The 142,000-nt window shown below is 38.0% G+C and overlaps 13 protein-coding genes, 1 long non-coding RNA gene, 1 other non-coding gene and 1 pseudogene across 28 annotated transcripts in view; 6 read left to right on the top strand and 10 right to left on the bottom strand.

The window, feature by feature from the left end:
- The window catches only part of LOC131328839 (protein SPA1-RELATED 3-like), a 10,410-nt gene extending 4,608 nt beyond the window's left edge, over positions 1–5,802 (top strand). For 5 of the 7 annotated variants that reach the window (XM_058361781.1, XM_058361780.1, XM_058361782.1 and 2 more), the window contains exons 4-8: positions 1,795–2,761; positions 2,843–2,989; positions 3,125–3,436; positions 4,001–4,060; positions 5,269–5,802. In XM_058361781.1, the coding sequence (XP_058217764.1) occupies positions 1,795–2,761; positions 2,843–2,989; positions 3,125–3,436; positions 4,001–4,060; positions 5,269–5,457 (1,675 nt within the window). In that variant the 3' untranslated portion in view covers positions 5,458–5,802. Of the gene's footprint in view, positions 1–1,794; positions 2,762–2,842; positions 3,437–4,000; positions 4,061–5,268 lie in introns of those variants that run through there. The other 2 variants (XM_058361787.1, XM_058361786.1) reach the window with 2 other exon arrangements.
- Positions 5,803–6,739: 937 nt separating this feature from the next.
- On the bottom strand, positions 6,740–10,496 carry LOC131329471 (beta-glucuronosyltransferase GlcAT14A-like). 2 transcript variants are annotated; one of them, XM_058362598.1, is made up of 5 exons: positions 10,226–10,496; positions 8,685–9,451; positions 8,505–8,580; positions 8,274–8,389; positions 6,740–7,461 (listed from the first exon to the last, which is right to left on the bottom strand). In XM_058362598.1, exons 2-5 carry the CDS (start codon positions 9,268–9,270, stop codon positions 6,962–6,964), a joined length of 1,278 nt encoding a protein of 425 aa, XP_058218581.1. In that variant the 5' UTR covers positions 9,271–9,451; positions 10,226–10,496; the 3' UTR covers positions 6,740–6,961. The 2 variants fall into 2 exon arrangements, with proteins under 2 accessions (XP_058218581.1, XP_058218582.1); XM_058362599.1 differs by lacking the exon at positions 10,226–10,496 and adding an exon at positions 10,010–10,192.
- An 8,591-nt stretch (positions 10,497–19,087) lies between these two features.
- Positions 19,088–19,959, bottom strand: LOC131329529 (protein GRIM REAPER-like). Its single transcript, XM_058362695.1, has one exon. It carries the CDS (start codon positions 19,888–19,890, stop codon positions 19,414–19,416), a length of 477 nt encoding a protein of 158 aa, XP_058218678.1. The 5' UTR covers positions 19,891–19,959; the 3' UTR covers positions 19,088–19,413.
- Positions 19,960–33,615: 13,656 nt separating this feature from the next.
- Positions 33,616–35,574, top strand: LOC131329409 (uncharacterized). The gene is made up of 2 exons (XR_009200756.1): positions 33,616–33,701; positions 34,617–35,574. It is a non-coding gene; the product is annotated as an uncharacterized LOC131329409 (long non-coding RNA).
- A 1,259-nt stretch (positions 35,575–36,833) lies between these two features.
- On the top strand, positions 36,834–38,120 carry LOC131329305 (VQ motif-containing protein 4-like). The gene has a single exon (XM_058362389.1). It carries the CDS (start codon positions 37,064–37,066, stop codon positions 37,688–37,690), a length of 627 nt encoding a protein of 208 aa, XP_058218372.1. The 5' UTR covers positions 36,834–37,063; the 3' UTR covers positions 37,691–38,120.
- A 1,774-nt stretch (positions 38,121–39,894) lies between these two features.
- LOC131329853 (probable bifunctional methylthioribulose-1-phosphate dehydratase/enolase-phosphatase E1 1) lies at positions 39,895–48,786 on the bottom strand. Of its 2 annotated transcripts, none has more exons than XM_058363253.1 (9): positions 48,593–48,786; positions 48,280–48,416; positions 46,675–46,857; positions 46,406–46,561; positions 45,898–46,047; positions 45,727–45,828; positions 40,895–41,004; positions 40,693–40,811; positions 39,895–40,349 (listed from the first exon to the last, which is right to left on the bottom strand). In XM_058363253.1, exons 1-9 carry the CDS (start codon positions 48,714–48,716, stop codon positions 40,258–40,260), a joined length of 1,173 nt encoding a protein of 390 aa, XP_058219236.1. In that variant the 5' UTR covers positions 48,717–48,786; the 3' UTR covers positions 39,895–40,257. The 2 variants fall into 2 exon arrangements, with proteins under 2 accessions (XP_058219236.1, XP_058219237.1); XM_058363254.1 differs by having other exon boundaries at positions 48,280–48,451; positions 48,593–48,733.
- A 3,662-nt stretch (positions 48,787–52,448) lies between these two features.
- LOC131328714 (early nodulin-like protein 3) lies at positions 52,449–53,515 on the bottom strand. The gene is made up of 2 exons (XM_058361620.1): positions 53,344–53,515; positions 52,449–53,011 (listed from the first exon to the last, which is right to left on the bottom strand). The coding sequence occupies exons 1-2, from the start codon at positions 53,513–53,515 to the stop codon at positions 52,449–52,451; spliced, it is 735 nt and encodes a 244-aa protein (XP_058217603.1).
- Positions 53,516–58,414: 4,899 nt separating this feature from the next.
- LOC131328713 (protein DETOXIFICATION 19-like) lies at positions 58,415–60,841 on the bottom strand. Its single transcript, XM_058361619.1, has 5 exons — positions 60,614–60,841; positions 59,811–60,355; positions 59,053–59,139; positions 58,892–58,948; positions 58,415–58,784 (listed from the first exon to the last, which is right to left on the bottom strand). The coding sequence occupies exons 1-5, from the start codon at positions 60,839–60,841 to the stop codon at positions 58,415–58,417; spliced, it is 1,287 nt and encodes a 428-aa protein (XP_058217602.1).
- A 3,656-nt stretch (positions 60,842–64,497) lies between these two features.
- Positions 64,498–89,717, top strand: LOC131329870 (uncharacterized protein At5g08430-like). Of its 6 annotated transcripts, none has more exons than XM_058363279.1 (12): positions 64,498–64,617; positions 64,932–65,100; positions 68,668–68,747; positions 69,237–69,424; positions 70,565–71,438; positions 73,733–73,842; positions 74,106–74,165; positions 76,341–76,391; positions 79,471–79,542; positions 80,626–80,869; positions 86,576–86,689; positions 88,946–89,717. In XM_058363279.1, exons 2-12 carry the CDS (start codon positions 64,970–64,972, stop codon positions 89,443–89,445), a joined length of 2,424 nt encoding a protein of 807 aa, XP_058219262.1. In that variant the 5' UTR covers positions 64,498–64,617; positions 64,932–64,969; the 3' UTR covers positions 89,446–89,717. The 6 variants fall into 6 exon arrangements, with proteins under 6 accessions (XP_058219262.1, XP_058219261.1, XP_058219260.1 ...); XM_058363278.1 differs by having other exon boundaries at positions 64,499–64,617; positions 64,929–65,100; XM_058363277.1 differs by having other exon boundaries at positions 64,589–64,711; positions 64,929–65,100.
- Positions 83,552–83,659, bottom strand: LOC131331659 (small nucleolar RNA snoR100). Its single transcript, XR_009201463.1, has one exon. It is a non-coding gene; the product is annotated as a small nucleolar RNA snoR100 (small nucleolar RNA).
- Positions 89,718–90,464: 747 nt separating the features above from the next.
- Positions 90,465–93,026, bottom strand: LOC131328712 (uncharacterized; annotated as a pseudogene).
- A 2,900-nt stretch (positions 93,027–95,926) lies between these two features.
- LOC131331586 (protein DETOXIFICATION 19-like) lies at positions 95,927–101,942 on the bottom strand. Its single transcript, XM_058365625.1, has 7 exons — positions 101,350–101,942; positions 99,685–100,229; positions 99,386–99,472; positions 97,228–97,284; positions 96,877–97,115; positions 96,466–96,584; positions 95,927–96,365 (listed from the first exon to the last, which is right to left on the bottom strand). The coding sequence occupies exons 1-7, from the start codon at positions 101,656–101,658 to the stop codon at positions 96,234–96,236; spliced, it is 1,488 nt and encodes a 495-aa protein (XP_058221608.1). The 5' UTR covers positions 101,659–101,942; the 3' UTR covers positions 95,927–96,233.
- Positions 101,943–107,280: 5,338 nt separating this feature from the next.
- On the bottom strand, positions 107,281–111,147 carry LOC131331585 (uncharacterized). Its single transcript, XM_058365624.1, has 5 exons — positions 111,125–111,147; positions 110,067–110,291; positions 108,608–108,829; positions 107,930–108,042; positions 107,281–107,847 (listed from the first exon to the last, which is right to left on the bottom strand). The coding sequence occupies exons 2-5, from the start codon at positions 110,256–110,258 to the stop codon at positions 107,478–107,480; spliced, it is 897 nt and encodes a 298-aa protein (XP_058221607.1). The 5' UTR covers positions 110,259–110,291; positions 111,125–111,147; the 3' UTR covers positions 107,281–107,477.
- Positions 111,148–118,877: 7,730 nt separating this feature from the next.
- Positions 118,878–123,296, top strand: LOC131331584 (phytosulfokine receptor 2). The gene has a single exon (XM_058365623.1). It carries the CDS (start codon positions 119,827–119,829, stop codon positions 122,950–122,952), a length of 3,126 nt encoding a protein of 1,041 aa, XP_058221606.1. The 5' UTR covers positions 118,878–119,826; the 3' UTR covers positions 122,953–123,296.
- A 10,251-nt stretch (positions 123,297–133,547) lies between these two features.
- Positions 133,548–136,708, top strand: LOC131331583 (squamosa promoter-binding protein 1-like). Its single transcript, XM_058365622.1, has 2 exons — positions 133,548–134,225; positions 136,265–136,708. Exons 1-2 carry the CDS (start codon positions 133,882–133,884, stop codon positions 136,494–136,496), a joined length of 576 nt encoding a protein of 191 aa, XP_058221605.1. The 5' UTR covers positions 133,548–133,881; the 3' UTR covers positions 136,497–136,708.
- A 124-nt stretch (positions 136,709–136,832) lies between these two features.
- On the bottom strand, positions 136,833–141,450 carry LOC131331582 (probable protein phosphatase 2C 39). The gene is made up of 5 exons (XM_058365621.1): positions 141,168–141,450; positions 139,167–139,415; positions 138,708–138,984; positions 138,064–138,218; positions 136,833–137,340 (listed from the first exon to the last, which is right to left on the bottom strand). The coding sequence occupies exons 1-5, from the start codon at positions 141,198–141,200 to the stop codon at positions 137,203–137,205; spliced, it is 852 nt and encodes a 283-aa protein (XP_058221604.1). The 5' UTR covers positions 141,201–141,450; the 3' UTR covers positions 136,833–137,202.
- Between the last annotated feature and the right edge of the window lie 550 nt (positions 141,451–142,000).

The following is a 142,000-nucleotide window of genomic DNA, read 5'->3' as shown; positions in this document are numbered from 1 at the left end:
TATTATTCGTCATTCATGTCAATTGCCAATATTGTCTTAGTGACTTAAGTAATATTATGTTTCTATTTAGTACTTGAGTAAATTTAGTTGATATTTTCCTAATATCTTATCATTGCTTTGTATTTTCTCTTGCTTGGTATCTTTTATTTTTGTTTCTTTTGGGATTTATATGCCTAAGAGGTTCTATCCTAGTTGGGAGCGGGTTTTTTTCTCAATGGGAGTGAGGTTCCTAGGAGTGTCTTACTTAGGAGTGCGGGAGCGAGGTTTTGCGGTGGATTCGCCACTCGCATAGGAGGTTCCTGCAACTAAAATACTTAGTAAGCTCACTCCTTTAGGTGACTAGCAAACTTGAGGATGGAGTTCAATGGGTGGCAGTTGTAGCAGCTGCCTCAGTTACTAAAGGATAGAGGTTCCTCCGGTGGCATCTGGGGGCGGAGGACCTCCTGATACCCTCAGGATGTAGACTTAACCCTGCCATCATTGTTTCCTTTGATAAGCTTAGCCATCATCAGTATTAGCAGAAAGTGGCTATACGCTTATTATCATGACTTCCAAGTCTCCAGCTTGCATTCTCTATTTGGCAGCCTGGTTTTTATCAACGTACCAGTCAGTAATTTATGTCTTTTAACTGCAAAAGGAGTGTAGTATTTGCATGGTAAATTTTTTGAAATTCTCATGGAGGTGATGAAATCTAGTTTTGATTAGCAATCAAATAATAAAAGAAAAGAAAAATACTAAGTGATTTCAGAATGAAAGATGACCACATACATGGAATTTATAAAATTACCTAGCAACAAGAACACTGGGGATTCAATTCGGAAACCAAGAGGAAATCATTCCCAACTCCCAAGACAAAACGTTCGACCATCTGACCACCCTAAACTGTATGAATTGAATTATACAAACTCTAGAATGATTGAATTATTTATTTGTTTATTGTTGCCTGACAAGGGTATCCAGGGCTTTGCCTGAATAATCTCCCAGTACACCTAGTTTCCTTTCTCACAGGTTATAACAGGTCCTAAGCCCTTGCCTGCTAGGCTTGAGAAAGCGAATATTCACCATTGGTTTAACCCTTGAGGTGCAAACCCATGATCTTCATGTGGAAGTCATAGGTTGTAGACATATACAGGACGAAGCAGTATTTACTGCACCCTCTTGAGTGTTGTTCGATCTGCTAAATGTTTAGTGAGTGGTTGTCTAGATTTACACGCACGCTCCAATTTCAACAACAATATGTCCCAAGGTGCAATTTCAAAACCAAGAATGCAAACACGTACGTTGTTATCAATTGTGATAACCCATTGTAGGTTATTTATTTCTCACAAATCAAGTCTGTGAAGACGTTGCTTAGCCCTTTAAGCATGTTGTTCTCATATTAATGGCAGATACGGTTCACATGTAAGGACTGCAAAAATAAAAATAAAAGCTTCTTACCATGAAAATTAAATAAAATTAAACAATCCTCTCTTATGGTATGGCTGGGTAACAAATTCAGTCTGCAGTTTTTTAATTATTTGTCTATATAGACAATATTGATTTTTTTCCCCATTTTGTTTTACGTGAAGAACATAGTTCCACAAATAGGTTGATATCAGTAGCTGGATAACATCTGTGGACTGAATTTTCCAGGCTACTATGACAATGTTAAAAAAAGCATCTTGGACTGTTTGGCTTTCGCAGTTGTATTCAATTAGCATGTTCTACCTTTGTGACTCTGGCTATCTTCATATCCAGTGCTTCCTACTCAAAATTTCTCTTACCATGTAAAATTTCTCTTACCATGTATAACAGTGAGTTGTTACAAAGTGAGTTCCTGAATGAACCAAGAGAAGACATAGAGGAACGTGAAGTAGCAATAGAGCTTCGAGAGAGAATAGATGAGCAGGAGTTGTTGCTGGAGTTCCTTTTGATGATACAACAAAGAAAACAGGAAGCTGCTATTAACTTGCAAGATTCAATTTCCTTCCTATCTTCTGATATAGAAGAAGTTACAAAGCAGCAGTCGCTTCTTTGGAGAAGAGGAGGCTCTTGTCCAGAATTAGGCAAGGATTCCGCTTCTAGTCTCCCTTCGATAGAAGTTGTTGACAATGGAGATTCTAGCGGTTTAGCTTCCAGAAAAAGATACAGACCTGGACTTCAGAATCAAAATGAAGAGGAATCTGGTGATTGTGTGCATAACTGTGAGAACTCAGAGGAACCTGCTGAAAATCAAGGAAGTTTTCTCTCAAAAAGTTCTCGATTGATGAAGGACTTTAAGAAACTGGAGTCAGCTTATTTTTTGACCAGACGCAGGTCTATAAAGTCCACAGGAAAACCAGTAACTCGACAATCTCCAATTAGCAGTGATGGTAGACGGTCCATTGTTGTAACTGAAAGAAGTTCAATCAATAATTTGCCCTCTGTGAATCAGTGTAGTGAAGTTAGACAAAGTGGATGGGTAAATTCCTTCCTTGAGGGATTGTGCAAGTATCTGTCTTTCAGTAATTTAAAAGTGAAGGCAGACTTGAAGCAAGGGGATCTTTTAAATTCTTCCAACCTAGTATGTTCTCTGAGTTTCGATCGCGATGGGGAATTTTTTGCGACGGCTGGTGTGAATAAGAAGATCAAAGTATTTGAATATGCCACAGTTTTGAACGAAGATCGTGATATCCACTATCCTGTGGTTGAATTATCTAGTAGATCAAAATTAAGTAGTATATGTTGGAATAGTTATATCAAGAGCCAAATTGCTTCAAGTAACTTTGAAGGAGTGGTTCAGGTAGGTCAAACCCTATTTCTTTTTCACCCATAAGCTCCTATTTTATGAGGATAATAAGTTGTTTATGTGGTGGATCTTCAGGTATGGGATGTTACAAGAAGTCAAGTTTTTATGGAAATGAGAGAGCATGAAAGGCGTGTGTGGTCTGTTGACTTCTCATTAGCAGATCCGACAATGTTGGCCAGTGGGAGTGATGATGGTTCTGTTAAGCTCTGGAATATCAATCAGGCAAATTTTATTTTTGCACTTGGTGGATGTCAGCTTTGAAACTAAACGTACTGGAGTCATCTAGTTACCAATTGCTGTGTGTTAGTTTTTAGATGTGCTATTAAGTTGTTTCTCTTACATGCGTTGCTACTGCAGGGAGTAAGTGTTGGTACCATTAAGACAAAGGCCAATGTCTGCTGTGTTCAGTTCCCTGTTGATTCTAGTCGTTCCATTGCATTTGGTTCGGCAGATCATAAGATTTATTACTACGATCTCCGAAACTCGAAAATGCCACTGTGCACATTGATTGGACACGAAAAGACTGTGAGCTACGTGAAATTCATAGATTCGACGAACCTTGTCTCAGCATCCACAGATAACACACTAAAGCTTTGGGATTTGTCAATGTGCACATCTCGAGTTCTTGACAGTCCTCTCCAGTCATTCACAGGTCACACGAATGTGAAGGTACATGTTTGTATATAATATTCTTTCATGGATGTTTGTTTGGATGACCGGATGCCCAAGCCAGCACCTCGACCTATTCTGGGGCCCTTCAGTTAACAATCGGGCAAACCCTCCTGTGGCCCCAAGGTTTGGAATGTTTGGACTCTGTGGGATTCAATCATGCAACCTCATAGAGGACAACACTTATTTGCTTTGTCATGCCCACTTGGCCATATTCCTTCATGGAATTGGTTGAGTGCCATAAAAAATCTTCTGTTCTTGTTACCATATTTTGAGTACTCTGCATTAGCAATGGAGCAGGGAAACTTACAGTAGTATGAAATTGCAGCAATAATTTTGTAGGGAAGTATTTTCACACGTCAAACCTAGGGCTGCTATAAATTTTTCTCTCTCCACTGCGCCATAGTATATACGCACTTCTAATGATGGACAGTCAAACAATGAATAAAACTTTTGTTGTATGTTACTGGTCATATTTGGAATGGGTACATAGTTACATACCCTGCTTTTGGAAATCTATCTTTAACTGATTGTTGACTACGGATCTGTTTTACCTTCTTTCAGAATTTTGTAGGTTTATCAGTGTCTGAGGGATACATTGCAACTGGCTCAGAAACAAATGAGGTACTTTAATATTGCGTAGTATACTAGTATGTATAGTGATTTTGCCGAAAGGAACTTATGTTTGCTATCTTATGAAAGTACATCCAAGTGGCATTTGAGTAAATGAACTGTTATATACATTTCCTGTTCGATGAAAATAGTTAATAGGATATTCCGAAATACCAAAAAAAAGAAAATAGTTAATTGGAGCTTTTCTATTTTGACCGCCAATTCTTATTAGAAACAAAGCTGAATTGAAGACCTTCATCATGGGCAGCCTTCTCTTTGTCCAATGGTGATGGGTTTACGATCTATGAGGTAACCCTCTCAAGTCCCAACTAGATCCCAGGTCGATGGTACCACCGAGAGACATTACACACCTTCATCAGAGTTGTCCTAGTGTTCTCTGAGCACATGTTTGTACAATTCTCTGAGTTCTCAAAACGGTTTATGGCAATGAGGATAATGTGAAAGTTGCCTTTTAATCTTTCTAATCTGTTTACGCTGAAAACTCAAAACTTAAAACAGAAAATCTAAGACACAACATACAATAATTTTTTGTTTGGACTTCTTAGAGCATCCGCAATAGTAATAATCAAAACTAATAACCAAAATGTGCCATGTTAGCATTTGATTATCCATTTAGTCCACAATCAAACTTAACAACCTCTACCTCCACATTGGTTATTTTTGCATCCCTAACCAAAAAAACCCCCATAATACACAATGCACATTTGTTCCAATCACGCACCCCAAATTATTCGTCTCGATGAGACGATTTCAATGTAGGGTGTTTTTGAGTTATTGAGTTTGGTTATTGGTAAAAGTTGTTAAGTTTGGTTATAGAATTGGTGGAATTTGGTTATTTGCTAAAAGACTTGTAATTTTGCTTATTACAATGTGAGGTGTTTTTTGAGCATTGTTGTTAAATTTGGTTATCCACGCCTATTTGCTTATTACAATGGGGATGCTCTTTTAGTAGCTATTACTCCTAGAGAATTAGGTGCAACCATCTCAACTTTTACGCCGCATATCCTCTCTTTTTTATAGTAGGGTCATGATTTCTCCACTGCCGTTCCTGTGATTTTTATTGAGGTTTAACATTCATTTGCCCATCCCCTCAGTCTTGCGAGTTGCAACGTATATGTTTTGATACTTGATCGATTTAATAGCTACTTGTGGCCTGTTATTCCATAGATTAGTACACGATGTCATTCTTTATGGTACAGATTTTCATCTACCACAAAGCTTTCCCAATGCCAGCATTGGCATTCAAGTTCGGAAGCAGAGATCCAATTTCTGGGGATGAAGTAGATGACAACGCACAGTTCATATCGTCTTTGTGTTGGCGTCGTCAGTCATCCACCTTAGTTGCTGCAAATTCCATGGGAAATATCAAACTTTTGGAAATGGTTTGATTCGGTCAGTGCTTGCAGAGAAGTGCAAATTAACTCAGAAACAAGAGAGGGAATAAACCGCAGGGTTATTTGAATGGGCTGCATGGAAGTTACAGCAGCAAACCAAATTTTGAATTTAATACCGCGGATGTGGTTAGTGTGAAGAGTGAAAATGAACTCTTGTAATTTTTACTGTATATATATATATATGTACAAAAAAAACGGTAAAAAGAAGGGTGAAAATGAATCCGTGTATATCCTGTATTGATACAGATCCATAATCATCTCAAATAGGTGTAATTTTCAAATTCATAACTTGTTACTGTTTTTCCCAGGTAGATTTTGAGTTCACTCTTGGCCCATTGAGATCTTTGTATATCCTTCCTTTTTTGGTACGTTCAAAGGTAAGAAAGAGGAGGAAGAAATTGTTGCGAGTCTTTGTTCCAAATGCGAATACACGTGTGTCTCCTTGTGAACTGTCTGTTTATCATATCTGCATTTAGCTCTTTTCTTTGGGAACATGTGCGATTGGCTTCACGTCTTGGTCTGAGCAGGAAATTGAAATTTTTTTTTTCACGTCTTGGTCTGAGCAGGAAATTGAATTTTTTTTTAATACAGAGAGTTGATCCCTCTAGGTGAGACGAATTGAAAAAGTATGATGGTTTAAATGAAAAGCTATTTCTTTTTACCAGAAGACGAAGAGATTAGATTTCTAAAAGCTTTTTGTTAGCATACCACCAACGTTTTCTTTCAACAGTTTTTTTTTTCCAAGAAATCGTAACTTATCATAAGCGAAAAGACTATTACGAGACGAATACAAATCATACAAACAGCCCATACAACAACCAGCACAACACATCTCAGTGAAATAAGACAAAGACCCAACAAAACCAAAAAAGGTCAATCATAACACCCCACAATCCCACATAATCCAAAAGGGGGAAAAAGAGAAAAAAGAAAAAGAAAAAGAAAAAGCATGCCCCCAAACACACGAGCAAACGATACTTGCAAAACAAGGGATAAGGAACAGGGGATAGAGATAAATCAATGTAAAGCACGTTGAGGGATAGGTAATTGTGAATCTCAGAGTAACCAAGAGTCTCATGTAGCCTGGAAAAAATGGTGAGAAAAAATTGCCTTGCGAATTCTAGAGTTTGTGGGAATGTGATGAACCAACACATCTTATATTTGCCTTTTTCCCTATCGGCAATCTACAATGTCTCACTAAAATCTATGTAAACTCATTTTGATTGTTCTCCCATATCAACAAAACCAAAATAGATCGGAATGTGGCAACTCGCAATGGCGGGAAAGAATTATCTGAATCATTGAGAAAGCAACGACTAGTTATTTTGAATGTCATATAGCCTAAAAACATTGGTGCTAGTAACCCTTTTCCCAAAATAAGTCCTCTATGGGATACAATATTCCCCTATCAACTCTAGGGCTTGTGGGATGATTGATGAACCAACACATCTCCATTTGCCATTTCCCAATCTGCAAACCTACAATCTTTCAAGGAATCCTATGTACATTGATTTTGCTTATACTTAGCTTGTAAGAGTAACCTACCTATGAGACGGCGAAGCCTTTGAGCTCCAGGGCCCGGTCTAAGCTTCCTAGGGTTTCCAACCTTGGAGCATCTCGGTTTACCACCACACCAACCACCCGGCGTAAAACTCCCATTTCTCCGCCCGAGCAATTCCTTATCAATCTTGTCAAGAACTGTGTCGTCTTGCCCAAACTTGCGACCAAAAGCAGCATCGCTGGCGATCATTTTGGCAGTGTCATTGAGAGAGAGGGTGTGGGGGTGCTGTTTGGGTGGGTTGTCCCAAGATATGTAGTGCATGTCATGGTTGATTGCAGTGTGAGCAAAATCGGGCACATTGCATATGACTGTCTGGAAATAGCCTTCAGGAGAAGACACAAAATTGGTGTAGTACATGAGTAGGACTCTCGGAAGGTTATCCCAACCCCATATTACATATTCCACAAATGAGCGCGAGAGAACCATCCATGCTGAACCTGAAAGGGAAAAAAATTGATGTTCCATTTTACCTTGTCTAACAACATCACAAAATTATTAGGAATTTAGGATTGAAGGCGGATAAAGAGTAATCTTCAGTTTCTTTCTTTTGTCAAATGCTTGTTCTGTCGCTCTGCTTCACTGGTGAGCTAAAACCCATGCTATGCTATATGATCTTTACGTCATAGACAGCATCATGTCATTGGTTCACATTCGCAGTCTAACAAAGTCAACAAATCCATGAAACTGATAAAGCTAGGTAGCTCGGAAGTAGTCGATGCATCAATCAATCGGAATTATACGGCATGAAGGCAAAGAGAATAGCAGAAGTAAATGCATAGCTCGAATCAAAACTTATTTATTGACTCAAAGCAATTTTCACTCAAGACATGATTCTGAAAATGTGAACTTGAATCTGCTATCTCTGAAAGGCCAAAAAAGACTTTTATGAATGTCGAGACAAATGCACATATAGGACATTTACAATATTCGTATTCAAGAACTTTAGGCCAATAATCTACTGACAAGATTAATTATTCATCTAAAACAGAGAATTGAGAAGGTAAGTTTCATAGCATCGCTATCAATGAAACCGTGAAATCTACTTCTGAAGATCAATGTAAAGAGACGGAAGCTGCAACTAAGGCAGATCTGAAAAGTAGAGTCCCCATCGGCCTAGTAACTGATTTACTCCCCAGTTGGTATGGTTCTGTATGTTACTTCTCTAAGCAACCAATAGGCAACAACTAATGCACATTGCAATTATATAACCAGAAACGAAAGATAAACAGAAGTAAAAAAAAAAACTAACCGGTAAACAGTTTAAAAGATGTTGGCAAAGCTCTCCGTGGACTGACCCAATATATATCTTGCTTCGTTGATCGGTAGAGCCCAGGATCAACAATCAAAGGCATTGCTCTTTGATTCCTGAAAACAAAACCAAAAATTTCAGACTTGTATTGGCACTTCCTTAAACAAGAAGCAAAGATGGAGAGGGAAAGGGAAAGGGAGAGGGAGAGGAAGAGAGAGAGAGAAAGCTTACTCCTTCCAACCAAGACGGCTTGTGTGCTCAATGAAGTTCAGCTCTCGGTTTACATCAGAAAAAGCAGAAATAAGATCTGAAACACAGCACCCAAAAGTAAATGAAACATCTTTGAAGAAAAACAAAGTAATATAACTAATAATGATGTATATGAAACAAGCTGTGAAAAGGCTTACTCACCATCCTGAGTCACTAGAGGATAATCTGAAGCGCTGAGGTTAATAAACCAATCCCAATCTTTACTTCTCTTCAAAAGTATAGCACAAGCATGAAGTGTATTGGCAACCATGGTTGGCCCTCTATAAGTAACCATATTAGCTTTGGTGATCATGTAAACATTCCCGACCTTAGCAAAAACCAAATCTTTTTCCACTCGGGAAGCAAGTTCCAATCTCTCTTCCACAGGCGATTCTAGGTCCAAATGAAGAACATAATGGTTCAATGGATGATAAAGGGTCCGAAGGGTTCTCCAGAGCTTTTCCAAATCACCCCTAGACCCAGAAATCAGATAGGCAAAACGAGGAATGGAAGGGCCGGGAGGAGGAGGTGGTGGACCGTGCATGACCTTGTCTTCCGCGAACAGTGGACTTGTTTGATTCATTGAATTACGCGGGGGGAAAAGCAATATAATCGAATTGATCTTGCGTAGTGATGAAACAAGACCCATGTTGAATGAGGTTGCGAAAAAGAATACAAATATGAGTGAGCTTATAACCAGAGGGAATACCCATTTCTTTTCCATATTAAACTTTTTCGAATTCTCCATAGCTAAAACCTTTTCACCAACTACACCAAACAACCAAACACATCCCAGTACCAATTAACGATCCCCAATTCAACAATTAGTGTTCAAATTTATAGATTGGTATTGGTACTGCACTAGAGGTTCAAGCACGGATCAAACCCATTCGCCACAAAAACTCCGTAATCAGTGATCCTGAACATGGCTGTGGAATTCAACAGAAAACCCAAGAACAAAATTTAATTCCCCTTCTAATTAAATTAATTCAAATAGAACAGCCTAGAACGATATTTCATTCCCATCATAATTAAACTATTATCAAAAGGCTTTGTAAACAACAACCTTCGATATTAAAAATGACTAAACAACATGACAAAACATCTCATATCATACTACCTCAACATTATATATCTATATTTTGTCGGTAGAGAGAGAGAGAGAGAGAGAGAGAGAGAAGAATGCCACACCAAGAAAATCGAACACAACCTTTACAAAAGGGATCAAACAAAATAGCAAAAAAATGGATTCGGAGAAACCTTATAGGAGCTAATATTTACGCAATTGGCAATATGCATTTGTTGAAAAAGCAAAATTTTAAGCCAATTAATGCCAAATCTTCTTACAAATCTGAAGTAATAATATCCAAATCACCAGAAACCTAGATTATCAATTAATCCCACAAGATCCTTCATTCGAAACAAAGAACACTAACAACCAAAAAGTACAAGAAAACAGAAAATGGACGTAAAGAATCAAAACACACCTAAAAATCGTAGCTTTTTAAATCCCTCTCAATATTTTACATAAAACAGCCATTGAAATATTAACAGCCGGATCAACAACCAAAATTCAAACAAGAAGCTTCAAGAAAATAACCAAACTTGATAAAAATGAATACCCAATGAAAAATCAATGAAATGGGAGCATAGAAAACTCCAAACAGTGATTTGAAGGATGCAAACAGCGGAAGAAGAATCACCTGGTTTTGATGCAGGGGAGTGGAGCCCCTGTTTGCACATGTCCAGTATAGATACAGAAAATTAAAGAATTGGGATGAGAGAAAGAGCGAGGGAGATGTGTGGTGTTTTTTTTTGTTTCGTTGGTCTGTTGATTTCTTCACACTCTTTCTGAAATTTTTGATGTCTGCTGTGGTTTGTGGGAAAGAGAATTATATAGATGGGATTATAATAATAGTAATAAGAATAATACTAAATCTGATTTCAGTTGTTTTGACCGATACGTCAATCGAATATTTGTAGTAATTCTTTTCCCACTTACGAACCGGTCCATATATTTTATTGCCAAACGTGTACCATACGTGTATTTATGTTACTCCTTAGTAGTAGAAGAGTCCTTTCAGGGCCTTACCGATTCTCTACTGACGGTCACGCAAGATTAAGGATGAGCAAAATAATCATGAAATTGTAAATTTAGTCTAAATCAATTCAAATCGAATAGTTTGATTTGGTTTTTTAATGATGTGATTAGGTCTCGGTTTAAAAAAATAGAAACCGTGTTAAATGACTTGGTTTATAAATTTATGTTAATAGTTCTGGTTCCAAACCGTGTGATATATATATATATATATATATATATATATATATATATAAATATAAAATTTGTTTAGATATATTTAATAAACTTAATTTCCTTATCTAATACTTTATTCCACCACCCTATTCTTTTCTTTCACTTACAATGTTAATTTCCTAAGCTTTCTATTCCTACAATTTCATTACGCTAAACATATCCGGTTTGGGCTTAGTAAATTGATTTTCTACTCTTTTTTCTCGGTAACTTATTTTCTGATATATTTTGTTCTTATTTAGTTGGTTGACGTTAGTGACTTTTGATGATTTTAATATATATACTAATTTCAATAAAACTTTTAGTTTAAGTTATCTATGCAATTTTAAGTACTTAAAATAGTTTATAGTGATGATATTTCAATTTTCAGTGAACCGTGGTTCAAAACCGAAAGCAAACCGCCTTTGAATGGTTTGGATTGGTTTGGTTTTATGAATTTTATGGGTTGGTTTGGTTTTGTAAATTCATAATCCGTAAATAGTGGTTTGGTTATTGAATTACTATAAAACCAGACCAATCCGGTCCATACTCACCCCTACGCAGGATTCATTCCAGATTTTGCACAAAAAATCAGAGTCGTTGTGTCTTGTTTGAATGAGTTTTTGAAAATTTTTGGGTTTGATTTTTAGGTGATGAGTGGAGAGAAAAATTAGAATAATAATTAGAAATAAGAGTAATGAGTGGGGAAAGATATAGAGAGAAATGAGAATAATGATTGGAGAAAAGAGAGGAAAATGAGAGTAATGATTGGATGTAAGGGATAATGAGCGTTTTTTGAGTTGTAATCTTTTTTCAAGTTTGAATCCAAACAAGACAATAATTTTAAAAATAAATTGAGTGAACTATGAAAAATCAGCTCAATCCGATATGAGTAGTTGCTCAATCCAATCTTCTCATTTTTCATTTAAATTACAAGATCTTGAAATTTGAATGAAATATAGGAAAATTGGATTGAACATATCTACATATCGAATTGAACTAATTTTTCATAGGCCCACTCAAATTTTTTTTAAAACTTATTGAGCGGTTCGGATTTGAATCTGGAGTGAGCCTGCATAAGAGAATCTGGTAAGGCCACCGACAGTGGCAGTAGCTTTTTCGGTGTTAAAAATGTGTACTTCTCTAGAAAGCAATCTGAGATAGATTGTTGTAAAAAAAAAAAAAAAAAATTTAGATTACATGGATTATGTTGAAAAGTCCAAATTCGTATAATTAACTTGACTTCTTGAGCGATGACTAGCACTGTTAGCATAAAACATAGGATCTTTAATTTTTCCCTTTTTTATATAGCATGATGTTTGGACAGGTTTATGCGTGCATTGAACGGATCTCAAGACTTTAAAGTTAACGACGTGACAAATCTCTAATAGCCCCAAGGATTTTCTGCTGGTTGAGAGAGTCGAACGTGCGATCGCAGATGGAAAATTGCTTTAATTGCTGGCATATGAGCTCACTCGACTAACCTCTTCGACTTGGGTTAAACGTTATTCTGGCTCTTCAAATAAAAGTTTGCTTGAAAATACAATAATTACCATTGGGTAACTACATGAATTTGGATAGCTATGCATTAAGTGCAAGATTCACACCATCTAATTCCTCTGCGTTATGAAGAATTTGGCATATTTGGGAAAATGAGAATGCAAAAACTGTTTTTTTTTTGTGTTAAAACTTTAGTGCAGAAAAGTCTTGTACCTTGCACATGATTCAAAGGTTTTATGCACCATAGGTTTGGTAAATTTTTTTTTTTTTTTAGCATTAACAACACCCCATATTTATGTTTTATTCTTAATTGTGGATTGTAGACTATAGATGTTTCGCTTATAATGATAATTCGTAAAAGCATCTCAAGGATATGTGCAAAATAGATATAGAATCCAAAAAGTTCATTCGAAGATGATTTTTTGAATTATTATGCATTCTCTAGTTCATTTTTTGAAATCTAATAATACATTTTCGACAAACTCCATTCCTTAATCAGCTCCCAAATCCTCAAAATCCAAAATTGAAAAATGTTAGTAAAAATTTGGCTTCCAAACAAGCTCCAAGTGTCACCGGCCAATAAAATTGCCAAAAAAAATAAAAAAAAATTGATTGAGTGCCATCTCTATCTCCTACTATGAATTAAATCTATATATAATAGTCCATTAAAACAATAGGGAATTTATTAATTATAGCATTTGGTACTATTACTACACCTACAATTAAAGTTCAAGAATTGAGGGTATGTATTTATTACTATAAAATCTCTATTACTTATTCCTTCCAAAAGGCTGTTAATGGCATTGAAGTTGTGAGTTGTGGAACGCGTGGACCAAACTCTAGTCCAACCTACTACTTTTTCTAACCTCTTAGCCACGGCATTAATGTAGGCTTAAATTTCGTGGAGGGCTGGGACTAGCAGCAGCAACCAACCTAATTCTGACTAATATGGCATGTGTAAATACCTGGCCGCTCCTACTTTTCCAATCCTTAGCCCGCCAGGTCCTTCGGCCTGGACTTCAGAGAAAATAGAACATCAAAGGAACCTGAGGGGGGAGGGGGCCTACATAGCATCAGCTATACTCAAAAGTTAGGGGAAAAAATGAGCATGACACGTGTGTAAGGAAGAATAACTGAAGAGCGAAATACAATTAACACTGTTAATTAAAAGAGAAAGGAATATCACAATATTAATTAACAGTGTTAAATTACTAGCTTTCTTTTTGAAAGAAAGGTTAAAATCATGCGGTACAGACATAGAACACATAAGGTACCATAATATAACTCAGTTATGAATGAAACTTAATTAACACTATTACAAACCCTCACAAGTCTGTGATCCTCGCCAAGTCTTATGCAGACCCCAAAAAAATGACGACATTGCTCAAATCTTTCCTTTTGGCAAATGACGACCACTCAAAGAACTATGCAACTTGGTAAAATTACAACTAATATGTCTAAGCAACGACATATTAGGTTTTGAAATACGTACTTTTAAACCGGGTCATTGTGCTTGCAATCCACCAACGGGCTTCCCTTGATCGTCTTTCGTATCTCTCCCTTCTGTATTGCCTCGCTGTTCTGTATCGGCTCTCCTGTTTTTCTTATGCGAGAGATATACCTCTCCCCGTTCTATATCGCCTCCTTTTATTTTTTGATCCGAGGGGTATTTTCGTCAACAATATAATGGGCAGGACTTGCTAGGCTATTGGGCCATGGGTGAAACTTACTGGGCCATTGTTTACCCAAGAAGGACCGGCCAAGAAGGAGCCCTTGGCATCTGCCCGAGGGATTAGTCCAAGTAAACTGGTCCAAACATTTGGTTATAAAAAAAAGAAAAAATCATACACTGATAAAACATAACACGACATGATGAAACAAAAAGTAAATTGCAGATAAAAAAAAACAAAGAATAAATAAGTTAATTGGGTCTCCACTGGTGGACGATGAGATTGGTTCTCCAAAATTATTCGAGATTCGCGTAATTTGGCTCGAACACTGAGTTATCCGATTTAACAATAAATAAAATGAGTGAATAAAGAAAATCGAGACAAACTGATGGTGAAACGACCTAGACGATCGGCGGCCGCAATAAATTGAATAGAACTTGAACCTAAATAGACATAGACGGGGTTGCATATTAATTTTGGTGGGTCCACTTGATGTGCCATATATGTCCATGTTTTCATGCTAGAAAATAACAGATGTTGACTTTGATACAATAGCTCAATGTCAAGAAATTTCGTTAGATGACCAAATGTCCGAATCAACTTGCGAACTCTCAACTTGCATCCGGGCTATCTTTCAAAGTTCAACGTCAAGCATTTGTTCTCTCTTTCTAGTCTATGGTTTCATACTAGAAAATATTTGTCTTAGTTATTGATTAGCTTATCGTTTGTTCGGCTTTTTCAATATATGTTACTACTAACTTTTTTACTACTTGAACAAAACATCAACGGATAGAAAGATCAAATCTTGTTTGACCAAAGCAATTAAGAAATCTTAAAGATGAAAAAGACTACCAGTATATTTTTGATAAAGCAAAATGTATTTTTTCTTTTGTGTGTCTATCTATGCCTGATCAACCTAATGTTTTACAAAGATGTTCTTTTAATCGACGTTTATGATTATGAAAATTATAAACGTTGGTATAATCATAAACGTCGGTTAAAAGAACATCTTTATAAAATGAAGCATTAGGTTCCAGACTTCCGGGATGGACCAAAAAGTCGAAGTCCTAAACGGAACTAAAAGATGGGGGGAAGTAAGCTGGTCCATCAATTTTACACTCGGCCATGTAAAATATGGCTATCTTGGGCCTAACAATTTTTCTCAAATTTGGGCTTAATTATAGATTGTCTTAGCACTACGAGAAGGGCCCAATTTCAGGATTTAGGAAATACAAAAATACTGCTTACTGGGTTCACCAGAGTACTCGACTCACTACAATTCACTCCAATTTCCTAAATCGTTAGTTCATAAATTTTATTGGAGAAACTACGAATTTATTTCAGTATTTGTGCATTTGTTTGTCCAATAGTGTTTATGGTTGTATGATGATTGTTAGTTTCTTTGCTTTGTTGCATCTAGTGAATGCTGTATACAGCTATCCTCGATCGATTGACATAGAATTCAGTGATGAAATTATGGACCGTTGAGGAGTTAATGTTCAATCCATAGTCTCTTTTTTTTTTTGTCTGTCATCGGCAAGTGTGGATCGTAAATTCATTTTTAAATATGGAATAAAGTAGGTCCTGCTAATGTCTGTAGTATGTGGTTTGATTGTTAGGGTAAATACCAATTGATTATAAGTAGAGAGGTCCCAAACCACTCCCAAACAATGTAATAAGACTCTATTTCCTTAACAATTACTACAAGTTTTGACTATTTAAATTCCATACCCAACCAACCAATGATTAGGAATGGACATAGTTGACGTTCTGAACTCATAATGTAGCGGTTAGGTTGATCTTAATTTAGATCAAGTGGTTTGGTTGTTGGTGGCCGGCACTACAAACTTTGCCTTTTCGAAGCAATGTTTAGGGATGGACTCAGGTGAAGTTCTGAACCTGATCAAACTGTCGGTGGTTTGGTACGTAGATCTAACAGTATGTGGTTCGGTTATTAATAGGTGCCGAAAAGCACCTAATTATTCTTCGTAATTCGCGCGTTGTTTGTCCCAATGCGTTCTTATTTGATGCTTTTAGTTATTTTAATTAGTGACGTTTTAGGCCTTGGAGAGTGGTTAATGCTTAAATGTGCAATTTGGGAGTGCCTAGGACATGCGAACACGAAGTAGGGAGCTACAAAAGTGACTCTGAATCGGAGGCTCGATTGCTGAATTATTTGCCTGGGCTGGTTTGAAAACCGCCCAAGCCACTTTGTCACGTGAACATTCTCTGAAGTTTCACCTGGGTGGTTGCCGCTGACTCTGTTTTGTTTTTGTTCATTTTAAATGTAATTTTTAGGCCTTAGAACATGTACATTAGAGGAGGGAAAATGAATTTTCAGGTATTTTGTAGAAGAAAAACACAAAAAAGATGTTGTATTAGAGGAGGTAAAACAGAAGGTAAAATGCATTTCGGTATTAATACCGAAGAACTGTTCATGTGCTTCCCTTTAAACAATTAGTTTCTCTCTCCTTGAGGGGAGAGAGAGAGAGAGAGAGAGAGAGAGCGCGCGCGCGCGCGTGTGTGTGTGGGGGGGGGGGTGTGTGGGGGGGGGGGGTTGGGGGGGGGATGGGTATCTGATGGGTATGGGTAGGTAAAGTAGAGATGCTGCAGCAAGAGGGATGGGGTCCCATGAATATGGGTAGGTAAAATGTACTGTTTATAGTTATTTTTGCTCACAACTAGTGTATTTGCTCTTAGGGTATAAATGCCGCGACTAAACATTATTTTAGGGTTCCAAACTTTTGTTTTAGCAAGTTAGAGAGAGGCGAGAGAAAATCTAAGAAAGAAATTCATGTGTTCATCATATTCAAGCACGTTCTTCCTCTCCATGGCCGGCTAAACCCTTTATTTAGGGGGAGGATGAAACCTTGCACCAAGTAACCGTGTTCTTTTGCAGAGATTAGGGTTTTTATTCGAATCGGATTATGCGTTCAAGAAGTCCTTTCATGAATTCAATGTACGTAATGGTTTGTAATTCTTTTAATATGTTGCGTATTTGTATTCTAGATTTTTAAATACCGTTCACATAATGGTTTCATTGCCTGCAATCCAGGTGATTGAGATGGGTTTATGTTCGTGAGACGGATCGTGCCATTAGATAGCTAGATGAGCTAGTGAGACGGTTCATGCTAATAGTTCATGCCGATTGGCGGATTGTAAAAATCTACTTGACGATAGGGGGTTGCAGGCGATAGTGATTTGCCATTGTAGTGTTAACCCGACCTATGCAATACATGAGTATGCAGTTGGGGTGGATTCTAAACCTTAAACTTTCCTCAGTCAAGTTTTCAGAACCTTTTAATTAATTGCTTAGTTTAGTTGGTTTACTCAAAACAATCCAAATGATCAATCAAACTTTCTCTTTCTAAATTAATCTAGAAGTTAATTGAATTTTGGCCTCATTGTCCCTGCGGATTGATAATTGGACTTAGCCACTATATTTCTGCATAAGGGTTAAATTCTTAGCTTTTTTAAATTTTATTTGGATACGGTACAACACGATCAGTTATCGGTGTCGTTACAAATTTTGACTCTCTAAGCCAAAGAGAAGCGAGAGATCTGACCACATAAAAATCAACAACTGACTGTATACATGGATCATAATATTTGATTCTTGTTTTTCACATCAGAACAATATTTCTAGTGTTTCTCAAAGTAGAATTCATGATGGTTGAGAGGAACTCATTAGTTACTAGACCAAATTTGACAATATGAATTGGTTCACGGGCTACACTAAGTCTACACCCACTCATCTCTTTTATCGCTCTCCTATCGCACTCAATCTTACTGTTCAAAAATGTTTTAGATGATTTGAAGTTTAAAAAACTCTTCTAGAAAAGAGTTAGACGGGCGGTGAGATTAAAAGAGTGATAAAAGAGAGCGGTGGACGTAGCACCACTGTACTTGTAATATGAATGTCACTTGGAGTAAACCTTTGCTCAGATGAACTTAATGTGCTGATCATTTTAAATATTTGACTTTTCGTTTATTTCCAAAAGTTCTCAATCCCAATGGTGCATGGGACTAACCAATGCTAGATGGTTGGAGGTTAAATTTGGAAAGTCACAGAAGCACCAGTTGTTTTTGTTTAGAATTTTGAGAAATTCTCTAGTAATTAATTACTCTACTCCTCTTCAAACGATGAATCCCTTAAGGAATTACCTTGGGATTCATATGTGACTTGCTTGTCTGTGATTCTATGAAGCGTTCCAGCTGATTTTCATGAGCCCGGCCAACAAAAAGTTAATTATTGTAAGTTTTGATTTCCCCAAGTTCAAAGCATACGGGGCGCGATTGATTTGCCAAATTAGACATGAGATCATAATCGCATCAGATCACATTTTTGTGATCATTTGAATGTAGCTTGTATGTTAGACTATGTTTTCGTAAAAACTTGGGATATGACTACATGTGCCTTGTCCGATATGATATTGACAATATATTCTATATTACTTTGGCAGAATTAACTTTCTGAAGATAAATTTGGCAAAAGATGCGTGTGTTTTTTTTTGGTTCATAATTTACCTCCGAAGGGTAAAGAGTATCAACAATTAATCAACCCACGGCCAATTATTCAACCCTTGAGTACCATGTGGTAATCTCTACATGTAGATCATCGCCACCCAATGTGAATCATTTTTTATCGCTCAATCACTCAACGAAAATCAATGATACTATTCCTATCGCAGAATTTGTCGTAGCGTAAATGGTCGGGAGTATCATTTAGGAAAAGCCACGTGCATGGAACTCCGGGAGCGTTGAATAATTACTCTCAGCCCTTAAAAGATCCAAACATTGCAAAATATATCATTCAAAGGAAATGATTTTGTCACTCCATTTGTTGTTAACATCATTCCCCTGCAAGTGTATTTTTGGTGCAAAAATACACTAGCAGCAACCTTATTCAAACTGATCATGCATGAAGTTTTCCTCCTTTGTTTGAATAAAATAACAAGAAAAATGAAAACACGATTAATAATAATATCATAGATACAAAACAGAGAATGAAAAATCAAATGTAAATATAATTATAATATTGTAGATATCAGTATGATCAGTTGTAGTTCACCCCATTTTTTCTCCTCACAGTGGACCCCAGAGATGAAATGCAACTCCATACGTAAATTAGAGGACAAAAACCAAAACATGAATGATAATAATAGTATTGTAGGTACAAAACAGAATCTAATATTTTTCCCTAAAAACCACCCGGACTATTATCAGCAAGCAGTTGACAACAATTACCCTTTATTCCTAACCATTTTACGCCACATTCGGGCACTACTCGACGTTAATTTCGCATGTCCAATTTCACGTCAAATTGTACTCAGAAGTGTGACGCACTGACATGGTCACTAAAGCATTACCATTTCTTTCTTTCTTTTTTTTTCAAATCTTGAATTCCTCGAACAACTTTCTGATTCGTTCATCAAGCGTACCCGCAGCTCCCGTACTCACACAGGACCCCCGGAAGGCAAGCCGTCTTGCACTTTCCGCAATGCATCGGATCGTAGGCGACGTTGGTGCAGTTCCCGCTGCAGCAGAGGTACCCGAACGGGCACTTGTTCTCGCACGCCCCGCAGTTGTTCTTGTCCGTGAGCACGTTCCGGCAATGCTTCTTGCAGCAGTATATATGGGCCAGCACTATCCCGTTGCTCGGCTGCGACCACACCCCGTCGCACACATTGTTTCCGGGCATGCAACTGGTGTTGTTTCTGACAAGCTCGGGCTCGTCGGTCGAGCCCAGCAACCGGCCTCGAAGTCTCGGGCCGGATGGTCTGTCTTTGGTGTTGATGGCGTAGTAGTCTTCTTCGGCGGCTGATGGCGGGGCGAGGAGGAGGAGGGGGGGGACGAGGATGAGGAGGAGAGAGAGAATAGTGGTTAGGTTAATAAGAGAGAAAGCCATTAATCTCTCTCACTCTAGCTCTCTTCCTCTTTCTCTCTCTATCTCTATATGTGTATGGGAAGGGAAAGGGATGCTGAGATGTTTGGAGATGATGGGGGAGTGTTTTAAGTCGAGAGTTTAGTCATAAACTAATCATTAAATTAAGGGCTCCTGGACAAGTTTTAATTACAACCCAGTTCCTCAGTTGAAATCCTAAATACTTAAAATAAAAATTGGCACCGTTTATTCCAATGCTCAAGATCCTCGGTTTGTTAAAACCCAATAATTAATTTGTAAGATTATATTAACCAGTTTGACCTTTTGGAGGGAATCTCTCAGTGGAATGAACCGGAGTAGCTAATTATGCTAAAAAAAATTATCTTATTGTAGTATGAACGTAGATTTGGGGATGGTTATATTAATTTTGACAACTAATTGAGTAGACTTAGATGGGTTTGAACGATCGTGGCCGGTGAAAGGATCTTAGGAAAGGCTGGAAAATTCCATGCCTGGTACCATATATAGTAGGTGAGGGCATCTCTCTTGTTCATGCTTAGGGATTTTAAGAAAGGCTGGAAAATTCCATTTTTAGGTTAGAGCATCTCCAACATTATTTTTTATATTTTTTTAAACTAATATTTTGAATAAGAATTTGTGGAAAGGCTTTATTTGGTTTGATCAAGGATTCAAAGGAGCAAACTCAAATATTTGCATTAATTTGCGTAAAATCCTCATTAATAACTTTAAATTGAGAAGAAAGAAATTGTCTTCAAAAATTTGAGAAAAAAAATATGAATTTTTCTTAATTTGAATAAAGCTCAATCTGACGTAGTTTTTTTTTTTGGTTAAACCATCTGATATATGTAGGTTTGAATCAATGGCCAGAGAGAGTTATAGTGATTTTATTACTCAAATTTTGCTAAAAGTTAAAAAAAGAAGAAGGATTGGACATATTCTTACCAAAGTCGTCAAAACCTTTTAAATTAGTTTAAGAAGGTCAATTTTGCGAATTCAAAATGAAAAGACACGAAAGAGTATTTCATGCAGTTAAATTGATGTTTCTTTTTCTTGAAATCGTGTTTTTTTATACTCACATTTAAGCTTATCAATTTTTGGGGGTGCATGCGTTTTTTTTTTGAAAATGAAGTTGAAGAAAAGTGAAATGTAAATATACTCTTTTTTGGAAATGAAGTGGAATGTAAATATTGGTTCTTTATTTATTAGCTCATATGAGATAGTTCACTAACACTATGAGAATTACATAAAACAAGTCATTCAACCTTTTTTTTTTTTTTTTTGTTATGCAGGATATTTTGAGTTAGCTTGCGTGAATTTCGAACTCATCCGATCCCTATGGCCCTTTCCACAATCTTTTGACATGCTTACGCTTGGGGATGAGATGGCTCTATATCAAAGACCAACAGGACATCTCTTCTCCTTCTCCCCTCTTTTTTTCGACCCCCTACCCTCGTCATTTGCCCCTATATCTCGATTGCTAGTCTGCCTTTGATTTCCGATCGGAGTTACTGCTGGGTCTCCGATTTTGCTTAACGGTAAGGGTTCTCTTAGGTTTAGATGGAGTGGTCAGCATTTTGGCTCTCGCCGTGTCTAGCCGTTGTTGGACGGCCCGGTAATCGCCTAACGGTAGGTGTAGCGTCCACAACTGATTGGTTTTTTCTGGGATTCGGTTACCATTTCTGTGGGGTGGCTAGTTGTGGTTTTGGTGGATGTCGGTGATGTTGTAACTGACGGCGGCGGTGGGCAGCGATGGTGCATCCCTAGGGTTAGGTTTTATGTTTTCTTTGGATCGGGCTTTATTGTTGTATTTGGGTTTTTTAGGCCTTTCGGGTTGTTTGCGTTGTTTAATGTTTTATTTGGACATTTTAGACCCTCAGGTTTATTGGGCTTTGTCCCTCCCGCTGTATGTTTCCAACTTTTTGTTGGAAGCCTTCCCCTTCCCCTAATAATAAAAAAGAAGGTTCAAGTGACAAGCACAAGATTATCTACCACTCGGAATAAAAGATGAAGCTACGAAGAGATAGTAAACGGAGGTAGACAGTAAGACACGGCCTAAGATGGAAATACTTGTCTATTTATTTGTTTTTTTTTTTTTGAAACAGCAAAAATAAGATTCATCACCAGCCTGATCATTCAAAGACCCTCTTCTCCAAACTACACAGAGGAACTCTTAGGGGTTTTTTTAGGTTTTTTTTTTGTCTATTTATTTGTTTTGGGCGACTAATAAGCAACCATTCTCTTTGTTTGACAAAATAGATTCGTTCATTTCATTCCCCTGCCCTTGCCTAACTGCGCAAAAAGAAGCTGCAACCATTTCATTTTGTTCCGAAATCATTTTTTTTTTGTGCGTAAACTGGGAAAAAATCAAAAGAGCTTTCAAAAATCACTCCTCTCTCATATTCGCCTCTAGAAGTGAGATAATATCATCCGGTGGAATAATGTACATTTTTCTCGTTCTCCAAAAATCTTTTCTCCGTAAACGCCAACGGGAGTTGATTTCTGCTAAGAGTCCTTTGGCAGGAGTGCACTTCAGTGTCAGAAAAAAATGAGGTCAGGTACAAGTTTACCTCATTTTCCAAGATAGTACTAATCTAACAATTCTAACACTACATACTTTTGTTGAATTTTTTTTTTAATTGATTTTTCCACCGTGAATGAATTTTTTCCAATTTCCGAGTGTCATTGAGAAAACTTATTTTTATTTAACTAAAATAACAAAAACATGCCTAAAAATCAAAATGGTTGTCTGTCGGTGAATGCCCCAGTCGGGGAACCACGTGTAGCGGATCTTATTTCCCGGCGGGCAATGAGTGAGATTAGCATATACAGTACTATATGGTCCCACTGGATCAGTTGATCCCAAATTTTTAATTTTGACTGACTAAATCAGGGCCGCATAAATACTGATGATGGTTCGCAATTAACCCGACCACGTGGTCACCAGTTGACTTTTTCAAAAAGCTCCATTACGACTGCCACGTGATATTCGACCCCGCCAAAGCCAAAAATTTCATTTCTTCATTCCAACCAAGATTACGCGTGTTGACTGGAATACGTAATCGAATTCATTTTTTTCCCAGAATGCCCCTGCACTCCTGTCGCGGGTGGTGGCACAGTGCCCGCTGTCATGTGCCCCTAGTTTAATTTGGGTTTGGTTTTCTTATTGAAGAACATAAGCCGACATTTACGAAATAAAATGTTGAAGTAGTTTTTTCACTTAATAGAGGCTAATATTTTCTACATTATATCAAAGCGAGACCTGTATCACTTTACATTTAAAAAAATATCAATCCATACTTACGATGATAGATTAACAAAAAGATTGAATCCGACTATTGCTGCCGAAGTTTTGGGTACTGAAAATGTACGACGGCTTTTGGGTTCTACACGCATAATTTGAACTAGCATTAATTTTAAAAAAAATGAGAAATTGAAAGATTGGATATGTGTACGTAAGTGGCATTTTTCTCGTTCTCCACAAATATTGGATATGCGTACGTAAGTGGTTGATCCAAAGTTTAAGTTTTTATTCAGAATTCAGGATCCTAAACTCTGAATAAGAAATTGAAAGATTGAATTAATCACTTATTACTCATATTCAATTGAGCTAATTTTTTACATTGCCACCCAAAAATTCTTTTAAAATGATATGATTGCATCGCGATGTCTAAGAATTGAACATGATTTGTTGTGTCGAGTAGTTGGATCATAGTCTCTTACTATAAAAATGGCTGCATGTGCAGCAGCAACCTAAATTGGTAGGTCCTTGGGCAGATCTCACGACAATACAGACTTTTGTGTGGGACCCAAAAAGTGGGCCCCGAAAGCCGTTGTGCATTTTCGGTACCCCAAGATTTGGTACCCTTTGCATTTTCTTTACACGATGATAAGACTTACAAAGAGGTTACACGTGACAGACCTTAAATGTGGTTGTACGTGAATAGGATGTTAGTGAATAGATTCTCACATTGTTTGGGTAAAGCAAGAGTGATCATTTAATATAATATTTGGACGTCTCTACCAGCATCTTCAATCTTCACTACAAATTTGGTGATGGCAATTCTTACGAAGGCTTACGTGGAAATTTAACTTGTCTAACATTTTACATATTTACTCCAACCAATATGTCGAAATTATTATTTTATTAAGTTCTAATGCGTGAAGTAATGAAAAAATAATGTGACATCTCATGTCAAATTTGACATGAGAGATGATATTCAAATAACACCTAGACAATATTAATTAACATTTTTGTTGGAGTTGATTCAAATGCCAATTCAACCACTTCATGCCAAATTGGACATCTTGATTGAATATGCTCTTAAACTTTTGAATTGAATATAAAGTTCTTACGTCATAGTTTGCCCTGATAATACTATCTTCCAAACCTCTCCAAATTTCAAATTTTTTTTGTTTTTGTTTTATAGTGAGCCCACAAAAGTGATCCGATCCGAATTGTTTATTTCCCATGCCTTGCCATAAATTAATAACATCTGTGAAAAAGTTAATTTGATTGGACATTGATGGATTTTGCTTAAAAATTCCTTAAATAATAACTATGATGGATTTAAAGGTTCAAATCCTTAAATAATATATTCTGCTAAAAAAATTCCTTAAATAAGACTACGATGGATTTTTTTATCGGCAATTTTTTTTTTCATTCGTCATAAATGAAAATAAAAGATGAGAACAAAGCATGAGAGAGGTCCGAAAAGTATAAATGCAGAGTATTTTTTTAGTGTGGCTATTCGCAAAAACATAACCTGATACGGTAAATTTAACTTTGCTTTACGTGAGGATCTCACATGAGAATTAGATTCATTTATCCTCGACCAAGCTGAGACAAGGGATGCAAGAAAGTCATGTAGTGAGAAGTAAAAAAAAGGTTCACTTCAGGATCATCGGAGGAGCGCATAATCAGACATTAAATGGGGGGCTTAGATTAGAATTCACGTGAAATCGTTTCGAAGGACGGAGAGCAGATAGCGCGGGATCTCAAAACAAACAGACACCGCGGCTTCATACGAAAGCAACTTCAATGTCTTAAGTATTACTCCTCATCAATGTCGATCTTCAAAGTACTAGTAGTACTAATTCTATTTCTATAGTTTGATGATCAGCTCAAGCGGCTTGCCCAATGGCATTGGTTAATTAATTTGTTCGACTGGCTCTTGATCTATCAATTATCATGGCCTATATATATAGCCTGCAGGCCTCCCCACTAGCTAGCTAGCTTCTTGTTATTATATATATATATATATATATATATATATATATATATATAAAAGAGAAATATTCCAATCGAAAACAATTGTCTAACACTAATTTGGTTTAGGCATCCTTTAATCCAATGCATGTAGCCTATTTGACTGCATTAATATTAATCTGGTTTCGATCTCCTCCTTTAAGTTACAATAGAAAATCGATTGGTAAAATTCAATATGCCGAGTTCAAACCAAAATTGATTGAAGTGATCAGGGATGAAACCGAGATTTTAACCTAATGGTGGCAAAGGTATTGCATGCATCTTTGATCTAGCGAGTAAGCTGAGGGTGGTTCTAAGTGGGTCTTGTGTGTGTGTGTGTGGGGGGGAGGGGGGGGGTTTGTGGGTCATTAAATTCTAGAAAATTACAGTTTTAGCAATAATTTTTAAGAGTATTTTCTCAAGATTACCACTTGAGATCGAACTTTACAAGATAATCTTTAGGTATGGTTTTGGTTTTGTTCTCTCAATTGCTCCTCGATCTATATATAGAATCTTCATTCACATCTATTTCATTTTTCTTTAGCAGAAAATTCTCAAGATATTAGCTTTAGATATGGCCGGTTTTGTTAGTGAAGCATTAGAGATCTCTCTCTCTCTCTCTCTCTCTCTCTCTCTCTCTCTCTCTCTCTCTCTCTCTCTCTCTCTCTCTCTATATATATATATATATATATATATATATACAGTCAATCTCAAATGAGGGAGTCCTTATTTTAGTTAAAATGTGGACCTCCTTATTTCTCCCATTTTCCGATCGAATTTCGATGATCCGAGCCGCTCAATGTGTTCAGAACATGATTTTAAGGGTACTCGCGAGAAATTGGCAAAAAAAATAACCGGAAAAGGCTTCATCTGAGCAGTTTTTGTTTGAACCGTTCGATAAAAACCAACAAAAACTGCTCGGATGAAGCTCTTCCCTGTCATTTTTTTTGCTGATTTCTCGCGGGTACCCTTAAAATCACGTTCTGAACACATTGAGCGGCTCATATAATTGAAATTCAATAGGGAAAGGGAGGTCCGTATTTTATTAAAATGAGGTGGTTCTTACGGGAGACGGACTGTATATATATATATATTTCCCCCAACCAGTGGTACTGGAGGTACATTGGGGTTGGGTGGGCCGGCCAAAGGTCCCCCGTATAATTTTTTTTTTTCTTTTCAAATTATGTATTTATTATCCAATATAGGTTGTCTCCACCGGTCTGGAGATTTGCTCCCACTCAGAAGGTGTGAGTTCAATTATGGAGCGTAGGCCAACCAGCTTGGAGATGAAAGTTCCTGTGGGTAGTATATATCATAGGTGCGTCCAATAGTCCCCCCCTCCTATAAATGTTTCTCACTACTTTCTGTGAATGTTGGTTCCCTGCGGCCAACCTTAGGTAGATTAGTCTCATCCTGTTTGGGTGTGGGAATACCTCCTATGTTGTAAAAAAAAAAAAGAGTATGAATTTGTCCCGATGAACACTTAGCATAATCTTCTTTCATTTTTTGGGGCTTCGGAAATTAAAAATTAGCATAATTAATCTTTTTAGCTAGTTCTTTGCGAATGCTGATCAAAGTTTCTTGCTGATCTCCACTTATAGCCTGTGTAGTTTTTGTTATTAGGTCTGATTTTATCAATAAAAAGGTCATTAAATCGTGCCAAAAACTAAACTTGACTCTTTACGTTAGTCACAAAATTGTCCTTGTTTATCTTGTTGAAAAAGTATTGTCGAATGATATATACCCCCAAAAATTGCCGCTGTTTATTACTCGCAGATGGCTTGTGGGCAATCCCTCTATAGGGGGACTGGACCATGCAGTTGGCCAATTGTGGGCCTATGCCAGATTCATTTTTATGTTCGGAACATTTATGTTGTAGGACTCGTCAAGAATATCAGCTGTGTTAAAAATCTTGTTAAATCGGATACTGATTAATACTTGATCAAAGTGCATTTATTTTATTGAGCTCGGTTTGATCCAATGTAGCCAAACCGTGCAATTGCGGGCATATGCGGGTTCATTTTTATGTTTGGAACGTATATGTTGTAGGCCTCATCAAGAACATCAACCGCGTTACGTTGAAAATCTCGTTAAATCGGATACTAATTACTACCTCCGTCCCTATTTATTTGTCCACTATGATTTTGCGTGCATTTTCAACGGCTTATATATCTCAATGTATATTGCTAAAAATGTGCAATATGGATCTTGTTTGATAGATTTCAATTTTTTCTATAAGACAATGATTTCAAAAACATAAAATATAATATACTTCGAGAGATATAAACCGTTGAAAATGAACGCAAAACTGTAGTGAACAATTAAAGATGGACGAAGGGAGGAGTAATACTTGATCAAAGTGCATTTATTTTATTAAGATGACTTTGATCCGATGTGGCCAAAACGATTCTCGTAAACAAAAATTCACTCAGTATTCGATTAATTTGATTTTCGACATTATTGTTTTCGACGAGGTCTACACTATGAGTGGTTTCGTTCATGTACGGAACACCAGGCTTTGAAATCTTCAACCAAAAATTCTAATACCATTATTCCGAAGTAAAAAAAAAAAAAAAAACCTATAACCACACCCACACGTGCAAACACAATTTAGCTATGGGCCAAAACAAAAATGCTAGAGGCACATCACCTCAACCACATCTTTTTTACATAGAGGTGAGTCTCAATGAAATGGTATGAAATGAGACCCACCTGCAAGGCCGATCCAAGAGTTTTTAGTGTGCAAGGCCTACCAAAAAAAAATATACCCTTAAAGACAAGGGTTGGTTTATGGGATGATGGGTTAGGCACTTGGACTTATGGGATTGTGGATTGGGCTAACTCATTACCTCAAATTGAGCATTTTTTCATTCTATTGGGCTTAAAAAGAAAAACAGTTCTACTCAAATTCAAATAGTAAAAATATTGGAATGCCTCTAAAATTTGTGATTTTTGGGATACCCAAGATCCGAGCCTCTTGGGGTTGGGCCGGCACTGTCCACCTGTATATGAAAGAGGTGTGGTTGAGATGATGTGCCCCTGGCATCTCTCAGGCCAAAAAGCCGAAGTCAGCCCGTTCTCTCTCTCTCTCACTCACACCAGGATTAGACTGGACTAGATAATTGTGGGCTCACGCCCATTCGCTTTTCACCCATTTTTGGGCTCATCTATATTCTCGGTACCTTTAAACACTTCTTCTTCTTATTCTTATTTTTTACTTCTGGGAAGGCAATATTAGAGCAAGTATGCCTTGGTGCAAATGCTATTTTTAAAACTTGCTACAGTGTGACAAAATCAAGAAATGGCAACATAGCTTTGCCATTTTTGGCAGCAACAAATAAAAGCGGATAGACTTGATGAAGAGTGGCGGGGTCAGGATTTGGCTAAGGAGTTAAGTGTCAATTTTCCATGGAAGTCCACTAATAATTGTTGCATGTTTTTTCGTAAAAATACGAAGGGAAAGTATACTATAAAATTAGCTTTATTTTTTTGTTGAGTAGAAAAAAAGTTTTTGATTAAACAATCTCATGGTCTTTAGATGAAAGTCATAGAGATGTTATTTATATGATCCAAACCGTGTATTATTTCAATTGCTATTTTTTCAATGTTTATGCAAAAGAAAATCAAGTTGTTTGAATACTAATAAGTACCAAATTGACTTCCCTTAGTATAAAAAAATTGTTTTCTAGGACATGTGCCACCCTCATTTACCTTCACCGACTTGAACTTTGTCAAAAAAAAAAAAACATCTGCCAAATTATATTTTTAGAAGCCTAAAGTAAATCTGTCTCTTGGTGCCAAAGACATTTTATGGCTTAAGATAATATCAAAAAGTCAAAAAATAGCAACGATAATGTCCAAAAGTAAAAAAATAGCAACGTTATTGTACTAATTTGGTGCTATATTTTGGCACAATTTCATATCTCATTTAATAAATTAAGTATTTCATTTTTCAATCCAAATCTATTGTCTAGATGATCATATGGCAGATATGAAAAAGCCTATAACACATTTGACACTAAAGATGATGACTTTGCCAATTTTTTGCAGCATTTATATGTCATCAAATTTTGACTTTAACAGCCGAATTGGCTCATGGGATATCCATGCTTAAAGTGGAGAGTCTTTTTCTTTTCTTTTTTTTTTTGTTATTCGTTAATCCTAATCTACTCTAGAGGATTTGGGGAGGAGAATGAGTGCTTGTGGAAATCGAACCTTGCCCATGTGCATGAAAGTATAAGGGAGGCACCAACAACACTCTACTCCACTTGGTGAGAGTCTTTTTCGTGGACTAACCATTTCTTTAGTATATAAATAAATAAATCCTCACTGCACTAGGCATTATCAGCTCATTTGATATATGTCAATCCAGATTAGCCTTGCTCTGACTTCAATTGGAATCCCACAACTTGATCGTGGGATTTTTTTTTTTTCAGAATTAGTTGAGGTTTGTGTAAGTTGGTCTGAACACTTGAGTTATCAAAACAAAAAACTTGTCTTGTTCAAGTGTTTGTTTGAGCCATTCATATCAAATGTTTTTTTTTTTTTTTTTGTACTATCCAATGCTCTTTCACTGGGGTTACAAAATACATATGGTTGGGGAAGGTCAATGCTTTTATGGCATTCCATTTAATTTCATCAAATTGTACAAACTCTCTCTCTCTCTCTCTCTCTCTGAGTCAAGGCCTTCTTGGCTCCTTGCCTTCTTCTCATCTCAATTGAATTTGAAAAGATCAAGAAATCAAACAAAGCATAGACCAACCGGAAACCTTCTCAATTTGTTCTCTCCTTGGAATAAACCCTCATGTCAAACCCCCTCGTGTCAAACTCATACAATAATCTCGAGTCCAAGATATTTTTGCACGCCACTCTGGACCAGTTCCAATCTATTCTTTGATCCATTCAATTTTATAGTCCGAAAGTACTACTTGCAAGGTATGGTTGATCTGAGCATTTAAGTTTTCTTTTTTGAAGATCAGGTGTTCGAGCCAACTTACACATACCTCGACTATCCTCGGGACTCAGAAGTTTGTAGGTGTTGAAAACCTCCTTTACCGGCCAGGCAAACTTCTATTTCTCCAAGGTTTTTTTGTTTTTTTTACGATGAAAGTCGAACCTGCAAGCTTGAGAGAGTTTATTTTAATAACTTAGCCTTATACTATTCTGCATATTCCAATTCAAAAAGTCTAGGAACATAATTTTCGGACAAAAAACACGTAAATTTTTTCCAAACCTAAGAGCCACGATATTCCCACCTAAGGCAAACATTGTTTTAAATGTTAATCAAGAGAATTCTCTAGTGATCAAGTCGGCCAAGCAAGTGCCATTTTATCTTCCGTTGGTGTTTGCGTTCGCGTACTAATACATATCAATGTACGTAATTATAATAAGTAGTTCGTGTGGTTCAGTACCTAGTCAAAGGAGAATACGAATAAGTGGACAAATTTCAGTCTATTTTTTTGTTGCTAATTTCACGCAAGTACCCTTAAAATCACGTTCTGATCACATTGAGCGGCTCGGATCATCGAAATTCAATCGAGAAATGTGAGAAATGGGGAGGTGCGGACCGGAGCTCCGGTCCACACCTCCTGACTTGATCCTGACTGTATATATATATATACGGAGCGGTTCCATGGACACCTAAAAAAATACCTCATAGTTTTTGATCAAATTTTGATGATCTGAGCCACTCAATGTGATCAGAACGTGATTTTAAAGGTACCCGTGAGAAATCAGCAAAAAAAATGACGGAAAATGGATTGATCCGAACAGTTTCGAATAGTTTTTTATTGAACGGTTCAAATAAAAACTGCTCAAATCAAAACTTTTCCGGTTATTTTTTTTGCTAATTTTCCGCGGGCACCTTTGAAATCACATTTTGCACACATTGAACGGTTCGGATCATAAAAATTTGATCGGGAACTATGAGATTGAGATTATGGGTGTTTTTTTAGGTGATTTTTTAGGGTGTCCCTTGAACCGTCCCGATATATATATATATATATTGTTGTAGGCAAAGTCAATATTTTTGTTAGCTAATCTCGTTACACTATGGTTTCACGGTTATTTACCCAAAACAAAAAAGAGTCAATATTTCTGTTAGCTAATCTCGTTATGCTACGGTTTCAAGGTTATTTAAAAAGTTATGATTGCCTGTTATGTTTTTAGTCAAGATTAGCAAAAAAGCACTCTGATGACTGACATACTAATACTACATCAATTCAATAACACATGTATGTGCAGAATTGTATACGAAAATTGTATTTCCTAGTATTGCTTGTGTATTCTCATCAAGAAGTGCTTGCAGAACATGACCCAAGACTATTTTCAGTGACTATTTGGTGCTCTGCAATACCGGACAAATCCCCCTTTCGGATTGTTTGTACTGTTAGGAATTTGGGGCTTCAAGTGGGGATGTCTAAAGTATGAACAGGGCAACACCTTTCATAAGAGAGCTGTTAATTGCCCCCGTGTCAGGGGGGTCTGACACCGGCCCAGCCGATTTTTCCGTTTTACCCATGCCCTCTTTCTTTCTCTTCCCGCATTCTTTCACTTTTATTTTATTTTTTTATAAAATTGTAAATGCTAATAATTTTTTTCACTTGTTTTTTTTAAAATAAATTATATATTTTTGAAATCTACTCAACGAAACCTATCAAACGAGCCTAATATCGATGGTGAAATAATGTAAAACAGAAAAACTATATTTTTGTGGTAATTTAAAATGTATAAAGAGTTTGAAAAATTAAGTGTTCTAAATTTCAATCCGTTTGAACTAGTGGAAAAGTTTTAGTTTTCTGATTATTTTATCCTAAATGGTTATAATTAAATTTTGAATATGGCACCTCGTTGATTAACCCTAAGAAAGTCGTAGAATCAAATATTTCTTAGAGTTAAAAAACGAGAGCCCTAGAGTCAAAATTTAATTATGACCATTTAGGATAAAATGATTAGAATAATAAAATATTTTCACCTATTCAAATGGATTGAAATTTGGAACACTTAATTTTTTAATCATATTTTTTAATATATAAACTGTCTGAAAATGTTGAAATCACGTATTTTTTAAAATAAATTTTATATATTTGAAATCTACTCAACGAAATCTATCAAACAAGTCTAATATTGAACATGAAATATTAAATAATTTTTTTGGGTCCAATATATTATCTTTTTTTTTTTTGTCGTTCATTTTTTGAAACTTCTAGATTTGAGTTTTCAAATAAATTATGTATGTTGAATTCACTTAAATTTACTTTATATTTCTTTGAACAATCAATAATGCAAACTGAAATCGAAATTTATTTAATTATAATTAAGTATATAGAACCAATACATGAACATAAATAAATACACAATTTAGTCAATATTTCCGCCAAATTGTGGTTGTCGTCCCGGCGGATCTACCTACATCACTTCGTACAACAATTGGAGGCGTGTTTCATAAGGATGAGCCCATTCTTGTGCTTCGTTTGATGCATTTGGCCTCGACCATATGATGATGGGTGGTACAGGGTAATGACGGTATAAGAAAACTTGCACGAAGTGATTGCCATTAATACGGCTAATAGCTATATGTGTGCGCGCTTCTAATGGAACTGGATGGGAGCTCAACGGCAAGTGAGTGAAACAACTCGAAAAAATCATATCGAATGCCCTTCCGGTGGCGGTCTGTACAATCTTCCCATTTCACAAATAAAAATGCATTTCGGCATCTTGTTGCCCTTTATACTAGCAGATTTACTTATAACAATCACAAAACCATTTTCCTTACCAACTTTTCGCACCCAATCTACCATGACAACTCTAGTTTCAAATATCTATAACAAAAAAAATGAATACGTATAAACAAAACATTATGCAGCCTACTTTCAAAATAAGGAACAAATATGTATAATAACAACAAATACGTACTAACTAACCTGGTTAGTCTTAAATTCGGCTGTATAATCTCGCCCAACGTAGGAACTGCTCTCCCCACACGAAACATCATTCACAACATTGTTTCTAACTGACCAACTATCCGAAAATGAAAAATTGTACTGATCCATAATGTTCTTCTATGAATTACGAAAATGAAATGAAAGTTGAGAAAATTTTAAGGATGTGGTGAATGAGAGTAAGTGTGAATATATAGGTCAAGACATACACAAATAAATATACAGGCAACTGAATATATAGGCGCTACTGTTGAATTTGCAACGGATAACATTTAAAAATGTTGTAGGTGCAATGTAATACCCATCCCGGATATTTAATATTTTGAATTCATGTTTTAATTGAATTATATGTTTCTAAGGTTAACTTGCATGTAGTAGAACCTCGAGGGCTTGTATGTGATTTGTGGGTTGGAGTATAAGTTGTATATGGTTTCGCTTGCGTGGAATGATTTTCCCTTTGTTAACAAAATATCCTGGGGAGAAATATCTTCCCCTTTCCCTTATCATTTCACGTAGAGAGAGAGAGAGAGAGAGAGAGAAAGAAGAGACGGCAGGAAGGGAGAAGAAGAGAAGAGAAGGGGATTTGCTTGGGGATGATCATTTTGTCCTGGAATTGAAGTCCTAACATGGTAATTCATGCTTTCTTGTATTAGATTTCGTGTTTATTATGTTTAGTTCATGTGTTTGGAGGTTGAATTCGTGCCTAGAATAAATGGTTTTGGGTTAATTTGGATGTGGGTTGGAGTTCTTGGAGAAATTAAGAACCTAGTCTTAAATCCCTTGAATTTGGTGTTTAGAACTTGATTTGATTCGTGGGTTTTGATGTTCTTGAGTAGCTCTTTGCTATGTACGAGTTTGAGCATGATTTTGTGAAGTTTTAGTGGGTTTTAGATGAGATTTGAGTGGAGAAAAGGTTGGGAATCAGAGGATGAACAAACTGAATTTTCGCTGAAAACCCAGTCGGTACCCGTACCACTTTTTGGTGGTACCTGTACCGGCAGATCAGAATTGAAACATTTGGGTCGATTTTGGGTGGGTACCCGTACTGAGTTTTTGTGGTACCTGTACCTCTCGGGTAACTTTTCAGCAACTGTTGTGAAACTTCGGACGATCATATCTTTTTCATCCGAACTCCTTTTTGGGCAAATTATATATCGAAATTGATGTACTCAAAATGTACTTTCTAATGGTGGGGGTTTCAAAACTCAATTCTAATCCTAAAAGAAGTTATGGTCAAAATATGGTGAAATGGTTATAAGTTTCCATATAGATTTTGTTGATTAAGTGCTACTCTAATTTTATGTATGCTTTGATACACATATGGGTCTTTGAGATGGACAAGTTTGTATTTGTTGGGTATTGTTTAATACCTAGTTAGCTCTACAACTCGATATTAAACATTCGTTTGAATGCCTTAGGGATGTTTGGTGACTTGGTTAACTTTTTGGCAAGTGTTAGCTTGGTAAAATGTTATGAGGTGTTATCATATATTTGTTTGAGCATTTCAATGGAGTCGTATGCTAATATGGTTAGCTTGTGATTAGGTAGCGAGTTGGTCAAGTGGGAGGTGTCGAAACCGTAAGTTTGGCATACTCCAGTCGAAGCGAAGGTGAGTGTGTCTGATATGGTACTTCTCAATAAGATATTGTTGTGGTGGTATGTGTATATCATGCTAATGGTATTTTAGCTTTCGATATGATTATCGTTATATAGATAATGCGGTGGAGGTGATTGTATATCAATGATATCATGCTAATCGAGGTTTAGCTATTGATATGGATATATATGGTCGAAATTGTATATCATGCTATATGTTGTTTTAGCTAATGGTATGCATGCTTGTTGTATGTTGATTGTACCCGCGAAAGGATTGTGGAGTGAGTCACGCCATGTCGTATGCCATTCCGTCTAATTAACGGAGGTTGGGAGCATGGTTTGCGGGACACAATGCCTTGGGTACATGGGAATGTGGCAGACGTGTCACTGCATGCTTGTGTGATTTACATTCATGCTGTCGTTAATTCAGTTATTGTTACGTGGCTGTTTATTGGATAATATTGCTATGTTTGGCGGATGTGGTGGTTATAACTAATATACTCATATGGGTATTGCAGTTATGTTGGTGGTGAATATTCTTATTGATATTCTTATGGGTATTGTGATATTTTATTGAGCATTTCTATATCTCACACACTCTGGCTTTCCTTTTTGGTCTGCCAGGTAGCAGGTTCCTTAGAGTGGTTCCACTACCGGTCGACGTGTTGAGGTGTACTCGAGTATTAGCTTTGGGAGGTGTTGGTGGTCGAGCGTGCTGTAGGTAGTTATTGAAGGAATTGATTTTTATAAGTTGTAATTTAGTCATTGGTGAATATGTTGAAGTATAGAACTTAATAAGTCTTGTAGTAGTGGTTATGGTTTTAGCTATGCAGGCTTGTGATTGGTTGATCGGTACGTTGACTCATTTCTGTTTTATTGTGAGAAGTCTTCCGCTAAGTTGTATTCTGATTGGTTGTAGAGTGTGGTGTGGTCTTTTGTGTGGAATGCCACGTAGCCGCGCCGACTCGGGCCCACTTTGGGTGTCGTTTGCGGGGCAGGGCGTGACATGCAACTTTCAACCAACGCTATCAATGTAGGGTCCTGTTGATCTGAAAAAGATGATATGAGTTCAGAAAGACTTTTCAACCAATGGTGCAATTAATTTTTTTCCAACTTCAAACTGGCCAACTGTTGCAACTTTCAACCAATGGTGTGATTAACTTTCAACTGTTGCAACTTCCAACTTTCAACCTTAATTTTGTAACCTTTTCATTCCAAAAATACCGAGAACCTATTTTTTGTTATTTTTTATTTAATTAATAATATTTATACTCTGTATCTTTTTTCTTTTTTATTTATTTAAAATTATTTTAGTGTTCCGATTTTCAATCCGGTTCAATCGGTGGAAAGATCTTGTTTTTTTTTTCCATTTTATCTTAAATGATCATAATGAATTTTTGGCCTTTTAGAATCAAATATCTCTTAGGGCTTATCAACGAGAGTCCTAGAGTCAAAATTTAATTATGGCCATTTAGGATAAAATGATCAGGAAACTAAAATCTTTCCACCGGTTCAAGCGGATTTAAATTTGAAACACTTAATTTTTTAACTATATTTTTTAATATATAAACTGTCTAAAAATGTTTAAAAAATTAAGTGTTCCAAATTTCAATCTGTTTAAACCGGTGGAAAGATTTCAGTTTTCTGCTCATTTTATCCTAAATGGTCATAATTAAACTACGTAAAAACGGATTGAAATTTGGCACATATTTTTCAACCTCTTTAGATAGTTTAGACTACATAAAAAATATAATTTTTTCGTTTTATATTATTTTACCATCAATATTAGGCTTGTTTGATAGATTTTGTTAAGTAGATTTCAAAAATATAAATTTATTAAAAAAATACGTGAAAAACAAATTATTAGTATTTAAAATTTTATAACAAAAAAATCAAATATAAGAGAGAGTACTGGAAGGGAAGGAAGGAGAGAGAGAGAGAGAGAGGGGGTAAAAGGGGGAAGGAAGGCCGTGTCAGTGGGGGGCTGACACCGGGGGCGATTAGTAGTTTACCTTTCATAATCACACAATAATAATGGCACGTGAAATGTATGCTCCAACAAAGTCCTTACGCAACGGACTCTTTTTATTGCAAAATGTACTCGAAAATGTGAGGGGGTAATCCATACATCTAAACTACTCAATAATTGTAAAATCTTGTTCTCTCTCCACATGTTCAAAAAGAATAGTAAAAGAGAGAGAAGACTTGAAAGTCATAAAATGAGAGCGAGTGGCAACAAAAACCACAACAAAACAAAACCAAGCAAAACATAATCAATCCCCTCCTTGTCAAAACCTTCTTCTCCAATCATCTTTCTATACTTCTCCACCCTGAAACCAACCCTTGCCTTCTCTCTCTCTCTCTCTCTCTCTCTCTCTCTCTCTCTCAGGGCTAAATGGAGATCACCTCTAGAGCTCAAGAGAGACAGAACCCATCTCCCACAACCTCCCCAAACAGCAACACCAATGGAGTAATCCACATTCAAACCCGACCACTTGCCCCAAAACCCATCTCTAGACCCGAAACCATTTCCTACCCAACAACTTTCATCCGAGCAGACACCACCTCATTCAAGCAACTAGTCCAGACTCTCACCGGTACTCCCCGAACTGGCAAACAAGCATCATCCAAACACTCGAGTTCCATACCCCCGGTGAAAACAGGGCAGAAGAAACAGAGTAGCTCCAAGCTTTACGAAAGAAGGAGCAATCTGAAAAACGGGCTCATGATCAGCCCAATGGGTCAGGATTCCGGGGCTTTGAGCGGAAAAGACAAGACGTTGTCGCCGGGTGTGCATGATTTTCCTTTGTTAGCTCTTAGCCCTGGGACGCCGTTAGTTGAATACCCATTCGGAAAGTCGTCTTCATCTTTTGAGGGGAATTCGTCGTCAGTGGAGGAAGAGAAGGCGATTGCTGAAAAAGGGTTTTATTTGCACCCGTCGCCGAGGACTAGTACTCTGAAAGAGTCGGAGCCTCTGCTTTTGCCTCTGTTTCCGGTGACTTCGCCAAGGGGTTTTTTCTGATTCTTCCTATTGAAAATTTAGGCTAGCTAGTAACCCAAAAAAAAAAAAAATAGGCTAGCTACAATCACAAACGCTTGTGCCGATAATTGTACAAACTCTCACCGGAGTTTGTAGGCCAACTACCCATATGTGGGCTCCGCAGACGGCAGACCAAAGAGTTTGTACGACTGTTACTGCAAGTATTAGTGCCTAAATTTGGAATAGTAGATTGTTTTGACCATTTTTTTGTTTACCATTCGATGATGACATTTATACGGTAAATTCCCTTGTATTTTTGGAGAAATGGTGGTGTGAAGGGTGGGTGCTGTACTCTTTGAACGAACCTCATCTTCGCACTCTGCATTATCAGTGTGTATGAATTTCACACATCATACTGTGTTTGGTGTAAAATTACCATATGTTTATGTGACCAACTTTGTGAGATCGCCAACGGGGCTTTGTTCCAGGGGCATGGGAGGAAGGCCTAAGTGTGCAGGTGAAAGGTCTAAGGTTTAAGCAGACGGAGTTACAGTTTGCCTGTGTCGTAATCTAACTACTAAAGTACATCAAATGAGCTATTTCCACAAAATTAGGTAAAACAGAGAAGTAAATCCCAAAATTCCAGTGCAGTAGACTAGCAAAATACAAATGTAAAATACATTTCTTCCGATGGGTAGGTAAAAATAGGTAAGCACTATTCACCATCTACACACTTTTTTATTATTTTCATAGCAATTCTCTCTCTCCCTCTCTCTTCCGCCTCATTTTCTCTCTCTTCCGTCATATGGGGTAATTTATAATATTATAAATGGAATGGAGAAGATCATGGAGAGTATCAGAGTATTGGTGCAATAGTCATATGGGGTAATTTATAATATTATAAATGGAATGGAGAAGATCATGGAGAGTATTGGTGCAATATGAAAGTTAAAAAAAGCTAGCAAAAATACAATTTGGCACTGTTTAATGGTTAGTTTTCCTAATCATTGGAGTGCTTGCTCTTAGTGAATTACTCCCTCCGTTTCAATTTGTTTGTTCAATTGTCGAAATATGTGTCTTTCAAAAATATACTTATATTTTATATTTTATAATGTTTTTTATGATTTTAAAGATTTTGTATAATAAAACTAATTGAGACCTATTAAACAAGATCCATATTGCATATTAAAAACATTACGAATTGAAAATTATAGCCAATTTTTTACGAATTGAAAATTATAGCCAATTTTTTGAGAGGTCAAACGCTCTCAAAAAGTCAAAAAGGAGACAAACAATTGGGACGGAGGGAGTACCCCATATGACAGAAGAGAGAGAAAAGGCAGAAGAGAGAGGGAGAGAGAGAATTGCTATGAAAATAATAAAAAAGTGTGTAGATGGTGAATAGTGCTTAGCTATTTTTACCTACCCATTGAAAGAAATGTATTTTATATTTGTGTTTTGCTAGTCTACTGCAATGGAGTTTTGGGGGTTTACTTCTCTGTTTTACCTAATTTTGTGAATATAGCTCATCTGATGTACTTGCTCTAACGCTACACATGGCAAAGGCGAAAAAAACACTGTAAGATTGGTGATTGGATGAACCGTTCTTCTACTGGCGTTTCCAATGCAGAGGATTTCTTTTTGGAACTAGCCGATAAAAGAAGGGAAATAATTTTGTTACTCTCTTTTTTGTTAACGCCACTCTTCTGCAAGTGTATTTTTGGTGCAAAAATACACTTGTAACGTTAACAAAAAAAAAGAGTGGCAAAATCAGCACCCTAAAAGAATTTACTTTTAAGTAGCAACAAAGGCTGACGGAGTGTTAGATCATATGATCTGTTTGACTTGACAACTGACAAGGTAAGATCAAAAGTCGAAACTTCACCCACTTGAGTAAAGATAGCTTGCTAATTTCCTGGCTATGCCTGCTAGAAGCCTTGTTGGTTATGAACCATGCGGAGTAGATAATTTCAGGAACCATACTGGGAGTAAAATCCTTCGGGTACTTGACCGTCCTGTTCGGTGCATTCCTAAACCCTTTCTAGGTCAATTTTGACGATTAAAATCATGCATTCTCTAAAATCCGTTGAGAACATTAATACATGTACGTCGAATATCAGTTGATATCTAGAAAGAGAGGTAGGAGAAGAGCGAGAGATGGAAGGAAGAGAAAGTGGAACAAACCAAGGTGATGATTGAAAAACAAGTAAATCTGCACGTTCAAGTTCTATGTGACAGACAATTAAAAAAAAAAGTAATTTTCTTTTCTTCATAATATGGGAACATTTCCTCAACTTGTGTAAGGATGGCATAGCAAGTGCACTGAACAGGATCATTGCCATGGCTTCTTTAGTAATTATTATTCTCGGAGCAAGGGAGACCCTAATTCATCTAACAGCCATGTACAGTCATTTACGTATACAGATTTTACAACTAGTGTGCATCTTAACGGCACAAGTTCAAGTCGGGGGTGTTAAGAGTAAGGCTACCTACCTATCTAATGTCTACCTCCGGTAGATCCTGCTGAAACTGCGCGTCATTGGTGGGATGTCCACTTGTGCGACGTCATTGACGTTAAAGCATTTCACATGGACTGACTAGAGTCAAGCTTAGATTTCTGAGAAATACTGGATTGTCTTGAACCCATGATTCTCTGGTAGAGGTCCATTTCCAGGCCGCACAGAAATGATCACCTCCAAACCTGAAAACCCAAATGAAAATTCAGATAAAATGGCTATGATAAACCTCCCACCAACAATAATTCTCAACCAATGTGGTTGGGGAAGTATTGAACCTGATTTTAACGAGGGGCCTAGAGGTAGGTTTTGCATTTGCGAGTAGCAATAGTAGGAGAGTTTGCACTCTTCAAACCCCTCTCAATGCATTTCATTTTCTATTGTACTGTTTTCATCTTTGCATCTTTATGATTAATGAAAACTTTCTTTGCCGTTCAAAAAAAAATTAAAAATAATCTATCCTTGAGACGGTTCAAACCTTCCCAAACTTTTGAAGCTTAGTATATAAACCAAAACGAAGAACATTACCTGCTGCCTTGGCAGCTATAGCTTCTTGATAGACGTCCGTCACAAATAAAATCTCTGAGGGCTTATCAACGCCTAAAGATTCTGAGATCTCAACGTAACTGCTTGTTTCTTTCTTGTTACTGCATGAAATAGAAGTGAATCAAAGGATAATAGAAAAGGATATTGAAGCAGAGATTTGAATTCAAAGAGTGTATAATAATACCCCACTCTAGTATCAAAAAATCCACACAAGTATTTTCTCAAGTCCCCATAATTAGTGTTGCCAAAGATGAGCCTCTGTGCCAATCTGCTGCCGCTGGAATATATGTACACCTGAGGAAGGAGAAGTGAGAGATAAGTGCACGTCAAGAGCTTGAGACTACGTTTGAACAAGATCGATAACAGAAAAACATAAGACGATCAAACCATAAAAGCAGTAGAGATTAGAGAAAGAACAAAATGATCACAAACCTCAAAATATTACGTTATTTACTTTCAGAAGACTTTTGCTAGATCTTTGTTAACGCTGTTAGAGTTAAAATGATTCATGACTGATGATTACAGGCTTTGGTGCCTTTTATAACGTAGTTAGTTACTGCATAACAAAAAGTAATGTGTCTAATGAAGCTTCAACTATCGAGGGTCCTTTTTTCCCCTTCCACAGAACATTTGATATTCAACCTTGCAAACATGTGATAATCAATCAAATGGAGAGCAATTGTTCAAGAACCATCAGGTAACACTATCAAAAGGCACTATCGGCTAAAAACCAACACTGCATGAACAGTTGAAAACTACAGGGACTTCCAGAGAAGGAGATCAATGCGTCACTAAGAAACTCACCCATTTATATTGCCAAATAGAAGTTCAAAGAACTTGCACAGTCTCAATGGCAACATGTGCCTTCAAAGAGACAACTTATAAGAGGAGTCATTCAACAAAGAATAGCTCCATTCATTTATGACCAATGCCGATTCCGAATATTGGACCTTAGAGTATTAGAGTTGTTAGAATAGAGTTGGACTTAGTCCCACATTGGTTGCTTATGTTATGTAACTAGTCGCCGCATAATATAAATAAAGCTCACCTGTGTTCGGGTTAGTTAACACCCTATACACTTTTCCTTCTTTCTCTCACAACATGGTATCAGAGCGGGATCTTAATCTTAATCCTAAACCACCACAACAATCCTAAACCACCCTAGCCTTTGTACATAATCCCTACAATCCTAGCCTAAACCCTAGTCTCTGTACATAAAATCACAATCCTAATCCTAGCCTCTGCCTTAACCCTAACCCTAATCATTAGTTCACAGGTACTGTTCATCATCGGTACTGTTCCCCGATTACTGTTCACTATCGTTATTGTTCATCGCGCACTGTTCATCATGCTACTGTTCATCATTGTTGGGTATTGTTCCGTTACTCTTATGCACTGATTGTTCTGGTAATTTTTGGATTTTTTTGGTCAATCTACAGTTTATCCTCTCCAATAGATGGTAGTTTGGGTATGTTGAAGTCTGATTTCGATTGCTAGATTGTGTTGAGTTATTTGGTCTATGTTGGCATATGAGCTCTTGGTTGTTGCTTGATATTGGGATTATGTTGTTCGGTGGCTACTTTGGTTTTGTTGGATGCATGCGGTGTCGTGCCATTGGTCGTTAGCCGGTCAATTAGTTCCTTATTTCTTGTTTATTAGCCGTTTGTTAGTGGAGTATTTGGTTGGTTGATCTATCGGTAGTTGACTAGTTGCCTCTCATTGTACGGTGATATGTTTGCAATGAAATCTGGTTCTGATTTTACTTCCGCTGATTCTGGTGATTTTGGTTCTTCATTTAGCCGTGATTATGGGTACAGTGGTCGTTTTGACCGCGTTTTTGGTGGTCATGGTTTTGGTCGTTGTGGATTTAGTCGTACAGGTCACATGTCAAGGGGAGGTGGCCATAGTCGAGGCCATGGTTCTAGACTTTGTACTTATTGTGGGGAACTAATCATACGGTGGACCACTGCTATGACCTACATGGTTTTTCTCAAGCTCATCGGGTTACTTCTCTCAAGGATATTAGGCAGGCTGCACGCTCCACTGCTATGGTGACTATTTCTATGGAGGAGTACCAACGCCTTGTGTCACTTCAGACAAGTTCCTCCATTGCTACGCTATCTCAGACAGGTTCTTCTAGTGCTTGTATTGCAACTTCTCGTTTTTCTGTTCCTTGGGTTATTGATTCTGGTGCATCTGATCATATGACTGGTAATTCTACTATTCTTTCTGGCCATTAGTCTATTGATAAACCATCTCGTGTTACCTTAGCAGATGGTTCTACCACTGATATTACTGGTTTGGGTTCGGTTTCTGTTACTTCTTCTTTGACTTTGGATTCAGTATTGCACGTTCCTCGTTTTCCATTAAATCTTATGTTAGTTAGTAAACTTACTAAATTTTTAAATTGCTCTGTCACATTTCTTCCTCATGGTTGTGTGTTTCAGGATCTCAAGACGGGGCGAAAAATTGGTGGTGGTACTGAGCGTGGTGGTTTATATTACTTTACTGACAATGTTCACCCTAGTTCTGTTGCCCTTCAGTCTTCTGTGTCACCCTATCAACATCATTGTCGACTTGGTCATCCATCCCTTCAGAATCTTAAACGGCTGGTACCTTCATGTAGCCGTGTTGATGCTTTGCCCTGTGAAGTCTGTGAGTTTAGTAAACATCATAGAGTATCTTTTTATCCTAGGGTTGAGAGTCGCGTAACCCGTCCTTTTCACTTAGTTCATTTTGATATTTGGGGTCCAATGCGTGTTCCTAATGTTTTTGGCTTTCAGTATTATGCTATTTTTGTCGATGATTATTCTCGTGTTACGTATCTTTATCTCATGAAAGAGCGGTCAGAGTTGTCTTCTATCTTTAAGTCATTTTATATGGAAATCAAAACTCAATTTGATACTTGCATTCGTATATTTCGTTCTGACAATGCAGGTGAATATTTTCATAATTCTCTTTCTAAGTTTTTTGATGACCATGGTATAATTCACCAATCTTCTTGCGCTCGAACTCCACAACAAAATGGAGTTGCCGAACGCAAGATTAGGCATTTATCAGAGGTTATGCGTGCTCTATTATTTCAAATGCAAGTTCCTAAGTCTTACTGGAGTTATGCTGTTCTTACAGTATGTTACTTGATCAATCGTATGCCATCTAGCGTTCTAGGTGGTTAGATACCCCATACCGTTTTATTTCCTGGTCGCCCTCTCCACTCATTACCCTTACGAGTGTTTGGGTGCACCTGTTATGTTCATGCTCTGGATCCTGACCGGGACAAACTTGATCCACGGTCAATTCGGTGTATTTTTCTGGGGTACTCACGCACTCAGAAAGGGTATAAGTGTTACTCACCATCTCTTCGTCGTCATTTTGTTTGTGCTGATGTCACATTTAATGAGTCATTGCCCTTTTACTCGGGTCACAGTACTCCAGTTGACCTTTCTGAGTCTGAGTCTGTGTTTCCTATTTGTGTACCATCTGGTCCTCCCTTGCAGGTGTATGTTCGTCGGCAACAAGTATTAACAGCCCCACAAGTACCAGCCACCACGCCTCCTCCGTCCCAAGATCTCAAGTGTGTCGCCTTCGCAAAGCCCTCTATGGTCTTAAGCAGTCCCCTCGAGCTTGGTTTGGCAGGTTTAGTGATGCTGTGTTGCAGTTTGGTATGCGTCGCTCTCATTCTGATCATTCTGTCTTCTCTATTCAGTCAGATCGGGGAAGAGTAGTGTTGATTGTGTATGTGGATGATATCATTATTACTGGGGATGATCAGAAAGGTATTGATGAGCTGAAACAGTTCTTACAGCGTCAGTTTCACACCAAAGATTTGGGTAAGCTACGATATTTCTTGGGTATTGAGGTAGCAAGATCCAAGGAAGGGATCAGTTTATCTCAAAGAAAGTATACGCTAGATATTCTAGAGGAGACTGGTTTATTGGGAGCAAAGCCTGCGGAGACTCCTATGGATCCAAACGTCAAATTGTGTGTTGATCAGGGGGAGATATTTCCTCATCCAGACAGTTATCGTCGCTTGGTAGGCAAGCTGAATTATCTCACCAATACACGGCCTGATATCTCATTTGCTGTCAGTATGGTAAGTCAGTTCATGTCAGCTCCTCGTTTTCCACATTGGGAAGCTTGTCTTCGTATTGTGAAGTATCTCAAGGCTCATCCTGGACGTGGCTTGTTTTATCGTTCAAATGGTCATTTGCGTGTCGAAGCCTTTACCGACGCTGATTGGGCAGGATCACCATCTGATAGACGGTCCACAACTGGGTACTGTACTTTTGTTGGTGGAAATTTAGTTACCTGGAAGAGCAAGAAACAAACTGTGGTTGCTCGTTCCAGTGCTGAAGCAGAGTATCGTGCCATGGCTCATACTACATGCGAGATTGTATGGTTGAGAGCTTTGCTCGAGGAGTTGGGGCTTGGTGTACAGTTACCTATTCCTATGTATTGTGATAATCAGGCAGCAATACATATCGCTTCGAATCCGGTATTTCATGAGAGAACCAAACACATCGAGGTAAATTGTCATATTGTTCGGGAGAAGATAGATAGTGGCCTGTTGGCTACCCCTTTCGTGTCTACAGGAGCTCAGTTGGCAGATATCTTCACCAAGTCTCTAGTTAAACCACGTTTAGAGTTGTTACGTAACAAGCTGGGATTTTGTGATATTTATTCTCCAGCTTGAGGGGGAGTGTTAGAATAGAGTTGGACTTAGTCCCACATTGGTTGCTTATGTTATGTAACTAGTCGCCGCATAATATAAATAAAGCTCACCTGTGTTAGGGTTAGTTAACACCCTATACACTTTTCCTTCTTTCTCTCACAACAAGAGTAAGCATTTCGAGTAGTACTTTATGGTAGGAAACTAAACGATTGTGATCTTCCAGACTTTTCCTTGACGAGCAAGGGAACAGAAGCACAGCTAGCAGAAAACAAAGCTGTATACCGTAAACAGGTCGGAGGTATACATCATAAAAAACCAAAAGAAAAGGAGGAATGTAAACTGACCTTGATGCCCGAAGCGTGCCAGTTTTCAAGAGCTTCAGGCACATCATCAAAAACCACCCCCTCTATTTCATTATTCTGGAATCCGGTCCTCCAAATATGACCCTGAATCCTTAAAATGTCAGCAGCCAGATTAAGAGAAGGCATTTTCACAACAAGTTCCATGGTTCTCACCTGCAATTGTTTCAAGGCAGTGATCTTCCGGTCAGCTCTAATCATTGCTTGCACGTTAGCAACCAAAGCTGCAATGAGCTCCTCTTTTCCTGCATCATTAGAAGGGATTGGCACGGCGCCAGCAATTCCTTGTTGTAAGTCATCGTGTACCTGAAAACGAACATAGAAGTTGCATTCACTTTATTACTACTGTTGGAGAAAATTCGTATCCATTAACATAAGGGTGATGATTTTGACACTCCAAATGAAAAAAATCTTCCTGAATGCTCACAATAGCTCTCCTATATCGACAGAGGAAAAACGCTATGATGTGCTGAGGTACATGTTGGTGAATTATATATGATAAAAATTAACGATACCAAACCAGAATCGCAAATGTAAAAAGATCATTTGAGTAAGGAAGAAAATATGAATCCCTACAAGGTTTACATAACAAATTTCTCAAAGATACACTTTGGAAATTTGGGGTATTAAATGCCACTCTACAGATGGAAAACGAAGGCCTCACTTGAGATCGCAACAACTTGATGTCGTCTTGAGTCTCTGTAGAGTCATATGTCAAATCCAAATGCCTCCCTACATTCTCACGGGCATATGGAAAGAGAACGTCAGTAACAAATGAAATCGGAGTGGTGGTCCCTTCAATGTCCAGAACAATGCAAAGCTGCAAAAAAGAATATTAACAAATAATGCGTGTTAAGATCGGAACTAGAATTAAAGAACGCAATGACACTCCCAGAAAAAAGTGATAATACAGAGAATACTTCAAGAACTTACTCTTTGCTGCTTCTTGTCATTATGTGATATAAGAGACCCTGCCTTCACAGACATGTCAACATTTTGATGACCACCAAAAACTCCTCTGGACTTAGGAATTGGACCATGATTTCTGGTAGAACAGTCCAGACCCAGTGGATGAAGATTGATAGCAGCATCAAAGACATAATGGTAACATTCAGCCTGGAAGATAAAGTTGTCAGAAAAAACAAAAAAATCAAGGGTAGGATTAAGTTGTCAATTGGAGATAAATCATTTCTCTTTGGTACATGGAGATTACATATGAAACTACATACAAAGCCATTACAAGTGCCTTCATCCTCATGACAGAAGAGCAGAGCTTATAAAAGGATGAACAAGTCACTCCGTGGACATACAACATAGCACAACATGTTAAGGCGAGCAAATCGTTTGCCAAGAATAAAAAAGATCTATGCTGATGCTCAATGTCGTCCATATCTTCCTTAGATGATCCGAAGGTCCCAAAATCAGGTATTAGAACTAATCCAAGAATCCCCCTCAGATATTTTCCGAACCAGAATAACTGTTGTTTTTGGATACGCTTCAATCTACAACACAATGGGGAAAGGTTGAAAAGTCAGAAGCACTATGCACTTGACCTTACCATACATGATAACTAGTCTTGAAGAATTTAACATGAGACCAAGCTCTGGAAAGGTTCTCTGGGGTAATATAACACAGACGGTATAGATCATTTTAATGGTCCAGAGGTCCTGTTCTGGAGTCAATTGCTCCCCTCAGTTCCGAGTACTGTAACTCTTTTGCTTCAGAGTTCAAAATGAAAGCTAGCAAATACCTGAATACAGCTATACCAGTAGCCATTGATAACATCATCACACGCATAAAAACGCAACATTTATAGGAAACTGGCCCATAATGAAAACTAGCTAATGAGTACAGGAGTTAGCACATAAAATTTTGCGCTTAAGGATATGATTGTTAGGATATAGAAGCAACATTCATGTTAATGCAATGAATATAACCTTTTTGGTCTAATACAGTATATACATGGAAACTGAATGCCGAAAGGGTTATGTAAGTTAGTGTTAGTTACCCAATCACTATACATGATAATTTTGGATCAAATTAACGGAATTCTCTTTTGGATATGAGGTCTTACTATAAATCCATTGATTCTTGTTGAAAAGGTGTTCAACTCTTGGTGAAGCAGAAGAACAAAAAAGAGCTATAATGTTGATTCTTCTTTCTTTTTCTATTTTTTCCAACTTCTGAGCAAAGCATCAAAAGAGCAGTTGGAAAATCAAAATTCAGAAGAATCCACATTTTTTGAGTAAATAAACAAGTTGAACTATTCAAAGGGAGATTAATTCATTCATCATGGATAGTAACTGAAGCCTAGATAATTGCACTCCACAACAATAGAAATCTACTCCTGTAACATATGGATGGCCAGATGGGTACTCAATTCAGACCCTTTTCAATCCCAGCAAGACATAAACACAACAACCAAGAAACCTATTCCGCAAAGGTTCAAAGATGACCAAGTTGTAATACACATCCACAACAAAAACATGAAGAGAAAATAGAGAAGACGACAAAACTAATACCACAAGTGGAGTATACCTTCACACAGAGAGGAGCAAAATCAGAACTTTTTGGTGGTTTGTGAGGGTATGGCTTGGATATTGGCCAAGAAAGTTTAGACCCATTTGGAGGGACTACATACATGTCCTCTGTAACCATTCTTTCCTTTTGCAAACCTGTCCAAACGCCCCCAAACAAACAACTGAAGCCACTTCGGACAGCAACAAAGAAAACCCAGATACAATCAAACTAAGAACAAAATAAGATGAATTCAACAAGAATGAAGAAAGATTTCGATGCATTATCTATATATGGGCATGGATAATGAACATAAGTTACAGAGAGAGGGTACCGAGGTCGTAGAATTGACGGCAGACATTAGATATGAAGGCCTTTGTTTCTGCCACTTGGTTGCTCCGTATGCATACCCCTGAATTGGTCGCCATTTTCAATCCGTTTCCAGCTAATACCACCATTGTTGTTGCAGGTTCTCTTTGGTTTGTTGCGTAGAGTGAGAAAGTGGGTGACTTGGGGGGTTTTCGCTGAGGAAAATTTATTTTACCAGAAAGTATACACACATACAATCTGTGCACAGATTGTGCACATATTTCGTTGTGTGGTCCATCACGGGTTTCATACAAATCATCTGAGTCGTTTATTAAATGTAAAACATTTTTTCAAGGGTCCCTGTAAAAAATAATCTCAATCCGATACCTATAGGTGCTTGATCCAATCATATAACTTTTCATTATCTGAAAATCTGAATGAAAAGTTAGATGGTTGGATGAAGCACCTATAGGTATTGGATTGAGCTTATTTTTCACGAGGACCATTGAAAAAATGTTTTACATTTAATGAACGGCTTGGATGATTTGTATGGGATCCATAGTGGACCCCACAATAAAATCTATGGACAATCTGTGCACAAATTGCTGTGTGTAGCACAGTTCTTTATTTACGGAGGGTCGTAAATAGCTGCGCAAATTCGGTAGTCAAAAAGTATTTTGGATGATTTGAATTAAAGTTTATCTTCTTTTACGGGTAAGAAATATTTTTTAATGGCCAAAGATTAAAAATATATCTCAGCTGTTGATTGTCGAAACGGACGATTGAGATCGCTTAACTCCATAAAGAATCAATGCCGTAACTAAGTTTCTCTCTTTTTTGCTACTCAACATCCCGACTATTATAGAGGCTGTTGATTTTGCCACTCCCTATTTTGTTAATGTCCCTCTCCTGCAAGTGTGTATTTACACTTGCAAAAAAGCGACGTTAACTAAAAATAGAGTGACAAAATCATTTCCTATTGTATAGCGAACTCTTATAGAAAACCCACAACAGGAGCCACCGCGGGGTGCAGGGGAGTCTTCTACAATTTTCTAGAAGGGTGAGTGCATATTGGTAGTGCATCATCTATCTCACAAAGTCACAAATTAGTAAATTTTTTTTTTAATCTTTTGTTGTAGGCCTTAGACTTTATTATGCATTTTCTTGTTGCAGAGATCTCAATTTTTTAAAAGCCAAACGAAACTTAAAAAAGAATGTTGCTGCTACGTACTATCTACTTAAACCTCATGATCTCCCTCTATGTCAAATTTTTTTTTAACGGCAAAGAAAAGGTTTTGATCTATTGTCACTATATACGCGAAGTTTTAAAGAAACAATTTTGGCACTTCAAAACTTTTTAGGTAGGATTTCATAAGAAACCCTAAACCCAAGAACTCATGTCAAACCATTGAAGAAAATAATATCGTATTCGTACCTGTCGCTATAGAGGATGAAAAAAAACCTTATGGTAATTCATTTTCTGCCTCCAAAACCCTTATCTTGATCTTGACCTTAGTCTCATACACGATTGGATGGTATGAGAAAAGAGGCTAGGATTGGAGTGGGGACCTTGACCACCTATTTATAAACTATGATTCCATCATAACCCATCATAATAGATATAACTATATTGAGCCTTTTAATTGTTCTCTACATATAAAATAAGCCTGCACCACTTAACGCACATGATATGACCCAAATATATGCTAATAGAGACGTGTCCATTACCCGGGTCACATTAATTGAACGATCACAACCTTATGGGTAATACCGACATCACTCAAGCCTTATTCAACTACGTACAATGTTTAATTTTATGATCTATGTAGGCCCACCAACAAAAAATTGCTAACATTTTATACATAAGTGTTAGTTCTTGTTATGTGAAATTACAAACCTGTAATAACCCTTTTTTTAGATTAACTCCATGCAAGGTCTATGTGTTAATTAACCTCTAGTACTTCACTTTTGCACACAGAGAAAAGTATCTTGTACGTTCACATGAAAATCGAGTATGTGCATAGGTTCAGCACTGATCTCACACGACAAACAAATGCATATTAGGATCAGCACCAAAAAACATTGACATGATCAGCTGAGCGCTCGAAGGGATCAAGGCCGGCCTTAAGTGTACATACAAAACTCTTGAGCACAACCAAAGGGCTTGAGGGTTCTACCCCCGTTGTTTGTGGGCTTGGGGCTATGGACAGCCTTTGAACTTTCTGTGGGCTAACTTACTAACTCTCCTGATCCCGTTGATGTATAACGTGTGACAAAAAACAAAAAAGAAAAGAAAACTCTCGATCACAACTTCAGACATAATTGCGGCCGTAGCTTTTCAAGCAAAGTTTACCCATAGGATTTGTAGCACAACCTTCAAATTGTCCTTCACAAACTCAAATACACCAGAGAAAAATGTTTTCCGCAATTTAGGCAAAGTTTACATTTTAAATTCTCTTGCTTACCTAGGATATTCTCCCTACAAATTTAAAATTCGAAATATAATTTGAACCTAGTTCATGGTACAAACACATGGTACTACTAGTGGTGTTTTTTTTTTTTGGTTATGGACACAGGAACTAGTTGGATGGCAGGACTAGCATGCACATGCATGTGGTTCGAACGGGCCAACAACATGCAGTGGCCGAGCCTAGTAATTCACCACAAGTATAACTTTGATCCAAGTACTTTCTAGACTTGGGGAAGTTGGTCTTATGTGACAAATTGCCATACGGGCAGGGAATCCAGGACGTTGTTATGAGGAAAAATAGGTAACAAGAGGGTAATTAGTCAACCCGCATAGAGTGTGCGTCGATCTAAAAACGGAATGGAGGTCCCTATATGGAGAGATCTCGTATCTTGCAAGAGGAGCAGGTTACGTAGTCCCCCGTACTTTATTCCTCACATAGCATAAGAATGAAGACTTTTAGACTTGCATTGTCAAAAAAATCATCCGTTTGCCGATCAAAGAGTTAAGTTTGACTGATCATCGAGAACTGAATGAAAAAAACAGAGGTTTTGCTCTCAGTAAAATTGATTCATATATATAATCCAACGGCTTTATATTCAACGCTTGTTTTGTACGTTTTAGATAGAAAACAGAGGTTTTGCTCTTCAACCATCATCCTTTGGAATGATTTCTGGCAACACTAGCATGCTATAGAACCATTTTCTTGTATTTGCTGATTATTCTCGTGCACATGCAGCACCGTGCGCACAACACCATCCCGACCTAATTGTGACCATTTTAGTCTCTTTCTTGTTTTATGTATCGTCAGACCATCTATCTATTTCACACATGCAAGCCATTAGGCCAATGAAGAGTAAAACCGTGTGTTATGGTTATGGGTAAGATGGTAACCCGTTGTGTGGTTACTTATCAGGATTCTAGTGCGGGCATTTAATTTCAAATCATATATGGGTTAGTTTGGAAAATCTATAACACTTTTTCTTTAGGACGTTTCAAAATGAAATAAGGGAATAACCAAATGAAACAAGGGAGTATGAATTATTAATTGGTTACTTATTGCAAGTCATTTATTATACGAGTAAGAAACAGAAAACGAAAATTAAGGTCATTTACTTTCATCAAGCGGAACTCAAAAATCAAATACTAGAAAAAGAAAACACACGAGTAATTATTCTATAGTCTAGGAGCACCATCACGTGGTGTACCGGATCACTCCAGAAACACATAGTTATGTGGGCTCTCATACACTTAATCGAGAACCCCATGAGAATGTGTGGTTGTAAAGTGATTCGGAACACTACGCGGACTATTGAATAATTTCACAGCACAAATAACTGCACAAGGACAAACTGAAATAAACAACTGCAAAACAAAATACTCCGTATGAAACAAGAAACCAAAAACATTACGTTCATATACCCATGCACACACTCAAGACAAGTGTAGCCGACTGCATGAAGATAACCGAGCGCGTGAAATCCGCAGCAGATGAATGACGCGCCGCCTCCGGCGAATTCATGTCCCCCGTATTACCACCTGGCGTCGGCGCAACCACCGCCACCGGAGGAGCCAGTGCCGACGGAGTAGGAGCCATTAAGGTTGGCGGCGAAGTTGTCGGCGTCATCACGGGAGCATGAGACCTTACCGGAGTCGGAGCTGGAGCTCCGGCCGACGGAGGTCTTGCAACCAGAAACGGTGACGGGGCTGGTGAGAAGGATTCTGGGGATGGTGCCGGTGCCGGAGCTCTGGCCGATACGGGTTTAATCCGAACGGCCAAAACGACGACGATTAGCTTCTGACCCTTTTGGCAATTGGTTTTGTTTCCGCTGATGAAGTAGAAGGGACCTGATCGATCTAGTTTGAAAACCGAATCACCGCCGTCCATTTTCACGATGGGTTCCTTCGTATTGCAGTTGTCGTAGTCTTCTCTGGTCACCACCAAAACAGAGTCCAAACCTTTCATGTACTTGAATACTACAGCACCAACTGACCAGAATTAAACAAACAAACAAACAGATGCATGTATACATACATCTAAATTAATATCAGCCGTTACGTATCGCATTTGCCTTTATATTCTGGCATAGTTTCTATGAAACTATTCGATTTTCGACTTGGACATTGTTGTTTAATTTGTTTATCTACGTATCGACCGATATTAGACTATTAGTACATGCCAAAAAAAATGAGAATAGGTATATCACCGATACCGTTACACATCTTATCTTGATAGTACTAGCAAACCTGATAAACATGGGATGTAGTAATAATACAAATAAGGAGATGTGGGAAATTAATGTACTTACAGAGAGTGTCATTGACTTGAAACCTCATTCTCTGAGCCCAGGGATTGTAACTCTCAGAAGGGTTTGAGACCCAACCTTCTTGTCCACCCACGTTGAATTGATAAGCTTGCAACCAACCAATTAAGCTAGTGAAAAGTACGAAAAACAGGTAGAGCAATCTCTGAGAAGCCATATTTGTTCAGGCGAGTGGAATACGGATACGGATATGTAGAGAGAGAGAGAGAGAGAGAGAGAGAGAGAGAGAGAGAGAGAGAGAGAGGGGGGGGGGGGGGGCGCTACTTGAAACGGAAAGGACTAGAGAGGTAGAGATTAGGCTTGCCGCTTGCAATATGTACAGGGGGTTTTGATACAGAGGTTACCGTTGGACTAGAGGTGGTAATTTTGGAATGGGTAATCACAGCTGACTTTCCCGAATAGACAGCCCAGTTTCATACTCCCTCCGTCCTAATTTATTTGTCGATTTTTTGACTTTTTAATGTTTCAAAATATTTGCCAATTTGACTTTTAATGAACTAAATATTATTTTTGCCTTTGCTTTTTTCAAATAAAGTAACTTTTTAAAAAAAGTTAAAAGGGTAAATGTTGAAAAGTTAAATATTTGTAGGTGTAATTATTATGTTCCTTTAAAAAGTTGAGTTCTCAAAAAAGGACAAATAAATTGGAATGGAGGGAGTATAAAAAATTCATCTTGATCGGATATCAATAGCTATATCAAAAATTAAATTTTGATCATAGAATAGACAGCAATGGACAGTTTAACTTAAAAATTAGTGAAAGAGTCGGGCCGTCTGTTTTATAAACCAAAATCTAATTTTTGATATAATTATTGATGTCCGAATTCCAATCAAGCTGATATTTTTTGCGTGGACATATAAATTTGCGAGTCCTACAAGATGAACGATTTAGATTACTACAGTGATTGCTCGGTATGTTTCCGCCTCATCTAGACATAACACATTCTCTTATGGGCAGAGACGTAGCTACATGGGGTCTCGGCCCCCGCATTGTTTCGGGTTTTTTTTTTTTAACTTGTTAAGAATTATATTTTGTATTGGGTGTTATTTAGACATTTAAATGCTTAAGAATGTGTTCGTTTTTTGTCCCAAAACTCAATTTTCTCTCTGCTCATGGTCTCTCATAAGTTTTTTCTTCAATTATTAATCTTATTTCTCTTTCATCTCTCTCAACTAATTATTCAAAAAATCTCCCTCAAAATCTAAACCAAACAAACTATTAGATGTTCTAATTTTGAAATTTCAAAATCTTCTTGTTCATAATTCAACCCCGCGTCTATGAAATCCTGGCTTCGTCCCTGCTTATGGGATTGACATTTCCATGTGGTACTATCCGCAAATAAGAGATTGCCATCACACAATGCGGGACACTCTTTGTCTAAATATCAAAGCAAAAAAGTTTTCATAGCTACTTAAAAGTTTTGTTATTCGAAATGTAGTCTTACGACTTCTCTTTGAATAGTGTAAATTAATTACTCATTATTATAGGTTCTCAAAAGCTCAGCAATCAGAAGCATGTTGCATACCACGTACTGATAGACAGAGATGTCCAAGGTTCTGTTAAAACAAAAGACAAGCAGGTTCGAGTCACGCGTCGATACGATGCGCCCTGGAAACTTGTCCTCCAACAAAATACAGATGTGACCCACTAATCCTTGGTGGGATTTTACAAAACTATGCGTGTTTGCCTGTTTGGTCCCGTAAAGGACCTGCCTCTGGTTTGGAGTTCTTATGATCGTGCCCATTGGATCGGTTGCTAGTCCTTCTCCAGTGTTGGACATACTGTGGGTGGTGGCTATCTCTTCACAGCTTCTCCGGATTGTCCCTCCTCTGCTCCGCCGCGAACTTGCACCCAACCGCTTCACGCCCCTCCGATGAGCAAGTTAGAATACTGGAGAGAGAGAGAGTACTTTCAGAGTGATGTAGGGTTGCGTACCTTCTCTAGGGTTTATCCGTCCACTTATATAGGCCAACATACTTGCTCTCCAAGCTAGGAACGATCGTGACACATGGCACATGCCCATGATGTCACATGTAACCACCTTCCTTCCTCAACATTCCAGACCTCTCGAGAAACAACAAGAGGAACCTCCATGTGGCCTCCTCATGGGTCAAACCGACCAAACTGGCCCACAAGTCCAACCCGAAGGCTCGGACACTGGGCCAATGAGTCAGACCGTAAATCGGTGAGTCGGACCCCTCGGTCCGGCCTACCTCCGTTTGGCCATCTTGTTCGCCATACTAGGTCTTAGCTCAGGCAACGTATGCAGGGCGCCAGGAGAGCCCAAACTCCGTGCACGTGATCTGATAAACTAATCAATAGTTCAGTTCAGAGAAAGAGAGAATGGAGATTGGACATAGGAGTACCTGATTGCAAGATTGAAAAGGAGAAACTGACAGGTTTCAAGAGGGACGGATGCTAAAGGCTTATTCCCAACTTTGTTAGATAGTACTCTGCATGTGATTTTGAATGTACATGAGTTAGCCGCCAATGGCACCCCAATGACCTAATGAACTGAATCAAGTAATATTATACAGAGAGAGAGAGAATAATACCATAAAAGCAAAGCCGGTGACGGAGGCCCACGAGAGTGCAAGGATTGAGCCAGCAAACTCGAGGCCTCCAAGGTGGCTGGCGAACATAAGAGCCACTACCGGAATCAAGTAATATGATGCATTTGTCATAATCGCAGGAAGCAAATACAAAAACTAGTTCTTGGCCTCTTCCAAATCCACCACCTTCTTCCACCACCTATCCTCTCTTTCTCTCTCCTCCTCCTCATCATTTACTTCTACTACTGTAGGAGATCTATCTAGCTGCAGTACGTCTAGCTTCTGAAGTAATGGAAGTACTACTTCGAGGCATGATCTCCCCGTCTTTTAAGTTCTAGTCTAGTCCTAATGTTAGTTTTACAATATTATAATGACATGACAGAAACAAGAAATATATCAATAACTATAGGATTACAACCCACCGTGTGCAGGACGAATCTAGCTAAAGCCGCAAAAGCATGAATTCATGATGACAATGTGGAAACTTACTAGCTACTAATTAATTAGAAAAATGAAGCTAGATGACATCCACCAAATCTGTTCGATGCGTGTACGTTCATCAGCGAAACGTACTTGAACTAATAGTAAAGCGACATATAATCTCATAATAAATATTATCTCGTCGGATCAATAACGATTCGTTGCTTCCGCGATACGAAACTCTCCATAGTGTTGTACGTGTATTCAAACTTTAAGAACATACTATTCCAACATAATACTCCCATCCCCTTAGACGAATGGATACCGTATCTATGCGTCCAATAAGCTCACCAGGCCAGCTCAAAGGGTTAAGCACTTGCCAATTTAATACAATTCATATCAGAATTGTTTCGGCCGGCTTAAGACTGTGAAAGGGCTTAAAGCAAAGATTTTTTGGGAATTAATTTTCGTAGTCCCCTTTTTTATATCAACTCTTTTTTTTTTTTAGTCTTTTAGCAAAAAAATGCATACACTTTCAACACTAAATAACAAAAAATGGAGTGTGGATATCAAAACGAGAGTGTGAAAATCAATTCTCTATTTTAGTATGTCAGTTAAGGATATATCACCTTTTACAAGAGAGGCTTTTTGGGAAAGAGAGAGATTTGATTTTGTCAAACCAGAGTATTTGATTTTGTCAAACCTTTGTGTGCAAAATGTTTTCATAATTGACTTTTATAATTAAAAAAATGCTTTACTACTTTGTTATAAAGAACTTATGGGCGATATTTTTTCATTTGTCTTGCCATAAGATAATAAATTAGGGGCCTGGCATGTTCAACTATAAAAACGAAACAATTCTCATTGAAATAATGCAACATTAACATGTTGTTATGCATATTGTTGGGCTTGTAGCATGCCTCTATTGATAGCTCAATTTCAACCTTTAGATCAAAACAGCCCCCAAAAAATAATGTGAACTTACTAAAGACGAAATATATTTTTTTTTTCCGGCCACACTTTATTTGCCACATAAAGTGTTTTTACGTACTATTTAATCTAACCATACTTATCAATATTTATCGTTATCAAAATAATCCTTTACACACCACCGGAGAGTCATGTAGGACGCTCCCATGGTTTTTAAAAGTTTATTGTTCAGATTTTGAGAATCTCTAAATTAACTCACATCTCTTTAAATTATATTCACTCTGTTTTTTGCCCAAGTTTTCTTAATAAATATTAGACATTTAAGTGGACTTCAATGCAATTGAGGCTAGTAAATAATGAAATTAGACTATTCAAATAAATAAAAGAATCAGTTGATTCGATCGATATGTTGTGGTGGTTAATAAAGTTTAGTCAATCGATTAGTGTAATAGTGGCGACTGAATGCGAAGAGTTATTGAGCACTTTACTAGCTAGCTCTTTCCATTGAATAATTCAGCATCAGGCATTATTAAACCATACTGCCGGCGCTTTCATTATTGTGCAATGCAATTGTTAAACCATACACAGATCTTGAAAAAAAAAACTGGAATAACTCAACAAGAAAGTGACGCCAAGTCAGATAGAGGATTTGTTGTCTTGATAGAGGAACAGGGTGAGTGTGATTTCGGACTGATAGAGGAACAATGTGATTTTGGACTGGCTCCCTCTGTGAACTCCATTGGACTCCATTTTGAGTGTAGCATAAGCAACAAAAAGCCGACGGCCTGACAAGAGAGGCCGCAGATTAGTCCCAACCACAGGCCCTTTAGGAAAAAATACAGCATGAAAAAGAAGAAAGTTGGTCAATAGATCAACCAAAAGAAAGTCACAATTGATTAATCCGTGTGAGTGTGTGTAAAGTTGCACTTACCATAGCATATAGTTTGTGTTTGAACCCGAGGAAGATGGAAATAGGCATGCCAATGCAATAGAGTGTTCCCAAGTTGATGAACACTGCTAAGTTCTGCCACCACACCATCTGGCCACCCCTAGGACAAATATTTCAATAGGTAAAGTGCACAAACCATGTTGATAGTACCCAATTTTTGTTTTTCACCCAAAAAAATAATACCCCATTTTTTTCCTCTGCAAACTTACGAATTTGTCTGATAAAGTAATGCGAGAGCGACAAATGGGTGATTTAATAAACTTAAGCTTAACGAAAATTTGAGTACAATGAAGAACAGACTAGGCTGACTAGCGAAAAAGTAGGAATGATTCGAACCTGATAAGACCCCTGTGACGGATTCAAGTATGATAGAAATAATAACAAAATGGCTCATTGAAGCATATTTCTTGATGGTGGTTAAGCTATAACTGAAGAAGCCCGCCCAAATGGTATGACCAAAGGCTAAAGCCAAAACAACAATAAGAGTGAGAACGAGAGAGAGCATCAGCGTGACAACCATGGCGTGCTTCGCCCTGTCTAGATTGCCTGCTCCCAACTCATTTGACACCCTTGTGCTGTTACATTAAAGCTTTGATTGCTCAGAATCTTAAACAAGATGGAAGGCATAAGATATTTGATTATTTCCGATACAAGTATTAAAATCACGTAACTATTAACTAACCTTGCTGCCATACTGAGACCATATATAACCATGTAGGCTATTGCCTCTGTATTCACACTGAAAATAAAAACCCCAAAAGACTTCAACGTCAAAAACAATGATCAATTTATTTTAGGAGAGAGTAGCCCTGTAGGAGTGATCGGAGAGAAGAAAACCCCCACCACATCGCCAACAACGAAGTGGAAATTTCTGATTGTGGCATCAATCCCGCCAATAATACCAGCAGCTCAAATGCCCAATACTCCAAGCTAGGGAAAAGAAATGAAAAAGGAATGGTACAATTAGTCTTCTGAAAAACATAAGGTTCCAATCTCCCCATCTGCTTTGGGCATGTTTGAATGTCGGATTTTTTTTGGGAGAGATTGGATAAGATGGGAAATAAGGATGGAGATGGAGGGTACAAGTGGACTCTACGAAATACTAGATAGGATTATTGAATACTTCGAGATTAGGTGTATAGTGTTTAGTTAGAGTGGTGGATTTGGAGATCTTGTAGTACAGATGTGTAGTGCGCAATTCGAGTTGTCTGTTTTGGAATCAATAGTTCAGATTTCATCTTGGCTCCTACAAATTTGATCCATTCATTGCCGAAATAAAATCTAAATCATTGATTGTCGAAACGGACAGCTTGGATCGCACACTATACTCCCGTAGTGCAGTCCTGCACTACAGAATCCATGGTTCCGACCAATTCGACCCTTAAGTCTCGTGTTCAACCAAATGCGGGACTATGAAAAAGGAGACATGTGGGTCCACCCCTTTTAGTCCTACCTCCCTTATCCTACAATCAAACATGCCCTTTCAGTACCAATTAGTGAACTGCTCACGTCATTTTCACATCGATGGAGCTTTGCTTCATCCGAGATTTCAAATCCTCATGAGCATAAGAACGTAAAAAGTGATTCCGTGTTTAACTTACCATACCATGGCTGCAGAGGGCAGAGCCAATTTCAAGACGGCAAAAACGTGATTTGATGACACAACCGAAAACCCATTCCAAGTTTTCCTAAACTTCTTCGCAAGAAGCACGTATCCAGCCAATACAACGACCGCGATCCACAACGAGATCGAAGCTGCCAGTGCGGCCCCCTTGAAGCCAAGAGGCGTCCGGTGAACCAACGTGTAGGCGACGCCAAAGTGAGCAATCAATGGAAGCACAGAGCAGAACACTAGTGGCACGACGACACTCTGTGCCTGAAGAAACCTCATAATGTTCTGGAAAAAGCCATGGGCGAAGAGTCCCGGTATGAGAAACTTCAAGTAGAGAGCTGCGGATTGCAATACTTGATGATCTTGGTGGAGTAGTATTAGAATTGGTTCAGAGAAGAACCAGAGGATGGATATGAGGATAGAGAAGAATAGGGATCTGATACAAGATGCTTGTAGGTATATACCCATCAGCCTGTATAATTTTGCTCCATATCCTTGCCCACACAATGTTTCAAGTGCGCCACTCAGGCCGACCTAAATCAAAGAAAAACAAGGGACAAATTACATTTTCCTTAAATCACCTTAGGAAGGATGGGAGCACATTATGGGTGGGGATGCTAAAGGCTTATTCCCAACTTTGTTAGATAGTACTCTACGTATGATTTTGAATGTACATGAGTTAGCAATAATATAAGCCAACGGCACCCCAATGACCTAATGTAATAATATGATACATGGAGAGAGAGAGAGAGAGAGAGAGAGAGAGAGAGAGAGAGAGAGAATGAATAATACCATAAAAGCAAAGCCGGTGACGGTGGCCCATGAGAGTGCAAGGATTGAGCCGGCAAGCTCGAGGTCTCCAAGGTGGCCGGCGAACATAACAGCCACCACTGGAATCAAGTAATATGATACATTTGTTATAATCACAGGAAGCAAATACAAAAACTGGTTCTTGGCCTCTTCCAAATCCACCACCTTCTTCCACCACCTATCCTCTCTTTCTCTCTCTCTCCTCCTCATAATTAACATCTACTTCTACTACTGTAGGAGATCTATCTGGCTGCAGTCTAGCTTCTGAAATATTTGGTAGTACTGCTTGGAGTTGGAGGCATGATCTCCTAGTCTTTAAGTTCTGGTCTTGTCCTAATGTTAGCTTCACAATACTGAACTAATTCCCTTCTGCAATTCTTTGTGTTAGATCCGTACATGCATGTACATTACAATGACATGACAGAAACAAGAAATATATCAATAACAACAGGATTACAACCCACCGTGCGCAGGACATGCAAATCTAGTTGGACGAATATTCTAGGTGAAGCCGCAAAATCATGAATTCATCATGGCAATGTGGAAACTTACTAGCTACTAATTAATTAGAAGGAATGAATTCTAGATGACATCCACCAAATCTATACTGTGTGTGCACACATTTGTTAGCGAAACGTACTTGCACTAATAGCAAAGCGACATATAATTTCATGACAAACATTACCTCGTATGAATATTAATATGATTGGTCACCTCAACAATACAAAACTCTCCATGGTGTCATATCAGAATTGTCAGGGCTGGCTTAACACTGAAAAAGCCTAAAGCAAAGATTCTAAATGTGCATTCATAGTCCCGAACCTCAACATGTGGTTCTAAACTATGCCATAATCGTTCCATGAGATAAGAATATTCCTCTACCTCCCAATCAAGAAGCGTAGGATCCCCCTTTGAAGGTGGAGGATCCGTGATATTTGGCGTTGCCCACGCAGATAAACCTTCACAGCAGGTGCCCATGACAAGTAGTTGTTGTGCCCATCAAGCATAATTCTGCAATGTAATATAGTAATAGAGCGAGGTCTATCATCACGGTGGGACCACCCGGATGGTGGTCTCTCAAATTGTGATTTTCTCTCAGTCATGGCCCCAAAAAAGTATTCCGTCGATCAGCCAAAAGCTACCAAAAAACAATCGGTTGAAGCCAATGCAAATGTAAATGATCTCTTCTATAAATTAATTTTAAAAAAACTCCCGATTGTCAGCTCCTTGAGATATTCTCCTACAGAAAGTCTACACACACATACAATCTGTGCACAAATTGTGCACGGATTTTGTTGTGGGGCCTATCACGGATCCCACACAAATCATCCGAGCCGTTCATTAAATGTAAAATATTTTTTCAAGGGTCCCCGTAAAAAATAATCTCAATCCGATACCTATAGGTGCTCGATCCAATCATATAACTTTTCATTATCCGAAAATCTGAATGAAAAGTTAGATGGTTGGATGAAGGACCTATATGTATTGGATTGAGCTTATTTTTTACGGAGACCCTTGAAAAAATGTTTTACATTTAATGAACGGCTCGGATGATTTGTGTAGGACCCGTGGTAGGCCCCACAACGAAATCTGTGCACAATCTGTGCACAAATTGATGTGTGTGTAGCACAGTTCATTCTCGTAAGTGAATGGAACGAGTCCACTTGGCTCTTGCTTTTGGGAGAAGACAAGATTTAGTAGTCAATTTCCCAAGAGTAGTGCTCCTGGTACAGCAGCTGCGTACAGATCCCCTTTGCGCCCTCCTCGGGTCCCGCAAAGATGATCGGAGCCGCTCATTTTGTTCAAAATACGTCGTTTAAGGTCCCTGAAAAAAATCACTTCAATCCGATATCGGGAAGGGCGTTTACGAATCATCCAACTTTGCTTCAAAATTTAGCCTATATTTTGAAGCAAAGTTGAATGATTCGTAAACGCTCTTCCGGATATCGGATTGAGGTGATTTTTTTTAGAGATCTTAAACGACGTATTTTGAACAAAATGAGCAACTCCGATCATCTTTGCGAGACCCCAGGCGGGCGCAAGGGGGATCTGTACGCAGCTGCTGTACCAGTAGCATTTTTGATTTCCCAATGGCTCCTAATTGACTACCTTTTGACAAATTTGATTAAGAATTGGGAAATGATTTTGCCACTCTCTTTTTTGTTAACCCCACTCTCCTGTAAGTGTATTTTTTGTGTAAAAATACACTTACATGGGAGTGATGTTAACAAAAAAATGGAATGACAAAATCAACAGCCTAAGAATTTAGTCAGTGAATGATCTTGGAAACAGATAATGTGTTTAGAATTATTTGACGATACACATGTGATCCTTATTACTTTAGAGGTAGAAAAATGATTATGAAGGCATCTATGTTCGCGATTATTGTCAATACCGATTTTCTCTTTCAAAAAACATTGATTACTTCTCTGTTTCACCAGGACTGGACAAAAATGAGAGCAGCTCGAGCTAGACTCGAACTCGAGACGAGCCGCTAAACAAAGGCTCATGCTCGGCTCGAAGAACTTTTCGTAGACTCGAGCTGGGCTCGCCACAGCTCGAGCAAGTTGTTCCCAGATCAGCTCATGTTGTGAGTAGGTGTCTCTCTTCTTATAAAGGCTTCTTCCTTTCTCATTTGGTATTGAGAAACTGATGTGGGACTCGTGTATTCCGCTAAAGTCCCTCAAAAAATAAATACTTATTTACAATTTTTGAGATTAAAAATAATAAGTTTATTGAAATCAAAAAATATGCTATATGGATTTTGTTTGATAAATCTCCAATGAGATCTTTTTAACGTTGTAAAAAAAATTAAAAAATTATTTTCGTAAACTCATTATTTTTAAACTTGAAAATATGTATTTACTTTATTATTTAAATACTTATTTAGATTAACGGAACGGAAAAACGAAGATGGCGTGTTTCTTTTCGCAAACAATAGTATTGTCCCACATCGAGAAAACACATAAATTGCTTTCCCCACCCCCGACCCCATATTATTTTGATCTGTTGACAGTTGTCTTGATGGAGTGTCAAAAGTTTCGAGCATTGGTTAATTCGAGTTCGGCTTATTTATCAAATGAGCCAAAAATTAACTCTCTTGCTCGTTTATTTACATGTTGAATGAGACGCATCAAGCTGTTATGGAGCCGAACAGGACAGATAAGGTATGCGGTTAAACTAAAACATGGTTCTGTTTCGAAAAATTATAATGTCACTCCCTAAATTTATAAAACCACTCTCAAAGGGAAATATGGTTATCAATTTAGAGAATGACATTATCAATCTCTATATAAAATTGATTTTGCTACTCTCCTCAATGCCTTTCTCTTTATTGGGGTTTTCAGAGAACTCCATCCGAATAGTAGTAGGGCTGTTCCACAAATGAGAAAAAATACTTTTTTCAAATAAGTATTTCTTTAAAAAAATTTCAAGTTTAAAAATAATAAATTTAATAAAATCTAAAAATATAAATCTTATTTAAAAGATCTCTTTTATACGGTAAACATATTATTTTTAAACTTAAAAAAATTAAAAATAAATACTTATTTTTTAGAAAAGTTTGTGGAATGGCCGGTGCAAACGAGCCGAGCTCTTTTAGTTAAAACTCGAGCTCGGCTCGTTAGTGGGCCAATGATTGGGGCCTATATTACTACCACATTAATAAAGAAATTGATATTCGAGCTCCACTTTTTATTGATAATACTCCACTTTATTTATGAAATTAGGTTAAAATTGGAGCGCTATCAATAAAAAATTGATAATACTCCACTTTATTTATGAAATTAGGTTAAAATTGAAGCGCTATCAATAAAAGGTGAAGCGCCAAAATCAGTTTCTATTAATAAATATAAAATCACAAATGCCAGTAGCGGTGGAAGCATTGCAGTACTAGTTTTTGTCCTTTTATCACCGGATTATGGAGCTGTGTTATTCTTTCGAATGGTGAGTCTCTCCATTCTGGGTTCAGGTTAATTTTTCTCAGCGTGCGTAAAAAACCCTGTCCCTGTTTCTAACTTCTTTATCACCAGATGGTGAAATGTGAAGGATCAAATGCATAATCTGTTCCAACTTTTTACGGTGTAGGAGTATTTCCAAGAATGAGCAAAAAAAAAATCCGCGACCAGAGAAATCCTTCCTCCATTAACGGGTAAAGGGTTTCTGGGTTTTGGTCTTGCTCATTCTTTTTCCTTGTTAAAACATTCAAAGAGAGAATTTCGGCGGTCATTTTTTGATTCACATCGTTTTGCGGCTGCTTCTTTTTTTTTTTCTTTTTTTTCTTTTTTGGGTTTTCCAGCAGCATTTGAGATTTGAGGACGTGGGTCGGTCTCGGATTGCATGCTAGGTTTTTGTCGAAGGAAGGACGTTATGAAGAAGACAAGGAAAAGGACGGTAAACAAGGAAGAGATCTGTGAGGATTGGTGCTTTGTTTGCAAAGATGGTGGATTGCTATTTACTTGCGACTACAAGTGAGTTTTTTTTGTCTTTTCAAATGAAAGGATTTTGGGGGTCTTCTAAAGAGAACAGACGGACACTTTTTTAGGATCTCGCCCTTAGACATGTGGGCCAGTTCAATGATTAAAGAAAAAAAAAAACTCGTTGATTAGTACGTATGTATGTTGGATGTGGTTGATATATTTTTTTTAAATACATTTATGCTGCTTCTCATTTTCTTTAATATAAAAATGTGATTGGAAAACATATCAATCTTTATTCAATGTAGATGATTTTTGCCTTGCTTGATGATCTAAACGAGTTGTAAGAAGTGAATGGTTCTTATCATCAAATGGGTCCGGAAAGGGCCCACAAAGGTTTGGTCCGAGCCATCCTTGGGACTGAAGAGGGACCCAATCCTTTTCCGTTGCATGGACGAAATTGCTCCACGTGCATAATGCTTTGGTATGAGAATGAAGGGTATTCTCGTCTTAACATTCTCCCGGAAATGGGGAGTCTGGGCCACAACCTGTGTCATACTCTGCCTTGAAACGGGCATTGCAACGAGCCCTAAAATGTGATTCGAACCGTTCACTTCATTGATCTCGACATGTAGTACAACATGTGAAAGTCAGGTTGATTCAACAATTGGTAACCTTGAGATCGAATCATATTTTTTTTAAATAAATGAATGGCAAGTTTGATTTTGAAAGTATGCTGCCACGATAGCTTGGTTCAATCAGTCAGTTTCCAATGTTTGGTCAACTTGATTTGTAGCAACATTGTTCTACGCGTCGTGCTCTATGGACTGAATGGTAGGGATAGCCTATTCAGGCCCGGGACATGGTGTTGAGAAAATGAGGTGTCCAAATGAGTATCCTCCCAACGATGAATTGTTTATTTTGATAAATATGTACAAAAAATTTCTATGACGAGGGTGCTCAGGGCATAGTCCCGACATGAAGTCCATCCATTTCATGTAAACAAGAAATTCCCTGACCTAAACGCTATGTTGCAACCGGTGACTTTCTGTGGGCAAAGGGGCGACTGCACTCAAGAAGTTTGAAAACCTAAACGTTTACTAACAATTTGTAATATGACCACGAAATGACAATGGTTCACATCCCAAAACCATGCGAGCTCGCACCTGCGAAGTCAAAATGTCCTAGGTCCTTGGCAGCCACCTCAAGGTACAGAAAGGAATGAGAGTTCAGTTAACCATGCTTGACCTATTCGAACTCGAGAAAATTACTCCCCGCATTCCTTATTACTCCCCACATCCTGTTGACTTTGCAAAAACTCAGTAAAACATCTATAGCAGTAAATTTGTAAAGGTTTGTGCTAGCAAGGTGGCAAGAAAGGGGAGTCTTAAGATATACTTTTCACACATTCCAATTACTTCTACGTGTTTCCAAGTATTTCATACTTGGCCTGGCTGGTCATTAGCAGTTCATATATATTTATATATTAATGTACTTGTAGTGTTTGAATGTATTTTTTTGGAAAGCTGAATCATATATAAATGTACTGTTTTATTATAAGAGTACTATCAGTTGAATGTTTTGCAAGTTCTGTTCTTCAACGCAGAATATGAATTTAAAAAAAATAAACTGGGGGAAAATTTCATTAGTTTGAAGACCTGCCAGATGTCTCAGTCGTACAATGTGGTTTTATTTTGTAAGATACCCATATAATCACAAGATGCGGTTGGGAGAGGGTCTTATGACACGAGGACAAGAGTTTTTGAGTCAGGTATCGTATTCACACCCTATAATTTGGGATGTAGTACCAACTCCTTCGCAATGGTATGAGGATCTCATATATTCACGCTCCTCGTATTAATGATTGGTTGTCAAGGAACTTGGATGCCTAGTAACATTCTTGGAACATATTTCTATAGGTCGAACATAAATATGTTAACAAGTTCTTTTGAAGAGAATTATGCTAAGTAACAAACTGACCTTTCTGGAAATTTACGGGGAAAAGGATGGGAGGTTAATATTGTTTGTAAAATTGTTAGGAGAAAGTGTTAGGCAAGGCATTTTGCTCCCAGAGGCGAAGGCTTAAGTTGTTTTGCATTTGAAGGTGGTTTTTTTAACAGAAATGCATAGAAGTGGAAAGAATAATAGATAACAGAAAATCATATACTCGATTTATTCTCATCCTAATATCATCTATGATCATTTTGTGTTAACTATGACTATCTGGATTTAAATATGGACATTTGGTCTTGTACTATGTACCACTACGTTATTGCGTAACTATTTTTTTTTACTAGATTTGGAGATGCAATAGTTAAAAGAGCGGATAGGATAGCTTTGGGTAGCAACGCTACGGAGAGGGGAAAACCTAAATTGGCATTAGATGTTGTTGTGCGCAAAGATATGAGTTTAATGGGTTTAAGTGAACAAGTGGCCCTTGACAGAGTTCAATGGAGAAAAAGGATTCATGTAGCCGACCCCAATTGATTGGGACATAAGGCTCGGTTTGGTTTGGTTTATAGTTGACTTCTCCAATGTTGATTATGCATAAATCTGCAATGCTTTAGTAATGTATGATGCATGTGCATTACAGGCTACACCATCAAACAGTGAAAGGATAAGAAGCACCGACACTTCTACGAAAATGACATGTAGTGTCAGACACCAACACCAACAGGACAAGACCCCATCGTCGTTCCCTGTCATTGCACATATGGATTTAAGAAATGTTGTATTAGATCATATGTGTGTTTGCGATGCATGAAATGATGGACTTGATTTGTCTTAATTGATGAAAGGTCTGTACTATTATTTTGAAAGTATGTCAATGACATATCATGCTTAAGTTATGAAACATATGCTTCTTTTCAATTTCAGTTAGTGTGCCGTCGCATTCTTAATCATAGCTATGATTTGATGTAAACGGACTACAATGGTAGATAATTCTTATTTGTTTAACGTGTCTTGTACCAACATTGTCTAAAAACTTCTTGCTCAGTGTCCATTTTGTGTCCTTGTTCATGTCGTGTCCATACTTAGTTGAAAGGTGTATGCTTCAAAAATTGAACTTACCTCAGGCATAAGCCTTTTGAAACTGCAATGGAGAAAAGCTCAAAAGAGATCCATGTTGAAGTATAGATGACATAAGAGAAACAAAACTTTCCTGAGGAGGTAGAGTCACCAATACATAGATTAAAGCTTTCTTTTCTTAGTTTTTTTTTTTTTTTGGGGGACTAATCCTTTTGATGATGGGTTACGCTTTATGGTTTGATTGGACACAGGTTGGTCTTATAATAGAGCAGACGTCCAGGGCCGTTGTGGGATATTATTGCACAAGTTTGTAGTTTTATCACATATAACCAAAACCCAGACATTTGGCATTGTTTATGCTTGAAGGAACAAGCTTGGCCATTACATCCACCTCTATGTGCTTTCGTATTTATTTTTCTGACCCGAGTTGTGTGTCTGTTTAAGTTCCTGAATGTGCTTAGGTGTCTATTATTACCTCTTTATTTGTAGCCTATTGATTCATGGGGACTTTTTATTTTACTGAACTATTTTCCATTCTTGATCGTGAAGTAGTTTTATCTTGTGTAATCATCGTCAAATGTACTGGTTCAGGCAGTGTCTAAAAGCTTATCATGCTCGATGCGTGGGAAAGGATGAACCATTTTTCAATTCCGGGAACCGCTGGAGTTGTAGTAAGCCCCTTATATTTGTCTGCAGTTTTTTTTTTCTCTTCTTGCATGCCATTCACTAGTTCTAATAGAATCTCGACTTTCGTAGTAAAAACAGGGCACTAATTCCCAGATGTGGCATAGGTTTATTTCCCATCTTCAATTATCTAAGTTTTCCTATTCCACATGGCTTGGAAAAGTAAGAAAAGTTGATCTTTATGGAAATTCTGTTTCCTAAATATTTGATCTACTAGTTATGTCATGGAATTTGTGACTGAAATTGAGAAGATTTCATAAATCTTGTTTTGCAACGATATAACATCCTCTCCCACATAACAAGACTTTCATGACGAGACTTTCAACAGTCACTGCTATTTTTCAGATCTAATTCTAAAAAGAAAAAGAAGCCTTATCTGGTCTTATGATGTTAACTTATTTCTTGTATTTCCAAGATGGTGCATATTGTCATAACAGGATGCAAAGATGCAAACTAATTCTCATTTTGTATTTCAGAATGGCATTCTTGCTTAATTTGCCACAACAGCTCAAAGTATCATTGCTTTTGCTGCCCGAATGCTGTGTGCAAACGCTGCATGATTGACACGGAGTTTGCATGTGTTAGAGGGGAAAAAGGATTCTGCAATCACTGCTTAAAGCTTGCCCTACTTTCGGAAGAGAACGTCCATGTTGACTCTGATGGGGTATGATACTTCATTCTTGGTAATATGTTACTAATCAGTTTGAGTTGCAAAATGAATCATTTGTGATTGGTACTAAGTTCTTTAATTTGGTTATGGATAATCTCCTTTTTGTGGAGACAAGATAGAAACCTACTTATGATCTTCCAAGAAGCTAGCCCACCACTTAATTCATGTTGCATTAGACGTAGCATATAACTACTTGAAAAATGTATATGCCAACTCTATGTTTGTCCTAACTTCTAGTTCTAGCTGTGGGTTGCGATGGTTTTCTAAATGCCGGTAAATTCAATGGAAAAAGGAGTTTCTCTCGTTGAAATGCCTTGTTTGCTTGACATACCTACTTGTAACCACTGACTCAATCTGAAAACTTACGATGTTAGAGAGATAACTTTCTTATTTCTATCATCACCCATGACCCTCACATTTGGTCAGGCTCTCCTCCATAAGGCACTATACACGTGCAAGTATTTTAATTGTTAGGCATGTGGTGAGATTTGAGCACAAGAACTGTTGCATACTTTGATACCATATTAGATAGTTAAGTGTGAACTCATTTAAAAGATTAAGCTGTAAGAGAGGGTGGCTAATATTATTATTTATATCTTCAACAATACCCACCTAAAATTTACTCGAGTAACATGTAAAGATATGATGTTTGAAATTGTTTAAGACAAAATGATACGTAAAGTGGGCTGTTAACAAATCCTACTGTGATCCAAGTCACCCAGTAATGGTCTCGATTAAGATCCAATTATGCCTAACATTTGTATGTTTTTGTTTTTGAATAGCAACAAAGAAGACTTCATATGACATAGAAAAAGCAGCAAGAGTTCAATTAATAAAAGCGGGGGACAAGGAATCTACATAAAACAAAATGAAGAATACAAACGACAAATGAACAAGGAATCTACAAAAGGAAAAGAAGAAAAAACAAACAAAAAATATCACACAGTTACCACTCATTACCATTATGAAACAAAGAATTCCTTGAGAAGGAAAATTATAAGGAAACTCCAAAAGAGGTCCAATAGCCAGTTGCATTTTTTCACCCACACCCGGGGGGGGGGGGTGGGCATTTTTTATTGGTTCAAAGGATGAGTTTTGGTGCTTATTCTCCAATATCTGCTTATTACATTGCAGGAGCAGGTAGACTTTAAAGATCGAGATACATATGAGGGTTTATTCTGGGAATATTGGGAGATAATCAAGAAGCAAGAATGCTTGACTTTGGAGGATCTCCGTTTTGCTGATGCTCAACTGAAGAAGGGTGAAAACTTTAAGTCTGACTCATATGTAGTCGAATCTGAGGAGGATGAAGACAGTCAATTAAGATCTGATTACGAGGATGAAGATGACGTAGAAGAACCCAAACCAATGAAGAGAAAAAACAAATCCAAAGGGCAGCAACTTGTGATTGAAAGGAAAGTAGTGTCGAATAAAAGAGAGTTCATCGGTTGGGGTTCAAAATCCCTCATACATTTTCTTGCATCAATAGGTAAAGACACGAGCAAAGAAATATCACAAGCCCAAGTGTCTAATATCATTACTGTATATATCAACGAAAACAGGCTCTTTGACTCGGAGAAAAAAAGGAAGATTTTATGTGACGAAAGACTGAAATCTGTTTTGGGGAGGAAAACAGTGAACCGGAATAAAATATATGACCTCCTGGAGCCTCATTTTGTCGACAACCTACAGCCATCAGAGGATGAAGTTGGATACTGCTCAGAAGAGAAGGATGAAAATGTGTTGGTGGCCTGTAAAAAGCAGAAAAAGTTGAGTACATGTAGGAAAATCCAGGAAAAAGAGGAGGTGTTTAATGCTTCGCAGAGCTGTTTTGCTTCCATCACTTCTGAAAACATTAAGCTTGTCTACCTGAGGAGGAGCCTAGTGCAGGAGCTATTGAAGCAACCTGGAAACTTTGAAGGCAAGTTACTAGGAAGCTTTGTCAAAGTCAAATCAGAATTCATTGACTTCACTCAGAGAAGTTCTTATCAGCTTCTGCAAGTCACAGGTTTGTCATGGTGAACTTATGATAATCAGATGATCTAACTGGAATGTTTCTTATTATTAGTTGCCCTTTTTCTTCCGTGCCTTAACCTTAGTTGCATGAAGTTGGAGTAAAAGTTGGTGCAGGTGCGGGAAAGCAAGAGGATAAAGGAGAATCTAAGGTTGAGAGGTGTATAAATAAATAAATATGTTATAGAAATATTAATTTATCTTCAACATGTAAGTTGGTAACTAGTGTCAACTGCAAACATTTTTCAGTGTGAATTTACGTAAATATTATACTAGTACTTAGTATTGAGCAAATTTAAGTTAATATTTTGCTAGTATCTTTTTTTTTTTTTTGATAAATAAATAGATATATTAATAAGAAGGCATAAAGGGAATGCCACCCGAATACAAGAAAAGGCCAAAAGACAAAAAGGCCCTATACAATGCCGAGAGAATAGTAAAGCTCAAACCAATGTAAGAATTGGTCAAGTGATGGAAAACAGTCTCCCTTATCCCAACTGTACAAGCTATTCACCAAAAAAGATTTAATCTTAGACAAAGGTTTTTCCACCCCTTCAAAAACTCTCGAATTTGGTAGCCTTTCTTTTATTGCTTGTCAGATGACTCAGATCTATAAACTTGGGAGGTTCTATCCTAGTTGTGAGTTGGCTCGTTTCTCGATGGGAGTGAGGTTGCTAAGAGATTATGACTTACGAGCATGGGAGCGAAGTTCTGTGGTGGATTCGCAGCCCTGATAGGAGGATCCTGCTGCAAAGGCCTTGACTTAATAAGAATCAATAAATTGCTGGACTTACGTTTTTGGAAGAAAAGGATAAATACTATTTCTCTGTAAAACAGCAGTTCCTGTCCCTCATTACATATTAGATTGATTTGAATTCAATGCTAGAACTAGCGATACCATTCTAAAAGTTGTACAAATAAGGTACTACATATTAGTGAAATGAACTTGTCAATTTCCGACTTTTATTTTGTGGTACCATGATCAATCATAACAACTAGCCAATTTCGATTTGAAACCTTTTCTCCAACCACTTGGGTACCGGCAGTTAATTTGAGGAGTTAGATTCATATAAAAATTTCGCAACTTGTATCACTGTGTTGGCATGGCCCGGTTCAATACGTTATGTTAAAGCAGTAAAATGCAGCAGTTATTCTCCGCTTTATTATAGCTATTATTCCCTCCGTCCCAAAATCTTTTTCCGGTCAGCAAAAAGAGGACTTAAAAATAATACAATTTTTGAAGAAAAATTCAAAAATATTTCAACTTTGTAGATATCAATGAGTTCTTTTACTTTATGTTTTTTTTGAATTTTTTCTTGAGAAATATGTATTATTTTTAAGTCATTGTTTTGCAGACCGGACAAACATTTTGGGGCGGAGGTAGTAGAATGTAGATGTTAAAGTATTCTTCCTTAAGCTATCATCTGTAGTTGTAGGCAGCGGAGTCAAACTTCACTGTGATGATGTTTCAGCAGTAGAAATCATGGTTCTGGAATTTGGTGGTGTTTCATGCGTGAAAAACCGATCTATTGAACAGGGAATAAAGAATGTGGAAGCAAATGTTTAATTGTATATCAGATTACCGCATGTTCCTTTCAGTTCTCCCTGGCTAACCTATCAAACATGGCACTTTATGAACGATAGATTCTTCAGTCCAACAAAAGCCCAAGCATCATTTATCAAACAAGTTATACAATGTCCATTTGAAACTCGAGCAACCTAAAGAACCAGCAGTGAATCAATATTCTTGTTGTTTCAGAACTTTAGTTGCCTATCGTGCAGTTCTTTCTGCAGCAGTTGTCCTGGAAGAGGTGCTGTGATCTATGTTAACTAGTTCGCTTTTACAACTGATGTGGAGGAACGACTTCTATATGAAAATTTTGAATCGCCATCAAGAATCATACTAGGAGTTTGTGACCCATTATAGATATATCCAGCTACTCCCTCAAGGCTCAATGATAATTATGTGTTTGAAAGAACAATCAAAGGTAAATGAACCACGTCAGGCCAATTGTGTGCTGTGTCTAAAATCTGAGTACAGACTACAGTCACTGTCCATGACTCTATAGAGTACCTCTTAGAATGATCTGGTAGCCAATGCTCAAACACGGCAGTTAAATGGTATGGTTGGGGTTTGGATTGTTATATTTTCCTTAATTTGCATTATATCATCGTTGAGTTTGCAGAAACCTATTCATGGATAAGCACATAGTTTTCTTTCCGAGTGGAACTTATTTTTAAGTTTTAACATCGCACATTTCCTTTGTCATCGACTCATGATGTACTCAGGAATGAGGAAGGTAACAGTGGGGGAAACCAAGACAGAAATTCTTCTCCAAGTTTCAAATATGTCAATCAACATAGGTGTTGATATGCTTTCAGATGATGACTTTTCCGAGGTAAAATTAGTGCTTTCGGTGATTCTGTTTTCTCGTTCTTTCTTATTTGTTTTATACTTCGTCTTCTTTCAAATTTTCACTTCCTACTCTACTGTCGTAATTCACATATGTAGTTATCATATCTGGATCTTCTTATACCAAAGCTCTACTGTTTAAGCATTACACCGTGAATCGGCAATTATAGTGTTTCTGTAGTTGAACCTACAACAGCAGTTTGTCATGTCAACTAGGGTAGCAAGCTTAGTCTTTTTCGAACTTTGCAGGAAGAATGCGAAGATTTACGACAAAAAGTGAAAGATGGGCTACTGAGAAAGCTTACTATAGTAAGTAGACTCAAACTTTCTGATTAATTTTATGCTTCCATACACTTGACAAATAAAGTTCTTTACTTATATCTATTGTGGATTTTTTCATGAATACTGCATATTATTTTCATATATGATTGCAAGCTGAAAGATTCTTGATTTTCTGAAGCGTTTGGAAAACTCCTCTGGAAAGAATGTAATTGGCACTTGCATTTTCTTGTGATGTAGTCGAATGAAATAACGGAAACTATTGGGAGTCTCAATTATTTGGTTACTTGGATCCATACAATTGCTTTCAACTTCAGTTGAAATGGAGAAGAAGCCATTCATGATACATGAATTTTTTAACTTTTTCTATTCCATTTTTGAAAAAATATTGTGGTAATTTAGTTTGCTGAACTAATTTCTGCTATATTCTTCCAGGAATCGCTTGTTCTTCCCAACAGTTTTGTTTTCTGAGCTTGAACAGCTATAGTCTGTTTCTATAACAACCCCATCCCATACCGAAAGTCTGCATATGGGTGTTCCTGGGATGGATTATGTAAGCTACTACTTGTGACTTGGAGTTAAGCATTTTGGGCCATGTTGTTAGGCTTCAACAAGTCATTGAGTTATTAGTTTACTAGGGACGTTACAAGGGGCATCCAAGCGACCCATGATACCTTGTGTGGCCACTAGGAAAAGAAAAACCAGTAAGGCTACAGTGACTAGCTATTAGGTTAAAGACTTGGGCAAAGTTGCAAGTTATGGCAACCCTAGAGTTGAACCTCTCGCGAGGGTGCAAGGCTATAAAGGAGCGCAGTTTGTAACTCCCTGTCCACATTGAAAGTGTGCACGGGTGATCTTAATGAACCACATATACAACTACTAGTATCTTGGCCACGTTATTAGGATTCAACAAGTTACTAGGTGAGTGGTTTACTTAGGGCATTACCAGTCAGGTAGTTACTGTTTCTGCAGAATTTGAGTCCTCGTGCATCATCTTAAGGACGAAGGATAAGTCTTTCTAGAAACAGCAATTCTATCCAAGAAAAATGCAACAAACAGTTACACGATTGGTTAACTATAGCTTTTCTCTAGTCCCAAATTGTAACTTGTAAGTCATTCTTCTGTAGGTCAGATGTCCTTGCGCTTGAGTTCCTCTACCCACCTAGGGTTTTGCCTGTAGCAGATGAAAAAATGATTTTCTGTGCTCCTGCCAAATGTCCTGTCGGCATTCATTTTATCTTTGAACTTCAGTGGTTGCCTTTCTTATCCTTTTGTGCTTTTTCCCGATTTCCTAGTATGACGATTAGAATACCATTGCGGCAGGAGAAATCTTTTAATTATCTATGGACCCTGTACCAATCAACTGCCTTTGAGATTAAGAAGAAAGCATTGTCTCTCAAATCTCAATTATCCATTTACAAGCACTTCCTGATAAACTGGTATAATAGTCGAGATCTGGGGATGTCATTTTTTTTCTGGGTAATTGAAATTTTATTAAAAACAAACCAAACACAAAGGCTAAGGGGCATACCCCAGACAAATACAACCAAGGCACACAACCAGCACCCTACTTACTTAGAACACTAAGAAAGGAACAACATATAAGAAGAGCACTAATAGACCTCAAACACCCTAGTAGAAATGTCCCAATCAAGACATAGCAACCTGTTTTAGCATTAGTTTTCCTAATGTTCCTCCAAGAACTCATGTAACCACGAATATCAGAGACAACTGCCCTAATAACCTTACTGGCATCAGAGCTTGTGGCTTGAAAAACACGGCTGTTCCTCTCCCTCGGCAAATAATAGAAATATTTACTTCTTACCAAGTTCAACTTGAGAAACCGGCTTTTGTATTTGGTTCAACAGTTGAGGACATCTTTCTCTTCCACGAGTTCTTTAAGTTAGTTAATTTTTCAACCAGAGAAGGACGAAGAGTGGAATGGTGGAAAAATAATGATGGATCCCTGATAGATATTCCAGGAGGGGCTTCGCGCAAGCTACATTATCTTTTCTAAGCCTCCCAAACGTCTTCTCACGCTTAATGGCACCGCTTTCTTTTAGCTTCAAACATTTGAAATTCTTTCATCTTAATCTAAAGATTATGTGGAGAAATTTTCTGCTATTAGGGATTTTAACTGTCTCCCTGTTTCTCTCAAAAATCAGTATTATAAAAGTTATTTGATCAAAAGTTTTTGTCTGACAGGTGGAGCTTGAGCACAAGGCCAAAAGTCTGCATGAGGACATAACAAACCATGTATGGATTTCCTCTTCAGTGTTTAATTTCACCTATGTCTCTTCCTTTATGTATAAGAGTCAAGGCTTTAGCTTCCATTAGTCTTCAGAATGAACCATGTCATTTATACTGGTCAGGACAACTTCTGGGGTTCTTCCCTAGTTTTTTTTGCCACTGTGCTTCTTACTTCTTAGGGACCCTTGATTTGGTGTTCACACCTAAAATACGATACCAGATTACTGTTCATAGGCTTGTCTACGGAAATCTATGGAGAGAGTTAGTTCCCATTATTTTCTTGATGAAGGACGAGTGAGATTTTAGGGATTCAACGGGGTAACAAAGAGGCAGGGTTTTGGGGCCACAATTATTCAACGTTCAGGGACAAGTTTATATCGTTCAGGGCTGTGAATAGACCCTTGAACAGTAACACTCTGAAAATAACGGAAAACAAGAATAAAAGAGAAGAATAGAAGAAGATAGATCTAGGAATCAAACCTAGAAGCTTTAGGCATCACGGTTTGATTGCATCACACTGTTGGCACATAAATTTCAACCAAAGATTGATGAATATCTTATGTTGGGCTTGCGGACTAAAAGGCATGTAAAGAGTCTAAAAGCATGTTGACCCAGCGAGCCCGCGAATCAACAAACATGTGTTGACCCGACAAGCCTAACGAGCATATGAACCTGCGGAAGAAGTGTTGATCCAGCAAGTCCGCGAATCAATAAATACGTGTTGGCTCGACAAGCCTAACGAATATATGAGCCTACGGAATAAGTGTTGACCCAGCGAGTCCGCGAATCAACAAACACGTATTGGCCCGACAAGCCTAACGAATATATGAGCCTGCGGAAGAAGTAGCAGAACTACAAATCAGTTGGACCATGTAAGCCCATATCTCGCAAGGCCTACAAATCAAATATTGGTTTAAACCATATAGGCCCGCATTTCGCAGGGCCTACAAACCAAATATGGGTTAACGTCTCAAATCAAATAAAACGTAGAGTCCAAGAAAATACTTCTGTGCAAGCAGAAGAATATTATAAGATAGATGTCATCTGACGCAACCAATATTCAAAATTTGAAGAGGCTGAGAAGATATGATATCATCTATTCTCTGGCAACAACTATTCAAATTCAAATGAATTATTTGGCGGCCAAGCATCTGATGATGAATGAAGCTCCTATAAATATGAGGTCCGCCATCAAAGGAAGGGGACCTCAATCTGAGATCAGACCTAACATCTCTCATCTATCTCTCATCGACCCCAAGATCTCAAACCTCAGATCTCATACTTCATCTCTCAACTCTTCACCATCACACCTCTTTTCCCTCAACGTAGAAAATATACGGAGAGAGAGAAGATATACCCCATTCACGCAAAACCACTACGATCTACAACCATCAAAGCAACCTACTCGCTCACTACCACTTGCAATCTTCAACAAATTTCGAAGACCAGTAAGAGTAAGCATATCAAGCGATAGGTAAAGGGTTCCAATCCCTCTAAATGTATCCAGTATTCTCTGTTTTGATGTAAACAAGGGTTTTAAACCCCAATCATCAATAAAGTTAAATTATTCCAGTCTATTTCCTGTTCTTTATTCTTTATTAATCGGAGGTTTTATTTTTATGTAATTAACGATTTGAAATCCAAATCGGAAATAGGAGCCTGCATATAAAAAAATCAACACTGTTCGCTTGAACAGTGGATATTTGAGATATGGATTTCGAAGCGTGGATAAATTCTACAGTTCAAAATTTATGTCTACACACACAATCCATAAAAGAGGCTTCAAAAGCTCAGAAATTTCTTATGATATTCAACTCCCTTATATTCAGGCATAACATACTTGTATATAGACTAGAGACTTCCTAATTTAAGTAAGGAAAATTCTACTTTTAACTTCTAAAATTAATCTAAACCTAAATAAGCCATAGTGAAAGTACCAAATAAATAACTTGACCCACAAGACGACCATGGGCAACCCCTATGGCCAATGTCTAGAAATTACGAAAATACTCCTGAATTATAAATATGACCAGCTACATCCTTAACCTATTATAAGCATAAACAAGACTCTATTAGAAATTTGGAACTAGAGACATCCGTACATATTAATCTAATTGCTCTATGTGAGTTTGGCTTGAAACTAAACAATTTTCATATGTGAATGCTTCCTTAGTCTTGTTTTTCCTGCTCCCTTTATGGACTGCATCATTTCGGGTGGTTGTGAAATTAATTATGTAGTATTTTCCCTTCAGAGTCATGTTCTGACACACTACCGGAAACTTGTTTTCCTGTTCTTTCTTTCTCTTGCAATGTATCCTACAATCACTTATAATCATTAGGTAGTGTTAACCAAATTATACTTTTAGTATGTCTGATTCTTTTATGTCATGTAAGAGCCTAGAGATAGTAACAAAGGGGAACAACAATATTATGAAGGATGTGTGATTTGGCTGTGAGTACAAGTAGATGACCCACAGGAGAAAAAACCGAATTTCAAATCATAGTAAGGATTTCACAAAGGGTCTCTTGAGTCTTTGTCTTCTTCTTGTAGATAAATTGACTAGACATATCAAGATGATTGATGAGATTATTGGTTTATGTAATCGATAGATCATACTGTCTTGGTGGATGAAACTAAGTGAGGAGTTGATGCTAACTAAAAATTTTGAGTGAAGCATTGGAGTCAATAGGCCGATAAAAAAAAAAAAGGCATTGGAGTCAACAGCATATAAAATAAGTAGGACTTGTACTGCATACATGGGAATGTAAATTTAGTTGCTGTAGCTGATGAAGTAGCAATAGTGATGAAGTTACAGTTCAAATGACGAGGTAACATTTGAATGTATCACCGGCGGACTGCTTGGAGGTAGGGGTGTTATTTTGCACAAAGATTTTTCTATGTTGGAACCCCCTCTACAAGGCCAAAACTGTATATTTTGGTGTGGCTTTGGTTGCATGAATCAAGAAATTTATTTAAGAGAAACATCTCAAAGCCACATTGTTCATTATCGTCTTTCTGCTTGTATGTAATACAATCCATACTTTTAATATCTGCTTATCTGTTTTGTCTGTTTAAAAATGTCAGTGGATTAATAGAGAGCTGGCTGTATTGCAAAACCTCATTGATCGTGCAAATGAGAAAGGTTGGAGAAGAGAATATCCTTTCGTGATTTGTTGTAAAATGCCGAGTCAGTGTTGCATTTGCTGCTTGTAAAGGTAGAGCCAAATGCCTCAGTAGATTAAGGCCATAGTTGTTAGAATTGCACGATTCACGAATCAAGACAAAACGATACAAATCTACAGGTGAATTGAGTTTTATATAAAATTGATGGTGAATCCTACGATTCCATTCGCAATTCGTGCAAAAACGATATGATCTCATGAATCTATAGGTGAATCAAGGTTTATCACAATTGCTGCATTCGACAATACAGAACCACTTTTGTGGTTTTGCTTGAATTTTTCTTATTGAAAAGCAAGAATATAATATCATATATACTTTTTAGGTACGAAAAACCTTCTTCCGTGAAAAATTTGTAAATTAATTGATCAGTATTTATTCTGATCCAGGCCAGCACTCAGAGCCTCAAACTGACCCACATAATGTTGCCATATAAGCTAGTTTAGTACCTATGAGGCTGCAAACTTTTATTGTGTCAAGGCTAAGCTTTCCTTTTTGTTATAAACCTATAACGTCTATATGTGCATATCCATTTTCTAATAGTATTTATTTTCCTATTATCATTATTATGTACGAGTGTATTCCTATTAGACCACGTGATCATCCACCTATAATAGAAAACAAAATTAAATATTGATGTAAGCTGAAATTATTCGAATTTACTATGTATCTTTGTTATGTAGGTGTATAGATACATTTTCCAATGTACTTTGACTTTGGACCGTATCGTTATGATTCACGATTCGGGAAATGGTCAATCCGATCCGCGATTTGAAAACCTTGATTAAAGCAACTATTGCAAAACCTCAAACTACTCCTGTAAGTACCTCAACGAACAGTTTCATTTAATCCACATAACAGTATGCAGAAGCAAAAGAATACCTTGTGTTAATTTGTGACTTTGGAAATAAGATATGAAAAGAGGTGTACTAATCTTTATCATGGTCACCGACACATAACTTTTGCTCACACATGCACAATATTTTTTTTAGCATTCAAGGTTACGATGTTTGCAGTAAAAGGTTTTAATGTGACCCTTGACCTTCATGGTGATCTACACTGTTTGAATACATGGAGAGAAGAAAGCTACTTCAGACACCAGAAGAGAAGCTGCAATTGTTAGAAACAGTTCCCAGGGTGATTGCAGATGTAGCAGAGGTTGAACCTACGTCCAACGATGCCATTAAAGAATCTAAACAGGAAGATGGAAGGTCGCCGAAATCCATCCTCATGGGGAGTTCAGAATCTCCTGTTGATAATAGGGGAGGCAGTGGAATTCCTTCAGGTATTACAGACGCCGGAGGTAGGATTAGTTTATAAATATTATGCCATTAGCAATAGATTCCGTGTTATGAAGATATTGTGTTGAATAATAGATTCAGAAAAGAAAATTTCTTCTAGGAGGAAAATTTCTTCATCTGACTGCAACTTTTTGAATCATTTTTTGTTTTTAACCCTTTTGACATTCAAACTTTCAGACAATCTAGCATGGATTTTTCTTATGTAGTTGGTTATTCTTTTTCCCTCATACCTGCTTTTTGTGTTACCATTACTAACTCTAGGTGAGACATAGTTTTTCCTAAAAGCAGGCATTAATTTTTTTTTTGATCAGCAAGCATGCATTAATTGTGGTCATCCCGGGATACATAGCTTGTATCTTGTTTGTATCCTGTTCAAATTTAAATGTCATATTTGGGGTTGTATTGTGTGTTGTAGGATGCATCAACTGACTAAAGTAATTGGAAGTTGAAAAAATAGTTATAACATAGATGGCAAAATCAATCGCGTAGAAATAATGTGTAAAACAAAAGCTTTTAGGATACAAAATATCAATTCTTCACCCTATAACATGTGTCTTTTTCTGGTAAGTAACAAAAGAAGTAGTAGGTACTTATAACCCAAATTTCCACATTACATCCCTTGCCTGCTTTATAACGCATTTACTATCTGTGATTCCAGGTGATGAAGGAAAAACTTAAAGGTGAAAGAAATCAAAATCTCAAGTGTCTTCATTCATCAAGTAGATTTCATCCTCCTCAAATAAATGCCACGCCTTGGATTTCACATCCCATGTTAAAACTTGAACCTTCAACAATTATGATATAAAAATGAGCAAGATTATATCATTACTTACACCATAGGAAATACAAATTGTCTCCAAAATTAGATAAAACAACTTGTCGAAATGTCCTCCAAAGGCCAATCTTATAGTACTCTTGCATATGAAAGTAATATTATAATGAGAAGTATACAATACGAGAAGTATAAAAGTGCCAATAATAATGAGACGAATCAATGATAGTCGCCAAGTCAAACCAAATTGTCCCTATAATAGGATCTCATACCCGACGCTCCTTAGTACATGACTTGTCACCTCAGCAAGTCCACATGTGACTTATTGTGGCTATTGGTGAATTCACTTACCAAATATATAACACACATCCGCCATAAATATAATTACCACATAACACGACTCAAACAAGGTTATAGAACTTAACAAATTGCACAATGAAATCATACGGAGTATGATATGGGAATTTCCAAGGAATAGTCTGTGGATTTTAAGGCATATCGTATACAACCTGGTTCACCTACAGTTAAGATCAAAACCTTTAAATGCATAGACTTTATTGCCATGGATCAAATCGAAATATTATAACAAGTTGATCTAATTTTTCCACTCAATTTTTATGCACAAGAACTAGAAAGCGACTTAGGATCCTTGTCTCTACGTCTTCCGTTCTCTCTAATCATCATGGCCCATTAACTAAACCACCACAATACCTTTATAAAGGCCCCAAAGTATTTCTCTCCTCTACAAGCAGGTCCCTCACTTGAACACGACCAACGTGCCTCTATTCCTTCTCCCTCTCTTTTTCTCTCTCTAATCGTATGACTAACCAACACGTCAAATTAGCAATTACTTGTCTTTATTCCACATGGCCTTTCCTCTGTATATAATTCCATAGAAACCCACTCAAAATTAATAAAATATGCAGAACAAAATTGACATAGAACAAGATGAGTGTTCTAAAAATCGTTAAGCGCTAGTAAGGTGAAAGAGGGGCGCCTAGTGGCCGACTACGCCTAGGCTGATTTTAATCTAGGTGTTGGACCCCGCCTAGCGCCTAGTCGCTAACTAGTTGGCTGCCTAGACCGACTTTTAGAACACTGAACAAGACAGAGAGTATATGAGCACACATTTTGATGCAAGTAACTAATAATCAACTTAAACAAGAGTAGAGACTTCTAATTAAACAACTTGGTACTACCGTCCCTTTCAAGTTTATCCCCAAATGTCTCTAATTGTTACATACAGTACATGTGTATTCTATCATCTTAATACACCATTTAGGTTTCAATATTTTTATCCACCTATATGCTTTAATTTTCAAATAATTTGTCCAAATAGGAAAATCTAAAATGTTTCCAACTCAAGCACATAGATATAAGATAATTACCACTAATAGAGGAGATATCTATGCAACTGCTTAAGCCCCCCAAAAGCTGGCCCAAAATAGGTTCCCAGTTGTTATTAAGTTTATTATATATGTTAGATATGGTATTTCAATAAACAGAGGTAATTGTTGGTTCGGCGGCGAAATCTTGTGCCTTTTAGTCTTTAATATGTCCATTGTTCGACTCACATGCAAGTCTTTACCATTATAAGTTGCATTTTAATTGTACTTTTTAGTTTTCATTGTACTTATGTATTACTTTTAGCCTTACTTTTGTAAGTTGAGGGCTCGAGGTTATGGAGTTTTCCTGTTGGTCCTGAATAGAAATATCAGTAAGTATTGAAATGATGCAACAATAATAACAATAACAATATCGGTGTAATCCCCAATAAATGGGAGTATGGGCGGGGAGGACTGAAGACAAACGCGAACTTGGGCAATATATACACAAAGTGGCTTTCTCGCAGAAAGCTTTACCATTGAAACAGTGGCCCCTTATGCCTCTAAAAATTGAGAAACTCAAGGGACATTTTGCCATGGAACTATACCTTAAAATCAAAGCCGGAAGACATCAAAAATGGCAGGCTTGGAGACCCGATTTGATGTATGTGCTCATTACCTCGCTTCCTTCCTTCAAAATCCAGAGCATCAATAACGCACAAATAGAAGTATTGAAGTACTAAAAAAGTATTTTCGAATAGCAAGATTCCCAACTGTGATTAATGGTACTAAATGTAAGCTTTATAAGATCTACTAAATTTAGATCAAACGTTTATTACCAAGTGATGAATTGAATTTGAAACGCGGACTGTTTCTTAGTAGCCCAACAACAAGCAAGTAAGATGAGTGTAGCCGAAATAGGAATGTTGAAATGGATGTGTGGTAGAACTTTGCAAGATTCGTGATATGATATGGGTTGCACTGATAGAAGATAAGTGCTTGCGACCCATCGTTGCGTCGTAGTAGAGGTTGCCCCAAGCGTAGGGCTAGGTCGGTTGTAGCATGGTAACTCGGAAGTCCGAGGTCGAATCCACAGAGAAGCAATGGATCTAGTAAGAGGTTTGTTTTACGAGTTGGTTTTGGCGTAAAGACCGCCAACCTTTTGAGTTGATTTTGGTGGAATTCTCTCTCTACCCTTAATTTAACTAGAAAATGAAGTTTGAACGATAATTTAAAGAAGGCAAGGTCTAGGGGTTTTATCTGCCCACAACTTAGGTCGTTTAATGCTTCTTAAATATAACTCAAGTGAGAGTCAAGGTCACTTGCTCTCACTGGGGAGATTTAGCCATGAAAACCAAGTATACTCTTTGAATGGGGGTTTGAAAATGGAAAGAAACTCATTTAGACATTTTATCAAACACGTAGAGTATTGTGTGCGCCAAGGAAATTTGTATACACACTATCAAATAAATAAACAACCCTAAGTTTAGATCAACGATTAGATTGTTGTATCCATTCACAAACCAACATTAAGCACAAAAAATAAGTGAGAAGCCATTAAAACACCTAAGTCATTGAGTGAAATCACCTCATGACCAAGCCTATGGTCTACTCCTCCATGGAGGAATAACACATCAATGGAGGAGAAGAGGAAGTACAAAACATCAAGAGAAAAGGAAATAAAAGACTGATCTTGATTAATAAAGACAGTACTTACAATATTAAGGAAGGCAATCTACCCCAAAACCTAGCAATCAATGCTCAATGGAAGAGAGTGATTGAGCTAGGGTTGAGAGGGAGATAGAGAGACGAATTAAAATGAAGAATAACCTAATAATCTGGGGTTCTCTAGTATTTATACCCCCTAAAAATGTCTTACAAATGGTCCAAAATGCCCCTAAGTTAATACATGGTCGGGCACAAAGGTTGCCTTAAATTTCCAGGTGCTACTGGTAAGCTGGTACCAGTAGCTGGCTTGTAACTCTCAGTTCTGATCGACCCATATGGTACCAAGGGTATGTCTCGTACCAGTATCTCCTGGGTTTCTTCCAACTTTCTTTGCTTCTCCCCTTGGCCCTTTGACGTCCCGGGCACTCTCCGATGCTTCTTTTCATGACTCTTGGGACTCGGTGGCGGAGTGCTCCGCCACGCGGCCTTGGGTACTTTGGCACACTTGGGAGCCATCCATGACGTCCGAATGCACATTATTTCCAATTTTCCATGGTTAACTTGTAACTAACAAAAAACGCACCTTTGCGTAATATCGACATAAACAAGCAAGTATAGCCGTATGTGTGACAAAAAGAGAGGGATAAGCCCCGTTTATTTACATTACTGAGGGCTTATCAATAAGATGAGAGAATGCTATAGCCGGCTGGAGAATAAGGTGATTTGGACATGTCTATCGTGGATCGGTCAATGCAGTAGTTAGGAAGATTGATAAGGTTATAGTAGATGTTAGCATTAAGGAAGTAGGAGACCAATATTGACTTTAGAGGTGTCAATTTGCAAAACCTAGGTCTTTTTGATATCATGGAACACAATTCCCTCGACAGAACTCAATGCACAACTTTAATTGGCTCCCCGCAAGTGAGCGGCGGAATTGGGCCTTTAGGATTAGTCGAAGTGCGTGTAAGCTGACCTCGATACCTGAATTATTTTATAAAAAAAAACTCAATGGAAACAACATATTCATGTTGCTGAACCCAATTTAATGGGACTTACTGCTCAGCTTGGTTTGGGTTGGGTTATTTCAATGTGAAGCGATAAAAATATATCTTCTATTGTTGTTTATGCTAACACAATTTTGAAGTTAATTTTATTATATCTTATTAAGACATATATTGGCCCCATTTCATTATGTCGCCTAGGGCCTTGAAAATAGCAGGACTAGCCCTGTATCTGTGTATTTGATGAAAAACAAAGAAATGATATTAGCTTCTGTTAACAGTATTAAACTTTCAATCAATGAGTTCTCATGAAATGCGTCAATAAGATATATTGACGCACAAGATACATGTGCTGAATTGCATCACAAGGTATCTCGTAAATCTTTAGATAGTGTTGTTTGACTGTTGGAAGCTCATAGGACTAGGCTCCAAGCTTTACCATCCCATAGAAATGGGATAGTTCCATTTTATTCAAATCTTCTTGATGCATTTCTATATTGTTGACATTAATAGGACGATGTTTGTTGAAATCATAACAAGAAGTTATTTTTTCCGAACATGATGAGATTCCCCTTATTTTCTATAAAATCAAATAAACAGCTTAAAAGACAGTGGTATGGTTTCAATTCTCATGAGAAGTCGAACAGCATCTTCATATGATGTGCTATGAAAAAGAATTGCTTGCCGTCCCATGATCAGTTGAACCAATACCTTTTCTCTGATGTACTCAAGTAACTTGGCCAGTTAGAAATGTGAAGTTAGAAATAGGCTGGTGGTGTTTTCCTTAGCCATCTCCATTTAGCTGTTAAATCTTGTGTTCTCTACTTCTCTTTAGCAATCTCCACTTGGTAGGTGTTTTAATACCAATATTGGAGTCGCCCTTTGGAGCGTTCATAACTTAATAAGCTCGTATTTATTGCATACTGCTGATCTTTTATGCAGGAGATAGAGCTATCACCAACTATGATTTTGGGAATTTTGGATTCAGTTCAGCTACTTATGGAAATGGAAATGCAAAAGGAACGCAGCAGGAGACCATTGGAAGCAATAGAAAAGGTTTAATTGTACTCTTGTATTCTGTTTGCTATAAAATAGATAACAATGTCGGAGTTTGGGATTTTAAGCCTTGAAAAATGCTTGTTAGATGCTGTGGTTTCTATACTTCATTTACAGTATTCTAGTTTTGTTCTTGTTTTTTATTTTTGCATGTGAGACATAATCATGAAGAACATGGCGAAAAGAAAAAACACATCTAGATGGAGCATGCTTTGACCAATCATCATATTTGGGGTTCATTTTTAGTCTGGATTTGTTACTTTTTGGTTTGTCTGCTGCATGATAGTTTTATTATGTTCTCCAAGGTTTTAGAAGTTCAGGATATTATGGTAATTTCTAGATTTTCTAGACATGGGCTTTTAGGGAGCTTGTAGCTAACGTCAATGGTGGCTGCCCACTTTTCTTACCCGAGGGTATCTCTTTACCCTTTTGACGGCTTCACACGCCAATGAGGTATCTTGATCATTTATCTTTTGCATGTATTATAATATGGACTATACGTCGCCCTCTTTGCGGCTGGAACAACAGAGCATAGACCTCCACATTGATACGTGCTTGGGTGGCTCCCACATCAGGACGGGTTCCATATGGCGACGTGCTTTCGTGGGTCCCATAGATGACGGCTGGCTCTTTAGGGGGGTGAATTGTGAAAACTCCTATAGGCTTGAAGTCAAGATCGATAAGGTGAAGTACACCACACAACTCCATGAATCTGTTTCACATCGATCTCTCAGTTTAATTTGTACCACAAGTGTGAGTACAGGACCTACGTAGTATGGTACACTTTGAAGCTGTGCAGTTGCAGCTAAAAGCGGATAGTACAGTGTCATTGAGAAGCTCCCCGTATGCCCATGTCTAGAAAATCTAGAAATTACGAAAATATCCTCAACTAGTACAACACATAGAAAGCTGCACAGGCGCTGCTAAAAGTGGATAGTATCGTGCTATGCGGGGCCAGGTCTTTACAGTGTGTCATTGGTTTGTCTGCTACATGATAGTTTTATTATGTTCTCCAAGGTTTTAGAAGTTCAGGATATTATGGTAATTTCTAGATTTTCTAGACTGGGCTTTTAGGGGAGCTTCGCAATGACACACCGTAAAGACCTGGCCCCGCATAGCACAATACTATCCACTTTTAGCAGCGACTGTGCAGCTTTCTATGTACTGTACTAGTTGAGGATATTTTCATAATTTCTAGATTTTCTAGACATGGGCTTATGGGGAGCTTCTCAATGACACTGTAATGACCTGGCTCCGCATAGCACCTACTATCCGCTTTTAGCTGCAACTGCACAGCTTTAAAGTGTACCATACTATGTAGGTCCTGCACTCACACTTGTGGTACAAATTAAACTGAGAGATCGATGTGAAGCAGATTCATGGAGTTGGAGTTGTGTGGTGTACTTCACCTTATCGATCTTGACTTCAAGCCTCTAGGAGTTTTCACAATTCACCCCCCTAAAAAGCCAGCCATCATCCATGGGACCCACGAAAGCACGTCGCCATATGGAACCCGTCCTGATGTGGGAGCCACCCAAGCACGTATCAATGTGGAGGTCTATGCTCTGTTGTTCCAGCCGCAAAGAGGGCGACATATAGTCCATATTAAGATACATGCAAAAGATAAATGATCAAGATACCTCATTGGCGTGTGAAGCCGTCAAAAGGGTAAAGAGATACCCTCGGGTAAGAAAAGTGGGCAGCCACCATTGACGTTAGCTACAAGCTCCCCTAAAAGCCCATGTCTAGAAAATCTAGAAATTACCATAATATCCTGAACTCCTAAAACCTTGGAGAACATAATAAAACTATCATGCAGCAGACAAACCAGAAAGTAACTATCATACAATATTTCGAGCATTATGTCCCACCCCTGCAAAGTATGGGCTTGGCCATTTGTATATAAGAGCTTTTGAGCACCATTCAATTGCGAGATGGTTTATGTTTTCGAGGGTGAGTTTTGGCCAAGAGTTTCCACACTTTCATGAATTTAGTGATCGGGTCAAGATTGTACATTCTCAGGCCACAAAGATTGTAAACAAACTCTGTTGGCTTAGTAGGAGAAGAAGACTGATCCCGTAGGACCAGCAAATGGAAATCATCTCCTCAAGCGTTGGGAATTGGCTCATCTCCTCCAGGGTTCTTTTAGAGCTATTTCTGTTTCATATATATTTGTATCTTATTTAGAGTCTTGTGAGCAGGCTGAGCATTACTTTATTTGGTTTCTTTTCTACTTGGTTTTTGTTTTATATTTAGTTGCAGAAGGGAATGAACAGACATGCTGTGCATCTATTCCAGAAGCAAAGCAAAGTCCTGCTACTGAAACATGTATCATAGAAGAACAGCCTTGCCTGATTACTTCAGAAGAGAAAGCAAGGCATTCCAAAGTTTCCGTTATTGTTGATCAACCTAGTGTTGCTGAGAAGCGAAACCAGTCAAAAGATTTGGAACAAAAAAGTATGAGAATTGAAGAGGCACCAGCGGTTCAGTTGATTGACTTGAGTAGTGATGATGATGACAATGATGATACTGACATTACAATTAGTAAGGAGAAAATTGAAGACCAAGACGCGTCCCTATGGCTTTGTCTCGGCCCAAATGAAGAAAGAATGGGGCCTCTCTCACTGCCATTGTTGAAGCGTTGGAGCGAGACTAGTTCGTTTGCTTTGAAATTCAAGGTGTGGAAAACAGGTGAGAGAGAAGAAAATGCAATCTGGATGAGTGAGGCCATTAGACTGCCTTCGCTGGAAAACTAGGAGTTGTTTGTTTTCGTTGTACATCCTTTACAAGATTGGAAGCCTGGTGTTATGTGAATATTGTTCCACAGAAAAAATTCCAGAAATGTGGAAGATATAGGCAAAGCTAGCTGCTTCATTTTCTCTTATGTGGAAGCAGAATAGGTTTAATGAAAGAATACATCACAGGAAAGCAAATATCTTTTTTAGCAGGAAAGCAAATGTATCTATCAGAAGTCAATGTTCTGATGTCTCAAAATGTTCAGGGTTGTGAGGAGAAAAGCTGTTTTCTTAGTTGGTGCTTAATTTCAAAATTCAGATTTCTTAATCTTTGTTTATATTTTGGTGACAATAAACCTCCAAGGTACGGCCGCCTTTCATGCAGTAAACCCATCCACCTGCAACATTCACCCATCCTGCATGTACTGGCTAAGTCAAGGGGTTTTCAGCAGGAAATGAATACAAGAACCGTTGTATTCACTATTGGACCCAGCGAAAACTCGCCAAATGCAGAAACTAAGGTATTTACTCAATAAATTAGTTGTGATATTGACTTTTGTTTCTTGACCAAGGAGTCATGGACCACACAGTTCGAGTTTAATCCTCAAGTGAGAGATCAGAGTGGAATTTATGTTTGTAACAAAAGTTGATATCGAACTGTGCTTTGAGATGACTTTTGGGTTCGTTTGGATCAATCTTAGATTTGTGGTGGGGAAAACATACGAAAAGGAACTAAAGAAGCAGCCTTTTTCTTTTTTTTCCCCTTGCCCCCTTTCTTGGCTTGGAAGGAAAATGATAAAATGGAAGCAGTTTTTCCAAAAATAAATAAATTTTGTGTGCGTGTTTAGTTATCCATGAAAAAGGAGTTTAAGGAATTCCCCATCATTATTCTGAGTTGATGAATGCAAGATCCAAACATGTCTTTGATGATTCCAAGATCCAAACCTGGCCCTTAACACGTTTCGGTGTCGTAAGAGCATAAACAAACATTTCCCCTCACCAGTAGTTTGCTAAATGAGTATCAAAATACGGAGTGTCAGGAATAACAATCGTATCCGAAATGAGTATCAATATCACTCATTCAACACATCAAAGTACCAAATGCATAAAGACATTCCGTATGAGCCGTAGTTGCAGTACTCTACTCAATTCATTCAGATGTGCAACAATCGAGGCCACGAATCTGATTCAACATCCTCTACTACCTCCTTATAAAATAATTTTCTCAAACTATATGAACTTGAATAGGAGTGAATAAAGCATTCTTACAACACGAAAAGTTGGGTAGTGGAAACAGATGGATTCTACATCACACTGCATCATGACAAATCTTTCTGAGATGTCACGTTATTTTTGTATCTTTTGCCCGGTTTTCACTAGTAAAGCATATCTCCCAGGTTGCCTTCATGATATCTCCCACCAATTTTATTTTGCTGGATTTGGTACGAAGCTTCTAGGTTCTCTCTCTTAAAAAATTCACAAATTTTGTGTCAGATCAGAGTCTCTCTCATTAGTTTCCTTTCTGTAAGCTAGTAGCCTCTCTTTAAGTTTCTTAACTCTCTTCAAAGTTTGCCTTCCGCTTTAAAGCTTTCTGTGAAAGAAAAATCAAAGAAAGCACTGTGGGAATCTAACTACAGTTCAAAACTGGAAGAAAACACACCCAGATTACCAAAACTCACCTCCTGCCGGAAACAGAGATCAAGCTTTATTTTGAGATCCGTGCATTCACCAAAGAATTTTGCAACGGGATGGTCTACATGACACTTTTGGAACTGTTCAATAATCTGCACCATGCATGCTATTACGGAAAATTTGAATGCGTAAACAAGTCTCAACATCTTTTATCTGATATGATCTTTCCAATAACCAGAACCAAACATTCTGTAGGGTTTATCTAATGTCAGTTGAGAAGGCAAATGAAAGTGAATGCAATGCAGTTTCACCATGACAGTAATCACTGACATAGAGGATCGCGACAATTGGTTTGCCTCCTCGTCTTAAGGAACAGAAAAAATTTGCCACCAAAACCTACCCTGAATGCCTTAGTCACATCTAAACAAAACAAAGGTGGTCCAGTTTCTGCATTTAAGACCCTACGTTCAGTGATTGAGACCAAGGTTACATAGAACGCAAATTGTTCCAGTACGGGAAAAAAAAAAAAACCAACTTAAACGCGGTATGACGCATGCCCTAAAGTGTAATACGATGGAGATATCTAGCTTATAATAACATAAATATGTATTTCTAAAGATAAAGATCTAATAGAAAACACAATTTTCAAAATTCCTGCAAAACACATTTGTACTGGTAGTATTTTGAGCATTTTTTAAGATTTTGTCTTCCAAAGCTACACTCTTTCTAGTTTTTATTGAACATAATAAGCAGAAATTCGGGACCGTCAAGAAACAAAATAGTGACCATGCTTCTTCTTTTTTGCGTAAATCAACTTGAAACAAAAAAAAAAGGCTAACTGAATATACAGCCTACAACGGACATACCCCAGGAGGAGAAGAAAAGGAAAATTGGAATTTTGCCTACACCAAGCGTCTACATAGAACTATCAGAGAATGTAATGACCGTGAAAAAAGTACAACGAAACCTAAAGAAGGTGACAATAAAATACATCATAGTGATTCCAATCCATCTAAGAGAGGGAGAAAAATCACCTAACAATGACCATGTTGCGAAACGTGCATTTCAATATGCTAATCGCTAGGGTATCAACAGTTTGTCCTACATAAATTGAGACTTCACAATGGCTGTCGGTGAAACACAATCATCTTCACTCAAGTGCCAAGCAACCAAAAACAATGATTGGGCATCACAGTGAGCCATCTCTTTACTTATATAACATTTAAAGATGTCGGAATTAACCACATACAACATAGTTGGTGTGAGGATACAAAATTTGTCTAACAAGTACAAGCTAAACGGTAAGAAAAGGAGAATCTTTCCAAAAGGATTACACAAAACCTTTCCACAGCAATATACTCGTGTTTCACAAGGATATCTTAAGTCAAGAGTGCTACTCATGAATCATGATGAAAAAGAGTCCTAGTGTTTCAAACAAAAAATTCATTCATAACTTGGTAAAGTATACAGAAACCCAAACCAGCACAACCTCATGCAAGAGTGGTGATTACACAGCATCAAATAAGTGAACTGTGACTAGTAACAAGCCATTGATATTTTGTAAGCATACGAAAAAACATGAGAGCAGCAAAAGCAACTTACTTCTGCACACATTGGGTGCCTATGAATAGTTAGAGGAGGATGCAATGTAAGCCAAGCAACTCAACCTGTAATACAGTGGAGGAAACAATGCTCATCAAGTTTCTGTCTTAAACAGTAGATTGCAACATTTAGTATTACGAAGAAAGAAAATGCACTTAATCCAAGTTGTGGACACCCTTATGGGTCTTGCATGACAATTCAAATGAACGTGTTAAAGAGAAGTGTAAAGTTCAGCGGAAGGAACCTTTACATTTAACTCCAACATTACAATTCTCACAACACCAATGGAAAAGCTCTTCCAGGTGCAAATCATGATACTGACCGACTTGGAAGAATGTTTAAAAAGCAGTTCAAGTACCTGGGCTCATTTTCAACTCTGGGAATGAATTCAAAGTTTAACTTTCTTTCTTCCAAAAGCATTAAGTTTTTGAATTGTATACTTTCAATTGGCAATTATACACCTAGCAATGAAGAACATAGAATTGAATGAATGCATACCCATGTAGAAGAATAGAACCACGGAGACAGAAACACACACACAGAGCATGGAAATTCTTTCAAAATCAGAAGATACACTGATCTTGATTAAAATACCCAATTTTCTTTTAGTTTTTGTTCCTTTTTAACTTACTTGCACATGTGCCCATCATGATTTTTTGGATCAAGAAGGTGACGAAAACCATCTGAACCACATGTATAAATGCATATATACATACATAGATGTCTCGATCTTAATACGAGAACTGATGAAATTGAAGTTGGCAATAGTAAGAAATGTGAAGAGAGAAGCACAATAAACAGTACACTCTCTGCAAACTATACAACTGTAAAGATTTTACAGGTGCTGTAATTGTTGCCTTGCAATTTTTGGACGTTTGGTTGGCACATCGTAAACACAAGTGTAGGCTAAGCAAATAATCAAAAGGAAGGTATGAATATAGCAGAAGCATGAAAATGCCTATATATTATCTGACCAAATTAAGATACTGCAAGATGGGCCATCGAGATCAAGACAGGCCTGTGGGTTCGTCTGCAGTCAAACCCAAGGGTGTGCACTTTTTTTTGAGCCTGACTTGCGCTATTTTGCTTCTAAAAAATACATATTGTATAGTTGCCCCACATCGCAAAGTACGTAAAACAACTAATTAGGGGAGGAAAATCTGTGAACTGGTAAATTGCAAATGGCTGTTACCATCATCTACATTCCCACGCCACGTAGAGCATCAATTCCTACGTCTTCTATGCCTTGAACCCACGTAAAAGTTCTTCTTTCCATATTAAATGTGTCTTTTTTATATTACGCCGAATCTGTTGTAACCGTAGTCATTCTAATCATATGAAGATTTGTTCTGCATTTTGACACGACTTTCTTCGATGGATTCGGTTAATTGGCATTACTAGGTTATTGCACAAGCATTGTTTGTGCACGCAGTATATAACTTTGTGGATCTTGCACTAATGGTACTTTTCGTTCAAACTAAAACCACAATATAAAACTGTAAGATGTTTACAGGTATGGCTTCTCGCAATTTTCGGGCGTTTGGTCATTACATTGAAAAAAATTATGTAGCCCAGGCAAAAAAAATCAAACAGTTGGTAGGCATAAAGAATAACCATGGAAGAAAAAAAAAAAACAGAAAGCAGATTACCCAATTTAGACCGTGCAAATAAATCAAGTCATGCGTGTGGATAAATATGCAAACATACAAATATACCTTGTAAATCAAATCATGCGTGTGGATAAATCAATCAAACAACTTCGTAGCGATTGATTTGGCAAAGACAGAGATTTGACTTAGACCCCGTTCCAGAAACCTTCTTAAAAAATAAGCAGCTTATTTCACATTTTCAAACTCAAAAATAATGTAAATGAAAAATAAATTTTTAATTTTTTTTGCATCGTATAAAAGATCTCAATGAGATCTTTCAAACAAGATCCATAGTGTATATTTTTAGATTTCAATAAACCCTTCATTTTTGAGCTTGAAATTGCCTTCTTAAAAAATAAGGGCTTTTTTCCGTTTCCGGAACGGAGAATTATTTGATACACGTGAGATTCTTATTACTACTTTAGAAAAATGAGATGATGAAGACATCTATGTTTGGATTTGTTCGGGACAATTGTCCACACCGATTTTCTCTTCCAAAAAAGTGCATTCAGATCGAAAAGGGAAATGATGAAAGCTTTTCAGTCAATTAAGATTATTTAAATCGATTGAGATGACCCAAAACAAAATTTTGAACCCAGGGGATTCTAGGAATTCGCAACAGATTGTGCAAATTTTGGGGAACAAGAGAGCGTTGAAGATATTGAAGTCATCGTAGAAGATATTCGGCACCAAGCTGGGAGGTTTCGGAGTTGAGTTTCTTTTTGTTGAGAGGTGCTACCGGTACGGACAAAAAATCTGTACCAGTGGATACAAACCCCTCAAAAAAATGATCGGAATCATTTATTTTGTTTAAAATGCTTTGCTTATGGTCTCTAAAAAAAATAAGCTTAATCCAATATCGGTAAGAGTATTTACGAAACATCCAAACTTTGCTCTCCTGAATTCTAGAGCAAAGTTTGGATGTTTCGTAAATACTCTTACCGATACCGGATTAAACTTATTTTTTAAGGGATCATAAGCAAAGTATTTTAAACAAAATGAGCGACTCCGATCATTTTTTTGAGACCCAAAATGAACCCAAAAAGAGGTTTGTACCCACTGGTACAGATTTTTTGTCTGTACCAGTAGACTTTCTGCTTTTTATTCGGAGATCGGCAAAATATTGTTGCTCATGAGTTAGCCAATTCGAGTTTTGAGTTTTGATCTAGTATTTGTACTTGGAAAGCTGGACCTCCTAAATAGTTATTGGATACGTTGCGGAAGGATAATGGTAACATTTTTATTGGAGTATCATATTTTAATAATACTCGTACTACCATTTTGTTTGAACCCCCTCAAGATATACCATTAGTTAAAACTCATTCTAGAGTTCAGTCTTGGGGTTTTGTTGATAGTTTTTGGAAAATTACGATCCTGCCGGCAAATTTCTAACGCGTATCCCTTGATACTCTTCCTATATCCTAGTCGCGCCGCTGCACAAAATAAAGTTTATATAGTTCATACCGTCAGTGTCAGCTCATATATTTTGAAGGCTCGAAACAAATGTTCTATATTGAGACCTTTACATGTGCATGATTTCTTTAAAAAATGATAAAAGTACAAAAAAAAAAATCAAACTAAAAGATACAATTATGATAATATAAATGTAAAAAAGACATACTTGCAATTATAGAGATGCATTAGAGTTGAACCACGCACTCCCAATAGCATGACAGTATTATATGACCACTAAACCAAATATCTAGTTTGTGTTTTTATTTGGAAACATCCTAATATTAATACGTACGTTAAATTACAATCAAAATTTGGGGTCGGAAGCGGTTGCTTTTCTCGCCTATCCTATAAGCTGGCCCTGCATACCGTGATTCATGAATATTGTCCACCAATGAGAGAGAGAGAGAGAGAGAGAGAGAGAGAGAGAGAGTTCTTTTACGGTGAGTTGAAAAGGAGTTGATCAAGATACAGTTAAACTAAAACGTGGTTCTCTTTACTGGTGTTTTCAGAGAGCTCCATTCGAGTCCATTTTGAGCGCAGTGTGAGCAATGAAAGGGTGCCGGCCTGGCAGCAAAGGCCGCAGATTAGACCCAACCACAAGCCCTGTAAGAAAATGAGGCACGGAAAGAAGAAATCCCGTTAGTAGAACTAAAAGAAAGTAACGACTAAGTAGTGCGTGTGTGCGTAAAATCGAGATCAGTACCTTAGCATATAGTTTGAGCTTGAACCCGAGAAGGATGGCGATAGGCATGCCAATGCAATAGAATGTTCCCAAGTTAGCGTACACAGCCAAGTGCTGCCACCCACATCCTCTGGCCACCCCTGCACAATATGCGTCACTCTTTCATTAACTGAAAGGGGAAAAAATAAGGACAAGAAAACTCACTTTTGAAAGCACAGAGGGGCAGAGCAAATACTTTTTGCCCATGAAAGGCAATGTTAAAGCAAAGGTAGTGCAGTAACTTGAGAATTAATGGAGGGAGTACCATTTATCTTAGTACTAGATACATTCTTTTTAAATTCTCATTTTGCAATCCAGTCAATTTATTTAGAAGGGAGGGAGTACTCTTCAAATAGTGTGGGGAAGACTATTGGAAATAGGGGTGATTCAAACCTGATAGGACCCCTTGGATAGAGTCGAATACGATAGAAATCAAAAGGAAAGGGGTCAATGAGGCAAATTTCTCGATGACTGTCGAGCTATCACTAAAGAGGCCAGCCCATATATTGTGACCAAAGCCAAGAGCCAGGACAACAATAAGAGCAAGAAAAAGAGAGAGCTTGAGAGTGACGGCCATGGCGTGCTTAGCCCGGTCTGGATTGCCTGCTCCCAACTCATTTGACACCCTCGTGCTGTAACAGAAAAGTTTTGATTACATAAAACTTTGAATGCCTTCGATACAAACGGAGGGTTAGAGGATATCAGAATATGTGAAAAGAGAGAGGAAAAAAAGTAGCAATTAACCTTGCAGCAGCACTGAGACCATAAGTAATCATGTAGGCTATAGCTTCTGTATTCACACTGAAGAAAAAAAAAAGGGTTTCATAATAATCAAGTATGATCAGCAATTCCTATTCCAAAAAACAAAAAGAATTAGGGTACGTTTGGTTGAATGGAATGGAATGTGAATAGCAATGTAATTAAGAATGGAATAGAATTGGAGGAATTGAGAATGGAATAATCATTCTCATTCTCATGTTTGGTTGTGCTTAGGAATAGTCATTCTCATCTCTAATGGAATAGTGTGGCAATATCAATTTTAGAGTGGCAATAGTAATTTTTGGGGTGACAATAGTATTTTTTGGAGTGGCAATAGTAATTTTTGGAGTGACAATAGTAATTTTGGTGTGGCAATAGTGAATGTCGGAGTGGCACTAGTAATTTTGGTGTGACAAAGAAATAGAATAACAATTCCTTAATTTTTTGGATGGAATGATGATAAGCACCCGATAATGCAATATAGGGTGCGCTAATTATCTAATTTTAGTTCAATTTAATCGTTAATTAGTTGTTTTCAATTGCTTTTGCTCGTAAAGTAGTTTAGTTTGTGTTGTAGGAATTTTCCTATTAACAAGAGTTTTTACGACATAGGACATTTAAGGACCCGAAGGTGACCCGTCAGCTCGAGAAGGGCAAGCCAAGGAGCAAGAACCAAGTACTGGAAGATAAGCTCTCGGCATCGGTAGGAATTGACAAGTTCAATCGGTACTGAACTACTCAAAAGCCAGCTCACGCAGCCTTGGCATCGGTAGAACCTGAAGCTTTCAATCGGTAGCGAGCATCCCAGTGATTTCCATTAGCAGCCTCGGCATCGATAGGAGTTCATTTATTCCATTGGTACCGAGCTCCTTTCAACAGCAGCTTAAGGCCTTCGCAATCGATACCGAGGACCTCAGAGATGGATTTTTGGATCTTCTGGAGAATATTTGGTGCATGAATGGGACCGATATAAAAACCCGTGATGTCATTGTACAAACAAGTAGATAGATTTGGTTGCATCATTTTTAGATTTAGATCTAGATTTTGAATTGTTCTTCATTTTCAGTACTTTAAATTTAATTTTCTACCCTAGTTAATTAGTTTTTGCTATTGTAGTCTTCATTAAAGTTGTAGCCGCTACTCCGATTTATCGTTTAATCTAATTTTCTTCTAATGTTATTATTTCAATTATACTAAGTAAATTTTTGCTTGCTCTTATCTTCATAGATATGTGTGAGTAGTTTTTCAAGATTAGGTCATTAAGTGATTAGCACCTCATGGCTCAAGTAAAATTGCGTTTTTCACCATAAAATTTAAACCTTTGGTTCGAAAATCGATGTAGAGTTCGGGTTTATTTGTCAAATTGCTAAAATGTTAACTTCCTTGATCATATGTAGGTAAGAGCATCGCATACTTACCAAACATGATGCTTGGAGCTCTGTCACACGAGGCGTTTGCTAAATAAATTCTAGAGCTAGCTTGGTAATTGAACCATTTTATCTTCCGGTTTGAGAACCTTAATTGTGTATCCTGAACTGCGTAATTGGGTGAGAAATGTAGTTTAACTCGAGTCGTGGGTGTTAGTAATTCCTAAACCTAACCTGTTTTTTATCTTAATTTATTCGTTTTCCAATTTAACCCTTTTTACTTTCCACCGCAAACGTAAAACAAGGTTGGCTGTCTAAAAGCCGAAAACACGTGTTTACATCTACAAATCCAACAAAGCCGTATTAATTATTCCCGTGGGTACGATCCCGGTCTTCCGTATTATTATGCTTCAACTGACGTATTAAGTCATACGCTTGGGACATTATTCCTTATATCGGAGCGAACAAAGCAAATGACAATTCCTTTACTAAGGTGAATAGTGATTCCATTTGGAATCATCATTCTATTATTCAATAGTGAACCAAATATTGAAATAAATAAGTCATTGAAATGACTATTCCATTCCAACCTTGATTCCATCCAACCAAACATACCCATAATATATAAGACGTTCATGTTGCCTAATGTGGTTGAATTGTGAGCAAAACGCTCCACATAAAAGAATATCATCAGTACTTCTCTCTAAGGTTTTTTCAAGAATTGTATATTTGTTGCAGAAATGTCGAAACGAGGCGTGAGATGAGAGAAAACTTACCACATTGCGATCAATGAAGTTGTTATTTCTGAATTCGGCATCACTCCCGCAAGTAGTACCAATAGCTCAAAAGCCCAGTACTCCAAGCTAGTTAAAACAAAAACACACAAATCAACTGTAAGTATTGAGTTTTAAGAACTGTCAAGTTTAATTTCAACATTGAAATCATCTCCTTTGTGTGTATCTGCTGGATCCTTAAAACTGCATTTTCACGTCTGCTGGAGCCTTTGCTTGCACCCAATACTTCAACATTGAGCATAAACAAAAAAAGAAAAAGTGATTACATAAATTTCACTTACCAAACCATTGCTGCAGAGGGCAGAGCCAATTTCAAGTTGGTAAAAACATGACCTAAAGACTCTGCCGAAAGCCCATTCCAAGTTTTGTGAAACTTCTTCGCAAGAAGCACGTATCCGGCCAGAAAAAGGACCGCGATCCACAAGGATATCGAAACTGCCAATGCAGCCCCCTCGAAGCCCAGAGGTGTCCAGTGAACCAACACATAGGCGACTCCAACATGAGCAATCAACGGCAGGGCAGAGCAGAACACTAGTGGCACGACAACACTCTGTGTCTGAAGAAACCTCAATAAGTTTTGCAAAACTCCATAGGCGAATAGTCCCGGGATCAGATACCTCATGTACAGAGCTGCAGTTTTCGATATCTGATGATCTTGGCCTAGTAGTATTAGAATTGGTTCGGAGTAGAACCAGAAGATTGATACGAGGACAGAGAAGAATAGTGATATGATACAAGATGCTTGTAGGTATATACCCATCATCCTGTATAATTTTGCTCCGTATCCTTGCCCACATAATGTTTCAAGTGCGCCACTTAGGCCAAGCTGAAACAAAGAAAAATTGTGCCTCTAATAAATCAATAAAAAGTACATATTAGGACAGTCAGACAAAATGAGAAAATCAATTGTTCATAAACCATAAAGGTATTTCCAGGTATTTCATGGCTCTTTTAAAAGTCATCCCTTCCTCCTCGACCTGATATTAGTAATTTGTTCTACACTCCATCGACAGAGAACAGATTAAACATGTTTGCTATCAAGTATCAAGATAAAGTTGCTGACATAAAGACCCAAGAAAATGAAGTTTATTTCGGTTTAGTTTGATCGGTCATGGTAATCTCCGTCCATTAGGCAGAGAATAATAAGCATATAATGACAAACAAGTTGGGATATCAACACACATTTCTTGGATACCAATACACTTTTTGCAAATATCGATACACTTTTTACACATTATCCTCCGTCTAATGAGCGGAGTTTAGCATTTTCCTAGTTTGATATTGTTCACATCCCTGAGGTTTGATACCATACCTAAATGATATTCTATTATATGGTTACATCACTAGAACTGATTAAGAACAATCAAAAACTTGGAAATAACCAAAGCAAATATGCTGCAAATGTTTTTTTCCCAAACAAAAACAATGAAAAATTATTCAGTAGTCTTGGACATTGACACACAAGGGTGGAGAGACATAGAGAGAAGTGGGGTCGCACTAAGTTGACAATTTTTCAGAAGATAGGCTTTATTTATCCTGATATATATCTTACATATTTGAGTCATTTGACCTTACAAATATTGAGATTTTACCCAAAGAAAAACAGATCTAATAAACCTCAATAAATTTGACCCCAGTAACTACAAATTCTGGCTTCGCCACACGCAGTGTCCCAATATCTTTCTCCACCACACATTTCAATGAGATCCAGTACTTCTGTGGAGTCGAGTATACTTATCCCACATAAATATGTAGTGGATAAAAATATTGGCCGTTCACGTGGCGTGCACAAGACCACTGAATCATAATTACTCCAAAAACGTTAGTACAAACAAGAGTACAGACTGTACAGTGACATCCCCAGTAAAGTCGGTCCACTGTATACACTTCTTTTACTGACCCACGTTGCATATCACATGGCTAGAGAGAGAGAGAGAGAGATATACCATGAAAGCGTAGCCGGTGACGGTGGCCCATGAGTTGGCAAGGTTAGAACCAGCAAGTTCGAGGTCTCCGAGGTGGCCGGCGAACATGACCGACACCACCGGAATCATGTAATACGAAACATTTGTAAGTATCATGGGAAGCGAGTACAAAACCTGGTTCTTGGCCTCTTCCAAATCCAACACTTTCTTCCACCACCTATCCTCTCTTTCTCCCGCGGCGGCCTCCTCCTCCTCCTCGTGACCATCTTCTTCTACTTCGGCTAGCAGCCAACTATCATCTGATGAACTTCTAGCACTGTTTGCAGACATGATTCTTTTGTTTTTCTTGTGTTACAATTAATGTGCTTCTGGCTTGTCTGTTGTTGGTAGATGGAGACAGAGATACAAGGGATAGCTATTGAGAAGAACCTAGCTAGTAAAAGGAATGAAAAACAAGAGGACGAGGGTTGTGATAAGGTCATGACCAAGTATATACTACTCCATTTGTTTATTCAATGATGTTGGGGTGACTTTATTCTTAGAAACGACAATTAAAAACAAATTTAGCACAACCAAAATCAAATTTGGCTTCTTGTAAATCCAAAGAGTTGGCACGGTAGCGAAGGTTTGGGACTTAGAGCATCTGCATCAGCATCTCTACATTTTGGATCAATTTACATTTTAAAAAGTCACTTTATTACTTTAGCTACTTATTTTTAAAATGTCTATCGCATCAAACTTTCTATATTAAAACTATTCCATTAAAAATATTATATTTTATTCTAAAAAAAAGCACCCAAACCAAACACCCTCCTCTCTATATATTAAAACTATCCTATTAAAAATATTATATTTTATAATTAAAATGCATAAGCTGATCCGAATAACTAAATTATAAAAAGAAATGTCTTTCTCTTGTATACAAGAATGAATAGTAGTACTCTATATGTCCCATATAAAGTTTTAATTTTTTTTTTTTTTGAGCAATCGAAGAATCGGTTGAGAATTTAAGGTAGTGTAAAAAAATCAAAAAACATGCACACAAAGAAACAAATACTCCACTAATAAAGCACTTACCCTGCATGATTTGATAGGTGTTTGTTGTTTCCTTGTCGTGTGACTCGTGTCCTGTTTGTCTTGTTCTTCTATTCCGGAGGTGGAGTATAACTATGAGTATGAGATGTCTGTTCATTGGCAACTAGCCAACAACTACTCAATCGTGTGTGACGTAATCCCTTCGTCCCGATTTATTTGTCATTTTTTTAACTTTTTAAGAGCATTTAGCATCTCAAAAAATTGTCTATAATTTTCAATTCGTGGTATTTTTAATATCCAATATGGATATTGTTTCATAGATTTCAATTAGTTTTATTATACAAACTTTTCAAAATCATAAAAAAATTATAAAACGTAATATATAAGTATATTTTTGAAAGACACAAATTTCGATAATTGGACAAACAAATTGGAACGGAAAGAATATCGTCTTCATTGTCCGGGTTCTTTTCATTACTTGCCTTAGGCGTCACATAGATGCAATAATTTTGCCCACAATGCAGGAAAATTTTACTGTGATTCTAAAACAAGATTGCATAATGCAGTTTTCTTGATGTGAGTCTACCCTGTTGGGATGAAATCGGTTCGGGTAGATCGATTTTTTTATAATTTTCTCCTCCGGACCGCCTGATTCGGTTTGTTAACAGCCGAAACCGCAACGACCCGGTTGATGAATAACCGTTGGGCTTCGGCTCGGTGTATACTCCAAATGGTTCAGTTCGGTGTAGAAAATTGTAGAAAACCGAACGACCCGAACTAATTTCATCCCAACAAGGTAGGCTCACATCAAGAAAACTGATACAATCTACTTCTGCCGGTTCGGTCGGTTTACAGCGTGGATGAACTACTCAAGAGACGAGCCGTACGTACCATGATGTGATCTGTGATGGCAGAAAAAGAGAGCATTTTATGTTGGAAGAGAGAGAGAGAGAGAGAGGAGTAATAGGAACGGTTGAAGTCAGAAGAAGAGGCGACAAGCCAGGAAGAATGGGGAAAAGGGTCCAGGGTTTTACAAAATCTTGTAAAGTTCAGTATAATTTCTGCAATCTTGTACTGTATAATCTTGGATTCGGAGGTTTTTTTATTTTCCGCAAAACCGGACCGAACCGAAACTACGGTAGCATGGGTGTACGTGTATCTCGATAATTCGGGTCGGCTATTTAATTTGGTGGACTTGTGGAGCAAATCAGTGATGTGCCGTTCAATATGAAAACAAAAAAATCGGTCATGTGAAAGAATAAAGGGAATGACTTCGGTGTCCTCAAAATGACCGGGGACACCGAAGTCATTCCCATAATTGAAACATTACAGTATTTGTTCTTCTTTCAATTTGTGAATATTTGGTACATACATCATCCATTTTTCAAGACAAATTTGTTATTATGAAAATGTGGCAACAAAGCTCAATATGGTTTTTTTAAATAATTAGCTCAATGCCCTAACAAGGTTTAAATTATCAAAATAAATACGAAGACCTCTCATGTTATGCCAAATGCATGTTGCAGTCCTGATTTGGGGCCACACAGAATCCTCTTCCAGAGCCTACATTCACTCCGTCTCACCCGTCCCTCTATTTTATAACAAAGATGCTACGTTCATTGCTCGATCCATCGCACGCCTATTTGGAGCCCATTCCAAGCCCCACGACGATACAGAAAAATACCTATAAAATTTTAAAATATTTTTTGTAGGACCTTGTAAAAAATCAACTCAATCACATATCAGTAAATATGTTTTTTGAATTCATAGGGGCGAAACTAGGGATGGCAATTCACCCCGTCCCGACCACACCCAAAACGGGGCGGGTTTTCATCAAATTTTTGGGTACCGGGGTGGTTCGGGGGAAATATTAAAAAACCCCGATCGGGGAAGGTTCGGGGGCAGGTTGATGTTATCCCGCCTCGAATTTTTTTTCATACAAAATTATATTTTTAATCAAATATTTTTATCATTAAACTTAAAAAAATTATATTTATATCCCACTATTTTTCTCATTATTCTAAAAAAAGTATTTTTTCCTATATATTTCATCATTATAATAACATAACACCTTACATATATAACTATTTTCTTCTTCTTTTTCCTTTAGTTTTGAATTTTTATCTTATTTTTTGAAGGGCGGGAACGGAGACACCCATGAATAACCCGATCGGGTTTGGGGCGAGTTCAGGGCCATGCCATAATTTTCGGGTCGGAGTCTGGTTATGCCAAAATCCATCCCGTCTTGTTATCATTCCTAGGCGAAATTGTTTTTTGTGGGGTCCGGTGTGGGCCCACGTAGGACCTGTGTGGTGACTCGTGAGTGTAGATTGATGATTTTCTAATTAGTATTAACTTTACACATTTGTCATCAATGTGCAGCTTGAAACTTTCCTTCTTTGGTGCACGTTTGTCATCGGTGACGGTTGTAAGTAATGCATTGAACCCGTATCATAAACGTCAAGTAAATATTTATTTTTAAAACGAGGCGGTTTTCAAGACATTTAAAAAAATCCTCCAAGTTTCCGATCGAATTTTAATGATCCGAGCGGCTCAATGTAATCAGAACGTGATTTTAAGGGTGCCCAAGAGAAATCAGCAAAAAAAATGACCGGAAAGGGCTTCATCCAAATAGTTTTTTATTGAACTTTATTGAACAGTTCAATAAAAAACTGCTCAAATCAAGCCCTTCCCGGTTAGTTTTTTTGCCAGTTTCTAGCGAACATCCTTAAAATCACGTTCTGAATACATTGAGCGGCTCGAATCATCAAAATTTGATCAGGAACTATGAGATTAAGATTTGGAGGGTTTTTTTAAGGGGTTTTTTAAGTGTCCCCGGAACCGCCCCATTTTAAAAATTAAAAGTGATGTATCATGAGAGAATAACCTATCTCATAAATCAGAAAATAAGTATGGACAGAATTGAGAGTGACTATGTATAGTCTGGTTGTAGAAGGACTATTTGGAACTCAAGGAAAAAAAAGGGAAATTAAAAAAATTTCCATTCTATTGTTTGGTTTTGGATTTGTAATTATTACTCTATTTTTCTCTCCACTTATTATCTCTATCTTCAATTATTACTTTCATTTTTCTCTCTATCTCTCCCCAATCATTACTCCTATTTCCAATCATTATTCTCTTTTTTTCTATATTCATTACCTATAAATCCAAATCCAAATCCAAAATACCCAAAACCAACGTCTTTACCCCTCCTCACCTTAAAACTTGCATGTTAAAAGAAGGACAAAGTCCACTTTCACCCCATGTGGTTATCGTCATGTGCGGATACCACCCTCATGGTTCAAAACTGACCACATAGCCTATTTATGGTTTTGAAAATGTGCGAATAGACCTCCTGCCTTCATGTTTTCCATCCATATTAACGGATGTGTATCTCATACACCTCTAGAATGTAATCTAAGTCGTTCATAATGTATTAAATAAATAATAGAGTATCTCTATAAAAGATTATCTCGATCAGGTATAATAACCCAGTGATCTAATTTTTAGTAAATTCAAATTTGAAAATTTAATTTCATAACAAAATTGATTCGACCATGAGCTTTCATTTTTTGATTGACTTGAATTTTGGCATAGATGTAGTACTCGTCAAAATTTACAATATCAACGGTCAAAGTATAGGGGATGGTGTGATTAGATTTAAAAAAAAAAAAGAATCAAGGGACATGATGAGGGTAAATCGGTCTTTTAATGTTGTATCCGTTAATATGAATGAAAAACATGACGACAAGGGATCTATCCGCATATTTTCAAAATCACAGATAGGTTATGTAATCCGTTTTAAACCATGAGGGGAGCATCCGCACATGGAGATAACCACATGGTCAAAGTGTACTTTGCCCTTAAAAGAAACTTGGAAAGCATGCCAGGTAAGTGACCTGGTACCTCTTTTTATCATCCACCAAATTCTATACACCCCCCACAAGCCACCTAGCCAAGTATAAAATTATCTCACCTTCTTAATTAATTTCCCCTTCTGCCATATCTTCCTCTTACCCAGCCTTCTTATTTAGTCCCAAAACGCTAATTCCGCCAATAAACGGGCTCTAAGTATTAAAATATAAATTTCAAAATGAATTTCTATGAAATTATAGCGCAAAAATTATTTTTCTTTGTTGAAAGTTCTTAAGTACATTAGCACACGCTAAAATTATGGTACCCAATTGGTGATGACTCAATTTCTCTTTGGCCAGTTGGCCCAAAAATGGGGCAATTTATCCTGAATTTTTTTTTTCCATTATTTTATAATTTAGTATCCAACCTAATAAAATTGACTAATCTGAAGGCTCAATATCAAGGTCCACTAATGCGATGCTCAATATAAGCATTGATAACAAGGAAGTAAAAGTCAAACCCAAAACCATAGACTTTTTGAGGCCCGTGGTTGCCAAGTGAAACACTGCGCCAACCTTGGGTTCACTAGGATCATACAATAAGGAGAAAAACTAAAAATGTCAGAGAAGGAATCGCATTGTTTGTTGCCTGATGCCCTCATTCGTCAATCTTTCTCAGCTTCTTTCCTCTTCGGTTTGCCCTTTATCGGCTTCATGAAGCAGAAACAGGAGCAGCAGGAACACTGGAACAAGAACTTCATTGCTCTCCTCTTACCTGATCCCCAAGCTATACTATTGTTTAGAAACCAACACTCAGAAAAGTTGAGCTTTATTCAGTCACTCTATCTTCTTTTCACTCATATTTCTTTGGATCCCATTTCAATCACTGTCACTTTAGAAGATGCTTACCCATATTGATAACTCCATGAAATTGACCAGGAATCGATGCTAAACTGGACACAAACCTCTCGCAAAGGTTAGCTACCGGCAAGTAAAATATTCATGATGGAATTAAATGTGCAACTACACAAGTAGAACATGATGCACAATGCCAATTATAATGTTGCGATAACAACCCTTGAACCCAGGTCAGAGAGTTCTTCCATTTAAATATATATTCTGTTCGGTATTGAAATTAAGTTTTGCTCGAGGTTGCTTCCCTCATGCTTCTTGTTGAATACATAGTTCTTGAGGAATATCAAATTCCTCCTCTGATACATAATTTTATCCCCTCACCAACTCCACGAAAGACGGCTTCATTCAGAGTCGACCTGATAGACTAGTTTCCTTGACTGCTTTATGATAGTTGTACACACCAATGCCTCGTTTTCTTCCAAGGCGACCAGCATCAACATACTGCACAAGAAGAGGGCACGGAGCGTATCTGCCATCCCCGAGGCCACCATGCAGGATTTTCATTATCGACAAGCACACATCTAGTCCAATGAAATCAGCAAGTTCTAGAGGGCCCATTGGATGATTTGTTCCCAGCTTCATTCCTGTATCGATGTCCTCCTTGGATGCCACTCCAGTGTAGAGTGTGTAAAACGCTTCATTTATCATTGGCATCAATATTCGGTTTACAATGAAACCAGGATAATCCTGAGAGCAAATAACTGTTTTGCCAAACCTGAAAATTCCAGAGGCACAAGTAAATGACAAGCTTGAGCGAAACTAATTCAAACCAAAAGAGTATCTATTCTTCTAAAGACCTCTCTGCCAAGGATTTTGTAGCACTGAACGAAGCATCTGATGTGTCAGCACCTCTTACAATCTCAACTAGTCTCATTATAGGAGGAGGGTTCATAAAATGCATGCCAATCACCTGCAAATGACAAGATCCTTTTCCGCTTAAATAGGAAGGCGTAGAAGAATGCATGATCAATCTGATTAAAGTTACAGTCAACAACAAAGTTCTGCAATAAGAGACTGTGTAAAGTAATCATGACATAGCCGAGTGAAATACAAGATGTGGTGGGACAGTTCTCAACAAGCAGAAATGCTAGGGCTAGTATCTTGTTACATAAAGATCGTGATAAAGAAACATATTGAAGTTCAACATGAATAACCCAATAAATCCCCAGATGGAAAGTCACATGTACAATCACTAACTCTAATCAAACAAGGACCAGAACTTACAGTGTCATTGTATTAGGAGATTATTCAGATCACTTTTGCCAGGTTTAACAAACATAAAACTAATAGAGAGAATCACAGGTGAAATTTGTGCAAGAACTCAATTTATACATTTTCAGTATGCAACTAAAACTTTCCCAATCAGCAAACATAGTCAAATCATTAGAAGTAAACTGAGACAACAGATTAAGAAGCTAAAAAACTACAATAGTTTAAATACATATCAGAGCTGTCATAAAGTTCCTGGAGAGAACCTGTTGTGGCCGGTTTGTTGCAGATGCTAAACGAGTAATGGAGATAGAACTTGTATTAGATGCTAAAATGCATGAAGCTTTTGCAATCTTATCTAGTTCAGAAAATAACTTTCTCTTCACATCCTCAGATTCAACAATGGCTTCGATAATAACGTCAGCAGAATGAAGGTCTTCCAAGTTTGAGGTACAATGTAGGTGCACCAGAGCATCACTGCCTGCATCCTAATAAGCGCAGAATGAAAACATAGTAAAATTTTAATAAGGCTCAACGGTGAAAATTGATAACTTAGGTAATTTGCCGACAAACGTAGAATTTGGTAGTCAGAAAAGAATATTGGTAAATGATTCATATATGGAGATGAGATATCGCCCTTTTATCAAGTGAACCAAACAAGCAATCAAGAAACTCTCTTATCATTTGGTCCAATTCTATTTGAGTTACTAAACCAAAAAGAACACATAACAATATCACTCAACCAATCCAGCCCGGTTCAACTGCAATTTCTATACGCCTTCACTACCACAATACAAAGTTTGAACCTGTTCCCCTGGGCTATCAGCTTAAAGATGCAACTTGTACATATATACTAGAAAGTAGCACATACCCCATCTGTCCCACAATTTTGATCAACTATTCCAGTTTTGGATGTCCCATGATTCATGTCCACTTTGACAAGCCAATGTCAAATGTTTGGTAAGTTTTTTTTTTTTTTGGCAAGTAAAAATCTAGGTAGGGGGAATCGAACCCCGGCAACACTGTCTCCATCTTACAAGGTTACCACTCTGTCGAAGCAGAGTTCTGTAATGTTTGGTAAGTTATCTCTATTGCCTTTTCTCTTTTTTTTTTTTTGGAAGTGATTAGTAGCTCCCCATATTCGAAATAACAGGCAAGTTTGGTAATTTACACTTTTCCAATTGTAATGATGATGTATCCTAAATAGTTGGCTTTCCAAAGAGAGAGTACAAAATATATGGACCTGCTTTGAGCGACTGGATTAGACATGAGATTGCATTAGAAACACAAGTTTGAATGCAAGAATTGGTGAAGGGACCACGTAAAAAGTTTCCAAAACTTTGAGATGTGGTCGTTTCTGAAAATCTAACATGGTATCAAGCCCTCATGCCTCTAAAGCCACCCAAGCTCGACCAATCCAATTAAGCTATTGCCAATTGGCTCTAAGTTGAACAACTTCACCAAAATAACACTTTCACTATCCGTCGAACAGGGTTACTCATCCTCTGGAATTCGACATCATTGGTTACTAGTCCGGTCAATCAAAACCCCTCACATGTACAACTAATGCTGATCAATAAGAACATCAAAAATGAAATTTGCCCGATTCGGGCCCCCTACGACGCATCACGAAACACAAGCTGAGAAGTCTTTCTTCTGAATTTTAGTACAAACAGAGAGAGAGAGAGAGAGAGAGAGAGAGAGAGAGAGAGAGAGAGAGAGAACCTGGGAGAGGTGACCTTTGGAAACGAGGGTTTGGACGAAACCGGAGACGTATTTCCTGCTTCGGGTGAGGGCGTTAGGATCGGTGTCATGGAGCCAAACGTCGATTCCACGTGCGGCGGCGAGTAGGGCTATTCCGGAGCCCATTTGGCCGCCACCCACCACTCCGATGATCTTTATCTCCTCCGTCATCATGATCACTCCTTCGCAATTTCGCGCCGAGTACTTTATTGAGTAGTGCTACATGTACCGACCTCCCCGGTACCGAAATCGTACCGCCGGCCGCCGGTGGGCCGTCTCCGGCCACCGGACGGACGATCCGAGCCGTCCAAAAATTTTAAAAAAAAAAAACGAGGGGGCCTACGCGAGAATCAACGGCATCCGAGGTGTGTAAGGTTCTTGATCCGAGCACCCTTTTTTCGTGTATATATGTATATTCCCGCGAATATACATATATACACGAAAAAAGGGTGCTCGGATCAAGAACCTTACACACCTCGGATGCCGTTGATTCTCGCGTAAGCCCCCTCGTTTTTTTTTTTTAAAATTTTTGGACGGCTCGGATCGGCCGTCCGGTGGCCGGAGACGGCCCACCGGCGGCCGGCGGTACGATTTCGGTACCGGAAGGTCGGTACCAATATCATTTCTGTACTTTATTGCACTGTTAGAGCAAGTACACCAATAGTTAACTGAACTACTTTGTAAATAGTATACAATTCTATTTTACCTATCAATTTTTTTTTTCACAACTACAACACTATCTATTTTACTTAATACTTATTAAAATATATATTTTTCACTCTTTTTAAATGAGAGAGAAAAAAAAAGAGAAAGAGAGGAAGGAAGAGGAGGAGGAGAGAGACTAATTGTTTATATCTTTGCTCATGAACAGGATATCGGTACTAATACAAAACCATTTCACCAGGATTTTAGCTTCCCTTTAACTCATCACCAACTGCAACTTATTTTTCCTCTTTTTCTTCGGTAAAATAGCTTTTTTGGCATTTTAGATTCTTTAGTGTTCTTGCTCTTACATTGCACTACTTATCCAGCTCGGGCTTATCCACTGACAGTCACATGGTCCCAAGTCAAAGCGCCGCTCCAAAGTTTGTGCTTTGACCCCAATTGGAGAAAGTTTTCGGTGCCAGGTCCACATGATATCCGTTCAATACATTCAGACAGTTCAATACACTTTTAGACGGTTCAAATTGAAACTCTTTTCTCTCACCCCAACACTCTCTCTCTCCTTTTTTTCTCTCCAAATTCAATCTGCCCGAAAACGCAAAAGACGACTCAAATGCACTAAGCAAACACCACGTGGTACCCACCTAAGAATGAAATTTTTTCCCCCTAATTAAGATCCGTCACTATCAGGATCAATTTTGGCATATAGATATAGGCCAACAATCATTCTAAACACGAACTGCGGCGGTAAACGAGCCAAGTTCGCAACGCACGAGATGTTGGGCTTGTTTACAACTCTAATTTAGTAAAAGTTCATGTCCCCACCGTGGTGGTGGCCAAGGTTCGAATCCCATGAGAGGCGAGATTTAGATTTCAGGACTATAAATAGTCTCTAAGCTTCCGTTAACTAACATTCAACTTTCCCTCGCTTACAATATTAGCAGGAAAAATTTTATTTTAACACCACAAACGCTTACAGAAACACATCACAAATACACTCACATGTACTGAGGGCTCCGTACACCCTTCACACCGGGAAACTTTTATTTTGTATACATCTGATTTTGAATATTATTGATAATTATTCGTGTATATCTACTTTTAAGCTTAATAATTTTGATTTGATTTGATAAAAAAAATCCGGTTATTTTCCATTCTCACTTCTCAATTTATTTATAAACATAAAAAATAAGCACGTAACTGTTGAAGTAGTCTAAAGAAAAATAAAATAAAATAATTGGTATACTATAACTACATTAGGCTATAATTATTTCAATGTACAAATAAAATGTATTGAGAAGCAAAAATTTTATGATATAAATGGCAAACCCCAACCCACCTATGAGTAGGGCTGCAAACGAGCCGAGCCGAGCCGAGTTTTAGAGTGTTCGAGCTCGGCTCGGCAAAAATTTAGTTGGCTCGAGCTCGTGACGAGCTGCAGGACTCGAGCTCGAGCTCAGCTCGATAGGTATTTACGGAGCTCGAGCTCGGCTCGTTCGGCTCGTTTATGAAACAAATATATATAAATATATGTATAAATAAATATAAATATGTAAATATATATATATATATATAAATATATTATATAATTGAGCTCGCGAGCCAATTCTAGCCGAGTTTCGACTAGCTCGAGCTCGGCTCGTTTATGAAACGAGCCCAGGACTCGAGCTCGAGCTCGGCTCGTTTTTGTCTTGAACCGAGCCGAGCCGAGCTGTTATCGAGCTGAGCTCCGAGCAGCCCTACCTATGAGCCATTTAGACTGTTTTAACGTTAAAATGTACTAGCAAAATGTAAAAAGAAAAGTGGTGCTTTATGCGTAAAGCTAATTCGCTGTCGAAAGTAAAAAGCTCATAATTGGCGTCAAATTTTTGACGGTAAATTTGGTTTTGAGACCATTGGATCTTCTGCATTGAAAAAGGAGATATATGTTTAATCCAACTATATGAATTTGAGGTTGTATGAAAATGAAGCTAAAAAAGTGCAACAAAATATTGTTAACATTTGACCTTTTAATACAGTAACGAGTCACAAAAGATGAGCACCCATAGGCACGAGAAATTTTTTGGGGGCTGCGTGGATACCACACAGGTCCGACCCTGAAATTTTCAAAGCCCTAAGCGGAGTTTTAAAATGGGGCCTCTCATTTTTTAGTATATGTATATGTCACGAGACTCCAAAGAACCGTTTAAAAACCAATTTTTTGTTCGGAAACTTTGTTATAAAAACCAAAGGCGCCAGGATTCAAACTCGCGCTACTGCAATTAATACACACGCACCTCACCACTGCGCTACATAAGCCTACTTGCAAAGTAATTCACATACAAAAAATTTAGGGAAAATTATGCCCAGGATGTGTTTTGATAATTAATACTTGCCAAGAACATGCTGAGAACATTTGTTAATGCTGAAAATGTCCTTGGCGGGTATTAATTATCAAACACGTCATTGGCTGTCATTTTCCCTAATATTTAATATATACCATTTTTCGGGGGCCCAATTATTTGACCCTAGGCGGTCGTCTGGTGGATCTATTCCCAGGGCCGGCCCTGGTACCACGTGGTCCACGTCACCCGGCTGAAGTGGTGCCGAGCACCCACATCCGGGCCGTTCAAAAATGTGTTGAACGGTCAAGATTGAAACACTCTCTCTCCTCTCACCCCACCACTCTCTCTCCTCTATTTTTTCTCTCTAAATCCGAGCCGTCTAAGACCGAAATAGACGCCCCGAATGTACCGAACGGACACCATGTGGTACCCGCTCAGCGCTGAAAAATTTCTCCATAGGCGCACTTGCTCTGATATGATCGTTGCTAAATATTGACCATTGAGTTGAATTGAAGCCCATGAATTTTCTTGGTCCAGCCCAAAAGGCCAGCCCCCATTCTGGGTGGACTCGAAGTATTGAACCACCAACCATACTGGACCAGTCCCCCAGCATAACCAATGTCCGCTTTTGGAAGAAACTCTCATTTCAAATCATGGCTTTTGGAAGAAACTCTCATTTTCAAATCATGGATATTGTGGTGTGTTTGATTAGGGATGAACATGAATCGGATTGGTCCAATTTCATAAAAAATACAAAACCGTAAACTATGGTTTCAAGAATCAGAGCACCAGACTGACCCATAAAATTTGTGAAACCAAACATATGAATGGGAGCACCAATGTTTTGGTTGTGGTGTTTCAGGACGATCAAATAATCACTCATGGTTTTCATCTCTTAATCCTATCTGATTGTCCTTTATTTCGCATTATCCCTATAAACCGTTGTATTATTTTTTGTTATTACGATTTTTTTTAGTCTTTTCTATGACAGATATTAACTTTATGAACTCTAATCAAATATTATGAGTACATGCAGCGGACTCATTTTAATTTTGAAAAGTTAAAAATGTCACGAATCTCTTTTTTTCTTTTTTTGATTGGACAAAACTGCCCAAAGGGCTACAAAAAAGACAACATTACATTTGAACAAAGCAAGCTAACTAAAGAAAAAGAGGATTAGACATCCAGTTTTGAGGAAGCTTTCCTCTTCCTGCCAAAGAAGCCACATGGTGGGCTACCTTTTAATTTTTTGCTTTTTTCCCTCAATCAGTAGGAGAGATCATTACATCATATATGAAGTACAAAGTATAAACTACAGGATACTATATCCATTTGTGTGAGAGGCCACAAGATAACCAGGCCAACAATAGAATCAACAGAATAAATAAGCTCATCAAAGAGACCACAATTACTATAAGCCCCACTTAACTTCAAGCCCCATTAAGGGAAGCAACAACTCTAACAAATACAAAGGAAATAACACCCAGCCACAGGTGGAAAAACTCGAACACCTGACTTTTTAGTAAAATGTAAGAGTCCTGACCAACCGAGCTAGCCTCAGTTACCCGATCTTTTGACCCATTGCATCTTGATGTTCCCCTGCCTTCTTAAATCTAAAGTTTGGGGGGAAAAAAGGGAGCAAATTGTCATCATTGATGGGTTCTTTGTGAGCAAAATCCCAGAAAAACTCCCATATGGATTATGTAAAAGGTATAAGCTTGCCGAGGAAGTTTAGAAAGAAAGATAGCAAAAGTATATAAGAAGAAATAAAGGGTCATTAGTGACTTTGCCAAAATAGCATGATGGGTTCCAAACTCATCATGCCTTTTCTCAAACTGGAAATTGACCAAGGAGTTTCGGCATCAGATAAACCTGCCCCTAGATTGCCTTTTACTGGCCTCATAATGGACTCTGTTGAAATACATTTAATTTAATGTGAGTTTAAAGTTTAAATGTAAACAATTAAAGCAATTAAAGATTGAGAACTCATTCAATATTCAAATTAATCTTGACCAAGTTAGTACTGGAAGGGTGTTTGGCACATATTATTTCGGTAGATTGTGGATTATCTATCACATATCATTCAAAATACTTGTCTCGCTTATGGGCCGAGACTTATTAGTTTTACCCCTTACCTTTTATAGAAATTTTCACCCTTTTGCTTTTACTACCGCCACTCCCACCACCAGTCTCAAACCAACAATCGCCGATGTGACGGTGTCGCCATTAACCGCCGCTACTATAACCTGCCAACTCCTAAGAGCATCCACAATGTAATAATCAAAACCAAAAGGTTGCTTAAGTTAGCAATATTTGCTCAAAAAAGTGCTCACATTGTAATAACCAAACTTAACAACCTCTTAGCAACTCATCAAATTTTGGCCTTTGAATAATCAAAACTAGCAACGTTTTTGCCAATAATCAAATTTAATGGTCCCCACATTTCTCACTTAAGTACAACCATCATTGCGTAAAAAACTTCTCTCTCAACAATGTTTCTAGAAAAATATTTTTAAAAACTGTTTTTTTTCAGAAACTTTTTAAAAAACAGTATTTACAAAAAAAAAAATTATAAGTGTTTTTACACAAAAATAATGTTTTTTTTTTGTAAAAAAACGGATTCTAACAGTTTTTTTTAATATAAAAAAAACTGTTTTCTTTTTGAAAAAAACTATTTTCAATTTTTTTTCACTAAACTATTTTCTTAAAAAAAAAATGTTATTTTTTTTCAAAAAGAGTATTCAAATTATTGTCAAAAAATAGTTTTTAGAATTTTGTAGTTTAAAAAGGTGATGTGTCAAGTTTTGGTTATCCAATTTTGATTATTACATTGTGGATCTCTACATTGCTAATCTTAGCAATGTCTTAAATGGATAATCAAAAGATGATATGGCAACTTTTGGTTATTCAATTTTGATTATTACATTGCGGATGCTCTAATACTCCAGAACATTAGAATTGTGATTACATTGAATTCACATTCGAAATCTATGTTTTTAATCGTACTTTCAAACACGACAAATCTTACCTCTTGATCCCCGATTACCATAATACTCCACTATAAATTGAGGGAATCAAAGCATAGTAGTAGTAAATAGTAATGGGTTTGGTGGGTTTCACGTGAAAAAGGCAAAGGAAAGGGTAGGTTTGAAGTGGTTGACCCGACAACCCAATAAAAAGAATAGAAAGACTACTGGTAGTATGCGCACAGACAGTGCATACAGTGCGCTTTTTGGCCTGTCTCAGGCTTAAGAAAGCTAATCGGAGCCGCTTATTCTGTTTAATATATTTTTTTTAAGGTTTCCATAAAAAATAAGCTCCATCCGACATTGATAAGAGCATTTCAGAAACGTCCAAAATTGCTTCAGAAGTTCGGCTAAATTCTGAAGTGATTTTGGACGTTTCGTAAATGCCTTTAGCGATGTCAAATAGAGCTGATTTTTTACGGCAATCTTAAAAAAAAAATATTGAACAAAAATGAGAGGTTTCGATTATTTTTTTTGGATCCGAAACGGGCCAAAAAACGCGCTGTATGCGTTGTCTGTACATGTACTGCTGTATCGGTAGCAGCTCTCTAAAAATTCTGAAAAAGAATGGATATCGCCACCACCCATGACTCACGGTCCCCGTGACGTCCGCCTACGGCGCCGCTGAAACCGACCGGCTATATCCGGTCATCCATTATCTCGCCCCATTGACCCCTTGGGCTACTATCCCTCTACAAAGCCACACGCGCTAATCCAGCTCGTGTGTACATATACTAACAACTTCCAACTCAACACCAATTGCACTTTTATCAAGTGTGATATACTCTCGTGCGCTGACTAGGGTTACAAATGAGTCAAGCCAAAACTTTGTCGAGCTCAAACTTTAACGAGTCGAGTTTAATCATTTACTAAATGAATCCTCTTTTAATTGAGCCGAGCCATTTTTAAAGAGTCGAGATTTTGTCAAACGAACCGATCCGAGCGTTAACGAGCTACTCGGTTCATTTACAGCTCTACTCATGGCGTAAAAAGATTTACCACAATCTTCTTTAACGATTCAAGTCATTCATTTAGAAATTAGTATCATGCATACAAAAAATAAAGTTGATCAGATGTACGTCGATAAGATCTCGATCGAGTCGTTCATGTCATAACACATATTGACGACCAAATGCTAACCATCCACTTATTTTGGTGAAAGTTATGATTTTGTTCCTGTTGATGGTGATGCCGGACCAATACAATGTATTGCATGAATAATGAACACACCAAGACTTATAAAATTAATTAACGATTCATATCGTCAAGTGACACCATTGTAGGTTTTACTTCACCTTGCATGAGGGTCACATTTATAAAATAAACGAGTCAAATCGTCAAGTGATAGCGTTGTAGTTTCTATTTCATGTCACATGAGGGTTACACGAGAGGATCATCGCATATCCACATGCGGACTGGATAAAGAACCCAAGTTCAAAAGTTTGAGATATTGATAGCTAATGAATTATTATGAAGTGTAATCTCAAATCGAATTTGTCTTCATTGTGTGAGGAAATGTTTTTGGAGCAAAGAGTAGCCAATGTTCAATTGGCTTATTATTTTGCACAAATATTCTACTCCTTGAGCTCTCAATGTAAACATCAAACATGTGGTCAAATTTTCAAAATTGTGAGGAATTCCATTTTTTCACTCACTGGTTTGCTACAATAAAAGCAAATCATGGCTGGGCATGTTTCTAATGATATTTTTGTGTTGATTTTGCTTCTTAAATTATAAATGTGTTACCCACCAAGGCACAAACAAATGTAGGTATGGCGATTGCATAAGCAGTTCGAACCAAGGTTATGAATCATGGCTTGTACCGGCTGGTACATATTGATATTGTTAAAAATACCGAACAAATGCCGGACTATTTTTTATTTTATTTTATTTTTAATAAATGTGTATATTATTCTATAAATTATTTTATGTGAAAAAATTATACTAATACCGATAAATCCGAAACAGTACTCGATATCTTTCTGGTACTAGTACATAACATACCGTACTAATAGAAAAATCGATATGCAATCCGGTACAGTATTCAGAATCTTGGTCTGAACCAAATCTTAATTTTAATTTTTGGAGCCAAAACCGCTCGTGACGTGAGGATAAATCCGAAACAGTATTCGATGTCTCTTTGATGCAAGTACATAACATGCCGTATTAATAGAAAAATCGATACTCAATCTGGTACCGGATTCAGAATCTTGGTCCGAATCAATGGCGTTTTGCTTCTAAATTTCCGTTTGACCGGAAAAAATAAAATAAAATTGGCGTTTGCTTCTGAAGTGTATCTTCCACGCGCCATATATTCACGTGGTAGTACTACTCCCTCGTATACTCCCTAATCGTCGTTAGACAGCACCAAACCAAATAAGGCCAACCCCACCGAGACCATCAAATCTCCTCCACCTCCACTAATAAAATGCGTAATCTTAAATTTAATTCTTAATGTGGATGATTAGGGAGAAGACAAAGAAAGCGACAAATGTATGTATTGACTATTGAGTCAGACTTGTTGTGGTCTTTGATTACTGTGACGGAGGAGGAAAAGAAAAATTTAATGAAAATTTGTCGAAAAAAGTCTCCCCCAGTTGTCTTGTCCGTAGCAAAAATCAATAGAGATTTCTCAGAGGGAGAGAGACCTTTCCTTTTTCCCCGTCCTGAGAAGTGGTATGTTTGGTTCCCTCTTGGAGTATTTGATTTGATTTGAAATTTCTTTTCTTCTGCTTCCCTTTTCCTTCTCCTTCTTTCCCCCCTCTCCCCCCCCACCCCCCCCCCCCCCCCTCTGTTGGGGTTTCCCTATCAAGATTATTATGTCCTTGTCTGTGTGCAAGAAATTGAAAGAGAGAGCAGGAGACGTCAGGGTTTGAAATCTCGCAACAACCTTTTGTCGAAAAGTCTCAGTGGGGCACCGTTGATGTTGAGGCTTTTCAGCTATTGGGTTCCAGCCCACTCTTTCTTCACTTGTAAGTGATCGGAGTTGACAAAAAGAATCCTATCTTTTTCGTTGTTCACGGCATTGAGTTCTCTAACATCTGATCTGGGTATTCAACAAACACCTACAATCTCAGTGGTTTTAGCGTTTGCTTCGTTTTGAAGTCACCGGGTGGGTACCTTACTTCGATTTCTGAGGTGTTTTGGGATGTGGGTTTTGAATCTTTTTCCTTTGTGGTTTCTTCTTTCTTTCTAAAATTTGAAGTGCTAGTCCAACACAGCAGTGTGAAACTAGTGTTTTGGAGTCCTTGATGTCTGCGGTCTAGGGTACTCGGTTTCATGTGGGGACTGCGGATCTCATTCTGTTTTTCCTGGTGCTGATTGCTTCACTTGCAAGTTGTTGATTGGTTGGACTTGGGGTCCTTTTTGTGGACTTCTCATGTGTTTTTTGGGTTCTGGGTCTGGAGTTTCTTCTTTCTTCCTGTATGGGGGAGTGGTTTTTTTCTTTTTTGTGATTAAACTAAGCCCTTCATTTACGGTCTAGGGATCTAATTTTAAGTGGGTGTAGGGGATCTCAATAGGCCTCAGCTGTAATTATTGTTGCTTCACTTGCAAGTGGTTATTTGGACCTTTTCTGGCTCCTGAGTTATGGGGTATAGGGTTGGCAAAGCCTCTTCATTTCAGTTCCTTCTCACTTCTCAAGAGCAGTCCACTCTTTATCTTTCAAACTGAACCAAGTTTTTTTTGGCTTTGGTTTGAGTTGGGTTAATATCTCCTTTGGTTTCAGTAATGGTGGGGCTGGGGTTTATTCCAGTGACTTTCCTCCACTGGGTATTCTTGGCTTGTTTCATCTGCTCATGTTTGGATCTTGGAACCCCTAGCCAAACCTGCGATCCCAATGATTTGCTAGCTCTGAAGGAATTTGCAGGGAACCTCACAAATGGGTCCATTATCTCCTCATGGTCTAATGAATCCATTTGTTGTGAATGGGACGGTATTGAATGTGGTAATGGATCATCTGCAAATAAAGTGATTATGTTGAATTTATCCACAAAAGGCTTGACAGGGGTGATTTCAGGCTCTTTAGGCAGTTTGGATCAGTTGAAACTGCTTAATCTTTCATGGAATCATCTAGAAGATGGATTACCGGCAGAGTTTTCGAATTTGACAAAGCTTGAAGTTCTTGATTTGAGCCATAACCTGCTAACAGGACCTGTGTCAGGTTCACTTGGTGGATTGAACTCCATTCAATCACTGAATATATCTTGCAATTCGTTCACCGGGGAGTTGGTCGATTTTATCGGAGTATTTCCAAATATTGCTGTTCTCAATATCAGCAGCAATTTATTTGCTGGTGGATTGAGTTCTCAAATATGCAATTCTTCTAAGAAGATTCAGATTCTTGATTTATCAATGAACCAATTGGCAGGCGGGATCGACAGCATAGGCAATTGCAGCAAATCTCTACAGAAGTTGCATTTGGATGGAAATTCACTCTCAGGCCAAATTCCAGACTCATTGTATTCAATATCATCTCTGGAGCAGCTTTCAATCTCTGCCAACAATTTTTCTGGCCAACTAAGCCAGAAACTCGGTGAGCTTTCAAACCTCAAGACCTTGATTATTAATGGAAACCGATTCTCAGGTCCCCTTCCAAATGTATTTGGGAACCTATCACAACTAAAACAGTTAACTGCAAATTCCAACTCATTTTCTGGATCATTGCCTTCTACCTTGGCACTTTGTTCTAATCTAAGGATGCTTGATCTTCGAAACAATTCTCTATCTGGCCCTATCAATCTTGATTTCACCGGGTTGCCTTATCTCTGTACACTTGACCTTGCAACAAATCATTTCTCTGGTCCCCTGCCGAATTCACTTTCTAGTTGTCACAAATTGAAAACATTGAGTCTTGCCAGAAATGCTTTGACTGGCCAAATTCCTGAAAACTATGCAAACCTCAGTTCCCTTGAGTATGTATCTTTGTCGAACAACAGTATTGCAAACTTATCCAGCGCACTGTCAGTGTTGCAGCATTGCAATAATCTCACCACTCTAATCCTAACCGAAAACTTTCATGGAGAAGAAATCCCAGAAATTGAGATTGGTTTTGAAAGCTTAATGATTTTTGCACTCGGTAATTGTGCTCTTAATGGGAAAATCCCAATTTGGCTTCTAAATTGTCCTAATTTGGAAGTTCTTGATCTTTCATGGAACCTTTTGAATGGTAGCATCCCTCCTTGGATCGGTGAGATGGATAGTTTGTTTTACCTGGACTTCTCGAATAACTCTCTCACGGGAGAAATTCCTATAAGTTTGACAGAACTCAAGAGCCTTATTTACGTGAGCAACAGTTCATCCAACCTTACCACTTCCACTGGGATCCCACTGTACGTTAAGCGAAACCAGAGTTCTAATAGTCTGCAATACAAGCAGGCTTCAAGTTTCCCTCCGTCAATCTACCTGAGCAATAACAAACTACACGGGACGATTTGGCCTGAAATTGGGCAGTTAAAACAGCTCCATGTCTTGGATTTGAGCAGGAACAACATAACTGGAACCATCCCTAGTTCCATATCTGATATGAGTAACTTGGAAGTTTTGGATTTGTCATGCAATGATCTTTATGGATCAATTCCTGCATCATTTAATAAGTTGACATTCCTGTCAAAGTTTAGTGTGGCCAATAATCATTTACAGGGAACAATTCCAACTGGGGGCCAGTTTCTAAGCTTTCCCGAATCGAGTTTTGAGGGTAATCCTGGACTCTGTGGGACAATAGACTCCCCTTGTAGTGTTGTTGACAATACAGGCCTTCAACCAACTATCCCTTCTGGTTCAAATCAAAAACTTGGTCGAAGCAGCATTCTTGGAATTGCAGTTGGTGTAGGAGTTGGCTTTGCATTGCTCATGGCCATTGTTCTGCTCAAGATGTCAAGGAGGAAAATCGGAAATCCGACTGAAGATTTGGGGGGAGATATTGGGAGGCCACACAGGTTATCTGAAGCACATGGGTGTTCAAAGTTGGTGTTTTTTCAGAATTCGTACTGTAAGGATATTACAGTTGCAGACTTGTTGAAATCTACTAGCAATTTTAACCAGGAATACATAATTGGATGTGGAGGATTTGGTCTAGTTTACAAAGCCAACCTTCCCAATGGTGTAAAAGCAGCAGTCAAGAGGCTTTCTGGGGATTGTGGGCAAATGGAACGTGAATTCCAAGCCGAAGTGGAAGCTCTCTCAAGAGCTCAGCACAAGAACCTTGTTTCTCTTCAGGGATATTGTCAACATGGAAATGAACGGTTATTAATCTACTCATACATGGAGAATGGTAGCTTGGATTATTGGCTACATGAAAGGGTTAATGGGGGTTCACTTCTCAGGTGGGATACAAGACTCAAGATTGTTCAAGGAGCTGCATATGGGTTGGCTTACTTACACATGGAGCCTAATATAATTCACAGAGACATAAAAACTAGCAACATTCTTTTGGACGAGAAATTCGAAGCTCATTTAGCTGATTTTGGTCTATCAAGGCTACTTCGTCCCTGCGATACCCATGTAACCACAGATTTGGTGGGAACTTTAGGGTACATTCCTCCTGAATATAGTCAAACATTGACAGCTACTTTCAAGGGTGATGTTTACAGCTTTGGAATTGTTATTCTTGAGCTTCTTACGGGTAGGAGGCCCGTGGAGGTTTGCAAGGGGAAGAATTGCAGGGACTTAGTGTCGTGGGTGTTTCAGATGAAAAATGAGAAGAGGGAGGAGGAGATTTTTGATTCGTTGATATGGAACAAGAACTATGAGAAGCAGCTTCTGGAAGTGTTTGGTGTTGCTTGTAAATGCTTAGACCATGACCCAAGGCGGAGACCTTCAATTGATCAAGTTGTTTCATGGCTTGATGGAGTTTGAACAGAGGGTATAAGAGAACAATATCGTTAACTGCCGGCTCTCCATGGAGCAAATTTTCTGTTTGAATCGCAAAGAGGTCAGTATAACTGTAAAGCAAAGCAATACTATTTCAGGTTTCTTTTTTCTTTGGTACGGAAATAGCGTCGATTGATTTTGATTCAGATATAGACAATGCTTTGGTGCTGTATACTAGGAATATGTAGGCATTTCTTCTTACTTGGGATAATCGAAAGTTTCTAATTTTGTATATTCTTTTCTGATATATTGCTGTTTAATGACTTGTGAAAATGAAATCTCCCTTTGTACTTTGATGGCTGTGAAAATACAGCTCTTGTTTTTTTCCCCACTTTTGTTTCTGGGTCTTGTTTTCTTCATTGTTCGAGGTAATCTATGACCATCTCTTCAACGAAGGAGAGTCTCTTTCGATTAATTTATCTGATCATCTTCAAACTTATTGATTTTACTTCGACGTGTCCGTTTTGACCTTTTCCTCAACGGTAGGTCAAAGCCTTTAGGTGCTATTGGAAGTTCACACAATCTTTATTTGTTGCCAAAATCCACTTGCTACGTTTGCAAACTTCATATGCTGGATTGATATATCAATGGCCACCATAACAACGTGTACGCTACCTTTTTGTCGCTTCGGAGACAAACAATAATTTGGAATGCAAAAATGTGATTGAGCTTGTTTTCTTTGGGTAATTTGTCACCAAATCCAGTTAGTTTGCTGGGCTTCTTTTCTCTCCAGTATGCAGACTAGAATTATTTGATTATCAGGTCACATCTCTTGATTCTGAATCAGGGCCACTGACAGATGTGACCATATGGCCTAAATGGCTTGAATTTGATGATGTTTTGATAGAAATTTCTATGGTTTGTGAAGTTACAGGGTGTAGTGGTTGAGGATAGGAGAAATCATGAACCCTTCTGGCTTTGGAAAATCCAGGAAAACTGGTTCAAACAGGTGACAAGTCCTTTTGTGCACAAGATCCTTTGTACCCGCATCCCTTGCTCCTCTTTCGGACGAATGTTAGATTGCATTGGGACATAGGAACATCATTTTTGTATGAATCAAGCAAAGGATTAAAGGTTTCTCTTTGGCTCAGACAAAAGGGTGACCATTAAGGACTTCAGACCTGCAATGAGTCCTGAAACAGATGAGTCACCGATAAGTTTCTATCCTCCCGCCAAGGCTCGAGTAGAACAAAGTCTCTCTTACACGGGTCTGGTTCACAGGAGCACCACCGCAAGCGGAATCGACCCTACTGACTACGTCGGAAGAGCAGACAGTTAAGTTTATCTGTACTTTTTTGCTATCTCGTCTGCCACCATGATGGTGGTAAGGATTAGAGGTCATCAAAAGGTAGGATTAGACTTACTTTTGTCTCCACTTAAGAAAGATTATCCAAATATCCTCTTCTTTTTTTCTCCTTTCTGTTCAGTGGTCATATTTTTCTCTCTTGTCTGGTGGAAAACGTTTGATGCTATGAGGAAAAGTTCCCTTTTTTGTTGACTTTCTTCACATTGGCTGAACATGCCCACTTGCTAGTTTTGCTGCCAAATTTTGTTGATGTGAAACCAACACGCCTAAAAAAAAATCCCCATCAATTTTGCCTTTGATGGGCAGTGGACTTTAGCACGAAATGCATGCGGAAGTGTAAAAGTGACTTTCCACGGGGGAATGATGATTCTGATCGGATTATTGATTTAGGGCTTAAACACGCATATAAATATCTGTATTCTTAGGACCCGTTCTTTTAAGATTCTCATTTTTTAAGTATTTATTTTTCGCTTTACGAGATAAGTCACACTCACAATAAGTCACCGTGTTATCGCAGATGTGTCAACGATCTTTTATTTGAGATGTGTCTCACGCGTCTTAATAATTGTCGTGTCTTAAGCGTCATATACTCTCGTGTCGCATATGTGTCTCACGAGTGTCATGTGTCCAGTACGTATTTTGGAGATTAATTAATGCTAATAAGTGAGTTAAGATACACATTATGTGGAATGTATATTTGCCAGTTATTCATATGGAATTTATACTCTTTTGCCTGCCAATTAAATAAGGTGAGAAGGCAAAAGAAGGGTGGGTTATGGTTTCCATGAGTGCAAGGGAAACCAATAGTTATAATGGGGATCATGTTACGGTATTTGGAAATCAAATTTAAATCCAAGGGTGGAGGTGGGGAAGACCGGCAATATAACAACCTCTCCTAGATGTATCTGCGACGGTTCCTGAGGGATCAATCACCCATAGATTTCTACTGTCCTATCAGGGTACAGTGAATCACAGCTGGACTTCGCAAAAAGGTAAGATTTGATGAGCGTCGTCTGCACAACTTGAATCTTTCGGCCACCCAAACCACTCGATAGTAAACCATTCAGCACTAGGCTACAACCCATCACCTTTTCCTTTTTTTTGAATAGAACCCCTACTATAATCAATACCACTTCTTCACTAGCAAGAATGCAAGAAGCCCGTGATTTTTTTTTTCTTCCATGCAGTAGATATGAAGAGAAACTTCTTTCCAGTTGACAAGGAGTTTACACCGTCGCCATGTGTGGGCCCCATCAACACTTTATCGCAATAATCTGAATCGTTCATTTTGTAGGGCCCGCAGAGTAGTGTATATATGCAAAAAAAATTAGTTTGACCCAACATCGATAGATATATCAAAAATTAAATTTTGGTTTATAAAATCAAGAATCATTTTAACTTAAAAATTATTGACAGAATCCAAGCTGTTGATTTTATAAACCAAAATTTAATTTTTGATATACCTATCGACGTTGAGTCAAGCTGATTTTTCGCATATATACACTACTCTGCGGGCCCTACAAAATGAACAGTTCAGATTGTTGCAATAAAGTGTCGATGGGGCCTGCACATGGTGGCGGTGTAAACTCCTTGTTTAGACCTCAACTGGAAAGAAGTTTATCTCAGATAGAGATAGGAGAAAATGAATCTCTGCCTCGGGCCCAATCCCTGGATGGCTTCCGTCTGCGCTAGCTCCATCCTTCGTAGAACTCAAAACGTCGTAACAAAGCCCTCCGTCTGGCCTTAATAACAAGCCCATCGTCCATCGATGCCACGTTAAAAAAATACTAAATAAAATGAATGCCGTAAGAGTGGTGAAATTTATTCAAAATGGCTTTTGCTCTCGCACTCAAATACTCAAATCATCGTTTTGCACTCGCGCTCTTAATCCTCGTATTAACGAATCCTAGTTGTTTGGTGGAGTTTTGAAAGACACTTTCACGCTCCCTCACCCCGCATGCGCATTATGTGACTTAGGTTGAGCTTGCTCTCCTTGGGGCTCCTCCATCTATTAGGTTAGTGGTAGACGGCCCCGTTAGTTTTGGAATTTTAGATTTGGATTTATAGGTAATGAGTGTAGAGAAAAATAAAGTAATGATTGAAAAATATGGGTAATAATTGAAGAGAGATAGAAAAAAAAAAAAGAATAGTAATTAAAGAAAAATAGAATAATAATAAGAATTCAAAATCCAAAACCCAAAACGAAAGGAAATGTTTACACATAGATTTTGAAGTTAATTTGGAAAAACTCCATGAAATTTGCCCCTACTAGTATTGTGGTTGAATTTTTTTTCTTAACATGCCTATATGTGTGGAATAAACCCCCAAATTTTAAGTTATTTTCAATTTTAGGTCGCGTGTATAAAATTAGATACACATTTACACACTATCTCGTTTCTTCTTTGGACCTCACAATGAGCAATATATAGTTGTGAAATATATCTTTCGTTATCAGTAGATAATACATTTGGTTGAGCTCCTTCTAGTCACGAATTCTGCGTCTGCCATTGTATCAGGTGGTGAGTTTGACTCCCACCATTCGTACTCCCCGTATATAGGCTAGCGTAAGATTTGCTACGTAAAACAAATACTCGTAGTGCGTCAGCAAAATACACGAGTCTTGAGCCTCCCACACGTGTAATGAGTATGGCACACGTGTTATTGGCTCAGCGTGCCACCTTCTTCATCCGCTGAACTGAAATATTCCAATTCAGTTCAAATTCAACCAAAATCAATGGTGGAAAGTTGAGATCTCCATTGATGAAGGTGAGAGGGAAAGCAGTACTGGGAGCCATGTCTTGGGCAAGGAAGAAAGCTATTTTTGACATGTCGAAGGCAAGTAGAAGTGATCTCCGGACAAACAACAGACTCGTAGGGGCTTTCTTCAGCTCTGTTTCCAGATACTCTGAGTCTGAGGTAAGGGCACGCACGTTTTGTTGCGAGATTATTTTGAAAAAAGATTGAGAATAAGATGAGATTAATGATTGGGAAACAGGAAAGAAAGAATTATTTTTGATAATTTGATGTGGGAAATAATCCGGGGAGGGGACTAGCTAATACCACCCTCGTGGGATTAGTTATTTTTAAGGAAAATTTTAAAATCAGCCCAATGAACTGACGATAGTAAGTGTGTGAATGTGTATTAAAGGATGTAAAAAGTGCACAGAAATACGTGTTTTTCTTGTCTTTTAGTGTGTTTATCGTCAGCCCAGTGGGCTGACAATAGCAAGACAGTATTTCTTAATATGGACAAATAGTCCAGTCTTGTCCAATCTAATCCGTAATTCTGTGCGCATAAAAACGTCGTACTATAAAAATGGGAACGTGTGGAGCCACCTCTTAATCCCACCCCTTTGTCTAGACCAGGGGATGCTGGAGGAAGCCGTCCTATAGCTTTGTAGTGCGGCTGATCCGGCTGTTCACTTCGGCAATGAACGGTTTGAATTTTAATTCGAGCAATAAATTGTTCAGATCAATAAGAACTTGAATTACATTTGAGCCATCCGTAATAAAATAGACGATCTGATCAGCTCTGTAATGCGGTTGTGCACTATAGAAAACCCCCATCCCCTTCGTCCCACCTCTCTTATCATGAAATCGAGCGTGCCCAAAGGCGGTAATTAAGGAAGGATAGTGGTCTCATACTCTTTATTTGCGTGGGAAAGGTAAGAAGTTATTATTATAATTTCTCATTTCGGAATTTGGGATTTTGGATTCTCACTCAGTACACGGTTCCTAATAAATTTTTTCTCAATTATTATTCTCATTTCTCTTTATATCTCTCTCCACTCATTACCCAAAATCCGAATACCAACACGAACAAGCTCTAAAAAAAATTGCTTCTCTTAACCCAAAATTTATCACTCTTTGGGAAACCAAATACATAAGAAGATATCACTCACTCGAGTTGTGACTACTACATGCATTTGAGCATTAAAGGTCCAAAATCTCTCTCTAATCTTCTACTGATCAAACTCAATAGTCCTTTACTTTTGTTAAGGAAATTTAGTAATTTGAACCCACCAATAAGGCCTGAATCGCGTGTAGTTTTGCAGTGATAACAAAAATTGTACTATCTCGGTACCTATATATTGCTACTTGATAGACCTAAGTTTTTGTGTATATTCAAAGCAGGCATTTTATCTGATGCATGCGACCAAATTTTTTTGGTAAATTAAAACTACAGAGAATTTTTTCACAAAGAGAATACTTATTTGAAGGTTTTTTTTTTTTCATTCAATATACTTGCAAAGGTCAATCTTGTAGAGCTTTCCTAAATTTACCTGAAAAGCTACTAAAGTATAATTGAAGAGAGATTATTTGAGTTGTACAATGCTAGCTAGGGCAACCTGGCAGGCCGCAGGCACCCCTTTGGTGCACCCTGTGCACATCTGTGTCTAGAGCGGCGCATTTCAAAAGTTTTTTAAAAAAATTGTGATGTTCGTTCATGTGAACATTCAGGGTCGCATGGTATCAGAAGAAGTAAATGACCCCATCCGTGGGACTACTACCACTGGAATGCCCGCCGCTAAAAGAGGACAAGAACGGGGGAGGATAGTGGTGGCCGGGATGATGAAGACAGCCACAGCGGAGTAACAGATTTCGTGGCTGAGAAGGCATATAATCATCGATGGAGTAACGGATTTCGTGGCTGATGAAGACAGCCACGGCGGAGTATACGGATTTCGTGGCTGATGAAGACAGCCACGGCGGAGTAATGGACTCATCTCGGTGCGCCCCTGTGCACATCTGGGTGGCGTTTTGTTGGGGTGCCCGTCCATTAAATATTTACTCTTTCCGTCCCTTTTTAAGTGTTATGTATTCCATTTTGAGCTGTTCCTAAATAAGTGTCATGTTATAAAGTTAATGGGTAAAAGTTGGTACATTTTCTATTTTGCTCCTGAAATTAGATTTCCTTTTAAAAAGTTGATTAGTAAAAGTGTAATGATGATGCCTCCATAGAGAATAAGTATGGAAAGTAATATTTTGGAGATACAATTATGTGGACTCCTAAAACTACGTGAAAGTCAAACATGGACACTTAAAAAAGGGACAGAGGGAGTATAATTTTTTTCAAAGATTTATAATAAAAAAAAATGTATTTTATGGGGCCCTGTAAAAAATCAGCTCAAACGGATATCGATAAGTATTATTTCTAGATTTGTAGGGACGAAACTACTCAATTGCACAATTTCACCCTAACGAATCAAGAAATAATACTTATCAATATTCGTTGGAGCTGATTTTCGCAGGACCGCATAAAATATTATTTTAAAATTTATGGATGTTTTTCTATATTTTTGCGGGACCCGAGATGAGCCCCATAAAAAGTATAATGGATAGTGTAGTGGATAGATGTAGTGTACTTAGACTTAGGGCCTGTTTGATTGCATGGTTCGTTTCGAAGGGATTGGTAATTTGGTGAGATTAGGATAGAGATTGGTAATGACAAGGAATTGATAATGAGGTGGGATTAGTAATTATTTGCGTGTTTGTTTTGCACAGGATTGAACGATCAAGATTATTATTTAAAACATGTTTGTCTCACATGGAATAGAATTGAACTGAAAATAGGGATAGGATTAGCAATAACAGCCCCCCTTGGGTTGTGTAATCCCATCAGTTAGGGCCGGGGATTGAGAATCCCATGGGATTCCTAAACCAAGCCATGAAAAACAAACCAAACAAGCTTTTTCCGGAGACTAGAAGACCACCTCAGTTATTCTATCCCACGTCCCAATCTTGCTATCAAACAAACCGGGGCCTTGTTGTATATAGAAAGGTTCCTCTCAAATTTCTTTTCCTAATCAAGTACGTACGCTCGGGGTCATGCGGCCACGTGAAAGGATTCTTCTTGTTTCACCACCCCGCACCTTTTTTTTCTCTTACGGAGACCAGCAATGGTTCTAGTATGGGGACCTATCCATGGTTCCAATCCAGATAATGGGACCAAAAGTTTTATTAGTGAAAGCGTCGTGTGTGTCCTCTGTACATGTGTATTTGGACACCTGGCATATTTTGTAGCTACACAGGGACCTGTCACTGCACGTACCGTGCACTATGTCAGCTACTCCTCTTTTCTTTTTTTTTAACAACCTTCTCTCGCGTTTATTAATCCCACCACGCATGCAACTCTTTTGATGATCGGATGCTCGGGCCGACTTCTGCACACGTCGGCTAATTTTAGAGCACTGAAGTTAATGGCTGAGTCAAATCCCGTCATCTAATTTTTACCAAGGTTTGAAATATTTGACTTCTGAGATTTTAATATGCGACCACATGATCGGACAAAAATAGAATCCCACATTGCTTGGGAGTGAAATGGATGATCACTTAATAACATCTGGGACCTCTTCACTCATTGCCAATTGGCTTTGAGATGGATATAAAGTTTCCACATGGTATCAAAGCGGGGCCCGTTCCACCCCACATTTTATAAAATTCACAATCCACACCCCGCGATGACAGACCAGCGAAAAGGCTGCACGATGATAGGACCCATAAAGTGGCCACACGTGACAGACCTCAAACGTGGCTGCACGTGAGGGGGGATGTTAAGGAAATAGAATCCCACATTGCTTAAGAGTGGAATGACCTCAAACGTGGCTGCACGTGAGGGGGGATGTTAAGGAAATAGAATCCCACATTGCTTAAGAGTGGAATGGGTGATAACTTAATAACATCTGGGACATCTTCACTCATTGCCAATTGGCTTTGAGATGGATATAAAGTTTCCACAAATACTTATTAGTTTTTTTAATTGCACGCAGAATATATAATCTGAATACAATTAAACTTCTCTTTTATAACCATAGAAAAGATTGATGAAGAAGGACTAGCTACTCTACCAATAATTCTTGGTGTCAATACAGCATCGTTTCTGTCGTTTTACAGAAACGATATTGTAAATATTCATTTACAAAAAGTGCGACAAAAGATTTTGGAAATATTCATTTAAATTTGCAAAATATGAAAACCTTAAACATGTATGACAACCTTAAAAGAGAATGTCAAGTCTTTTCCTTTCTCCTATACATGTGAAGGACGTATAGATTTGTCGCAGGTGAAGGAGCAATGAATAATTTTCCTTAAAAGCAGGAGTAATTATCCAGTGCTTTCGGGCCCTTGCCTGGTGGGTCGCACTCGCACGTATGTAACTATTCATGCCTCACATTAATCTTAGTCTGGAGCCCTACTTGAATATGTGATTTTGAATGGAGTTGGTGTGGCCATAGTAGCATCTACTATATTTTTTATTTTAAAAACGAGTAATTATTCGGTGGTTAGGGTCACCTCACGTCGCATTCAATATCTCTCGAGAATTCAACATCATATTGAGCTCATACGTTCTCTCCATGTAAATGTGTGATGGGTGAAAGAGATATGATACCGCGTAAATGTAGAAGTATTAGTACATATTTCCGGAATATTGTCATGTTGTGCCTCATATCATTTCATATTCTTTTATATTTATAAGCTCTTTCATAACCACGCATTCATGTAAGAATTATGCCCTTGTTCTCCCCAAATTTTTTGTCAGATGTTTTTTTATTTTTTGTGACTTTTCGTCGTAATTCTTGAAATTAACCATTCGCCTAAACGAAAAAAAATCAGAAAAATATTAATTTGCAGGTGGAAGTTGAAATTTTTCATGTACAACGACACTAAAAATAAAAAATACCAACTTGGTACTTTTTCATTCTTAGCCAACCCCTTTCATTCCTCTTCTTTTTTTGTTATTATTATCAATACCTCTTTTATTCTTTTAGTCATAATTTTTTTTACCTTTTAGACTCGTCTCGATAAGACTGATCCGATAAATAATTCAAAAAACGATCCGTGATTGTGGCGGAGGACACTTGCATATGTTGATCGAGAACCGAAGAGCACGTGTACGTGAGGAGTTGTGAATAGTGTTGCGATTGAATTGTTGCGTACCTAACTTTTTTGTTCAACAAATTTTCCTTAAAAACTGGTCGTGAGTTTACTACTAGTACCAAGATTCCTTTCTTCTGCCTTACGTCCGTTGTCCGGCTTCAAAGGACCCCACCAAAGCTCTTCAATCATTTAAGCGTACAGCACACGCGCCACTCCACAGCGTTTGGGAAACCGTTTTTAATCTTGGGTAAATTTCGATGACCTCCTGTGAGATTTCTGGTAAATGCAGGACCTCCCATAAGATTCCTGAATTTGCACCGCCCTCCCTTACTTTTAATTGATAATGCCAATATTTTCTCAAAAAAAATCGTTTGTCTTGGATTATTTTTGTCGTTACGGAATTATTCACCGTTTTGTAACTATTTTTTTAAGACGCAACTCAACTGATATTACTTTAGTTTTGTATATTTGCTTGAAATGTGGCCTGATTACAGCAATTACAAGAAAAAAAATTGTTAGGAGTAAAGGACATAGAATTGTAGTTGATAGACTAGTGCATTTTTTAGTTTTATAAAATAGTTTTTTTTTTTGGTTACTAGTTCATAAAATACTTGAATGCATTAAGTAACATTAGTAAACAGGAGTGCAAGACACTGCCACACTGGGCTGTAATGTAAAGAGGTGTCCCCATAAATCCACTTTGTCCAGGTGGCAATATATCCTAATCTTTTCAATTGTTGATTTTTCTAATTTTCTTATATGTTTTATAAATTTTGCATTTCCTATGTGGATCGTAAATAAGACTTTTTAAACAATGACGAGGGAATTGTAATTATTTGACATAAAACTAAAACCCCACCATTGCAACTTAAAATTTCGGAAAAAAAATTGCAACAATATATTTTTTGATTGATCAACAATAATGTTGTTTAGTTTAAAATGTCAGATTCTATTTATAAATTATTTTAAATCTTATCCATGAATGATATTTTTCACGTAAAATTAATGACCAATCACGCATTGAAAATTTTAATCATAGGCATCAGTAGTACATATAACATGAATAGTTGAATTTTTTCCTCGATACGAACAACAAACTAGGAGGGGTGACTAATGGGGGGGCGAAAAAGGAATGTTAGTGTTAAACAAATGATGATGTCTTCATAAATCTACGATTCCGTTAGGAATTTGAACGGTGTAGTAACAGAGGGGGAATATTAACATTGTCAGCAAAAGCAAGAGGAAGCAAGTGTAGTTTCAAGACCTTCAAAGGAGGTCATTGCAATTGTGAGAAACCTCAGGGGAGATCAGTGAAGTTTATTAACCTTAATCAAGCTTACATCACTCACACCAACCGCTCGTTAACTACTCCTCCCCTGCTTCAAATTAAAGAAATCAAAAGTAAAATTTCCCCCAAACACAAACAAATAAGCACACACCCAAGCAAGTAAACTACCGAGAACCGACCTCTTACCAAACAAAATCCCTTTTCTTATCTCAAAGACTCAAACCCACCTCGTCTTTCACTCGTTGTCTCACACTAATCACACTTAATGAGAGAGAGAACATTTTAGAGAGAGAGAGAGAGAGAGAGAGAGAGAGAGAGAAGGGTTGTGGTCCACATCTCTCACTCCTCTGCTTTCTTTCTTTTTTTTCACCATGTGTGTTCACCTTCTTTTATTCGTCATTGCTTACCTCCTTCCACGGTCTCATACAAAACCCACCAAGAAATGGAACCAAACCCGTTGCCGGTTATGAAGTTGGCGGTGGATGATGATGATGATGATAGCGGGGGAGAAGAAAAAGGAGAGATTTATGGTGGCGGCGAATTCGGGTACAAGAAGAAGAAGAAATTGGTGTTTGCTGGTGGGTCGGGGAAAAAGGAGTCTGGTGGTGGTGGCGGCGGAGGAGGAGGAGGGGTGTCGCCGCCGTGGTGCCAGGCGGAGAAGTGCGCCGCTGATCTGGTGGCGGCGAAGAGGTACCACCGGCGCCACAAGGTGTGTGAGTCGCATGCCAAAGCGTCGGCGGTCGTCGTCGCAGGAGTCCGGCAGCGGTTCTGCCAGCAATGCAGCAGGTCTTGAAATTCCTATCTTTTCCCCCCATATTTGTGTCTTAGTTTGTGGGTAATTAGACTTTTTTTCAATTTTTGGGAAAAGCTAATTAACCTGGAGCAGGGTGAAAAAGTTTACATTTTCTGGTACTTCTGCAGGAATGTCTAACATTTTACGTTGGGTATTTGAGCTACTTTAAACTTCTTCAATCTATGTTTTCTTCATACCATCAGCAATTTTTAGCCTTTTCAATTAAAAATCCCTTGTCAAAGTCTTATTCTGCGGGTCAATCTAAGTTCACAACTATGATCCAAACCGTTCATCTGTAGAATTCTCGGAGGAGAAAGAGACTTATGCCAAAAGTCAATTTCATCACATTTGAATAGAAATAAGAAAGAAATATTTTGATCGAACATCAATAGAAACATGCAAATTTTGCATTTTGCATTCCATTTTGTACTGGATTGAGTTGACTTTTTGGAAACATGTTCTTCTCTGAGAGTTTTACGGGATGAACAGTATGGATAATAGATGTGGACTCAGAATGCGCTCACAAAATGAGAGTTTTTAGAGGTATGAAGGGAGTTGGTATGGAAGGAGCTAAACCCTTAAAATACTACTACTGCTAATTTTTTCTACATGTTTGATTGTTCAAACTTCAAAAAACAAATAAAATTTTAGGCTTTTGGTGGAAATAGGAGGGGTAATATTCGTAGTCTGGGGTTTTTGGCTTGTATAGTTTGTTGATGATATAAGTAGTAATAAAGTTGTCCCTCTCTCTAACACATTAAGCTTTTAGATGAGTTGGTGGTTAACAATCTAATATTTAGATTGGTTTGGGACAAGGTAGAATGTAGTCCCTCTCTTGACCAATTCTTAGGTTGGTTTGAGATAGGGTCTTTTTCTCTGTGACTTTTTCGTATACAAGTGTCATTCTCTTAATGCCTTCTTTTTAATATATTGCTTATTTAAAGAAAGGGATTCCTAGTCTGAGGTTATTTAATAGCTTCTCCTGTAAGTTCTCCTCTATCAATTGGAAGCATTAGCACCAACTTCACTAAAGATGCAATTTTTTATTGGAGGCTGGTTGAATGATTTAGAGAAGGTTTCTCATGTCATAATTCATCAAAGATATGTGAAATTATGTTGCTTGGGTGAGTTTTCTTTTCATAAGGTAACGGTAACAGGGTTAGTAGTGAGTTATCTTATAACCGTAGTTCGGTGCTCCTCTATGAGCTCAAACCCCAACCTCCTCTTGGAATCAAGGGAGACAAACCACTCGAGCTAACCTCAAAAGGGTTTGTTGTTTGGGTGAGAGTTCGACTGGCAGAAATATGATTTCACTCGAGAGTAAACGACTTCATGGTAAATGGACATGGACAAATTGCACATGTTTTACTGGTTCATGTCCTCTTTTTCGATGAATGGGAAGAATAATGTTAAATTCCCATTTACAATTCACACATTGTGCTCTTGATTAAAGTGTAACCGGAAAAGAACAAGGCGCGTTGAATCAGCCAAGTTTGGTTCTATCTGATGGTTCTGAGATGCTTTTAGCTCTGGTCAATTCATGGCTTGTGTTTCATGAATATGACAGTTGCCTTTCATGGGTCCCTTGTGCCTTTCAGTGTTGCAATTTACTGTATGTTCCATGACTATCAGATGCGGAAATGTGTTTAAGTGTCCACATTATCAAATTTCTATCTCAAATAGTGTGTCCCAAGGCCAGTATATTTCGTTTATTTTCTCGGGAAAATAGTGTTTACGAAGTGTCTTAGGCCATTTAGAAGGTTCACGCATACGTGTGAATTCGAAGTGCAAAATACGCTTACTAGGTGTATGTCCAACTGTATGTGTCGGACACAGATTACCCACCCTTCTCCGAGTGTCGGAGTGCCCCGCGCGGGTAATTTTATACATTCAGCAGGCTCCATGTAACATAGGTTGCAATCAGCTCTGTTTCATCTCAAATATTTACTCAGATTGCAGCCTACTTGCTACAGTGTTTCTTCGCCTTCGTTATTTATCCTTTTCTAATCCTGTCACTTTTCCCGAACCTCAGGTTTCACGTGTTATCTGAGTTCGATGACACAAAAAGAAGTTGCAGAAAGCGTTTGGCTGGGCACAACGAGCGACGCAGAAAGAGCTCATCTGAATCCAATGGAGAAGGATCCAGCCACCAGAGGTCAACCCTTCAGTTGAACGAAAATCAACCAGGGCAAGCTGCCGGTAGGGGCAGAACTTTGATAACTCTTCCCGGAGATCCCGCCTACAAGCAGTTCCACGTCCGTTGAGATTTCCATGCTTACTCTCTTCTGTCATTCCATAGCATCTCATGCTGTGCCTGCTGTACTGTCTATGCTCTTTCATTGTTGGAACTGTGTCCAAATTCCTCTACTTTATGTTGTTAAGACCCTTGGAATTACTAATATCTTGTATAAATGCATGTAGTTCCAGCTATATTGTACTTGCCCAGAAGTATATGAATCTCTATTAAGTTACTCAATTCTTCCATATTCCAGCACTAGCATATTGTTCCATGAAGCAAATATCCCAAAACCCAATTTAATTGAGTTTGATCCAGGAATCTAAGAAATAGGGAGAGTTCTTGTGATCAATTGGATTGAATATAGCACAATGACAGCTACTTATTATTGAGATTAAGCTCAACGAAGATAGGCACAAGGGAGTTGACATCAAAGCTCCCTCTTATTCTACAGTGCGAGCAAACTTTGCTTACAAGTGATGCAAATTGATACATTTCGCTTGTTTCTAGTGCTGATCAGAGAGAGAAAATCATAAAAGGTGGAAAAATACTGTATATACTGGGAAACATAAACAACCGATGCAAGGCCACAATACCGGCATCGGGTTTGATTCTCAAGCTGCGGTAACCCAACTATTACTTGCTTCCACAATATCGGCATCGGGTTTGATTCTCAAGCTGCGGTAACCCAACTATAACTTGCTTTTAACCAATCCGACAATCCAGAGCAAGGGTCACTGAAGCTTTACAACTATGCAGGAAATATCGTCTGAGCTCCTCCTTGTAAGTGCCTCTTCAGCAAGGTGCTTAGCAGCTGACTTCGCATCCTTTATGTGCTTGATACAGTCCACTGCCTCTTCATTTGTCATCACCTGATACCACACAATCCAGTCTGTTACAAATATTACGGGTGACGGGATTTTTTTGCCGATAACTAAGAAAGGAGCCATAAAGTCTTGAAATTTGTAGACAGAAGATTGTATAAACGGTTGAAAATATGTACACTTTATGGACTATTATGCTTGGTATGAAGTGTTTAAGCCTTGAGGTACTTTTGTACTCTAATCATCTCTGAGATCTTATGAACTATAATATCTCAATAATCCCACCATCTTTTGTTTTGAACACCTACAATTAGAGCACAACAGAGAAAGCTTTTGCCATGCATTTTCTTATTCACTGGTAATGGATTTTGGAATCAGATAACTGATGGCATTCAATAGTATTATTTGTTTCTATTTTCTATCTTGCAAAACACACAAAACATGTTCTCTTCATTTATATCAGAAAATAACAATAGGGGAAAAAAAAAAACAAACGAACGGTGGGAGTGGAGATGGTTGGTGGGAGGAGGAGGGCCTGCGGAGGGGTTCCCAGCAGTAGAAGCCAGGAGGGTGAGGCTGGAGGGTTAGCCGGCAGGTATGGGTAGCAAGCAAAGAGGGGGGCCGGAGGTGGGGTACAGCATACTTCTGCTACAACTATAAAGACAGAACAACAAAAGCTACAATGATAAAGGAAATGATTAGAATAAAAAGTGGAAAAACAGGTAATGAAGCAGTGAAATTGATATGTGCAAAATAAAAGGAAGAACAAACCTTCCAGATGCCATCACTTGCTAAGATGATGAACTCTGTATCCTCATCCACAATCTCGGAGAACACATCTGGTTCTGAACTCAAGTGTTTCTTCAAGCTTTTGTCGCCAAATGCTCTTGCTACGGCCAGCTGTCCATCAACTCGTGGAACATCACCTGAATTTAAACAATGATGTAATCATAATATAATCCAATAATTAGTGCAAGGAGAAAGGAAAATACCTTCTGTGGTAATGAGTACGTAGAAGTAGAGGCCCAGTTTCAACATGTTAATCACTACAACTATTCAAAAATCTTATTACCACCGAAAATGAGTACGTAGAAGTAGTTAGTGATTATGTTAAATAGGATTTTACATTTCTCATAGCTAAACATCTCTAAATTCCTCTCCTTGGACGTCACATAGACATAAAGTCCACCATGAAAAAGTTTGGATCCAAACACAAAAAATAAAATAAGTTGATACCTCGTTTTTCTTTTCAAGGGCTGGACTTATCCAAGTACACACAAATTTAAGGCAGAACGCCATTTGATATGCTATGGAGCCTATGATAAACATGTAAGTGGCAGGTGAATGCTCTCAAGACCACTCGTGTCAATCTTTGAGTCTTTGACTGTCCATTGATCATTCATAGGTTTAATTACCTGGAAAATTTGATACAAAGCCACCCCTGTCCTCAATGTACGCCCTTTCCTTGCTAGGCTCGTGATCAACTGACAATTGTTTGGCCACACCATTCTTGCATATAACAGCCCTTGAATCTCCAACATTAGCTACCACCAGCTTCTCACAATTAATCAATATTGCAGTAACTGCAGTCGAACCCCCCTTACCCAAATCTACTGCTTTATCCAAAATCGTGGTATCAGTAGTACGATAAGCTCTCCTGACTGCACTTTCTGTTTCAGTCCAGAAATCAGGCTGCTTGCAGCAAAATAAAGAGCTTAGTTAATATACCAAAGCAAGGAGGACACAAGGGAAGATACAAACTTCAGGAAGACACTGACGTTCTGCAGTAGCACCAAGTTCTAAGGATACTCTTATGAAAGGCTATAAAGCAGTTCAGATAGATATTTGGAGATACGTATGTTCAAATGTAGTACCTCGTTCAAAATATTTACAAACAAATTTGACCGTAGATAATCGGGAATGTCGTGGCTCAAATGACCATCAAATATTGCAAACAGACCAAGCTCATTGTCTTCAACTTGCTTGAATTCGGCAACAACATAATCTTCCATGGGGTGACTGGATTTTCCCTTAACCAAGTGATAACCAAGTGTTACGTGCTTTGACATCTTACTCTTCCCTTTTCCAGTGTCACATGCAGATGAGCCTAGCCCAACTTTTTCCTGCAAAAGTAAACCACCATTACCCGTGGAACAAAACTTTGCTAATATGTTTCCTAACATAGTTAAGTGAAATTATACAATAGTCCGGGAGTACAGCCACGTGGTACTCTAGACCACTTTACAACCACACATTCCTGTGAGGTCTACTACTAAGTGTAAGGACCCCATAGAAATGAGTGGCTGTAAAGTGGTCCTGAGTACCACTTGGCGGTACTCCCAGATACTCGTTCATTATAAGACTTCAAAATCCAGTAACTGAACCCTCAGATGTTACTAGCATGGACAAAAGTTAAACATCCTTGCTTAGAAGCCTTCCTGGATGAGGTAAGTGGAAAGTCATATGCCAATGGTGAAGCATCCACGACTAAAGAAAGCAACTAAACTAGTGAAATAATGATAAGAAAGTCACATAAGAAGCTACAGATTTCGGCGAGGACATGGTTCTAAATAGTGCAATGGTTTATTGTGTACACTATCCAACAGATCCAAAGCTAAAACCTTGAACTAGTTTTTTTTTTAGTTTCACCAATTGCAATGTGCAATAAGCCCTTGCATCCTACAACTGGTCACCCCATAAATTGTAATTTGAAACAGCCCACTGGAGCACTAAAGCCTCCTCTGACTGGTTGTCATCGATTGAGCTACAGCTGACAAAAATTATCTTATCCTTGTGCCCTTTTTATTGACCTAAATCCTCTAAAAAACAGGTGATGCTTATAATCAGCGACTGACAATGCACAATGTTCTTCATACCAAATCAATCACTATAGAGAACTTAGTCCAAAGTCACTAACAAACTCAGTAACGACCCACCCTTTACTGGCCCAATAATTTGTTGGAGCCTACAACACAACCCCAAATGTGTACGCCCAAATTATTCAGTTGTAATGGGTGGTCCCTCATATATCCTTGACACTTCTACTAACCCACCAAAGTGAGATTGGGGTGTCACAAGGCATTGTGACCTTCTTCAGCACACTGCGTGATACAGACTTGGGGTTTCACTATTTCAGTCATCGACAATTGACTTCTACAACTATGGTCAATGAATTTACAATTAAAGACGCTTTGAGTCTTCAAAGAACTCCATAGTTTCACTAATAAATCCTCAACCAAAAAAATTCAGCTACCTTGTCAGTTGTCACCTATAAGGACAAGAAAATGGCATGCGTGCTGTGAGGCTGTCCGCCTTTGTGAATATAGATTTGCCTAGGAAAAGAGGTTTGGGGATTCTATTGCCAAAAGGCCTAGAGAAGTGCAGGAATGTTTCTTTGATAACAGGGCTGGCCCCAAAGACATGCCCCAAGAGTGTCTAGTTGCTTGGTGGGTTTGCTTCCCACATGATTGACCAAGGTTCGATTCTTGCCTTTGACCAGACGGGGAAGGGATTGGTTGAGGAGCGCGTAAGCTGGCCCGGACACCCGTTGAACCAAAAAACAAAAATTGGACCACATATTACTCACTCAGTGCTTCAAGGATATGCTAAAAGTTGTTTGCTAATGAATTTTCCGGGTCATATTGGTAAGAAAATTTCTAACCCAATTGAGAGGATCAAGATCTATACCAATCCTAACCTAGTAAACATGTCCAAGTCAATAAAACTTGCGAAAAAATAAAAAATTGAATGGGTCGTACAGACAACGAAAAAGGGCAAATAATATATAGTGAAGAGGGTCAACCCAAATACCCATTTCAAAGAATATGACAATCTCAAACATAAACATGTGCAAGTGAATGGAATGAGCATGTTACCTTCATCTTGTGGAGGATTTCTCTGCCTGTCATGGCTGAATCAGGAAAGGATGTAGTAATTGCAATATGCAGAGAGAGAGAGAGAGAGAGAGAGAGAGAGAGAGAACAAAATGTTGCAGCGAGGGAGAAAGAGAGAGAGAGAGAGAGAGGGGCTGTGGAAAATTGGGATGAGGAGACTTCCAGGAGATTGACACTACCCGTTATTTGTCTTACAGTGCGAGAATCCGCGTTCTTGATTATTGTCCCTACCCCACGTTAACTTCTGTTGTCCCTGACGTTTACGCGCCTCGAACGAATAATGTCTTTCACGGTATCTTCACCTTCCCCATCCCGTACTTTCCGAAAATTACATAATTTTACCTCAATTTTAGGCTTATTCAATAAATGAGCTGAGTTTAAACTTAACAATATACGGTTAGGCTTGGGCAGGGGCGGTCTTAAGGGTGTACAAGAGGGAACTCAGGCTTCTGCACAACTCCAAATATTTTCATGTTATACTAATTTTGGACTTATTCAATAAATGAGCCGAATTTGAACTTTTTAATAATATTTGGTTTGGTTAGGTTTAAACATAGGATCAGAACTAATTAACAATATGTGAAAAAAAGACAAATCGATTCAAAGAGGTCAATAAAGTCGTCGACTCATTGCTGACCTTAGAGTCAGTTAACCAAATGTTAGGATCCTCAGTTCTGATCACCTCAAGCTCGATCAATAGACACCTTGGACATGGTCGAACATCTGAGGAGGATTATGATCTCCAGCTATCAGCATTGTCGAACATCATTGTTAGGAACCTCGGCGTCAGACAATGTCCAAGGAAGTTCAAGGTT

The sequence above is a fragment of the Rhododendron vialii genome, chromosome 6a (assembly GCF_030253575.1).
Source record: "Rhododendron vialii isolate Sample 1 chromosome 6a, ASM3025357v1".
NCBI classification, from domain to species: Eukaryota; Viridiplantae; Streptophyta; class Magnoliopsida; order Ericales; family Ericaceae; genus Rhododendron; species Rhododendron vialii.
This window is presented reverse-complemented; position numbering and strand designations above follow the sequence as displayed.

Excerpts from the sequence above, each read along its gene's own strand:
- LOC131331585 (XM_058365624.1), bottom strand. The coding sequence starts at position 110,258 with ATGATGACGGAGGAGATAAAGATCATCGGAGTGGTGGGTGGCGGCCAA. Across the intron at positions 108,043-108,607 it reads CAACAAACCGGCCACAACAG|GTGATTGGCATGCATTTTAT; the intron begins GTTCTCTCCAGG and ends TGTCATTTGCAG. Across the intron at positions 107,848-107,929 it reads ACAAAATCCTTGGCAGAGAG|GTTTGGCAAAACAGTTATTT; the intron begins GTCTTTAGAAGA and ends TGGAATTTTCAG.
- LOC131328714 (XM_058361620.1), bottom strand. The coding sequence starts at position 53,515 with ATGGCTTCTCAGAGATTGCTCTACCTGTTTTTCGTACTTTTCACTAGC. Across the intron at positions 53,012-53,343 it reads TCAAGTCAATGACACTCTCT|TATTCAAGTACATGAAAGGT; the intron begins GTAAGTACATTA and ends TTGGTGCTGTAG.
- LOC131329471 (XM_058362598.1), bottom strand. The coding sequence starts at position 9,270 with ATGGAGAATTCGAAAAAGTTTAATATGGAAAAGAAATGGGTATTCCCT. Across the intron at positions 8,390-8,504 it reads AGCCGTCTTGGTTGGAAGGA|GAATCAAAGAGCAATGCCTT; the intron begins GTAAGCTTTCTC and ends TTTTGTTTTCAG. Across the intron at positions 7,462-8,273 it reads ATCTTTTAAACTGTTTACCG|GTTCAGCATGGATGGTTCTC; the intron begins GTTAGTTTTTTT and ends TTTCCCTTTCAG.
- LOC131329870 (XM_058363279.1), top strand. The coding sequence starts at position 64,970 with ATGCTAGGTTTTTGTCGAAGGAAGGACGTTATGAAGAAGACAAGGAAA. Across the intron at positions 65,101-68,667 it reads CTATTTACTTGCGACTACAA|GCAGTGTCTAAAAGCTTATC; the intron begins GTGAGTTTTTTT and ends GTACTGGTTCAG. Across the intron at positions 86,690-88,945 it reads CATTGGAAGCAATAGAAAAG|TTGCAGAAGGGAATGAACAG; the intron begins GTTTAATTGTAC and ends TTTTATATTTAG.
- LOC131331584 (XM_058365623.1), top strand. The coding sequence starts at position 119,827 with ATGGTGGGGCTGGGGTTTATTCCAGTGACTTTCCTCCACTGGGTATTC.
- LOC131331586 (XM_058365625.1), bottom strand. The coding sequence starts at position 101,658 with ATGTCTGCAAACAGTGCTAGAAGTTCATCAGATGATAGTTGGCTGCTA. Across the intron at positions 96,585-96,876 it reads TATCCAAGGGGTCCTATCAG|GGGTGGCCAGAGGATGTGGG; the intron begins GTTTGAATCACC and ends CATATTGTGCAG. Across the intron at positions 96,366-96,465 it reads AGCTCAAACTATATGCTAAG|GGCTTGTGGTTGGGTCTAAT; the intron begins GTACTGATCTCG and ends ATTTTCTTACAG.
- LOC131331582 (XM_058365621.1), bottom strand. The coding sequence starts at position 141,200 with ATGACAGGCAGAGAAATCCTCCACAAGATGAAG. Across the intron at positions 138,985-139,166 it reads TTGTAAATATTTTGAACGAG|CCTGATTTCTGGACTGAAAC; the intron begins GTACTACATTTG and ends TGCTGCAAGCAG. Across the intron at positions 138,219-138,707 it reads CTTTGTATCAAATTTTCCAG|GTGATGTTCCACGAGTTGAT; the intron begins GTAATTAAACCT and ends GTTTAAATTCAG.
- LOC131328713 (XM_058361619.1), bottom strand. The coding sequence starts at position 60,841 with ATGAGGAGGAGAGAGAGAGAAAGAGAGGATAGGTGGTGGAAGAAGGTG. Across the intron at positions 60,356-60,613 it reads TCACCGGCTTTGCTTTTATG|GTCGGCCTGAGTGGCGCACT; the intron begins GTATTATTCATT and ends TCTTTGATTTAG. Across the intron at positions 58,785-58,891 it reads GGTCTCAGTATGGCAGCAAG|CACAAGGGTGTCAAATGAGT; the intron begins GTTAGTTAATAG and ends TTAATGTAACAG.
- LOC131329529 (XM_058362695.1), bottom strand. The coding sequence starts at position 19,890 with ATGGCTTTCTCTCTTATTAACCTAACCACTATTCTCTCTCTCCTCCTC.
- LOC131329305 (XM_058362389.1), top strand. The coding sequence starts at position 37,064 with ATGGAGATCACCTCTAGAGCTCAAGAGAGACAGAACCCATCTCCCACA.
- LOC131329853 (XM_058363253.1), bottom strand. The coding sequence starts at position 48,716 with ATGGTGGTATTAGCTGGAAACGGATTGAAAATGGCGACCAATTCAGGG. Across the intron at positions 41,005-45,726 it reads GGCACGCTTCGGGCATCAAG|GTGTACATATATTCCAGCGG; the intron begins GTCAGTTTACAT and ends CTCCTTCCTCAG. Across the intron at positions 40,812-40,894 it reads TTTTTTGATACTAGAGTGGG|TAACAAGAAAGAAACAAGCA; the intron begins GTATTATTATAC and ends TATTTCATGCAG.
- LOC131331583 (XM_058365622.1), top strand. The coding sequence starts at position 133,882 with ATGGAACCAAACCCGTTGCCGGTTATGAAGTTGGCGGTGGATGATGAT. Across the intron at positions 134,226-136,264 it reads TTCTGCCAGCAATGCAGCAG|GTTTCACGTGTTATCTGAGT; the intron begins GTCTTGAAATTC and ends CCCGAACCTCAG.